Here is a 141765-nt window from a genome sequence, read left to right on the forward strand (position 1 = left end):
GAGCTTGGAGGTGGTCAGGCACTCAGAGTGCCCTTCTGTAATATGGGGAGAATGATGGCATTGTTAGCATATTTTTTAAAAAATGTAAGGATTAGAAATAATATACATAAAGGGTGTTTGGTGTCTGCTGCCTGAATAAATGGCCCAGAGAAAGGTATGGACAAGTTATCTCCATTTTGTTGTAGAGATAATGGGTGCTGAAAGAGTTTAAATAGCTTGTCTAAGTTGCCTCATGAGTCAAAATCGACTAAATGTCAACTAACAACAACAGCAAAGCCACCTCAACAGGTAAGAATTCCAGTCTGTGTGAGCCCAGAGCCCACACTCTTCCCATTGAAAAATTCTGGTCAACATGGAGACGGGGTTAATGTGGGGAGCTGTGTAAGTGCCGAGTGTGGCTGCCTTCAAGGAGTTGCCATCTGGTTTCATTAACAAGAGAAGCCGGGCTGGGTTAACTAAAGCTGCCACTCATCTTGGCTGTTGAGGGGCTCAGCCGAAGGAGCAGTTCCTAAAGAGGCCCGGCAATGCTGGGCTCCCTTTTCAGGAGAGAACTTACTACCCCACCCCCCACCCCCTCCAGCTGCCTGAGGCGCTGATAACAGGACCTCCACCACCAGCCTCAGTCTCAGTGGAAGGAAACGGCCTCACCCAAGGCATCGCCTCCTTCCAGAGAAGTCCACCCCCAAGGGCCAATCAAGGCCGGGTTTACAGGCCTGGGTCCTCTCACCAACTGAGTCGATTCTGAGGGCTGTCTCAGCTCCAGCTCCCCATGATGTTAGCTGAGGTCGTTCTTGGGATTGCATCTCAGCTCAACTTCTCCCTCTGTCCACTACTGCTCCTTCCACCTCCTTTCCACAGGTGCTGACCCAAGAACAATCCCTGATTGACAGCCTGGTCACTACTCTGTCTCAGAGTTGCCATCCTGGGGACCCAACCTGCGGCATCCAGGAGGGGTAGCCTCTGATCTTTCTGACACCGAGAACCTTATACTGGAAAGGCCTGATCCCGTGAATTCGAGGCGGCCTGTTTCTCTGCTTTCTTCTAATTTTTAGGGCAGTGAAGAAGCTGGTGTGCATTTTTGAATGAGGAGATCACAGGCTTAGAGCTAAGTTTTAAAGACTTGGCTTCATATCTATGTCAAGTACTAGCAAGAGTGGCTGAGAGGGCAGGAGCAGAGGTTGACCTGGGGCAAGTCAGCTTGAGACTAGTTTGGATGCTTCCATGACACACCTGGTGAATCAGAATGGTGGCAATGGGAATGGAAAAGAGGAGATCCTTTGAGACACACTGGAGGCAGAATGTGTGGGAGTTAACAATCCGTTGGCCAGAGAGAAGTCCAGTTTCAGCCCTGGGGGAATGGAGGCTGATAATGTCTTTTGTAGGAAACTGGGAAGTCAATTCTCACAAACCCCATGAGACAGGCTTCAAAAATAGATCTGGTTTCAAATTCTAGCCTTGTTACTCCTAGCATATGGGTTGGCAAGTCACTTCACCTCACAGAGCCTGATTTGTGCTTGTCGCTTTTTAATTTGTAAAACCTGGGCGATGCCTACTTTACAGTGATATTTATTATAAGGAACAAATTAAATGAGAAAATATCACAAAGCACTTGTAATAGGCCAGCACATAAACAGTACCCAATAAGTGGCAGTTATTCGGTAGAGTCTGATTAGTGCCATTTGAGGGTGTTGTGAGAAGAAGGCCTGTGGAAGAGAGGAAACAGTTCTACTTGACCTGGTCAGGGAAGGCTCATGGGGGAACTAGCATTTATACTGGCACCACTTCAGGGTCCCCCATGTTTTAAAAGCCTAACCCTCCTAAGGAGTCCTTGGGTGGTGCAAATGGGTAAGCTTAGCTACTAACTGAAAGGTTGGCAGTTCAAGTTCACCCAGAGGTGCCTCAAAAGAAAGGCCTGGCAATCTATTTCCAAAAATCAGTCACTGAAAACCCTATAGAGCACAGTTCTACTCTGACACACATGAAGGCCCCATGAGTTGGAATTGACTTAACGGCAACTTGTTTAACTTCCTAAGTACAGAGATGAGTCAATTTATAAAATAGTCTCTGTTCTTCAGAACAGATGCATATGACAAGCATGAATACTGCGGATAAATATCTTTCATACCTACAGAAGGTTGGAATGATTTTCTTCCTATTATGACTATTTTGATAGCAGCTGAGTCTGCTGCTTTATCCATAGATTTATCATTCAACTATAGATCAATGGACTTTATCACGGCTGAGTAGGTAGTCTTTCTGTCGTCTTGGAGATAAGATAACTGAAACACCATTTGTGAAGAAGAGATGTTTCTGGCTTTTTGCTTTCCCAGGGTGTACAAGAGTTTTAATTGCCTTTTTTTCTTTTTCTTATCCTGTTTTGTCTTTCAGTAAATAAATAGTGGATCTTTCCAGCTAGACAATGACTAAGAATACTGATGTACTTCAGGATTAAACTTCTTGCTGGTTTTTTGTTTGTTTTTCATTTACCTGTGAGTTCAGCCAGAGGCTCAATTGCAAGGAAGCTAAACACCAGGAAGGAAGACAAAGAAACCCCATTCCACTTTGTGGAGGAAGAGGACTGTGTGATAGTGATTAGCAGCTGCCTCTCTTTTGCCCTGGTACCAGATGGCAAGGCCCAGGTTCCTTTTTGTAAAGAAAAACTTTGACTCTTCATGATGCAGCCAAAGATAGGTTAAGCATTTACAGTAGTTTAATCATCGAATTCCTTATTATAACACAAATTAGAAAAATTATGTATTTGATGGGATATTCAATGGCCTCTGAATCAGTGATGAAACCTTTGAATACCTAACCAGTAAACCAGTTGCTAATGAGTCACTTCCACTCATGGCAACCCCATATATGGGTCAGAAAAGGCCTGTACTCCACAAAGTTTTCAAGGGCTGATTTTTTGGAAGTAGATTGTCAGGCCTTTCTTTTGAAGCACTTTTGGGTTTGAACCTCCAACTTTTTGATTAGCAGCTGAGTGTGTTAACCATTTGCAGCACCCAGGGACTCAAGCACCTTACCCGTTAACCCACTGCTGTCAAGTTGAGTCTGACTCATAGTGACCCTATAGGACAGAGTAGAATTGCCCCATATGGTTTCCAAGGAGCACCTGGTGGATTTGAACTGCTGACCTTTTGGTTAGCCACCAAACTCTTAACGACTACCCCACCAGGATTTCCTCAAACACCTTAGTAGGTAGTAAAAAAAAAAAAAAAGTCTGAATTAAAAAATTAATTTCAAAATATTTTCCTTAATAGAAGTAATTATTTAAAAGATTTCAACTAAAAGAAAAAAATCTACTGAATGGAATGTTGTTAATTTAGGGCCCTGCTTTAATGACTGGATATAACAATTTTTGAAGTGAAGAGCAATTGATTTTTTTTCACTCTGCATTCAGTACATATCTTGATATCAGAGTGTTCTCTTGAACTTTGGACCTGTATATCCATGGCATTCCATCCATTTGGTACAAGTCACAGATACCTCAGGTCCACCATGTCTAATACTGAATATGGTGTCTTCAGTTCACCTTTGCACACTTGCTCCTCTTCCCACTTTCTCTATTTTCATTAAGGGCAAAAACATGCACCCAGTCCTTCAAGCCAGACACCCAGAAGCCATTCTTGGATCCTACTTTTCCTCTAGTTTCCACACCTAATCAATTACCTCGTTGGGCTAATTTTATCTCCTAAGTGGAAACCCTGGTGTCATAGTCGTTAAGTGCTATGGCTGCTAACCAAAAGGTCAGCACTTCGAATCCACCAGGTGCTCCTTGGAAACTCTATGGGGCAGCTCTACTCTGTCTTATAGGGTCACTATGAGTGGAAATTGACTTGACAGCAATGGGTTACAGGTTTAAATGTCATTCTAAACTTTTCACCTCCGCAGTTGCCACTCTAAGGTAAGTAACCAATCAGGACCTCTCATCTCCTAAATTAGCTCCCGGTGTGCACTCTGCCATCCACTAATTCTAAATATGGGTCGTTTCAAGATGCTAAGCAATACTTTTCTTAACCGTGGTAGATAATTGCTGGCCTTTTGGATATATTATTAAGTTGCTTATCAAACCAATTTTACAAAGCACTCAGCCATCATTTTTGCCAAATGGAAATGAGTGATATTTCAACAGGATTTCTACATATGTTCAAAATATCGTACTCTTCCACAAAATATTCACCTATCTTCCCCATGTTCAGCAAAGTAATATTAACAATGTAGGGGGAAAAGTTGGCCAGTCATGTCCTCAGGGCATGTTTTGGAAGATGGCTATCTAAACACTAGTGTGGGTGTCCAAAGGCAAGGTTATTTCAGTTTTATTCATCCATTAGTTAACTAACATTTATTGACCATCTATATGTGCCAGAGAGATGGGACAATGTCCCCACCTGCAAGGACTACCGATTCTAATGGTAGAGACAGATTGAAAAACAGATGATTGCTAAGAATAGAGTAAAGTGGTATGGAGGCTCTGAGGAGGGTCATTCTTCGCAGCCTGGAATGACCAGGGAAAGCTTTCTGGAGCTGGAAAGCAACAGAAGATCTGAATTTGAGATCCAGTGCTGATTCCAGGTTTGGCTCCTTGTCCATTTCTGCTAAGAATATAATCAGTGTGGTAGCCACTGGATTTTAACAATTGCATTGCTATTTTAATTTGTATTTCCCTGGCTACCAAAAGGTAGAGCATCTTTTCATTTTCTCTTCTGTGTATTGACTATTTTTACCATTTGTGGAAAATCTCAATATTGAAAATAAATGCTCTGAGGCAGATAGGAAACTTGTCTGAGCGTCTTTGAAAGAATTTATTTCCTAAAACCTACACACATCTCCTGACAAAAATAGGGACCAGGATGTTTTCCTAAAAGCCGCCTTGCTTCCTGCCAGTCTCTGCCTTTTGTCTGATAATGAGGTTTCGTCTTCTTGCCTGGTGGTCGCTAAGAGAGGAGGTCAGCAGGACATGATGGAATTTGTATTGCAGACACTGTTGTCATCTTTAACTGTGTGGGGTTATTTTTCTGTCACAACTAGGGAGAAAGTTACACAGATGGACAGAGGGAGTTGTATGTAGGCTTGGGAATGTGAGAGCTGTCTGATAAAACTGAAGCATTTGAGTGCACAAATCTTAAAGAATGAGGTCCAATTCCATATTCAGTTTGAGAAAGGTCTAAAGGTAAACCACTGAATGGGTGTGAGGATGACTTATTCATATGATAAAAAATGCATTGCCTTCTAGCCCAGAGACCAATGTCTTTTCCCCAATTAGCCCTGAAGACTCAAACTTTATGTTAACTTGCCCGATGACAGACAAAGGACTCTACAACAGTGCCTTGTGTTTTAATCTTTTGGTGGCCAGAGGACAGAGTGGCAGCTGCCAGAGATGTAGGGGAAGGAGCACCCAGGACGGGGAGCCAGAGTCACCTAGGTGTGAGTGAGTCTTGCCTTTGCATTTGTCAGCTGTGCTTTAGTAAACAACCCTCTCCACCTCTGGGCCTTGGTTTTCTCATATACAAAAGGGGGGAAATACTTCCTAGTTCACTGAGTTACTGCCAATATCAAATACCATGATAATAATCTGCATTATGCAGATGATACAACCTTGCTTGCTGAAAGTGAAGAGGGCTTGAAGCCCTTACTAATGAAGATCAAAGACCACAGCCTTCAGTATGGATTACACCTCAACATAAAGGAAACAAAAATCCTCACAACTGGACCAATGAGCAACATCATGATAAATGGAGAAAAGGTTAAAGTTGTCAAGAATTTCATTTTACTTGGATCCACAATCAACAGCCATGGAAGCAGCAGTCAAGAAATCAAAAGATGCATCGCATTGGGTAAATCTGTAGCAAACGACCTCTTTAAAGTGTTGAAGAGCAAAGATGTCACCTTGAAGACTAAGGTGCGCCTGACCGAAGCCATGGTATTTTCAATCGCATCATATTCATGTGAAAGCTGGACCGAAGAAAAATTGATGCCTTTGAATTGTGGTGTTGGCGAAGAATATTGAATATACCATGGACTGCCAAAAGATCGAACAAATCTGTCTTAGAAGAAGTACAACCAGAATGCTCCTTAGAAGCAAGGATGGCGAGACTGCATCTTACATACTTTGGACATGTTGTCGGGAGGGATCAGTCCCTGGAGGAGGACATCATGCTTGGGAGAGTACAGGGTCAGCAGAAAAGAGGGAGACACTCAACAAGGTGGATTGACACAGTGGCTGCAACAATGAGCTCAAGCATAACAACAATTCTAAGGATGGCGCAGGACCAGGCAGTGTTTCGTTCTGCTGTGCGTAGGGTCACTATGAGTCGGAACCGACTAGACAGCACCTAACAACAACAACAAACTGCCACCCAGATGTTAGGTATATATGCATATATATTATTTTTCACTGTTTTTTCTTCTCATTTTCATACCATACATACAGTCAAGCAAAGAGCCTTAAATGTTATTGGTAGTTAACTCTTGTTCATTGCTTCATTAAACTCAGCAGTGGTTCTCAAATTTTGGACCTCAGACCAGCAGCATCCACATCACTGGGAACAGGCTAGAAATGCAAATACTCATGTCCTATCCCAGGTAGGTTCCTGGGTGGTGTAAATAGTTTGCACTTGGCTGCTAACCTAAAGGATGGCAGTTTGAACCTACACAGTGACACCATGAAGAAAGTCCTGGCAACCTTTTTTCTGTAAAGATTATAGCCAAGAAAACCCTATGAAATAGTTCTACTCTGTAACACATGGGGTCACTGTGAGCAAGGCTGGACTACCCAATAAGCAACATATGCAGGAGCCCAGTTGTGCCTTCCCACCAATCTGCAGTGCAAAATTTTATCTGTCCCTCACCACAGCAAAGATGTGGTGAAACCCATGTGAAGGTGCTCACCACAGATTAACAAGTAAATACAATTAAGCCCAAGCATACCTTGCTCACTGCAAGCCGGTGCATACCGTGCTTACTGGTTAGTCTGCGCCTGGCCATGAGTCAGAGCTTACTCTGTGGCAATGGGTTTGGTTTTACCCCACACATACTCAATCAGAAACTCTATCGGTGGGGCACAGAAACCTGTTTTACCTCAAGGTGATTCTGATGCTTATTAAAGTTTGAGAACCACTGAAAAAGTCTCCTTCAGGTTGTGGTCAACATAGAATGAGGTTTGGTGAAAGAGGGAGAAAATAAAAGGTGTGTGTGTATGAATAATACAAAACCTATCTATATCTAGAATAGGCAAATGCATAGAAACCAAAATTCATTAGTGTTTATTTTTTTTTTTACCAGGGGCAGAAGGGAGGGGAAAAAGGGAAGTCATTGTTTAAGGAGCACTAAGTTTCCGTTCAGGAAGATGGAAAAAATTGGAAAGACAAAGTGCTGATCATTGCACAACAAGACGAACATAATTCATGTTACTGAATTGTACGTGTAAAAAATGTTGAAATGACAAATGTTTCATTATATTCTTACCGCAATAGAAAAAATTTAAAAGCTATATAAAGTCATGGGGTAATTTTCATCTAATGTTAGCTTTTTCCGTAAAACAGTGAATGAAACGTGTTTGAAGCAGGAGAATTGTTTCCTGTTACTTATTGACGAAAAGCGCAAGTTTAGCTTCATGCAGGATTTGAGATAAGCTGGACAATGAATAAGGAAAACCAAAGAAGAATTGATGCTTTTGAATTACGGTATTGATGAAGAATATTGAATATACTGCCAGAAGAAGGAACGGAGTCTATCTTGGAAGAAGTAAAACCAGAATGCTCTTTGGGGACTGGAGGATGGCAAAACTTCATCTCATGTACTTTGGACATGTTATCAGTAGGGATTGGTCCCTGGAGAAGGACATCATGCTTAGTAAGGTAGTGGGTCAACGAAAAAGGGGGAGACCCTCAATGAGATGGATTGACACAATGGCTGCAACAATGTGCTCAAGGATAACGATTGTGAGGATGGCGCTGGACCGGGCAGTGTTTCATTCTGTTGTGCATAGGGTCCCTGTGAGTAGAAACCAACTCGATGGCACCAAACAACAACAATCCGATGTCTACACTGAACTGAGGCAGATAAGTTCTTATCCTCTCTTCTTTTACTCTATAAATAGGAATCGCAGAACTTACAGATTAATGGTTGCTACAAAAAAAAAAAAAAAAAAAGTCTACTCAGTTCTTGGAAGATCTGACATTATGGTATCTTGTCCTGCTATTATTTCTGATTAAATATATTTTAATCTTATTTAAAGCCAGAGCCATTTGCCTGTTCAGAACCACAGGATTAAGCACAATAGCTAGGCCAATTAATGCATCTCTACTTATCAGTGAGAATCGTGATGTTCTGCATCCATCAGAAAGTTTGGTGCTACCGCCAATGGTATAATCCTGTGGCAGGCCTTTGTCAGGTCCATTTCTCATACACCTTAATTGCATCTTTTTCTCACGCAGGTTTTGTGAGTAACAGACATTAATGAATAGTTATACCTGGTGAATATAATGAGTGTTCTGCATTACTGAATATTACTAAGCCTCTTATGAGAAATACATCAATAATTACCAGTGTGCCTTCTGATGACCATTAAGAGCTTTGAAGTTTGTCTGCCCTTTGCTTTTGAGAAGGAATCCATTTAAATGTATAAGCTTCAGTTGATTCTATTTGCAGGGTACATTCCTTAGGGCAGGACCTGATACCTAATGGCAGGTAGTTTTATTTCAATGAATTTAAAGAAGCACGGATTAAGTATTAAATGTGTGTTGAAGGAGTAAGTAAAAATTGCTGATAAAGGTGAGACTCTTTGGTGTACTGTGGTGGCTTGTGTGTTGCTATGATGCTGTAAGATATTCCCCCAGGGTGGACAGGTTTCAGCAGAATGTCCAAAGACAGAGTAGGAAGACAGGCCTGGTCATCTACTTCCAAAAATTAGCCAGTGAAGACCCTATAGATCACAACAGAATATTATCTGATACTGTGCTGGAAGTTAATACCCCTAGGTTGGAAAACACTCAAAATACGCAGTGGCCACAACAATGGACTTGAGCAAACCAACAAGCACACCAACAAGATGGTGCAGGACTGGGCAATGTTTCCTTCTGTTGTATACGGGTACCCACGACTTGAAGCTGACTTGACAGTAGCTAACAACAACAACGTTAATTGTAATAGCTCTACTATTTGTGCAGTCTACTATGTGCCAGTGAGTTTATTGTAATCATCCAATTAGATTCTTACAAAAACACTCTGAGGCAGATATTGTTTGCATTTTATAGATGACAAAACTATCTTGAGAGCACATAAAAATGAACACATGATGTTTGGAGCTAGCATGCCCAGAGAATATGGGGAAGAATCAAAAGGGAGTGTATTACTGGTTCCATAAAAATGGCATCTGGGAAATTGAATACTGGCATGCTTGCACTTAGGCCGTCTTATGCTTCTCTATTTGAGTTAATCGTCTTAAGCTGACATGGTTTTCAAACTGCATTGGTGAATTATATGTGGATAAGAATGCTACTTCTGGCTGGGGAGAAGGCACAATGGTTAGGTGAGCTGGAGAGTTCACATTTTGCAGGGCACTAGGAGCCCTGGTAGTGCAACGGCTAAGCACCCAGCTGCCCAACAGGTTGGAAGTTCCAACCACCCAGCTATGGGCCAGTTCTACGCTGTCACATGGGGTCACTATGAGTTGAAAATTGACTGTACAGCACTTAGTGGCAGTAAGCAGTGTACTGAACACACAGGCAGTGTTAAAATTCCCGAAAGCTTGAAACAAGGTAGCATATAGGTTTGGATTGTTTCCATTGTAACTTCCTCAGGTAGTCTTTAGACTCTCAAAACAAAACAAAAAAAAGTACAGGTAAATTATCAATAGTTTCAGTGAACCAATGGAACTCAAAAATACAGCCTAAGCTTTTTTAGATTGATAATAGTATTTTGTGAAGAAAAAATAGACATTAGAAAATAACAAATATTTCTATGCACATAAATTCTAATCAACAGATGAAAGATAAACTATGATGCTTACAACAGACTACTACACAACGATAAAGAACTATGATGAATCTGAGAAGCATCTCACAACATAGGTGAATCTGAAGGGCATTTTGCTGAGTGAAATAAGTCAATCACGATAGGACCAATACTGTATGAGACCACTACTATAAAAACTCATGAAAAGGTTTACACACAGAGAGAAATTCTGATGGTTAAGGTAGGGTGGGGAGCGAAAAACACTAACTAGACAGTAGATACATAGTAACTTCAGTGAAGGGTAAGGCAGTACACAAAACCGGGGAAGCCAGCCCAACTTGACGAAGGCAAAGTCATAGAAGCTTCATAGACCCATCCAAACTCAAATAGGGATCGAATTACTGGGCTGAGGGCTGGGAACCATGGTCTTGGGGGACATCTTGCTCAATTAGAATCACATAGTTTATAAGGAAAATGTTCTACGTGCTACTTTGGTGAGCAGCATCTGGGGTCTTAAAAGCTTGTGAGTGGCCATCTATGATACATCTACTGGTCCCACCCCATCTCAGGCAAGGGAGAATGAAGAAAACCAAAGACACAAGGGCAAGATTACCACAGTCTCCACCAGACTGAGTCCAGCACAACTAGATAGTGCTCGGCTACCACCACTGACTGCCCAGACAGAGCTGGAGAAAAATGTAGAACAAAATTCTAACAACAATAACAAAAAGACCAGACTTACTGGTCTGATGGAGACCAGAGAAACCATGATAGTATGGCCCCCAAACACCCTTTTAACTCAGTAATGAAGTCACTCCTGGGGTTCACCCTTCAGCCAAGGATTAGATAGGCCCATAAAACAAACAATGCATGTAGCTCAACCATGTATACAAGACTAAATGGGCACGCCAGCCCAGAGGCAAGGACAAGAAGGCAGGAGGGGACAGGAAAGCTGGAGGAATGGAAATGGGGAACCCAAGGTTGAGAAGTGGAGAGTGTTGACATGTTGTGGGGTTGGCAACCAATGTCACAAAACAATGTGTATTACTTGTTTAATGAGAAATTAATTTGCTCTGTAAACCTTCATCTAAAGCACACACACACACACACACACAATCTAACAGAAGAAAACCAAATTGTAAAGTAAGCAAATCTGGGGAAATAAAAATTGACACTGTCAAATGAAAAACTGTGTGGAATTCCTGAAGATTTCTTGTTTCATGACAAACTAGTTGTAGAGAACATCAAACCTTATTTTGATCACAGAAATATTTCATTTTTTTGATGTTTTCTTGTGTGAAATTACTTCTCAAATTCTTAGTTTCAGTGGACTACTGAGCAACAATGACTTACGTGACATTTATTCTTTTGAATATTGTATAAGTTTTCTAAACGCTGCTAGATTTTTATTTGGCCCAATTATCTGATATAAAACTGCTTTTAAGATGCTACCTCTGGTTCTTAGGTGCTAGATTCCCCCACCTGTTAGCTCTACAATAGTGCTCTGTTTGAGAATCTTCTTGGCCTTTATCAACTTCAAAAGCAGCTACGTGAACTCTAGATAATTGTTTTGATTGGAAGCTGTTTGTTGAAAGATGCCCAGAATATAAGAAAATTAGGTGACTTCTGGTTTCTTTTCACTTTTGCTTCTGTTTTTACTGCAGAGGGAACATATTTACCAGATTTTCTTCCAAATATGTGCCATAAATATGACATATTATCTTGGAACTGAAGATTTCTATTGCTTTCCTTTAAGCTAATTATTACCATGAATTCCACTGGATGTTCAATATTGTTCTTGATATTTTATGCAGGAGTTAGCTTGGGGCAAGGCTGGAGACAAGGAAGGACTCATCCATCAGCCTTATAATTTTCCTCTACTGAATTAATCTCTGCCTCCAAATATTTTCTCCAAAATTCTTTTAAAAGACTGATATACTCTTTACCCAATAACAAATCACAGGGTCACAGGGTCACTATGAGTTGGAATTGACTCGATGGCAACTGGGTTTTTTATTAGTGGAATTAGCACAAAAGTGAGGATCTGTGATTTGTTCAGGTGGTGATCGATAAAGCTGTTCATTTACTGGGTAGTATCAGTTTTTTAAAAGAACTTTGGAGAAAAGATTTAGAGGCAGAGATTGATTTAGTGGAGGAAAATTACAATGCTGATGGACAAGTCCTTCCTTGTCCTCAACCCCAACCTAATAGTTTCGTTAAATCAGACTTGGGATTCAAGAGACTATCGAGGACTTTTTTGGAATACTGAGATACAGTACCAAAAGAATACCACAAAAAATACGCCTAAATCTCTTAGGCAGTCTAGGCACTATGGGCAATTTCCAGGTTAATCCTTGAGACCAAGTTCAAATACACACAATGAACACACAAAATTAATTTATAACATGCCTCTAACTTCAAAATAGGAAGACATTATTTAAATGGTAAACTTTCGTGAGTATTTAGTATTTTATAAGGTTTAAAAAGAAACATATATAAATACCTTACTCAAAGTCACGAAAACAGTAGGACTGTAAACACATATTATTCAGAACTTTTAATAGACTCTGATAATAGGCACATCAACTAAGCAGCATTAAGGAGCTTATGACAGAGCTATGGAAATGGGCTCTTTCAACCCACACTGTTACCTTGAATTTCATGGTGTTTTCCTGGCTGATGAGTGACAGTGGGAATAATGCTGGCACCACATATTATGAGAGAGCACAAGATTTAGAATTAGACCCTGGGCTCCGATATAGATTTTTATAACTTTTCGGCTACATGACCTTGAGCAAGTCATTTAACTGCAGGAATTCTTCAACGGGGATTTTGTAAGAATCTAATGAGGCACTGATGTGAAAGAAAGTTCTTTGTAACCCAAATGTCTGATGTTTCCTTACACGGAAAATCCCACCTTAGTGTAGGGAAGGAACTCTCTCAGTGTGGCCTTTGATTTTCACAGTCAGACAGACACACTAATTCCCACTGAAGAGACAGTCATCTACCTAATAATTAACCTTCATAGAAAGGGCTTTAGAATAGAGTCTCATTATATTTTTTAATGTGTTTGAGACACTAATAGAAATAATTTTTCCTAGTTCCTATAATTTGTGGAAACCCTGGTGGCATAGTGGTTAAGAGCTACGGCTGCTAACCAAGAGGTTGGCAGTTCAAATTCACCAGGTGCTCCTTGGAAACCCCATGGGGCAGTTCTACTCTGTCCTAAAGAGTCACTGTTAGTCACTATTAGTTAGTTCCTATAACAAATAAAAGCTAACATGTACAAAGCGCTTACTATGAGCTAAGCACCACTCTAATCGCTATGCATAAATAAGCCCAAATAATTCTAACAACAACTCAGGGAAGTTAGTGCTATGGTTATGTCCATTTTACAGATGCAGAAACCAGGGACAGAGAGTAGAGAAGGACCCACAATCATGATCCCAGCCAGCATTTCATCCATATTCACCGCATTCATCCGTATTCACTGCACTGTACGTATTTTTGCTATTTTCTCTGATTCCCATTCATCAGACCCCTGTAGTGGTTATTACAGGATGCGAAAGTCCTTTTCTGTACTTTGGGGGTGAGAAGGAATGCCAGACTCAGATTATTCTCAAACCCGGGATAACGAAACACAGCTCATGAACCATTACACTGTACTGGCAGAATATGCCGTGTCTCTGGCCACATATGAAATTGGAAAGATGAGGCTACCTGATTTCCGAAGCATGGGAGGAGAGCTGCAACCTACATCTGAACATGTGCCTGGGCACGTGCTCACTACAGGTCTTGAGAAGTAGTTATTGCAGGAGCGTGGTGAATGCTTCCCAGATGCCCAAACACACCAGCTGCATGCTAGCTTTGGCTTCCGCCATCACGACATGTGGTTCGGACATGAATTTGGAATCAGTAATCTTTGTAGCACCTTGTGCTTTTTTCCCCTGCCTCAGAATAGCTTGTTCTGTGTTCCATTCCTTTAAGATTTGCTAAGAGATTAAGAGTTTAAGTTGAGAAATCCATTTATACCTAGAGGTGGTAACTCTGTGTATTATTTTGCATTTTACATGAGTGTCTCCGATATTTTAGCCCTCAACAGGGGTGACTAATTTGGGAATTTAAAAAGCACCATGGCAACTCAATGGAAGCTATTTTGCAGATGGTCCTTTTATTATACTACACAGGCAGCTTGCCTACATGTTGAGCCAGCTGAGGCCAGCACCTTGGATGGCTTCAAAAGGAACCCAGTGGCTGGAAGTTTTAGTGGCAACAAGTTAATTCAAGTGCACAATGAGCCTAAGCTTCCAGGAGTTTGCATAAGCAGTAGGGGTCATTGCAACATATTAATTTATTTGGGGCACAACGGTCAAAAACTTTAATTAATTGAAAAGTACCCATGCAGGAGGGAGATTTACTTCAACTCTGAGTTTTCTTTAAAAATAGCAGCAGACTTATATCCCTGGGTAAGGCACTAATCCAATTAATGAAGATATTAAACAGTGCCATGAATCTTATGTTGTTTCACATAAATATTTGAAGGGCTCAGAATGACTTTCTGCCATGTGGCTTCTCTGTGCATTTTTTTGGTCTGTTTTCATTCCTCTTGTTAAATTTTCAGTAGATACGTCTTTCAATACCACCACCACCAAGAATTTCCACATTACTCAAGACAGTAATTTACTTCCAAAGGAAACACACCTACAACTTTATTAATAACCAACTTCTTTTTTTATTAGAGCATATACATTTGTGAAAACTGTACATTATACATTTTGGTTTCAAGGATTATAAATAAAGGAACTCACAGGTAGGGAGTTCTTTTTCACAGCAAGAAACTTTAAATAAACAAAGTCCTGTTTTATTAAGTACATTGGCAGACTTCATGTGCTATCCAAAATGTAGTGTACAGTATAACAACCCATTAGAAAGAGCCTTTCATGTAAAATACAGCTGTGCACATTTTAGAAAAATACCAACAATTTGAGCTTTATTTTAAAAAAGCTTATAAATCATACATATATTTATAAATGGAAACAACATGCTCACCTTATAAACATATCCTTTAGTTATCTGTTACCCATTATTTCCAAAGCAATACGTATTTTAAATAAACACTTAATAAGAGTAAATATTTTATTTTTTTTTAAAAAAATCATCTTTCCCAGCATAAGGGGCTATGGGGTCAGGAAGGAGCAGTGAGAGTATTGAGACCGATAGGAACTTCAATGTTTGTTCTTGGGTAAAAACGTACTTCCTAAATTTAAAAGTCAAACAAAACATAAAAAATAAATAAATATACAAGTTGTAAATTTCGTTTGCTCTCTCTCTGCTTTCTTCTTTATTCCATATTGGTCACACCCAGGATTCTCAACATATTGTACTTCTGCAAAAAACACCACCAGGTTACTACCTAGCAGGTGGTGAAGCATTCAGTCCATGCGTGTGCTAACCTAGGAGCTGTCTCTTCTGCATTGAAAAGGTAGCTAATAAGGTAGAAAGAATCTCTGATTAAGCCATGCAAATCTCAAAAGTAGTTAGGAATAGCTCCCGCTCCGCAATGTAGTGTTTTAAAGAAACTTAATAAGACACCTTTCCTCCTCTGATTTCTTTTTAAATATTTATTTTTATCATGACCATATAGTTTCTCTAAGTAAGCATGCTGAGTAATAAGGAATAAATTATAAAACAGCAAAAATCAGATTATGTCAGAATAACAGAGGACTTCAAAAGACAAATATTTAAAATAAAAATTCTAAGCCTCTAAAATTACAAATGGACTTTGAAAAACACGGAAGGCAAATAATGAGAAGCAGTGACTTAACGAGGCTTTACGTACTACCTGCCCGTATGCAACAAAAACTGAAGCGCGGGGGGTGGGAGGGAGAAAGAGAAGCAGCTATTAATAGCATCTTGCTTAACTTCCACGGGAATTAACACAGCCACTGACAAGGTTTTATTTCGTCGTAAAGTACGTCAGCAATGAAACCGAATCTTTTAAACACCGATTACAGCAATCCACGTACAATTCCGACTGTATTTCTTAGAATTCAGTCACCTTCCCACTTTTGAAATTTAGCACTACCTAAGTGTTGAACTCACTCACCTCGGACGAGTTAAAGATATTTCAAATTAAATGATTCCTTAGGAAGATATAATGCCTTTGAATTGCTAAACTTTAAAGATTAATAGCCTTTTACAGATTTAGGACAAATACGTGACAAGGAAAATGATGTATCTGTATCAAAAGAAACACATTTTCACTAGCAGTTTGTTGTTTCTTTTCCTTGAGAGGCAACAAGTGTGCTTTTTCTGGCCAGGACCACATGTTGTCTGTGACTCTACACCATATTTAAATAAACGGCAAAAATGAACATAGTCGTGCACAAGCAAAGGAAACGTTGTCTCCCAGAACATTCTAGGAGATGTTAAAGCAGCAGGTCATGGCATAAGACTGGTGAGTGATGCTGCTACCTATTTCTTCTACTGAGATAGGAGTGAACGTTGGAACCACTTCCACAGCAACACAATCCCGCGACCGCGTTCCTCAGGCAGTCGTTTCCCAGCTCCCTACTAAAAACGTCAGACGGTAAAATAGTAAGGCAGCTGTTGACTTCCATCAAAAAAAAAAGAAAAGAAAAAAGAAAAAATGCAGCTCCATACATTTCCAGTTTAGTCACACTCTGCTGGGACAGATGGAGTAGCCAATGCCAAGAACTTCGCCGGATGGGGCTGCTTCAGTAGATTTTAAAAAAGAATTATTATTAAGTTTTGCTCTCCAACATGGCTGCTTCCTTCAGCCCTCAGAGGACCCCAAAGCCACAAAGCACTCCAGGGGGAACTGAACAGGTCCTCTGGCTGAATTTTCCAAGTTTCATCTCTCTCGCGATCCCATCCTAATTCCAAGCCTCCTTCCCCGTGTCTGAGTCTGACTGAGGTGTGCCACTTAAAAGGCAGATGACACCACTGTAGAGAATTGTGGGCTAACACCACTAGTCGTCATGACTTCACTGAAGGGTCAAAACAGTTATATCACTAAGTAACTATGCTGGATCACATTCAGGCACAGCCAAAATTAAAGTGAAGGACACTAGGTAGTTGTAAAAAAAAAAATTATAAATTTGAATATAAGAAAATGTTATATATATTAGGATTTTATAGAGGAATTAAGGCTCTTTTCTTACCTTTCCTAATTCCAGTCAGGTTAGAAAGTGAACAAAAAGAATGGCTAACCCGATATTCAACAGCATGACCAGGACAATCATGACTGAATTAGGGCCCTGGAAAGAAAACAGAATAAAAGAAGTGTAACTTTTTCATGTTAATATCAATGTATAAATCTGTTCACAAAACTGACCGCCAATATATACATATATATACAAACCGAAAGTGCTGGAGTAAAGAAGTCATGAATAATGACAGCCATTCCAAAAGGTATAAAGTAAAAATAGCAACACTGTATTTACTTATTTTTTGCAATGCTATATTTAGATGGAGCCATTTCTGAACTTTCAATTAGAAATGAGTCTAGTATTGATCTAGCCTAAAAACAATTCTTTAAACAATTTACCTTATCGATCGCAAAACATAAGATGACAGTCTGGGGGGAGACAAAGTTCACTGAAACTGGAACTAGGTGCTAATGGGAACTGGATTGGTTCCCATTTGTTGCTAAAGTGTAATTCAGATGAGGAGGAAGACCTGATGCCTCACAAAGGCAGCTGGAACGTGAGAGTGAGATCTGTAGGACAATAAAGTCTCCAAGAGAAAATTTAGGAAAAACTCAAAATGAGGTTTTCTGATGCTTGCTTTTTCCTGCTCCTTTTTTGGGGACAATATTCCCTCTTGAAAGTAAAAACTGCAAGTGCGAAGTTGAACACCTTCACAAATTATTTTGCCAGTCTACATTTTAATTTTTCTGCTGGCAAACCACGTTTCAGAAATCAAGTTATATTTAACAAACTGCAGAATCCTATTTTGATAAATATTACTATAATAAATATCAGATAGTTCAAGATAACCAAACTTTTTTTTTTTTTTTTTTTAAATAAAAAAACCTCCTCTGACACATCTTTTCAGATCTGGCCATGAAGATACAATCTTGGTATTTACTATTAAGATAGTGTCTAATTCTTAAACAGCATTGAAAGTGTTTGAACCGGCCGTTAAAATTAGTTTTATTGTCCTTAATTTACAGATGAGGAAATAGTTGCACTGTATTTGAATGTCAGATACGACTACACTAAAACAATGTTAGACTCCTCAAGATGCTGTATTTTTTTTTTTTTTTTTGAGGGGGGGTGTCCAACTGCCATTGGTAAAGTGCCCACCTTCTAGGGTCTATAATTTCCATAGTATCAGAAAAAAACATGAAATGTTGATAAAGACCAACTGCTCTTTTAGAATCGTTATGTCCTAACTTAATAGAAGTCCTTCTCAATTCTGGTTAACTTAGAACATATAAATAATATATGAAACTCTTCTAACAGTAAATAACTGAGATAATCTTCTATCAATGTGACTCAGCCCAGAGATTAATGAAAAGCTCTTACTTCTACATGCTTTGATTAGCTTTTATTCAAGAGTGTGTTAAGAACTTTAGGAATCACTTCAAGTCCTTTGGGTCAGTGGATTTAATTCCTAACCCCCAAAGGTAACTTTGTGAAATGAAAGAAGAAGAGAAGTATATTGGGTCAGAACAATAAAATGTAGACTTTGGTGTTTTATAGGAGTTCCAAGAAAAGAGGAAGAGGAGAGAAAAGCCAACTTCATAAGGTGTGCCTGAACCTTTGACTTCCATTTCATTTATTCATTCTCGTAAGATTCCATGCATTTCCCTAACCCTTTTGAGTTGGATAATTTTGGGTTTGGATATTCTCTTGAGTTTGAATTTAGCTTACTATCTTCCTTCAAGTGTTGGCTGCATCTCCCAGCACTGGTAATACAGATTCAGTGAATAATGAGTGCTTTATCCTGCATATATACACTTTTTTTTTTCCCTATTGAAAGCATTTTGTTGTTGTTAGTCACCACTGAGTCCATTCTGACTCATGGTGACCCCATATACGCAGAGTAGGACTGCCCGATATGATTTTCGAGACTGTGACCTTTCAGAAGCAGATCGCCAGGCCTGTCTCCCAAGGCACCTCTGGGTGGGTTTGAACCGCCAACCTTTCGGTTAGTAGTCGAGTGCTTAACTGTTTGTGCCATCCAGTGACCTTGGCTGAAAACATATACACATATGTACATATTTACCCTACCAGCGTTGCTCCATTTATAAAGCTGCTTTTAAAGAGGACTCAGTGAGGATGGGAGTAAATCAGCAAAGAGAGGTTCAAACAGCACCAGGCGAAACATAAATTCTGGAAAGCTACGGTTAATAGGCAGATATCAAGACATGACCTCTGTGTTCTTCAGATACCTGGGCTGGGCACAGGCTGGAAAGCTTTAAGGTGAAGGCCCATAAATATGACTGTGGTGGCCAGCAGTAGCTTAAAATAGCAAAATGGAAAAAAAAAAAAAATCAGTCTTGCTTTTCAAGACGGACTGAGACAGGTGCAATAAAAAAAGCTGTTGCAGGGCAAAATCTATGTCTTGATTGGAAGAAGATTTTCCGGTGGTTATAAAATAAGATGTGGGAGGTTGGAAATAGAAGTAAAGGTTTAACTCAAGAAATCTTTTTTTTTTTTTCTTTTTTCCAAGAGAACGTCCCTTATTTAAAACTATGAGGAATTTTCTGCTGGAAGCATTAGCATAGTTTATAACTACCTATTTATAACTAAAAACACGTGAAAAGCACATGGCTGGATTTAGTGTTAATAGCAAAGTTTAGTTATATGTATTTACTGTTATTTTTTAATTGCTTTTTTTTTTAATGTGAGGTTCAGATCTGAAATGATAAAGATCTTTAAGTTTTACATCAATTCAAAACAAAGACCAAGTAAATCTCAAAATAAACTTGGAAGCTTATCAGAATGATGGCTGAGAAAAAAGCACAGGCAGTTTTCAGAACTGGTTGAACTTCCTGATTGGAAGGCCCTTCGCTCATCTATTTGAAATGGCTTAAAAGATGTCTCTACTGGTCCCTACCACAGCTTCCATGTTGCAAATCCTACAAAGATTTCGGTATCACATTGAATGTGCTCCTATGGGACATGGGTCCACATGTAACCACTGCCCACAGAGTCATATATTTCCTGAGGAAGGTTGTGGGGTAATCCCTGCCAGAGCCCCCTTTCTCCTACCCTCCTACTACTTTGTTTTTAAGATTTAGCCTGCGATCCAGAAGATTTGCTGTATTTCTTGGAGGTCAGCCCCTCCAGCATAATCCTGAGGATGGATCAAAATCTATAAATTATTTATGCTTTCACTAGTAAAGTGTTGAAACAAACATAATAATAAAGTAGCCAATGTTTCTGAGTACTTACTATGTGCTAGGCACTGTGCTAAGAACTTTATAAATATTTATTCATCTCGTCTTCGCAACAATCCTACAATATAAGTACAGAGAAAACCAAGGCACGGAGCAGTTACGAGACTTGCTCAAGACTACACAGCCTGTAAGCAAAAGAGCTGGGCTTTGAACCAAGGAAGTTTGGCACCAGAGCTCGTTACTCTTAGCCACTAGCCTATACTGCCTCAGTGACATAAGTTGGTTGACTGGAATTCCAGATTCAGTTTGGTCTTCCACCCTAAATATGGTGGTTCTGACTCAAACTGGATCTCTTGGTCACCCACAAAAAGCATTAAATGATTCATTCCAGTTTTCTCTTAAATGTCTGCTTTAGTTTCAGTTCGTTTCTATGAACTTTTCAACAGTTATTTATAAATGGCTAAATTACACAGTGTCTTTCCACCTCAAAATTGTATGTCATACTCCCTGATTTTAAAGGTAGTTCAGTGACTACCTTTATAATGATTTTGTCCTTTTCCAACCCTCTCGGAAGAAAATAATCATCAGGAGTGTGAAAGTCAGCTTTCCGTTACTGTTAGGAAGACAACATTTATAGTTAAAATCTTCACATGAAGGTACCCAGTCGGTCTTGACTTCTTCCTGTCACAGCAGAGGCAGGCTGAAGCTCGGAAGGACAGGGCTGCTCGGCCTTCTCTCTCCCTTGGGGTGTGGAAAGGGACCCTAGTGACTTCCTGAGCTGGAGGACGGTGGGCTAACACTGAGAGTCAGAGTCAGGAGGATTCTGCACGTAAGCCAAACAGATGCTTTTTCAAATAAAAAGGCTATAAATTTATCAAACATATTTGCTAGGATTGTTTTACAGAAAGCCTGCTACAGGTAACAGTTGGGTTACTCAACTTTTCCTTAATGTATAAGACACTAGGGCATTCACTTCCCTTTGTGGAGTTCTGAAAGTTAACTGAACCCACCACTGGGTACCCAAGGTGTGAATTATATGGCCTGCAGTATCTGAATTTGCCTTATGTAAATCAGGCAAACTAATACTAATATAGACATAAGGCCTTATTAACCTCTGAATATAAATGCTGAAGGTCAAATGAGAAGTGAATGATTACATTCAACAAATTCAACAGTGATAAATATTATAATTATAGTATCCGGACACTGACTGGCACTGCACTGGGTGTTTTTGGGTGGACACTGACATATGAATGTTAAAAAAATTAAAAAAATGATTCTTTATTGAATAGTCAGAATCCCATAAAGTTATTTTGTTTTAAAAATCATTTATATCTATGGAGGTTACTTTCAGGAAATTAATCCAGTTAATCTGATTAATTTACATTTAGATAAATAAAAAAATAAGAATTTTAAAAAGGTAAGAACTAGTGTTCTGTAGATATTAGCAAAATAACCAAACCTAAAAAATGCCAAATATACATTCAATTGCTCAACCCTATGAGTAAACTGAACACATAGAAGTAAGAACCTGGTAGTTGTATTATGTTCTCATTGTTCAAAATGTTAATCCACACCATTATGCAAATGTGTCTCTATGAAGTTACTAGTAAACACTGGGTTGGCAGAGCCTTCTTCCCTTATTTAAAACCCAATACTTCTATTCCAAAGGCATGCAGACCTTCTCAATAGGTCAGTCATCCCATTTTTTCTCTCTTTTATCAATAAATACTTAGCTTTAGATTTTAATTCTATAGAAGTCATTCAACAAATAAATCTCATTTGAATGAGACTGTAGACATTTATCAGTAACAAAGAGCTTTCTGGTCCAATAATAAATACCTTGGATACTGAAAAACTGGTCAATGAAAATTACTATCATCTACTAGAAAACTGAAATTGTAAGAACATATACTCTCTGAGTAGTTAGAAGAACAAAGTAATTTTCTTAAATTATTGAAAAATTTCATTCTCATTTGGGAAAGAAAAATGGTCTGGCTACAAAGTGTGGCTACTAATGTAAAATTCAAATTAAATATTTACAAGAATAATTCACAATCGGGCTAGGAACAATACACAACCAGAATGCTTCTGGTCAGTGATTCCAGGTTCTAAACAATTTGTAAGAGTTCAGTTTCTACTCAACTTTATCATCTGCTAAGAACTTAAAAATCACATTTTCTGTTCAGCCGTTAATGCTATGATCCATATTTAGTTTCATAAGCTTTTCCCCTGTTTTCAGTTTTGTTTGTTTTTTTCGGCTTGTGAATGTCATTGCTGTTTGTCGGTAAGAAATGTAAGAGTGGAATGTTAATAAATTTCAATTTAGTTCTGTAATGTCAAGAGTTTAAAAATTAAAAAATAGACTGGTTTATAAAACAAAGCAGCAAGGATGGTGAGACTTCGGCTCACTTACTTTGGACATGTCATCTGGAAATACCAATTGCTAGAAAAGGACATCACGATTGCTAAAGCAGAGACCAGTGAAAACAAGGGAAATCCTCAATAAGATGGACTGACACGATAGCCAGAACAATGAACTCAAACATACCAATGATCATGGAGATGCCTCAGGGCCAGCAGCGTTTGGTTCTGTCATATATAAGGTCACAATGAGTCAGAGCCGACTGGTTCCATCATATATAAGGTCACAATGAGTCAGAGCCGACTGGCTCCATCATATATAAGGTTGCCATGAGTTGGAGCCGACTGGACGGCAACTAACAATATATGTACCTTGTCAACAATCGTGGGTTTTTTTTGTCTAAAGACGCTACTATTGCAGAGGTCAAAAGGAGGGCCAAGAACTTAGAAACTGATGGTGGAGACCCCTTCCTATCTGGAGCTCTAAGAGTGGCAGGCTCTTGGCAGTGGCAGCGATTACTTTTTTAGCCATCACGGCTATCACAACTGAAAGTAACGGAGGTGCTGGTAAAGGGTCTAGCTTGCTAAAATGTGATACACAATAAGCTGGTAAAGGCTTACCTATCTGAATTATGTCTAAGGTGGGTGGCCAAGTGAATACAGAGGAATTTCTGCCTGGAGAGCCTTGATGTCTCAAGCTACAAATGTGTTAACCTTTACGTTAAACCTCTGATCAATTACCTGTTATTAAGATGCACAGTATCCCATGCTGCTACCAGAAAGAACCAAAGGACAGGAAGGAGAAGGAAACACTTCTTAAAGAACTTACTGAATTGGCTTCTTTTTCCAAAGAAGGGCATGAATCATTGCTTGCTGGGTTCTTTGGTATTGCAAGTTCAGACTTCTTAGCTTTTGGCTCAGCTTTGCTTTCTTTGGCAACTGGTTTTGTCACAGATTTAGAGGGACTCCACTTGTTTGGTGGTGGCCTGTGCACCAGTGCTGAGGACTGGCTCAATTCCTCACCTTCCTCCACATCTTCTGGAGGGTGCTGGGGTGCGTTCAGTTTCACGTAGTAGCCGTGATACTGAGAATGCAGCTCCCCATTGCTGGGGATGGGGATGTGGTGGCGGCCAGAGTACTTGGACTGGGACGCAACTGCTCCTGTCTCCTTTGTGGGCGCCTTTGACATCAAGGGCTTATTGACAATGGCCGTCACCTGCTCGTCAGCCACACTCTTTTTGTCTTGACTGAGTCTTGCCCCTGAGCTGGGGTTTTGCTTCTTCATGGGCTTTGGGGAGGGAGGCTGGGGAGAGTAACCTTGTTTGGGACTTGGCTCAGGAGACACTGGGGGTGTCGTGCCTTTGCGATAAAAATGAGGAGATTCCTTTGGTGAAGGTGGCTTTTCTGGTACCTTTTCTTCTGGTTTTTCTTTAGTATCTACACCTTCCTGAGTTCTCTGTTTGATGTAATCAGGGCCTGCAAAAAAAAGAAAAAAAAGGCAACAAAAAAGGAAGTGATAAAATAAAAATAAAGGGAAAGGGTTGCACAAATTATCCCTTTACCTATATCTATCTATGTCAACAGATACATAAATATACACACACATTTCTTTTTTTTCCTAAATCAGATTAATCTTCTCTTTTAGGTTTATTTAAACAACGTTTTGACTAGGCACGAGCACATTTCATTCCCCAGGAGAAAATATTATTTATTACTAAAAAGGCATCTGATCTCTAAAATCCACATGATACTGCAAAAACGCAACAACAAAAAGACAACCCAATTAAAAAATGGGCAAAGGATATGAACAGACACTTCACCAAAGAAGACATTCAAGTAGCTAAAAGATACATGAGGAAATGCTCACGATCATTAGCCATTAGAGAAATGCAAATCAAAACTACAATGAGATTCCATCTCACTCCAACAAGGCTGGCACTAATCCAAAAAACACAAAATAATTAATGTTGGGGAGGTTGTGGAGAGACTGCAACACTTATATACTGCTGGTGGGAATGTAAAATGGTATAACCACTTTGGAAATTGATTTGGTGCTTCCTTAAAAAGCTAGAAATAGAACTACCATACGATCCAGCAATCCCACTCCTTGGAATATATCCTAGAGAAATAAGAGCCTTTATACGAACAGATATATGTGCACCCATGTTCGCTGCGGCACTGTTTGCAATAGCAAAAAGATGGAAGCAACCAAGGTGCCCATTAACAGATGAACGGATAAATAAAATACGGTATATTCACATAATGGAATACTACGCATCGATAAAGAACAGTGATGAATCTGCGAAACATTAAAATAAAAAAATTTTAAAAAGCGCTTTTAAAACAGTATATACCATTATTTCTATTATTTTGATAGACATAAAAGTTAAAAAGTTCTGACTCTTCTAATAATTGCACTGTTCCTCCTACTTGCAGAGCCGGGAGGTGAAATTCACATCAACAGAGCACTGGTGACAAAACCATAATTAATTATTCAAATTTCATGATATAACTAAAACATTGAACATACACACTTCAATAAAGACATAAGCTGATTTTTGTCTGTATTTGAAAATTTTATAAAGTATCTACACAATGAGAGGACCTGCAGCTGCCATACTTTAATGATCCTTCATCAAGTGGGCATTTAAACCTGCTACCTAGGAACACCTGTGTAGCTTAGGGTGCACTACACAAAACAACTTCCACGTAGTCCTTTCATAACCGTGAACACGAGGGATTCGCATTGGCGGTGTTTCTGGGGTCATCAAAGTCTCAAGATTTTTTTTTTCTTTTTCTGTATGTTTCACGGTTGTTTATGACCATCATACCCTGTTACTGTCGAGTTGATTCTGACTCATAGGGACCCTACAGGACAGAACAGAACTGCCCCACAGGGATTTCAAGGAGCATCTGGTGGATTCAAACTGCTGACCTTTATGATTAGCAGCTGTAGCTCTTGACCACTGCATTACCAGGGCTCCATAACGATCACAGGCTATTTTTATAAATAAGAAAATTTTCATTAAAAAAAAAAATGACTGGTCCATTATTATTTTGTGGGGAAACCTGGGGGCCAGTGGTGACTAAAAAAACAAGTGAGCAGTGAGCACCACACGATGAGAGTTTAAGGATTATCAGCGGTCCAGAAATGGGGGCGGTGGGGGGAAGAGCTTGGGGGTGTCAAAGGTAGTGTTCTAGGTCAGTGCCCTCCTACTATGTACTTTATCTCTTATCCCCTTTCCTATAATAAGGGCACCTGAATCGCTGGGCTCGGACTCCATCCATGGCCATGCTGAATTTCACTACTTAAGGGCCAAGGTTACACACAATGCAACTGACTCTCCTCTTTACAAATGGGCAGGAACTGGCAATACGAGTATACAAGGGAGAGACCTTTCCTACCAGTTTACTTAGAGTTGATCAGCTCTTGTCAATTCCACAGCACTGCATCTGTTCAATTTTCTTCCTCCCTAATCCCTCAACTCAGCCAAACTAACTTAAAATATTTACAGACGGGCTCAAGAGTAATTATCCTCAATTGTTAAAAAAATCCATACTGCCTATTTATACTTGTAATTGCTCTTCCAATGGTGGTCTGAGTAATAATTTGTTGCAATCAGACTGCTATTTATTGTACCAGGTATTTGCCAAAATTTAAAGCCTCAACGAAATCTTATAAGTAGGTGTTATTATCCAGATTTTACTGATGTGGAAACAGAGTAGCTGGAAAACCAAAAGTCACATAGCTCCTGTGTATCCTTTAAGGTAAAATATGAAATATCGTGTAATACATTAAACTAGAAATGAGAACTCCCAAGTATTCACCACTGGAGGTTGTACACAGGGCCAAAATCATGATGGTATTTATTTCTTACTCTCCATCCTTCAGAAACCCTAGTGCCTAGTGGTTAAGAGCTTCAGCTGCTAACCAAAAGGCTGGCAGTTCGAATCTACCACGTGCTCCTTGGAAATCCTATGGGGCAGTTCTACCCTGATCTATAGGGTCACTAGTAGTCAGAACTGACTCGATGGCAATGGGTTTGGTTTATTTATTTTTTTTCTCCATCCTTCAAAAGGTAAATTTGCCCCTCAGGAAGTCAAGTTTCCCACATACGTCAAAATTGCATGTTAACAATTGAGATTTCTTCTCTAAACCTGGTAAGTACTCCCTTTCCCCTTTTTTTAAATTTCTAATTTTCTTTTAAATCCTACATAAAAAATGGCAGTAAGAATTCCTGCTCCACTGTGAGTGGCCACCTACGATACTCCACTGGGCTCACCCCTTCAGGAGCAAGGAAGAATGAATAAAACTAAAGATACAAGGGAAAGATTAGTCCAAAGGACTAATGGACCACATCTACCATGGCCTCCACCAGACTGAGTCCAGTACAACTAGATCGTGCCTGGCTACCACTACTGACTGCTCTGACAGGGATCACAACAGACAGTCCTAGACAAAGCTGAAAAAAAATGTAGAATAAAATTCTAACTCAAAAAAGAAAGACCAGACTTGTTGGCCTGACAGAGACTGGAGAAACCCTGAGAGTATGGCCCTCAGACACCCTTTCAGCTCAGTAATGAAGTCACTCCTGAGGTTCATCCTTCAGCCAAAAATTGGCCAGGCCCATAAAACAAAATGAGACTAAAGGGGCTCACCAGCCCTGGGGCAAGGACTAGAAGGCAGGAAAAAAAAAAAAAAAACTAGAAGGCAGGAGGGGACAGGAAAGCTGGTAGTAAGGAACCCAAGGTTGAGAATGTTACCATGTCGTGGGGTTGTTAACCAATGTCATAAAACAATATGTGTACTAACTGTTTGAGAAACTAGTTTGTTCTGTAAACCTTCATCTAAAGTACAATAAAAAAACAAAAACAAAAAACAATGCTGGATGAAATAAGACTGGCTGGAAATACAAAAAAAAAAAAAAAAAAAGAATTCCTGGCCCAGGGAAAGGCATCTCACTGGAACTAGGAAAGGCAAACATTTAGGTAGGACGACTGCAATCATTCAAAAGGGGAAGCCTTTGTTTCAGAATTCCTTCTTTGTGCCCTGGGACATAGTTCTGAGAGAAAGCAGCAGCAGCACAAACAAGTGATATTTCTCTATCCACAGACTTATAGCTACTTTTTAAAACACACTGAGATTATTTATATTGAACTTTCATGGAAAAGCCCACCATTATGCTACTGCAGACTTATTTTTACAAAACCCCTCCACCTCTTCTGTGATAAAGGACATTAGCTGGTAGAGTAGGAAGGCAGTGTGTTGCTTACATACTTTCCCCTCACCCCTCCACCCCAAATTCATCTGAGCTGGCTTTATTTGTGTTTCACTGTTACTCAACTTTACAGCATTACTGAAATACCCATGTAGGTATGGTAGAGATATACTATGCAAAGATAACTAAGAGGCAAGGCCTTGGAGCCAAAGGAGTCTGAATTTAAGCCACACAACAATGATCCAAGTATACAAGTTATAAAGTACTTTTTGTGTCTTCAATCTAAGGCCATAAATGCACAAAATACGGTTCCATAAAAATGCATATATATGTGCCTATGTCAAGCATATTAAAGCACAGTAAAACCTAGTGTTTAACTTAAATATGGATACAGAAGAGTGGAAAAAATAATCCACTCAGCACACATTAATAGTTACACACTCAAAGGTGGAAGGAAAAGAGTCATTGAACCATGAGGAGTAAAGCTGGCACAAAGCCCATGTGCTTGTTTTGAGGTTGTGACATCATGATGATGCAAACTACCTTAGAATTTATCCTGATGGCCTTCCATCCTACCTGCATTCACCGCAGACAGCAGGTCAGAAGCAGAAACGGGAGCTGCTTTGACAGATCCCAACAAAAGTGACAGCTGCCAGTAAGGAACGGGCTGATGAAACAAACATAGCTACAAGAGGCTATTTATTTAGGAGAAACAGGCAATCCAATAAATGTTTGTCCAAGAAAAACTATTAATCATAATAATTTTAAATAATAATAATGACTTTTTAAAGTCAGCACTTAAAGGGATATGTTTACCTATCTGGAAAAAGGACAAACCCGGTAATACGTGCACACAAAACACATTTTCAAATGCTTTTAAAAATAGAAATTTCCCTACCTCTTAATTTATACTATCATTAATAGGCCAAGTTGAGAATTATTTGGTCACTGGAGGAACTTGTATTAATGGACTTATGAAGTCATATTTTGGATTAATTTTGAAAGTATTTCTTATAATGCTTATTAACTGTCTAATACCAGTCTAATCACTTCTTTAGGCTTTCAGAAATCTGATGTTTTGCCTCTTTGGATACAGTCTTCTTGTCCTAAATATATGACTCTAACATGATCACTTATGTCCACCCTTCTAAAATGTGTCTTTCAGGAGTATTCATTCAGATTGATCTGATGGTGATATGCAAAATCTGTTCTGCTCAAAGAGTTTCCTAGAAGAGTGGAAATCCTTCTAGCACCAACTTGTGGATTTTTAAAAGAATTCCTAGCTCTTGTTAATGGAGTCCCTGGGCACAAAAGGTTAAGCGCTCGACTACCAGCTGAAAGATTGGCAGTTCAAACCCACCCAGAGGTGCCTTGGAAGACAGGCCTGGGGATCTGCTTCCACAAGGTCATAGCCTTGAAAACCTTATGGTGTGGTTCTACTCTGCACACGTGGGGTAGCCGTGAGTTGGTAATCCAATCAATGGCAACTAACAAGCACAACTTTTGTTATGTACTCAGGGATGATTGGCTAGGGGAATAAGTGGACTCTGCAGAGTAGTGCCTTCATCTGCTGCCTATCAGATGCTCCTGGGAGTGAGTCCCCAATTTTGATTTAATACATCTGAATTGAACACCTTAATGTGTACAAATGCTCTAAGTGAACCTGATGCACCCAGTTACAAGCGTCTGAAAGAATGCAAAAAAAAAAACCAAAAAATTTGTCGACTAGAGGTGGACCTAAGTCCAGCTTCATCCAACTATACCCAGTTGGAGGAAATGGTTCCAACATGGCACAGTTCAGCGAGGACTGGCAAACTCAACAAGGATATACAGTTAGATTTTCCAGAGTAGGATTAAGAGCTTTTGAAACAAAACATTTAATATAACAGAGAGGACAGGAGTTTTTCCTGGACTACTTAATCTTGGAAGGCACCCATTGAGCCTGCCACTTGTTCTGTGTAGTAATGCGTGTCAACACTGCAATGCCAGAAACATAAAGTTGATGAGATGCAGCAGTTCATTAAAAAGACTAGTCAGAAATCCGGCCAGGGAGGAAAGATACACATGTTGATAGTTGTTGCAGTCAGCATTTTCAGCTGATTTTATAGACAGTACCAAGGAATCCTAAAGGATATTTTTCTCCTGGGGATTCATGCTGGGAAGAAGTCAGACACAGGTCGTCACATAATATTAAACAGCATTCAGCACATGTCATCCACCAACACTGAAAGGTTACTTGTCAGAGTTGGCAAAAATGCTCGGAACAGATATGGTAGATGGATAACAGCAGGTTATCTAGCTGGTTCTTCATATGTGAGCCTCAGTGGGCTGGCTATGGGCACAAGGAGCACCAGGAAGACTCTCCAAAACAAACGTCTACAAGGGCAGTGCCCATATCAAATGCTTTGCAGCAACAGTAGTAGCCATTAGGAAGAAATGAGATATTTCCTATGGAGACGGCCAATCAGTGAAAGAGGACCAGATTGACAGATTCTAAATAGATTCTATAATGGGTACTAGGATCACTTGCATATCCTATGTGGAAAGACTGCTACTTTCCTATAGGACTTTAAAGCCACATCTGTAACAATACCACGACTTCTGAGAACACAGATATGGAACACCCATTGTGGTGCCTTGTACACGGTTAGCACTCAAGACACATTTGTGAAACTGAATAGACCAGAATAAATAAGTGGTAAGAACCAGAATACTCATGAATGATTAATTTCATGCCAACTAATGGATTACTCAGGTTCCCCTTTTCTATGAAAAAATTTATTCAGAATTTTGAGTTTGGAAGGTGAGCTTAGAGTCATCTACTCCAGTACCCTTCCCTTTTCTTAACCAAAAATATTACATATTAATGATAGGCACAGGCAATTATTTAATGAAAATATGCTTTGATTTCTAAAGACCTCTAATTCATACCAGAAATGCAAGTCTAGTTAACACTGTCCCGTAATAAGTGGTAATAAATACTTTAATTTTCTCCTTAACTCATCAATGTACCTGAGGGCGTGCAGGCTCTAACACAGTTAAACAAGGCTTGTTGAGGATGTTCCTTGGGAAGCAGGCTGGCTATCTCCCAAGGGGGCTCAAGGTAACGAATGTACCACATTCCAGGGCAGTTTTTCTCAATCTTTTTTCACCAATGACCAGCTCCCTTGCCAAATGATAAATATAAAAATTTTACACCCCACTTATTATCACCTGAAATTAAAAACAAAATAAGTACCTTGATCAAAAGGAAATTTAAACTGTGTGAGACAGTGCCATACATCTGGCTTTTCTTACCCAAATCCCCTTACTTCTTTGGTGATCACCCCCCTCCCCCGCCAAAGTCTTATTTCTGCCTTCCTGGCTTAAAAACTGGTTTCATCAGCACTTTGAAGTAGAGCCATCCCTTGAGGCAGACTCACATTACCAAAGCTCACAAGGCTGATGTATAATACCAGAAGGCCAATTCATTAGCTTACCATGAGCAATGTAAATGTCACATGAGCCAGGGGACTTGTGCGGATTCCATCAGTGCATGTTCTCCCTGTTGGCAGACCTCCGCCAAAAGCTTAACCAAAATTATGAGGTTCCTCGTGAACATGGAATCTGGACAAAGAGCATGAGATGAATCAAATAGCCAATGGTATCAGGGTGAGCTAGCCTGATACATCATTTCCTTGGTCAGGATGATCTTGCCAAGGAAGCCATATACTATGTGGCAGCTTCCTGCATCCTTCCCCATAATACAAATTCCTTTGCCAATGCGAAGCCAATACTCCAAGGTTTTCGCTAAGGCTTCTCCTTCTCTGGAAAATGTTTGGATAAATTCTCCAATTTTTGCCTCTGTGACTTTCTCTTTCCTCCTTGTTGTTGTTAGGTGCTGTCGAGTTGGTTCCGAGTCATAGCGACTCTATGTACAACAGAATGAAACACAGTCCAATCCCGTGCCATCCCCACAATTGTTGTTATGCTTGAGCCCATTGTTGCAGCCACTATGTCGATTCATCTCGTTGAGGGTCTTCCTCTTTTTCGCTGATGCTCTACTTTACCAAGCATGATATCGTTCTTCAGAGGCTGGTCCCTCCTGATAACATGTCCAAAGTATGTGAGATGCAGTCTCACCATCCTCACTTCTAAGGACCATTCTGTACTTCTTCCAAGACAGATTTGTTCATTCTTTGGCAGTTCATGGTATATTCAATATTCTTCACCAATACCATAATTGAAAAGTATCAATTCTTCTTAGGTCTTCCTTATTCATTGCCCAGCTTTTGCATGTATATGAGGTGATTGAAAACACCATGGCTTGGGTCAGGCATACCTTAGTCCTTAAAGTGACACATCTTTGCTTTTTTTAGCACTTTAAAGAGGTATTTTGCAGCAGATTTGCCCAATGAAATGCGTCATTTGATTTCCTGACTGTTGCTTCCATGGGTATTGACTGTGGATGCAAGTAAAATGAAATCCTTGACAACTTCAATCTTTTCTCCATTTATCATGATGTTGCTTATTGGTCCAGTTGTGAGGATGTTTGTTTTCTTTATGTTGAGGTGTAATCCATACTGAAGGCTGCAGTCTTTGATCTTCATCAGTAAGTGCTTCAAGTCTTCTTCACTTTCAGCAAGGAAGGTTGTGTCATCTGCGTAACACAAGTTGTTAATGAGTCCTCCTCCAATCCTGATGCCCCATTCTTCTTCATATAATCCAGCTTCTTGGATTATTTGCTCAGCATACAGACTGAATAAGTATGGTGAAAGAACACAACCCTGATGCACACCTTTCTGACTTTTAACCAGGCAGTAACCCCTTGTTCTGTTCGAATGACTGCCTTCTGATCTACGTACAGGTTCCTCAGGAGCACAATTAAGTGTTCTGGAATTCCTACTCTTCACAGTGTTATCCATGAGTTGTTATGATCCACACAGTCAAATGCCTCTGCAGTCAATAAAACACAGGTAAACATCTTCCTGGCATTCTCTGCTTTCAGCCTGGATCCATTTGACATCAGCAATGATATCCCTGGGTCCATGTTCTCTCTAAATCCAGCTTGAATTTTATGGCAGTTCCCTGTCCATGTGGTGCTGCAATTGCTTTTGAACGATCTTCGGCAAAATTTTACTTGTGTGTGATATTAACGATATTGTTAGATAATTTCCGCATTCGGTTGGATCATCTTTCTTTGAAATAGATATAAATATGGATCTCTTCCAGTCAGCTGGCTAGGTAATTGCCTTCCAAATTTCATGGCATATATGAGTGAGGACTTTCAGCACTGCATCTGTTTGTTGAAACATCTCAACTAGTATTCTGTCAATTCCTGGAGCCTTAGTTTTTGCTAATGCTTTCAGTGCAGCCTGGACTTCTTCCTTCAGTACCATCAGTTCTTGATCATATGCTACCTCTCAGTTTGTTGTACTGTGGTGGCTTGCATGTTGCTGTGATGCTGGAAGCTATGCCAGGGGTATTCAAATACCAGCAGGGTCACCCATGGTGGACAGGTTTCAGCTGAGCTTTCAGACTAAGACAGACTAGAAGAAGGACCTGGCAGTCTACTTCTGGAAAAACTAGCCAGTGAAAACCTTATGAATTCTTTCCTTAGATGTTTTAATACATTCAATCAGGTTGTAAGCAAATCTTGCCATTCTTGAAGCCACTCTATCACTTAGGACCACTGTACATATCTCTGTACCAATGTATCACGGGCTCAGTTTAAAGTTTAACTCCTAGAGGACAATCTTATTTCTAAGTTCTTTGGGGGTGACTCACTGTGTCACTCATACTGATGGCAGTTTAAGTTTCCGTGTCTGTATGCAATGATCTCTACCACCCATCTGTCAGTTTGTTGTACTGTGGTATCTTGCGTGTTGCTATGATGCTGGGAGCTATGTCACCCGTTTTTCAAATACTAGCAGGGTCACCCATGGTGGACAGATTTCAGCAGCACTTCCAGATCAGGACAGGCTAGGAAAAAAGGCCTACTGATCTATTTCCAAAAGTTAGCCAATAAAAACCTCATGGATCACAATAGAACACTGTCCAACTTGCTTGCTTTGGACATGTCATCAGAAGGGATCCAATCACTGGAGGAGGACATCATGTTAGATGAATTACAGGGTCAGCAAGGGCAAGGGAGACCCTCGGTGAAAGGATTGGCATAATAGCAGCAATGATGGACTTAAACAGGCTGGTGATTGTGAGCATGTTTGGAATTAGGCAACATTTCGTTCGGCTGTACATGGGGTCATCAAGAGCCCGAGCTGACTTAATGGCAACTAACAACAACATGCAATAATCTGTATATACATTCACATGCATACATTTGTATGCTTTTTATTATTTATTAGAACTTAACAATTTGAGTGGTACAGCCAACTCATATGGCTAGGTTTTTCCCTTCATTTATAATGGAACCGTAGAACAGTACAGTTTTGCACTAAGAGCCTAAGATTTAACTGAGATGGTAAAATATCTGGAATATAACTGAAAACAGACAACTTACCATGATAGTGTTCAAAATGTATGCTTTCACAGACATCCCTTTTCCTAGGGTTAACAACTTCTACGCACGACACACGCATTCCAAACAATGGAAACATTTATATCTGAGCTATGTAAATGAAATAAGCAGCCTGACTTAGAAAAGTACTTGAAAGCCCTTTTAGAAAACGTCTATCTGATTTGATCACCCTGTTAATGCAGGGTGGAAAGCATGAGTTATGCTCCCTTGGGAAGATCAATAATACTCAGTACAGAGAAGGCCTTCTACACAGTTGCCTAAAGGAAGTGCTGGCCGTGGGTCAAAGGGGGTTACAGCCTTTACCCATAGCTCTTGTCCTAAATAGGCCCGTTGTCATCTCATGCTGCCGTGATGTATTCATTACTGACAAATAAGTTGCTTATATGAAACTGTTTTAGCTAAGAAAGGGTGGAATTACATTTTCCCACAATATTTTTTTCCCTCAAATGCTTTTAGACCATAAAAGGCTTTTAAAACCTTTTAGTCTGTGAAACCAGGGTGACCTTCCATACTATTTACCTCTTGGTAACACCCCATGGAAAGCTATAGGAACCCCATCCTTCAGCAGAATTCACAACAGAACGAAGAAGTTATCATTTACAGACAACGACAGGAAGTTTGTTTTCTTTCCAACAGTTCAAACCCAGTGTTGTTTTGTGAAAGGGCGTTGTCTCTAACTGCAGTGGTTCTTCACAAGGGCAGAGCTGCTAGGCAGGAGCAGAACAATCACTCTTGGGTAGCTGAATGCTTTCTGCAGTTCTCACACCCTGGAACAGGTAGTTCACTGATGGACCTCAGTACCAGGAAGTGTGATTTCCTTTCACTGAAGAAAATATTTCTACCAGAGGTCAATACAAAAATTGCAAAGTTTCCTTTTCTTAACAAAATACACATAATTATTAAATGAGTTAAATTCCATCTGATGGTATAGAAAAGATGCACAGGAAAGACAAAACCCCATTATCATTGGTTGCCTCCCTTGGATTTGAACTACCACACATGTCACTCTATGATGACTGTATCCATCAATTAGCCATCAGACTGGGCCCCCTCCCACAGCCTTTCTGTTAGAAAAACTGTCTTCTTAACCTGGCCTTTCACTGTCTTCTTTCTTTGCAGAAAAATAAAAACTTCCATGTCATTTCCTTCTTGTTCCTACATCTTTTATCATAGCCAAGTTTCTAGCTTTTAGGTGGATCTTACTATTCTTTGCACTTTGACTCACCTTGTTCATTTGGACACAGTGACGCTATGTGGGTTCCAATAATGTGATCACCTTCATGTGAACAAAACATGTATTGAACACCTATGTTGTGCACGTTGCTGGGCTAGGGACAGGGTGCTAGTTAGACACCTTGATTTAATAAAAACCAATAAGGAAAATCCTTATAAAAAATTTTTTTTTATATTTAGAAGATTTGATGGGGTAGGTCCCTTCACCTAGAAATCAGTTGATATCTCAAAAAATCACTAGGAAGATTGTTTATAAAAAAATGGAGAAACACATACAGAAAGGTGACTACAGCCACTTTGAAATATAACACAAAAACACCAGTGTAGTATGAAAAAGGATGGAAACCGTCTACTAAGAAACTACCAGGAAGTGAGTTTCTAAACCTATTGCAAATAATCATTTATTGCTATTTCATAACATTTGAGAGGCAGATAACCAAAATGCACTTTTTTGAGGTTGTCATCTCCATTTCTTCCATCAGGACATGCATTTTCCTCTCAATCTGTGCAGTGGTCTTTAAGTCGTATATGGCTTTATCTCCTAGCCACACTCTTTGGAGCTTTCATTTAGATATATTAAAAAAACAACAGTCACAATACTTACTGGCTCTTCTCACACTGCTAACATTATTGTTCCAGGAGCCTCTGAATTTGGGGTATTATAGTATCTGCATTGACACTAACATAATTTCTTAGAATCAAATACTTCTTTTAGATTCCGGTTTTGTTTATTGCTACTGGCTCAACGTTTGTTCCTTATGTGTTGCTGGTGAGGAGTGGGGAGAGGGGAAATACAGAAGCGAATAACGCAAATCTCCAGTGCTATATTCTGACTTCAGAAGGTATTTGTTACCACGTCCTCCCACTTGTTTTCCAGATTGCTGTGACTCAAGACTCCCAGACCTCGTAGTTAAATAAAGAATGATGATCTAGGAAAAGGAAACGTCAAAAGAAAACTAAGAGCCAATGGCTTGGCTCCTACGTCTCCTCTGAAAGGAAAACTTTTACCTGGTTGGTAGAAATCAGGCGACAGCTCCCTGGCCACAGCTCTCGCGATATCACTCTCCTGGCGGGCGGCCAGCGCAGCCTGGTCCGCGGCGTCTGCTTTAACCCTTGCATGAGCCGTCCTACACAGGGCACAAGAGGGCAAGTCAGCCAAGGCGGCACTCAATTAAGGAAACATGAACAATCTGAAGAAAAGTAATGTTAATTATGATCGTGGCCCAACACCTGCAACAGCAAATTTTAGAATCATTTTGTTGTGATATTTCAATGAAAACAATATGAATGAAACTATAATTGTCCTTGTTCTTAAAAGAAATGAAAGTATGAACAAAATCTGTGCAGCTTGATGCCAAATCTGGCTTTTGAAACTTTCTGGATCAAATCTCCTGTTAATTTTGGTTGGCGTCCCCTCCCAAATTACTGCTGGTAGAATTAAAGCATATGAATCAATATAGTGTTCATGGGTTTCATTCCTACGGTGTAGAATCAGTGTAACAATTTGATTAAGAAGGATCTGCCCAGTGGTGTCCAGGCAAATTGGCTCTCTGAAACAAAAGCAAAACAAAACTGATTTATAATTTTATTGATTACCAGTTTCTATCAAGTCGATTCAGATTCATTGCAAACCCATGTGTGTCAGAGTAGAGCTGTGCTCCATAGGGTTTTTGAATGGTTGGTTTTTTGGAAGTAAATCATCAGGCCTTTATTCTGGGTGGACTCAAACCTCCAACATTTCAGTTAGTAGCTGAGCACATTAACTGTTTGCACCCAGGGACTCCATTTGTTGACCGTTGTTGTTGAGTGCTGTTGAGTTGATTCCGACTCACAGCCGCCCTACAGGACAGAGTAGAACTGCTCCATAGGGTGTCCTAGGCTGTAATCTTTCCAGGAGCAGAATGTGGAGTCTTTGCTCCATGGAGCACTTTAACCATTGTGCCACCAGGGCTCCTTGTTTGCTGATTACCATGGTGTAAATACTCCCACCATGGCAGATTCCAAGCTATCAACTTTATGTCATTGAATGTGAAGTTGGGAAGAAATGCATGTAATTAATTGGCTTTCAGTACCCTACAGGAGAAGGCTGTAGCACACCACGGGATCTGCCCTAAGAATGTGCTCAGGAGGCCAGTTCTTTGATGTTTAAGTCTGTTTCTCGTATGAAAACAAAAAGGAGCCAAGCAAAGTTGGATGAGGAGGAATTGCATTTCTTTCAGTCTTCCATCTCCTCCCTGGCCCATCTTCACTCAGTGAAACCTATCTTCCTAGAGGACCAGGGCCAGGGAGAGGGCAGTAGGGAAAAGAATAGGTTTTCTTACAAGACAAGGCCCAAGAAGAAGGATTTGTAGGGTAAAACACAGAACTTTAGGCCACCCACTTCCAAAGCAGAAGACCTTGTCCAATTAGTATTTAGATGATGATCACAGTCATCTATTTCTTATAATTTTATAAATTCTTTATACTTTTATTAGCACTAAGAAGGGTTATAGGTTACTCTAAGTAAAAGCTTAATAAAAAGTCTAAAAGAGATGTTTGAACTTATTTTAGAGACACAGAAGAGAGGAAAAGTTGGGAAATGGCATTGTGCTCTAGCTGGTCTAAGGGGAGAACACACAGGTGGCAACTGGAGGAGGCCAGCAAACTGAATGCCTGGGACCACAGGAAGAAAAAAGGGAGGAGCTGACCAGAGCCTGCGGGGCTAACTGGTAGAGGCCCCATTCACAAATTACTTTCTCCGACTCTCTCCTCTCAGTTAGTGCTCACTGGGCCCATTTCACTCCTACTTAGGACCAAGCTGACCTTGGAGGGCTGAGGTACTGGAATGTAATCTTCATGAAGGAGGGCATTTTACATTTGGTCCTCTACTATATTCCCGGAAGCCCTGGTGGCATAGTGGTTAAGAGCTATAACTGCTAACCAAAAAGTCAGCAGTTTGAATCTGCCAGGTTCTCCTGGGAAACCCTATGGGGCAGTTCTACTCTGTCCTATAGGGTCACTATGAGCTGGAATGGACTAGACGGCAATGGGTTTGTTTTTTTGGTACTATATTCCCAATGTGCAGGACAATGCACAGAATACAATTGCCTGGCACATAGTATTTACTGAAGTCCCACTTGGTGAATAAAGGAATTAAAGATGCTTCTTCACAAACAGCTAGGTCGTTTCTAAAAAATAAATAGATCAGCTTTCAATCCTCAAGCTGTTATTTCTGAATCATGGAGCATGTTTTAGATGATCTTTGTCTATAGGGTATCGGCCATAGAAGGGACTGGATATGAAATGTGAAATGGAAACAAAATCTAGAGGGGAAGACCATATTCCTAAACAATAGGCTATAGTAGTCCACACACAGGTGGCCATGACTTTGATAACAGATAATGTTTTAGTCCTGTGTGTTGGGCTTGAGATGAATGGATGCACTCTGTTATGTTCTTTTAGTTTCTCAGAATCTCAACCCTTTTCTTCCCAGAATTATTTTCCATTTTATCTGCTATTCTTAGCTAGAGCCTAATTATATTGATGTATCATAATTGATGAAGCCACAAGAATACAACCATGCTGCCTTATAACATCTTCTAGCCCTTCCATGATAAATTTACAACACTTGAGTACAAACAATTTATTCTGATACAATCATGACACCACCATTTAGTCAAATAAATAGTAGTGTTAACACTACCACTTTTTACAGTATGCTAAGCAGAAAGAGAAGAACAGGCAAATACAGCTTAATTTTTCTTACAAATATATTTTGGAAGCACAGCATCAGTGGAGCTTCAGGTGATTTTTATACTTAACCCTTTACTTTTTTGCTTGTTCTATCCTGTAAGACCTAACAGGAAGGTTCCTTTCCATCAAGTACACCTGCCCTGCTCAGTGCTACTGCACAATTCTTTCTAAGATGAGGCAAAATCACAGTCAAGCCTGAAACCAGAGGTCTGCTCAAGAGCTTTTCGTAGCCCTGGGCTTGACAACGAGCAGCAGAAAAGGAACCCATCCTAAGTTTGCCGTTACACCAGCTTTGTGTGGCCAGGCCGCTGGCATGTCTAGGTTTTGCCTAGGAGAAACCTGGGCTTGACTCTGGCTCAGGTTAATGAATTCATGTGTTCAAATCCTAGGCTCAGTTCCAGCACTACACACGATCCCTTTAATCAGCCAACTGGTAAGACACGCCATTGTTCATTGTTCATGGGGTTGGGATTGGGGGTGGTCCAGGCCAGAAAGTCTAGGTGGATAAGCTAAAACTCAAAGTGGAGGCCCTGCTGCTGCAGCTGGTCCCATGGAAAACGTACGTATACAAGGAAACCTGGGTACCCAAGAAGCCTTTCATTTATTCAAAAGACTGCTGTCGTTCACAAGTTTTCAGATCCTTACAAATTATTACATATAATTTCACCCATAAAATGAAATAAAACAACTTCTTTTAGTTTGATATCAGCTGTAGGCTTTCTATTTTTTTTTTTAACAAATAAAATTTTAACTCATTGAGAGTTACTACGTTTGGGTGAAGCCATCAAAACAATATTGAGACATTGACCTCGGTATCTGAATAAGCTCATCCAGCACCTAAGTGGCTCCCCCTTACACATAAGCCTTGCAAAGGTCAACTGTGAACAGTGGAAACCGTAAAGGGGAAATTTCTGAATGCTAGGCATCGCCTACATCTAAAATAAGTATTTAATTATAAATTATTTTTCCCGTCAGAAATCTGATGAGTATCTGAGTTTTTTTTTTTTTAATTGGCTGAAATCGTGTTTCATAAGCTGTCGTGTCATTCTACTCAGAACAAAATAATCTGGCTTTCCAATTTTTCTTAAACATTGAATAATGTTTTTACAAAAAACATTCAATAAGTAAAACTGTATACAACATTCAGGAGTTTTGCTATTTCTACTTTTTATGTATTCTCTTCCTAACAATAACCTGCTTCAAACAATATCATACTATTTTTGAACATCTTTTTTTTTTTTTCATTCGTTACATATTAAATCAAAGTTACTTTCCTGAGTGCTTCAGCAGAGGGTATGATCTAATTGGTTAAAAATAAAGGCTTAAAAGTATTGGTTAAAAGTAAAGGGTTACAGATGTCATTTGCTTGGGGGTCCCAGTAATTACAGAAAATTGACTATTAGTAAAATTTAAAAATAAGAGCAATTGCTTATAAAAATCCAAATCTCAGGAGATGGGAATACCATTCTTTCAGTTGCTGAAGCCAAACACATTTGAGTCATTCCTGCCACCTCTCTTTTCTCCTACCACCTCCACTCTATCAGCAGCTCCAGTTGGCACTACCTTCAAAATATATCCTAAATCCAACTACTTCTCGCTCCCCCATGGCTTCCGCCCTGGTCAGAGCCACTGTCATCCTTCACCTGTGTGACTGCAATGACAGGTCTGTTCTCCCTGCTTCTATCCTTGAGGCCCTACAGACCATTTCCCTTCAAGATGTCTTAAAAATGCCTGAAGATAATAAAAAATTCTTTCCTAGGGTATGATATCACTCATAAAAAAATGCAAAAAATATGACCTGTTAGTCTTCCTTTTGGACTGTTACATTATTCACTTACAAGAGACCTAGATTTGAGAAACCCAATTAACTTGTGTTTTTTTTTTTTTTTTTACAGTTGTAGCCATTTTAGAAGAAATTAGTCCACTAGGCAAAGAATACTCCTGATATGGATAAAAACCACCGGGCTCCACTGATCTTAGTTACATATGGTCAGAGCATGATTTCTAAGTTACCTGCACCAAGAAAGAAACTGGTCTTCCCATCTTGATTTAGTTCTCTGATAGCACTGACCCAGCAAGGCTCAGCAGCTCTTCTTCCTGCTAAAGTGTACAACTCAGATGTCTGTCCCAACTTCTAGCTTTCAATCTTTCACACACCCATCTATTAATGGATATGGCAGATAAAGATTCTAATCTCGATTGGACAATGATTCTGCTAATGCCCAACCTTCAGAAATCTGATTCGGGTAGACTATTTCTTATGGGTCCCCATCTTTACTATCAGTTCTTGAATGTTAATTTCTAAGTTACTTTTTTTTTTTTTTTTACACACATACAAAAAAAGATAGGATTTGGAATAGTAACTTCAAGACGGAATTCATAATTCCTGGTTTAAAAAATGTCACATTAGCAGCATATTGTTGTCCTTTTTCCAAGGCAAGAGTTCCTCTCTTCTTTTCCTCTAAAAGCAATATCAAGTTGTATAGATATAAAATGTAAACTAAGGGCTATATAAGTTTGGCATGTGATCTTCTAAGAGTCCACTTTTACAGAGGTGTTAGGATACAGGCTTTGAAAGCATCAGTAGTCAGGGACTATGCTGAACCCACAAAGTCTAGGTCACAGACACTTCTTGTCAATGAAATAAAGTCAAACCACATTACTTTGGCTGTCATAGAAATGCCTTCATAGAATCGGAATTAATATCATACTGTTGGCTTTTTAACAACGGCACATGGCAGGAACCAAGATTCATATGAAGAATGTTTATATATACCTTTTGTAAAATGCTGCCCATTGTCATATTGATAAAGACCCTAGGTGATAAATTTCTCTTAAGAATTTAGTGCCAGGAAAAAACTGGTCTCTGATGATAAATGAGACTGTTTCCCTGTATCATACGCTAAGAACTATATAATCGATTGTTCCTGTTTTTGCTAAGCCACCAGGAAACCTGCAGTAAAATTATCGTCAACATATGTGTATAGTTCTCTAATTACATGGCTTTAACTCCGTGGACCCAATGTCAGGAATGCTATTATGTATGTGACTCATAACACCCTGCAAATCCTTTTTGGAAACTGGCAGGATATTAAAAAACAAAAAAATTTACTCCTGGATTAATAAGCTCTTGTTATACTAAATTTTTTCTGAACCCTCGCTGCTCACAGTGTGTTAATGCTCAGGGGATGTATGAAATAACTTTGTGGGACAACAGAACCTACTATTCAACCTCTTTTATGAGACTTTTTTTTGTCTATAATCAGAACATTTTCAAATTTGAAAAATGAGTCCTCCTTCTTAAGTGCTTTACAGACTTTATTCCCTAACACTTGACCGTAAACTTAATAAGCCTAAAGGCAAGATTCTCTGGATACACTGGCCAGCTTAAAAGCACATTTTCTAATTCTCATTTGGAATATGCCAAGTACTTGGCTTTTACTTTATTCTGGGCTTTATACAACTTGTCTAAGATTTGCCTTCCTATGTTATGTAGTACATATGCATTGAGAAAAATCTGATGTAAACACATTTAAGGAACATTTCATTCTTGAAATGATTTCTGGAGGAAAGTTTACTTTTTTAATGTGGATCATTCTAACATTAAAAAACATACCATTAAATGAGAATACAACTTAAAATATAATCACCTGATGTATACGTATTTATTGAGCATCCTATGTGCCCAGAGGCGGGTAAAAAAAAAAAACCCAAACCTGTTGCCATGAAATCGATTCTGACTCACAGTGATCCTACAGGACAGAGTAGAACTGATCCACAGGGTTTCCAAGGAGTGGCTTGGTGGATTCAAACTACCAACCTTTTGGTTAGTAGCTATAGTGCATTGTAGCTCTTAACAACTGTGCCACCAGTGCCCAGAGGAAGTGAAGAGAAAAGACCAAAGGTTGGGCTCTCGGATGAGAAGTTGCTGCACTAATCCCAGTCATGGCACGATAAGGGTTAAAGAGGGTAATGGCAGTAAAGGAACAAAATAACCAATGGACACTTTAAGGGAAGAAGCGTAGGAACTTGGAAACATGAGGACAGGCTCCATGCCTGTTTTGCTAGCTCTTACCACACAGCTTGGCACAGAGGCTGTCCTCAACAAATTTTCAGTGGAATGGATAAATGAATAAAGAGGAGATAAAAATAAATGATAAGTCCAAGATGTCGAACATGGTATACAGACGAACGGTCTTACTACACATGGAAACTGGCAGGTGGGAAGAGGAGACGGCTAGAAGAAGACAAGCTCAGCTTTAGAGAAGGAGAAATTTACATACCACAGGCATACACGTGGCTGTAATGCAAATTAAAGGTCAAAGCATAAATGCGGACATTATGAACACAGAAGATGAGTTCATGAAAGGTAGATGAGTCCACCAAATAAGTGAACCAACAAAGCAATGAACCAAGGACCAAGAAAAAAGTGTTCTAGGGACCCAGTGAAGGAAACGGCGAAGTCAACAGAGTGGTGGGAGCATGTAGGTAAAAGATGAACTTTCAGTAGGACTCTTCAAAGTTCTTGGATCAATCATGTGCCCCTCCTTAGAGTTAAGGGGGCCAGGTCCAAACGCGGCTTCCCCCTAGGGGCATTTGCACTTTTATTTCCCAGCTGATTGGATGATTTATGTGCTGTCATGAAACAATTACCATCTGAAGAAGGAATGGTTTGTTAATCCTGCAGTGTGCTGGAAAGGCTGAGCAAGGTGAGGGCTGAGAAATGGTTGCTAGACTGGATGAGGACCTTTGAGAGGTCAGTTCTACTTGAAGTCATGGCATTGGCCAGGCTGTAGGGAGCTGATGGGGAAATGGCAAGAGGAAGTAGAGGAAGCAGGTGTGTGCTACATGCTGGAGACTTTTGACCCAGAAAGGAAGGACAAAATTTGCACTACAACCAGAGGATTAGCTGGGTCAAGTGAAAAGACGTTTTACTCATGGGAAAAAGAGCTGACTACATGTCTGAAGGTGGGAAGAAAGATGCTCAGGGAACAGGAGAAGATGAAAAAGCTCTGAGAACGTGGCTATTGTTGGAGTCAGGTCCTAGATGAGCAGAAAGAAAGAAGGACTTCCAGATTGGATAGCAGGAAGCAAGGAGAACAGAGAGAGAGAGAAAAACACTGATGAGTCGATGCAATGTCTTGAGGTTATTTGAAGGGCTATCAGCTTCAAGGAGGCCAAGAGTGCTATGGGCTTTGGATCCAGACTGATCTGGTTATCATTTATTGACTGGGCACCTAAGCCTTGATTTTCTTTCTTGTAAAATGTGAACAATATTTAATTGTAGGACTGTTCTGGTATGAGAACTGATTGATACAAGTATTTAGCACTAATAGATAAATGGCCATTATTAGTACTCTGGTTAGGAGAATCTGGGGCTTAAAGCAAGAGGAAGATTTAGAATCAGCACCGTATATAAGTTCCAAGGAACGGAAGAATGGAGTATTGGAACTGCTGAATGAGACCAGGAGGCCCCGACTTCAGGCCCACATAATTCTGCATCTTTTTCTAGCAGGGCTGTCTTTGCTGAGAGAGGCAGAGAAGGTGGTAGGTGGCTGTGATACAGGGTTAGAGACTGGGAGAAGGGAGGAGGGGAGCATAACGTAACTAACCACAGAGTTTTGGATGGGGAGGAAGTATATGTAGCCCACAGTGGCCTTTAGACCAGATAAAGAGAAAGGGTTAAGTTAGAATCAAGAGGAAAATGTGAAGGTAATTTGAAAATTCCGAGAGACTTAGGAATATATTTAAAATCACATAGCTATTCAGTAGGATGAACTGGGTGGAGCACAGGTCTCTGAACCTTTACGATACAGCCTGGTAACTCTGCTTTGAAAAGAGATTTCTTCATTACGCTTCTAGATTTGTGCCTTAGCAAAAATTTGATTATTAATTTTCTAGTTATTTTTTCTTTTTGCTACAAAAATTCATTTATATCCATTTTTCTATCTTCTTATATTCACGCTTTTCCTTCAGTTTGAGCACCCTCTTCACTTCTCTACGCAATTCTTTAATAGATTTACAACTCCTATTAAAAAATGCAAATTTTGAGCTTTCTTCTACTAATATTTTTAAACCAGTTGGCTGACTTTCAAGTAAAATAAACACAGCTTAGACAACATCTTACTAAAGATTATAAGAAAGATTTGGTTTTCATCAAGGTTATTCTCTAGCAGGAACATTTTTAGGTGGTATTAAAAATATATGGATTCATCCAGCTCATAGTTGTCTTCCCCAAATTGGTAATTAACACCTCCAAGTTTAAAATATGAGAAAATCATCAAGTTCTTCCTGAAGTCTTAAAAAGAAAGTTTTCTTCTTTTTCCTCACGAGGGTCTCAAAACATTTTCTCTTGTGATTTTATCTATTTTCAGCATTTGCTGTGTTAAACTGAGGACGGAAATTGTTCATTCCAATAAGCAAGAGAAAAAAATGATATCCAAGGATATCGAGAAAATGGAGGCATCAACAAATACCTTATTTTTACACAAATAACACGTGCCCTCCGTGTTTGTTTGCTGGGCACACCCTCCCTCCTAGAGGCACCCTCACAAGTGCCACCATGCCAATCCTCTTCCACATGTTACTGTAAAAAAAAATTAGCATAGTGCACTTGTGAAATTACTTCAAGGGAGAGGGCACAGCCAGTGAACAAATGCAGAAGGTACACGTTATTTGTGTAAAATACAGTAAATAAACCAGGGTGTTATGGATTGAATTGTGTCCACCCAAAATGTGTGTCAACATCAAACAGATACATGCATACCCAGGTTCACTGCAGCACTGTTTACAATAGCAAAAAGATAGAAGCAACCAAGGTGCCCATCAACAGGTGAATGGATAAATTATGGTATATTTACACAATGGAATACTACGCATCGATAAAGAACAATGATGAATCTGTGAAACATTTCATAACATGGAGGAATCTGGAGGGCATTACGTCGAGTGAAATCAGTGAGTTGCAAAAGGACAAATATTGGATGACACTACTATCATAAGAACTCAAGAAATAGTTTAAACAGAGAAGAAAATATTCTTTGACGGTTACAAGACTGGGGAGGGAGGGAGAGGGGTGTTCGCTAATTAGATAGTAGACAAGAACTATTTTAGGTGAAGGGAAAGACAACACACAATACAGGAGAGGTCAACACAACTAGACTAAACTAAAAGCAGTTTCCTGAATAAACCAAATGTTTCGAAGGCCAGCGTAGCAGGGATTGGGGGTTTGGGGACCGTGGTTTCAGGGGACATCTAGGTCAACTGGCGTAATAAAATCTATTAAGAAAACATTCTGCATCCCACTTTGGGGAGTGGCGTCTGGGGTTTTAAATGCTAGTGAGCAGCCATCTAAGATGCATCCATTAGTCTCAACCCATCTGGATTAAAGTAGAATGAAGAACATCAAGGAAGCAAGGTGATTATGAGCCCAAGAGACAGAAAGGGCCACATAAATCACAGACTACAGCAGCCTGAGACCAGAAGAACTAGATGGTGCCCAGCTATAACCGATGACTGCCCTAACAGGGAACAAAACAGAGAATCCCTGAAGGAACAGGAGAGCAGTGGGACGCAGACCTCAAATTCTCATAAAAAGACCAGACTTAATAGTTGACTGAGACTAGAAGGACCCTGGAGGTCATGGTCCCCAGACCTTCTGTTAGCCCAAGACAGGAACCATTCCCAAAGCCAATTCTTCAGACAGGGATTGGACTGGACTATAAGACAGAAAATGATACTGGTGAGGACTAAGCTTCTTGGATCAAGCAGACACATGAGACTATGTGGGCAGCTCCCGTCTGAAGGGAGATGAGAAGGCAGAGGGGGACAGAAGCTGGCTGAATGGACACAAATACATGGTGGAGAGAAGAAGTGCGCCATCTCATTGGGGGAGAGCAACTAGGAGTATACAGCACGGTGTATGTAAGTTTTTGTATGAGACTGACTTGATTTGTAAACTTTCACTTAAATCAAAATAAAAATGAAAAAAAAAAGTGTGTCAACTTGGCTAGGCTATGATTCCCAGTATTATGACTGTCCACCATTTTGTCATCCGATGTGATTTTCCTATGTGTTGTAAATCCTATCTCTATGATGTTAATAGGTCAGATTAGCAGCAGTTATGTTAATGAGGCAGAACTCAATCTACAAGATTAGATTGTGTTTTAAGCCAATCTCTTCTGAGACATAAAAGACAAAAAAGAGAGAAGTGAGCAGAGAGACATGGGGAACTCATACCACCAGGAAAGCAATGCCGTATTCTCTGGACTGGGGTTCCTGGCACTGAGAAGCTCCTTGACCAGGGGAAGATTAATGACAAGGACCTTCTCACAGAACCGACAGCCAGAAAGCCTTCTGGTTGAGCTGGCACTCTGAATTTGGACTTCTAGCCTACTAGACTGTGAGAGAATAAATTTCTGTTTGTTGAAGCCCTCCACTGTGGTATTTCCATTATAGCAGCACTAGATAACTAAGACACAGGGCTACCTTTTTTTGTTTGTTTGTTTAATATCTTTAAATAAAAGTACTACTTTGTATAGTTTGGGTGGACAAAGGCAGTTTTGAAGATGAATGCATGTACATGGAGAAACTTCATTAGAGATATTTCATTAGAGAAATGCAAGGTAGGATTCAAATAAAGTAAGCAGAAAAATCATGTTAAACTTTTTGGCTCAAATAATAGGAATCTTTTCCTCCTGGTTCTGGTGGATTGTTAATGATCTGCTTCAATATTATGGTGCTTATAATACTCGGAATATTCTTGACCAGGAGCCAGCTGTCAGCCTGGGTATCTACTCTAAACACATTCAATGAACTTTTAACCTTTAAGTATCTCCATGGTAGAATTAATTAATTCTGGGGCCCAGGATGCCATGACTGCTGGTGGGATTGATGGAGTCCTGCTGCAGTCACTGAGGAATGTAGGGCTGCCTTCCTAAGCTCCATTCCTCAGAGACAGATGTAGTACCCTGAATGGAAATATTCCTCACCAATAAGAGCTTCAGACCAAGTCCAAAAACTTTCAAGAAGAATTCCAGGCACCGGAGGAATGCTGTGCATTCCAAGAACAAGGGGGAAATTTAGGATGTGATTTCCACTGGGTTAAGGACTTCCCTTGAAGGCCAGGAATTCAGAATCTAGTGATTGTCATCTTGTAACTAGGGAATGTCAGACTGAACTCTGAAACAGCAGGAAGAACTACCTGCCAAACCCCAAAGCCTGCCCTTCTCAGGGTGGAGAGTTGTTCAATGGTATTATTCAGGTCCAAAGCTTTACCTGCTGCTTGGCTCGTATTTGACAGCTGCTCTAGTTTCTCTGGAAACCCTGATGGCATAACGGTTAAGTGCAACAGCTGCTAGCCCAAGTGTTAGCAGTTCGAATCTACCAGGCGCTCCTTGGAAACACTATGGGGCAGTTCTACTCGGTCCTATAGGGTTGCTATGAGTCGGAATCAACTCAAGGGCAATGGATTTGCTTTTTTTTTTTTTTTTTTTTCCTGGTGTCTCCAGGTTTGCCTCAGAGCATTGGGCTATAATTTCCATGTGAGATTTCCCAAATGTGCTAAGTTTTATCTGGTAGTAGATCACCGGAACTAGTTCTTCCTTCCTTCTCAATACAGTCACATTAATAAAATGACAACAGACTTGGCCACCCAAGGACAGGCCCTCACCTTACTGGCTGACCCTGTCCCCACCTGAACCAAAAATGTGAAAACTCCCCTTGCACATAAGGCAGAGAACACTGCAGCCATGAGAGGCTCTCTAGAATTCTGATGGAAATCTGTAAAACATTAATTATAATTTTGGATCAGAATAATGCTGCAACAGATACAATGGGGACTGAAACGTCACATCCCACTCATCATAGTTTCCATTCTGGCAGGATAAAAATGCAGGGCACAGAAAGCCCTTTTGCTGTTTCATGTGGAGTCCTCCTAGTTACCCTGAAAAGACGAGGGACATCGATGACCCCAGAAGTCTATCAGAGCCAGTCACGGTGGTCAGAAGAAGCCTATCCTAAAGGAACCTCCATCCCCTCAGAAGTAAGTGTGGCCCCTGCTGCGCTGCCCTGTAGACAGAGCTTCTTCCAAAGAGGAACTGGAACGCCCTGGGAGTGGCATTCATTTCTCAGAGTTAGAAGGGCACTTAAGCCTCTTTCCAACCAAGAAAGGAGCAGGAGACAGTACGTAGAAGCTTGGGGTTGGTGAGCTGCTTGCTGTTCACATCTGTGCTCTGTTGGGGCTTTCACTAATGTTATAAACATCCTGCTGTTCCTTATCTTCCCATTGACACTTTCAGGTTTCAGATCACTTTTGAATTTGTGTCTCCTAAAACAATCACTCCTGGCCTATCATTTTTTTTTTTTTTTACTGCTGCCCAAATCCTCATTCTGATGTCCAGTATTACAGTTCTTATCTTTTCATGATTAACTATTGATATTTTTCTCCCTCAAACAAAACCTCAACATACTTAATGATTTACAAATGCCTAAAAGAAAGGCCTGGCGATCTGCTTCCAAAAATTAGCCAATGAAAACCCTATGGATCACAATAGGATATTGTCCGAAACAGTGCTGAAAGATAAGTCCCCTAGGTTGGAAGGCAACAATGGACTCAAGCATGCAGGTGATTATGAAGATGGCACAGGACCAGGCAATGTTTAGTTTTGGTCTGTGTGAGTCTGAGCTGACTCAAGGGCAACTAACAACAACGGCAGAAATGCTTTTAAAATACTGTATTCACTACTCAGGCACACAAGTAGAATGTAAATATCTGCTAATTTTTCTTTTCCTACTTATTATATATATTGCACACAACACCATCCTGCTCTGACTACTCTACAATTCTGGTGGTAGAGTCAAAGCTTCTTATCCCTTAAATTTCTGGTAGATGGTCACTGGCAGCAATAATTATTTATAAACATGAAGTTTCTCTGCAACACTTTTCTGAGATACCACAGTATCAACATCTCAAATGAGTGCTCTTATATGACACAGTGAAATGAAAAAGGTTCTGATGCTGGTGTGAGGTAGACACTGCTGTCATACCCCGAGCCCTAAGACACTATGACGTCACCCCAGGTGACATTTTTTTGTATGATAAATAGCTTCTTCAAAGTTTACTCATTGAAATAACTTTTCCACGGTACCAGCATAATTTCAGAAAACGGCTTGTCTACCTTGGTTCTAAGACTCTGACTGCGGAAAGAATACATAAAAAAAATACATAAGTACAGGTAAATATATACATACATTTTTAATATGTTCTTTCTGGGTATATACAGTGAAACCTGTGACAGCTGAAATTGGCAGGATTGCCTTGTTTTTCTCGGTCTCGAAAGTTTTCCGACTTTGACAGGGTGCAGTTTATTAGTGGAAAATATTTGAGTTAAAAACCTTCTCTGACAGGCTTCTGCCTTACATAGATTCCAGCTTTTGCAGGTTTTACTGTATCATATTTGATTGAAACATCTGCACCAACAAATAACCACTATTTTGAGTGTCTGGAGGTTATTCTGTTTGTTTTAATTTGGGGCAAATACTTAACTGTAGCTATTATCTTCTATCTAATAAAACGTTCATTGTTTTTTTTGAATCTGAGGGAACATGACAGAGTTGACATGAAGAAAAACTAAAAACCAACCAGCCAAACAAAGAAAACACTTCAGGAATGAATAGCTTAACACAAACACTAGATAAAAATTCATGTACTCACCGCTACCACTGCCGTGACAACTAGTTAACTCAGGGATGCTCACAATTTCTAATTATAATTTCATTATGTACAGTACCAGGCTCCTTTGTCAAATAAGGCTTTATTACAGGGTTATAATGTAATTCAATTCACGGGTTAAAAATATTTCCTACGCCTGGAAAACCTAATTGCAATGGTGTTGCCCTTGACTTGATGAGAAAACATTGAGGCTGCATTTCAGTCACCAGACTTAATTTTTAAAATAAGCATACAGTACACTTTATTCAGATTTTTAAGTGTCGTTCTAAACTTCTGAGTGTTTTCCCCAGTCTTCTCTTCTCTGCTCTGGAAGTGTGTGCTGGACGGGATTTAAGTTATGAAGCAGAGGAGCTAGCTGCTGCTGTTACTCTAGCCTTTAACATCTATCTCAAAGCCCGTTTTTCCCATCCCTTAGCCAGCTCTTGGCAAAGAGCCTCACTCCCTGCCATTTGCCACTTGTTCTGGGCTATTTTAATTCTGGACAAGCTGTGGTAGTAGGCTATATTTAAATTGGCCTGCTCTGTGAAGAAACACGGCAAGTGCACGTGGCACCTTTTCCCTTTTTGACATAATCCAATCGGGCTCTGGCTTTGAACCAAGCTTTGTAAGGTTTTAGAGCATACATACTAGCTTGCCTTACTCCCCTCCTCCACTCCCCAGGTTTTTATCACCCCATAGGTGGGGCAGTGGTAGTCTCCTGGGAAGGAGTACCCATGGCAGGGGCCGATGGGGCAGGCACTGAAAATTTAAGAGTAAACTGAGAAAAATGAAGAATAATTAAAGGAAAAAAGATCTCACTGGCTCCTGGCTGAGTGCAATCAGAATATTTTTAGAATAATTTCTCAAAGACAAATTTCCTGACCAGGTTTGAATTTTGTAGTATCTTAATACATTTCCTGAGAGAGCCTTAAGAGAAACTATAAAACAAAAAACCAAACCGACTGCTATCGAGTCAATTCTGACTCATAGCAACCCTACAGAACAGGTGAGAACTGGCCCATAGAGTTTCCAAGGAGCACCTGGCAGATTCGAACTGCTGACCTCTTGGTTAGCAGGCATAGCACTTAACCACTATGCCACCAGGGTTTCCTAAGAGAAACTATATGCACATAAAAACCCAGATTTCTCATTTCTCAAGTTTCTGAGCTTTTGTAAGGGGACATTTTAACAAACACTTGGTTCTAGCTGCACTCCCCCCTCCTCCATCCGCTGCGATCATTTATACACTCCTGTGCTAGATAGGGAGTCCCTGGCTGGCATAATGGTTAATGTGTTTGGCTGCGAACCAAAAAGTTGGCTGTTTGAGTCTACCCAGAGGTGCCTTGGGAGAAAGGCCTGGCAATCTACTCCCCAAAAACCAGCCATTAACAACCCTGTAGAGAACAGTTCTAGTCTGACACTCTGTCAGAACTGACTCAACAGCAGCTGGTATTGGTGCTAGATAGAAAGTATAAGTTCTTGGTTGGAGTTCTGCTGTTGCCTGGGAGAAGAAAAATGGGTCAGAAATGCCCTCTACTCATTAAAAATTAAAAAAAAAAATTTAAAGAACACCAGCTGCTGAGATCTTATAAACTTTCAAAGCTATCCTAAAGCCAGAATTATCAATCTAGCATGAAGTTAACAATATAGACAGTTAAAACTTCTAAGGAAATATTTTACAAGTCAAGTACTTTTACCTAAAGATCTTCCTGTACGTGAAGCTAGTATCGATCTACTCCTTTTGCTGGCAGTAGAATTAAAATCCAGACCAGTTACATACTCATATCCATCTAGTAGGTTTAGAGGAGCTGAAATACAGAAACCCAGATTTCTGCTTATTTACCTAATTTGCCTGCTGTCAGCCAAGTTTCTACTTGATTTTCTGCTGAATAAACTTGATCTTTGAGTATCCCAGAGGTAGTAAATAATAGACTGTGCTTTTGTTTTCTGGGATAAGCCAGAAAACCACCTTAGAAATGTTATGTTAAAAAAAGTATTCATCTATATAGACTAGGCAATTAATATGAAACCACTTTTAAATGCCCCTAACAAAGAAGAGGCCATTAGTAGACTTTTTGGTTACAGGTAATCAGGGCTAAGGACTTCCAAACTTATGTAAATAGTAGCAAAACAAAGATAAGGGAAATGAATCAAAACAGAGATGTTTATTTTTACTAGTGGGTACACAAGTGCTACTAAATATAGCTGTGATTTGAATATTACGAAAACACAACTCAAAATAAATCCCATATCACTTCTAGTGCTCTATATGCTTTCACAGAGCTAATTCCAACTTTCAATAAACGTCATCTTCTTTCCTGAATGCATTATCAGCTCCCTGGTATTGTTTTAGGTAAGAAAGTTACTTAAGTTCTTCCTAGCTTTTCTTTTCTTCACCTCAGATATTGTCCAAACTCATTCTCAAAGGCAGCATGACATGAAAAATGTGAGACTCTTTCGCCATGAACTATACCCAGTAAAAACCATGAACTATGCGTAACTGTATTTAGCAATAAGTCATGTATTTACAAGTCTGGATCAAGAACCTGCCATGGAGATGCTGCCAATGAGAGTATAATTGTGGCTACATCACAACAGATAACGGGAGTATGATGTTCCTAAAGGAGCTTCAAATCCTTTAATGTAACTGCGCTAACAGCCATCAGGATTTTCCTTGCATAACAAGTATGTGAGGAAGACTCTTTCCTACTTGCTGGTCTGAGAATACAGGAGACAAGGCGCTGAGAGAATTCTTTTTCCTAGGTCAAAATGAAGGAGGAAAGAGACAGCGACCAAGTCTGACCTCTTTTTACGATTTCAGTGATTACTATTAGCACTTTTAAAGACATAGTCCTAATAACTTGCTTATGATATCTTCTGCTTCCCTGAAATTACTATCATATAAAATAGGTACATATATAGATCATGTACATTCCTAGATTAACATAAACAAAGGAGTTAATGGGTCATTATTTCTAAGAAGGAGTCCCTGGGTAGTGCAAATGATTAATGCGCTCGACTGCTAACTGAAAGGTTGGAGGTTCACATGTACCCAGAGATGCCTCAGAAGAAAGACCTAAAAAAAAAATCAGTCATCAAAAACTCTACGGAGCATTTCCATTGGGATACTCACAGGAACATCATGAGTCAATCAACTTGATGGCAACTGTTTTTTTTTTTAATTATCTCTAAGAATGACGAGGTAATGGAGGCGTTAAAGAGAAATTACATCACACTTCTTAAGGAGCCTAGAAGGAGAGGAACTGATATCAACACGCTGCTCTGAAGCTGAGAAGGTGCAAGCAGAAGATGACCTGTCACCTCTGCCCTCTGCAACGTGGGGTCAGCTTCTGCCCCTAGCAGTTACATGGCAACAACAGGACCATGTACAATATACACATATATACACAGGCTCTCTTCCTAGTCAATGACTTGAAGTCTGTAGAGAATATCACTGGAAAAATATAAACATCTGGGATATATTTATTGTATTAAGAAAGTATTGACTATAATGATGCTGATGATAATAACTGTTAACATTTACTAAGAGTTTGTTACATGCCAGGCTTTATTTGAATTATCAGTTCTAAGGACTTCATGTGGAATTTCTACTGGAATCTACCGGGGTATTAGCCACTGAGTGACAATAGCTAATTCCAAAGAAGATAAGAACTGTACACACACACGCACATACACACACACACACACACCATCCTAGTAAAGAAGTAGATTTTTCTCTGGTGGTCTTTCGATTCTGTCTGCAAATACTTGGTTTTCCTCCTCATCTGAATTACTAAAAGATACACATACTCTTCCAGATATGAATTTTTAATTTCTCTTAAGATTTCTCCTTTTCATATGGGTTGATATTTGTATGTAATAACCTTTTAGGCACAAGCACAACTTTTGTTTAGATAAAAGTACAATCTACTGTATCAAGTAACAAGTGATTGTTAGGGCACTAGCTTTTCAAATGATTTTACGTCAAGATAAGGAATTTACCAGGCTGCGACATCTCTTTCACACACTTTTAAAATGTTGAGGTGTTGCCAGTGTTGCTGTCTTTCGCTGGGGTTGCAGTGGGTGGCACACACCAAGCCCTCTACACGGGCACGCCACGCCTCTGGTGGTGGCATATGAAGCCTTCGGCCTGCCAGGCCACCCTGGGGCCACATTTGCCTTCTCATCCTGGTTCCTGCCGTGCTCCCGCCATCTGGAGGCGCTGACTGTTCTCTCCACACCTACTGCCCTCTGCATGTCCTTAGGTGTCTCAGCATTCATAACGTTTGGCATTGAAAACCTGGAAACCACTTAATCTACAGCATATTGCTACAGCCACAGGATAAATGCAATCTTTGGATTAAAAAAAAAAAAATTTTTTTTTTTGGATTAGATTAGCATAATGGAAATTTCACGGTCTCCCAGGACTGGCTATCTAGATGCAGACACATTATTATTCAGGATGTACAGACTTCAAAAGTACCAAACTAACAGTATCTCTTACATTTTATTGGAACACACTCAAAGTTGAGTTTCTTGCTGTTTGTTTAATTTATTCCTATTACCTGGCCAACCGGCTGGAAGACATATATATTTATGCTTATTCCCAAAAAAGATGATCCAACCAAATGTGGAAATTATCAACAATATCATTAATATCACATGCAAGCAAAATTCTGCTGAAGATCATTCAAAAGCAGCTGCAGCAGTGTATCGACAGGGAACTGCCAGAAAGTCAAGCTGCACTTAGAAGAGGACATGGAAGTAGGGCTATTACTGCTGATGTCAGATGGATCCTGGCTGAAAGCAGAGAATACCAGAAAGGTGTTTACCTGTGTTTTACTGACTATGCAAAGACATTTGACTGTGTGGATCAAAACAAATTATGGATAACATTGCAGAGAATGGGAATTCCGGAACACTTAATTGTTCTCATGAGGAATCTGTACTTGGATCAAGAGGCAGTCAATCTAACAGAACAAACGGATACTGCATGGTTTAAAAGTCAGGAAAGGTGTGCATCAGGGTTGTAACCTTTTACCATACCTATTCAATCTATATGCTGAGCATATAATCCAAGAAACTGGACTATATGAAAAAGAACGGAGCATCAGTATTGGAGGAAGACTCATTAACAACCTGCGTTATACAGATAACACAACCTTGCTTGCTGAAGTGAAGAAGAGTTGAAGCACTTACTGATGAAGATCAAAGACTTCAGTATGGACTATACCTCAACATAAAGAAAACAAAAATCCTTACAACTGGACCAATAAGCAGCATCATGATAAACGGAAAAAAGATTGATGTTGTCAAGGAATTCATTTTACTTGGATCCACAATCAACATCCCTAGAAGCAGCAGTCGCGAAATCAAAAGACAAATTACATTGGGCAAATAGGCTGCAAAAGACCTCTTTAAAGTGTTGAAAAGCAAAGACATCACCCTGAGGACTAAGGTGCACCTGACCCAAGCCATGGTGTTTTCAATCACCTCATACGCATCCAAAAGCTGGACAATGAATAAGGAAGACTGAAGAATGGACACCGTTGAATTGTGGCATTGGCGAAGAATATTCAATGTACCATGGACTGCCAAAAGAATGAACAAATCTTGAAAGAAGTAAAACCAGAATGCTCCTGAGAAGCAAGGATGGCCAGACTATGTCTTACACACTTTGGACATGTTATCAGGAGGAATCAATCCCTGGAGAAGGACATCATGCTTGGTAAAGTAGAGGGTCAGCGAAAAAGAGGAAGACTCTGAATGAGATGGATTGACACAGTGGCTGCAACAATAGGCTCAAGCATAACAATGATTGTGAGGATGGAGCAGGACCAGAGAGTGTTTCATTCTGTTGTACATAGGGCCGCTGTGACTCAAACTGACCCTACAGCACCTAACAACAAGAGAGCAAGTTCTAGAACCAGAATGCATGGATGTGAAGCTATCACCACTCACTAGCTTGAAACCAGGGCAGATTACTCAGGCTTTCTATGTCTCAGGGAAACCCTGGTGGTGTAGTGGTTAAGAGCTATGGCTGCTAACCAAAAGGTCGGCAGTTCAAATCTGCCAGGTGCTCCTTGGAAACTGTATAGAGCAGTTCTGATCTGTCCTATAGGGTCACTATGAGTCAGAATCAACTCAAAGGCAATGGGTTCGATTTTGGAAACCCTGGTGGTGTAGTGGTTAAGAGCTACGGCTGCTAACCAAAAGGTCAGCAGTTCAAATCCACCAGGTGCTCCTTGGAAACTCTACGGGGCAGTTCTAATCTGTCCTACAGGGTCGCTATAAGTCGGAATCTACCTGATGGCAATAGGTTTGTTTTTTTGGGTTTTTCTATGCCTCAGTTTATTCATCTGTAAAATGAAACAGTGGTAGAGCCTACCTGGCAGGATTATAGTAGATGATACATATACAGCCCTAAGAACTAATAATACAGACAAAGCCTAGCATAATAACCCCAAAACCTAAACAAGCTGCCCTCGAGTTGATTCAGACTCATGGTGGCCCCATGTGTTGCAGAGTAGAACTGCTCCATAGGATAGTCATGGCTGTGACCTTTCTGAAGCAACTGCCAGGCTCTTCTTCTGAGGCATCTCTGGGTGGGTTCGAACCACCAACCTTTTGGTTAGTAGCCAATCACTTAACCGTTTGTATCACCCAGGGACTCCAACATATAATAAGCACTTAGTAAATGTTAGTAGTTACAATCATCATTATTATAGATAATATTTACTCATTTAATAAACTTAAAATATATTGTTTTTCAAATAATATATTCACATGGTACGATAAAATATATATAAAAAAATACTAACAATGCAAAAAGTCTTCCTCTCATCTTTGGCTATCATTTACCCAGGTGCTAACCCAGCTACAGCCAACTAGTGTTACTGTTTTTTTTAAAAAGGATTTTTCCAGAGTTTAAGTAATACAAGAAAATAAGAATATAAAATTCCTATCTTCCCCTTTTTTAAACAAAATGAAGCAATACATACACTTCTGCACCTTCAAGAAATGCAACCAGAGAACGACTGACCAAGTAGAGAATAAGGCAATAATACTGTGCTAAACTCCAGTTTTTTTTTTTTTTTTTAAACTCCTGTGTCCTACCTGTGAGAAGCCACAGTGAGGGCAACCACCAGGGTGTTATAAAACAATCACCTGCAGGGGCAGCAGAGAGGTGATGGGCTTTCAGTCAGAAGACCTGCTTCTGGGCCCTGCTCCCACCATTTGCAAGCTGTACCGATTACTTAAAAGTCTTGGAGACTCAGTACTGGTATCAGTAACATGTTTATTTTGAGGCTATAATGAGAAGTGTGTGCAATCAAAAAAAAAAAAAAAAAAAAAAAACTTGTTGTCATAGAGTTGATTCCTATTTATAGCGACCCTATAGGACAGAGTAGAACTGTCCCACAGGGTTTCCAAGGAGTGCTGGTGGATTCCAACTGCCTACCTTTTGGTTAGCAGCTGAATGCTTAACTGCAGCGTCACCAGGGCTCCATGTATGCAAAAATTTTGTAAATTGTGAAGCAGGACACACACATATATACACACAGTTATTACTAGTTAGAAGGTTATTACTATAACCCCGAAGGCTGCTCTTTCTACCATGGAAACAACAGTATATGGATGTAGAGAATACAAAGTCCCTATTTCTGACTCAGTCTCTGTCCTGCCAGATGACATTCCTTGTCTAGGGTCACAAAGACCTGCGTTTCCTTGAGGAAGAAAGACCTGGTGTGGGGTGAGCTCTGTGCCTTAGATTTACCTTGCTGGACTTTCCCAACGTGAATCCAGTTTCTTTTGGAGCTGATCTAAAATTTTGTACACAAACATTTTTACCTGGCACTAGGCCTAAGGTTTGAAAATAAATGAGAAGTAAACTGAGATGGAGAATAGAGGATGGCCCAAAGATTTTTTTGGCAGTTTTCACTTCCTCAGAAGCAGACAAATATGTCCCATCCTCTGTAAACATGGCTGACAGGCTTTTTCACCTCTATGCTCCTGACACAGGCTTCGGCCAGGCCCATCTCTTCCTCAGGGGTCTGAGCATTGTTGTCTAGAAGCTCTGCATGTAGGTTTAAGGGATTTGGATTCTATCACTGTTCCGTATCATTTATGACCAAAGACTTCTATACCCTGTGCTATATTAGATTCCTCATCTGTAAAATTAAGGGGGAGTCCCTGGGTGGTACAAACGGTTAAGCACCGGGTTACTAACAGAAAGATTGGTGGTTTGAATCCGCCCTGGGGCACCCTGAAAGAAAGACCTAGTGATGTACTTTCAAAAAATCAGTCACTGAAAATCCTATAAAGCATAGTTCTACTCTGACACACATGGGGTCAACATGAGTCAGAACTGGCTCCATGACAACTGGCTTAAAATTAGAACAATTCTGATTTGTTTCTTACAACAAAACTTAATGTATTCTCTCCATTCAAAATAAAAAACAAAAGTGCATATGCTCTGGGCTGGGGGTACCTATCTCCACGTCTCCGACCTTCTGCTGTCTCCTTTTAACAGCCCCTCAACGAAACCCAAAAACTCTGTGGAACACAGTTTGAAAACCACTAGAAAAATAAACCGTTTTAAAGTTTCCTTCATCTTGAATATTCAACGACTGTGGTCTCTACACTTCCAATTCTAGGAAACCTCATTTATTTTAAATGACTAAAAACCATACCTCTCTTTATTGTTTTTAAGTGATAATAGTCTTCCTACTAAGTCTGATGAATTATTTTGCTTTGGTAAATAAAGTTAGAGGCATCAGATTCAAATAGGGACAGGGGAAGGAATAAGAATAATAAAGAATCCTAAACAATGACCTCTATACAACAACGAAAAATTTAATGAAGAGTAAAACATGAAGTTATATATATTTTGTAACACCGCAGATCACAAAGTCTAGCAATAGATTTTTACGTCTATGAGCATAAAGCTCCAGGATTCACAGTTGATTGTTTTAATAAGGGGATCTCTAATGCAGATCGCCATTTTTTTTTTTTAATTGTTATAAAAATATACATAGCACAACATTTGCCAATGCCACTCAGTCTTTAAATAACTCGTAATCTGCTACTTAAACCTGGAATTATTAATCATTACAATGACATACTGCATAAAATCTGGAAACAGAAAAACGTTGAAGATCATTGAGTTCCAACTCATTGATGTAGCTCAGGGAAGCTGGGCCTAGAGTAGTTAAGGTTACACCACACACACACACACACGTTTGTGCACATTGAAAATGTTTTCATTATATGAACCCAGCCTCCTGAATTCCAGCTTCCAGGGCATCTGCGGTGACAGCATGGTAAGAGGCATGATAACAGAGCCATACAGAATGCAAAGTACAAATACTCCTAACAGGTTGGGCAAAAGAGGTATCACTTCACCAGCCATAGGGTGGTGACAACCTGGGGGGACTTATCATCACGGGCTGTAAGAGCTCACCCTGTGCAGGGATGTGTTTTAAATCCGACTGCCACAAACAGGGCTTCCCTTCAGCAAAGTGGACGGATATTTTTCAAACATCTGTTTACAATGCATTCAACTTTCTTAGTGAGAAAACGTCTGGAGGGCGGGAAGGAGAGAATCATACAGAAAAAGGGTGGATGATACGGAAGGTGAGGAGGAAAGGAAAGTTGACAACGTATTGACTGCTGTGGGTTTGATGGGTAAAGGGTAACTTACTCTTTACTTATCAGTAAGTATTCTTGAGTTAAATTTAACACTGAAAAACTATTTTAAGTCCCCAAGAGAAACCTGAAAATTAAGTGCTATATTTATAATACTATAATGTGTGAAGGAGCCCTGGTGACACAGTGGTTGAGAGTTACAGCAAGCTATGGCTGCTAACCAAATGGCAGGCAGTTCGAATCCACCAGCTGCTCCTTGGAAATCCTACTGGGCAGTTCTGTTCTGTCCTAGAGGGTCGCTATGAGTCAGAATTGACTTGATAGCAATGCATTTGGTTGGTTTTTGGACAATAGTGTATGTGTGTATAGACAATACAATAATATAAACACCCATTTCAGTCAATTTCGACTCATAGTGACCCTAAAGCCAGGACAGAGTAGAACTGTCCCATCGGGTTTCCAAGGCCGTAATCTTTATAAAAGCAGACTGCCACATCTTTTTAAAGTTTAAACTGCTGACCTTTCAATATGTATATATAAATATAAATAATACTGCCCTCCGATTACTGAACATCTGTATTTCTGGAACTTTGGTAAGCATGGTACTTACAAAATTATTGTGTTGAACATTCACAATGACCCTGCAAGGTTATTCCTCTATTTTATCTATAAGGAAACACACTCTGATAGGTGGTGATTTGTCCAAAGTACATATCAGTAAATAGCAGAATCAGGATTGAACCCAGGCATGTTTAATTAAAAAGCCCATGCTGTTTTTTTCATATTATGCTGTCTGACAGGTGGACATAATTAAAAAGTTAGGAGGGAAAAATATGCAAACTTATGATACCTGTTTACTTATTTTACTGGTTTTTGTCTTTAAGTCTTAAACATAATCCTGATAAAATGAACTTTTATGAAGTTGATCATTCAGATAAAAGCGATTTTTATCAATTCTATGAGCTATAGATAAAACTAATAATCAACTAGAAGTCATCTAGCATTGCTGAACCAGCTATGTTTAACATTATCCACCCCTGGATAAGAATGTTACCCGTGGTCATTTGGCCCTGTAAGGCTTGCCTTAATATAGTAGGGGCAAAAATCCACACTGATCCTTCAGTGAGCCAACTTGGTTAAGAGAGCTGAAAATACTAAGCGGACAGATGTATTCACCCAATTATTTCGGTTGAACAGACCAGCCTTAGTTTCCAACCAATCAAAAGAACCCACTCTTCTTTAGAAGCAAGTGTCTATAGACAATGTTCTAACTGAAGTTTGATAAGAACATCCTGTTTCATGAGAGTTTGTCAAAGATGCTAAAGGCCCTACTGTTGCTGGAATTCCACGTACCCAGCCCTGGGCTCACCATAGCACATGCCAGATTCCTTCTCATCTGAGCTGTGTGGTTAGTGGGAGCTACACCAACCCTGACCTAACTCATTCCACAATTATCCCCTCATATTCATAGTGCAATGATCTTAGGTCATGGGCTAAATCTTCTTTAACACAGTTGGATTTCCCCCTCCTACATCCTGCCCTTTTCTTACAACTACTGATGCCGCCCACCACCACCCTTTCCCTTCTCATGAGGGCCTAACAACAGCAACCTTTGACATTACAACAGAATGGAAGATGGGGAGGGACTACACAGAAATTACCACATTGGCTCTTAGAAGTGCAGAGTTGGAAAACATCTGAGAAGTTGTCTAATCCAATCTGAGGTTGAAAGACTTTCTTAATGTCCCATCAAAAAAAGAAAACCAAAATCAAAACCCCATTTGCCACTGAGTTAATTCTGACTCATGGTGACTCCATGTGTGCAGAGTAGAACTATAGGGTTTTCAAGGCTGTGGCCTTTCCTAAGCAGATAGCCAGGCCTGTCTTCTGAGGTGCCTCTGGGTGGGTTTGAACTGCCAGGCTTTCTGCTAATAGTCAAATGTTTAACCGTTTGTGCCACCCAAGGACATCTCATATTGTTAACTCATTTAATCCTTTCAATTTCCCTATGAAGAGGGTTCTATAGATATGCTAATTTTATTAATGAAGAAACCAAGTCTAAGAGGTTAAATAACTTGCTCAAGGTGGAGTCAAGACTTTGCCTGACTCCAAAGTGTGTGCTCTTCCATACTCTATGACCTTAAAGCACAGTGTGTGAATAAGCCCAGTGCCCTTTTCGTGCTTACTCGTCTAGACTCTTCTAAGTTTTGTCTATCATAAAGACCCAAACTATTATTAGGGAAGATGTGTGAATATTTTACTCAAAAACAGAACACCCAGGGGCTATCTGCCCAACCACAGAATACATTCCACACTCCATCAGAAAAGTTTTTTTTTTTTTTATTCTGTGCCATTAGGGCAGAAATGCTGAGAATATTCATGCTGTGGTAGGCGCCCACAGTATTCCAAACCATAGAAAACATTTTAAATTAAAAATTTTAGAATGTACACGTTTGAATTTAAATAGGTACCAGAATATTTTACTAAACTGCACCTTGGCTTTTAAAATATAGTTGAGCACAATGTTTACTGTAGCATTGCTTGTGAGAGCAGGGTCTTGGAGGCAATCTAAGTGTCCATCACCAGGGGAATGGTAAGCGAAACGTATCACATGCCGACTCTGGAATACTATGAAGTGGTCAGAATCAGGGAACCAGGTATGCATATGACCAAACCAAACCTATTGCCATCGAGACAATTCTGACTCACAGGGACCCTATGGGCAGGCCAGAATGGCCCCATAGGGTTTCCAAGGCTGTAATCTTTACAGAAGCAAACCACCACATCTTTTTCCCTTGGCGCAGCTGGTAGGTTCGAACTGCCAAACTTTCGGTTAGCAGCCGAGTACTTAACCACTGAGCCACCAGGGCTCCTTACGCATATAACCAAACCCCAAACGAAACTCACTGCTGTCAAGTCAATTCTAACTCATAGCGACCCTACAGGACTGAGTAGAACTGCCCTATAGGGTTCCCAAGGAGCTCCTGAAGGATTTGAACTGCTGACCTTCTGGTTAGCAACTGAACCCTTAGCTACTAAGCCACCAGGGTTGCCATGCATATAACACCATGGATAAATTGTAAAACGTAGAGCTGAGTGGCAAACTTAAATAAATAAAAATATACAAAATGTTATTAATATATTAAAAAATGTGGAAAACAACACATTTCTCTTTATCATCATCAAAGACACATAACAAACGTATATTACTGAGCGCTTAAAATGGAGAAGGGAATGGGCCTGGGAAAACACAAAGAGAGAAAAAGGGAGAAGTCTTACACTGACGGTTGCATACCAAAGGCCAGGATCTGAGGAGTGTAATTACCTCAACCTTCTGCACCAAAGGTTAAGAAAAAGAAAAGGAAGGAAGGGAGACAGAAAAAGGAAGAACAAGAAGAGAAGATACATATATACATAGGCAGTGGATGGGTACAACTTAGGAACCCAGGTCATACCTTTTTCTCCACACATTCATTCATTTTTATCTTTTAGTTCTATTTTATTTTGTAGTAATCTAATATACAATCAGGATGACACAAATGGCTAAGCCCTCATCTACTAACCAAAGCGCTGGTGGTTTGAATCCACTCAGGGGCACCTCAGAAGAAGGGCCAGACGATCTATTCCCGAAAAGTCACAGCCGTTAAAAACCCTACGGAACACAGTTCTACTCTGACATACATGGGTTTACCACAAGTCAGAGTCGACTTATCGGCAACTAGTGGTGAATACGCAATCATGGGTTTTGAAAACTTCTTTAATAGGTGCAAGTAAAGTGCACCCCCACCGCCCTGCAAGCCCCCCTTACAAGCCCTGCATATTAGAACTGAACCCTTGGATTTCTTCTTGTAAAAGATACCTCATTTTCTTTTTATAAATATATAGACTGGCAGAAGATAAGCATCACAGAACCCAGAGACCAAGGAAATGAAAAGAACAGAGGCCAGCTAGTGACTGAGTCTCCCTCCTTCCCTCCCTCCACCTCTGCCTCACTGCACTCAGTGAAGCCAAGGTGCAGCAGTGACTGCAAATTCCCTTCTTTTGGACCCTGGCCTCCCAGAGCTGTCCTGTCTCCTAACCTCAGCCCAGTCATCGAGGCACTGTTGGTGGCTGGGGAAAAAGCCGTCAGGAGCCAGGGGTGGTGAATGAACTCCTAAACAAACTCTCCACTGACACATCACTAAAAATAAGTATGCTTACATGCATAACACATTTTTGGACCAGTAAGCTAACTCTCTCCCTTATCCTCTCTAGAGACTTATGTTGCATTCTTATTCTGCTTTATAAAAACAGAATAATACGTAGGTGCAACAACTCCGAGCATGGCAGGCTGTAACTTTGATGTGAGAAATACACTTCTGCAGAGAAGTTAAGGCAGAGCAGAGAGGATGGACGGCCACTGTGTATCAGCTGCTCGTCCGTATTCCGGTCAAGCGCTGATAAGGCTCACTTGGGCATTGCCTTATTTAGTCAGACTTCTCTGCTGAAACACCGGTGCACAGTGACAACTGCGCATGCTATTACGGGTCCTTCTCCTTTCAGTCATCTGCTGACACACCAATTAAAAAAAATGTCTCCGTTATTTAAACAGCCTCTTACCTTTCCTACCACCAATTTTTCTCCAAAGAATAATGACAAGGACACTACAAATAAACCTGGGTATGTTTACTTGGCAAAAGAATTCTCAAAGGGAATACTAAAAACTAAGTTCTAATCTGTAAGGCTTTTTTTTTTTTTCTTTTCCAACACCAAACAAATTATATTGTTGTATGTTATTACTCTATTGGTCTGGCTAAAACTACCTATTTTTTTTCATAGACCAGTAGTATTACTATTTCTAGTGGTATTATTTTTAAGAAATAGACATTGTGGTATGGAAAAGGAATCTTATATTAGGAACCAGTGTCTTGATTTAGATCTGATTCTGTCATTGGCTGCACCAACATATAAAAATCTCATAACACATTTATGTATACAAACCACTATACATATTGGAATTATTTTCTATAAGAAATCTAGCACATAAGTCAATCTTAACAGCTTAGAGAATGAGCAAGCTCTCTAGGTACTGATATGGAATGAGCTACAATACATAAAATTAATTTTAAAAAATCCACGATGCAGAACAGTGCGTCATCTGAGCTACAATCCTTTATCTGTAATTCCAAGATCTAAAAAGCTTTAAAAACCAAAATTTTCTTTTTCTAAGCTTAGTGCCAAAACTTATTTGATAGCAATGCCTGAATGGAACTGATATGAAAGTTTTTTTTTTTGGCTCTTGTTTATCCTACTTAGTGTGAATATTCATGTTTCACTGGAGAATTAACGTGTTTGATTATTGGGTGCTTGGGGTATTATAATATATGGTACATGTATCATATTGCTTTTCTAAAATCTGGTAAGTTCTGAATTCTAAAATACATCTGGACCCAAAGGTTCTGGATAAGCAACTGTGAGCTTGTAGTACACAACCATCAGTGTAAAAGGGGATAAAACATATATTTGTATGCATAAACATCAGCAAATTTTCATGAAGATACCAATAACATTGGATGTCTTCGGGAGGAGAGCTGGGTGGAAGTAGCAGGGAGATTTATCCTTCACAATCCACACCATTTTAAGACTTGTCCATTCATACATAAGAAACGGTCTAGTAAGAATTATTGTGAGTTAAAAATTGTATTTGTTCCCTGCATTGTTAGAGAAAAATCTATCTACTCGCTGTGATGAGACAAGAAGACGTAAAAGTCAGAAATCGTGTGCTACTAAATTTGAACCATGTTAAAATGCACCAATTCAAAAAGTAAAGGAAAAAAACAAAAACAAAAACCTCCATAACACCACTTACAAACATGACAAGAGACTGGTCTCTCTACTTAAAACACACTCTATTAACAAGTCTATAGTAGGCAATGTTTCATACCCATCGTCAGTGGATTTTTACCAGCCCTTCTCAGTCACCATGAACTCCAATTTCTCTTGACTCATTTAAGCATGTCCAGGTCTTTCCAATGCTGCCTTCCCTTCCTTTAAAACACTGTTTACAGTTCATTTCTTCAACGAAGCTTTCATCTCCTGAACCCATCTGTGGTTCCTTTGATTATACCTGTAACTCTATAAAACTTACGTAACTGGCCAGATGCATGTTTACTTTTTTGTCCTACCTTCTCCACTACGTTGGAAATTCATGAAAGTTGGCATAAAGTAATCTGGCTTTAAAAATGTACCTGGCACAGTTTTTCTTACATTGACAGCTAATTATATGGTGTGTATCTGTGATGTTCCTCATGAGCCTTCCAGGGCCTACCCAAATGAAAAATAAATGTTTTTTTTTTTTAGGTGATAAATATTTGCTAAACTGAATTGAGCCTATAAAAGCAAATCATTTCCCAGAGGCTTTATAAAGAAAAAAAAGAAAAGAACCAAAGCAAGTTTTAGAAGGCTCCAATACTCCCTGTATTCACTACTACATATGTACAAGATAAAGCCCTGTGCTGAGAGGGAGCACAATGAATTACAATTCCCGGGTACTGATGAATGCCCTGATGGTGGAGAAACCCAGTACATTTTAGTGCTTTTGTCCATTCATAACAAGAAATGGGCTAGTAAGAATTACTATGTGAGTTAAAAATTGCATTTGTCCCCTGAATGTTAAAGAAAAAAGATATCTGCCAGTTGTGATTAAACAAGAGGACCTAAGTGTCAAAATCTTCCCCCAAAATTGCATGCTACTAAATTTAAAGCAGTCCAAATCCTTATGCTTTCTTAGAATCCCTGAAATCACTTCAATATGCGTTTTAAAAAAGGTCACTAAATTGTATTAGTATACATATTCCAAGGAGCCCTGGTGGCGCAGTGGTAAAGAGGTCGGCTGCTAACCAAAAGGTGGGCAATTCCAACCCACCAGCCACTCTAGGGGAGAAAGATGTAGCAGTCTGCTTCCTTAAAGATTGACAGCCTTGGAAACCCTACAGGGTCACTATGAGTTGGAATTCACTCGGTGGCAATGGGTTTGGTTTTTGTTTTGTTTTTTTGATTTATGTTCCATTTAACAATTTAGCCCAGTTTCTCTCTCTCTCTCTCTTTTTTTTTTTTTCAGGTAGAAAGCAGAGGCTGAAGAAGTGAAATTCCATCTAATGAAGTAAAATTTCCTTCTATAAACTTTACTCATGTCCACAGTTCTGCTGTGGGTAATAAACCTTTGTATTGAAAACCATAAAAAAAGAAACAAACTATATTTTCTCTTTTTAACCTTGGAAATTAATGCTACTGAAGACTTTCACTTTTAAACTATGTCTATATAGGGTTGCTCTGGTGGTGTAGTGGTTAAGTGCTACGGCTGCTAACCAAGAGGTCAGTAGTTCAAATCCACTAGGTGCTCCTTGGAAACTCTATGAGGCAGTTTTACTCTGTCCTGCAGGGTCGCTATGAGTTGGAATTGACTCAACGGCAGTGGGTTTGTTTGGTTTTCATATACGGTTGCTATCAGTCGGGATCTACTCAACAGCAATGGGTTTGGTTTTGGTTTTATATAATCACAAAGTAAAGCTAAAAAATTTATATAATTTTTAGTAGGTATTATTGTTTTGTTTCAGCTGATAATCACAGATTTTTGTAAGCCAGAAAATCCTTAGGAACAATTTTAAGTCAATGTTTTCACTTTACAGATATCAAAGTTTATTTGGATATGTTCTATTTGCTAAAAACACTGTAAGGTGTATAATTATTGAGACGACCTGGCTGGACTTATATAGGAATCCCTGGGTTGTCAAATGGTTAATGTGCTCAGCTACTAACCAAAAGGTCAGAGGTTTGAGTCCACCCAGAGTCACCCTGGAAGAAAGGCCTGGCAATCTACTTCCAAAAAATCAGCCACTGGAAACCACGTGGAACACAGTTCTACTCTGATACACATGGGGTCACCAAGAGTTGGAACTGACTCCAGGGCAACTGGATTTTTTCTTTTTTTTGATGAATACTCGACAGCAATAGGTTTTTTAAAATAATGACATAAATACAATATAGCCTAATAAGCACCAAAATAAAGGTCTGTGCCTAATGTCCAAGGAACAGAGAGGAAGGAGGTAGCCCCCCAGAGGGAGCTTTGGCAGTGACTGGTTTCATCCTCCTGTCCTCCCTGGATCAGGGAGAGCTAAGCCTCTTGCTGCCCTCTCCAGCAGAATTTCAGCTTCATCAGCACTTACACATTCTTTGTTTCATCTCATCATTCTGTAAGCACCTGAAGGCGAAAGGCTGCCTTTGAAAGCCCATTTCTTGAACAACTTGTATGGTGTCTGCATGGAGTTGGCATTCAACGAACATTCAATAAACTGGGTCAATGAACGAATTAGGGGTAAAAATGGGTGAAGTAAAGCTAGACATTCAGAAGGACAGAGGATGGTAGTCTAGAGGCGGAAAAAAGGGGCACATGTGGGCAGGAGCAAGAAAAAGAAAGAAGATGGAAAGAGATACTCAAGGAGCACATGAGCATTCCAGGAAATGTTTTACCAGGAAGGCAAAACAAAAAGAAAGTTAAACTCTTGAACAACTTCTCAAGAAAGGTGAATGTGCATGTTATCTTTAGTACATACTAAGTAAAACAAACAAACAAACAAAAAATACCAAACCCATTGTCGTCAAGTCGATTTCGACTCACAGTGACCCTATAGGACAGGATAGAACTGCCCCATAGGGTTTCCAAGGAGTGCCTGGTGGATTTGAACTGCCGACCTTTTGGTTAGCAGCTGAACTCTTAACCACTATTCCACCAGAGTTTCCATTAAATAAACAGAGGGTATAAAATGATTGACACACATAACTGTAATGATATTCTGAGGATATTTTAATGATCTTTTGCTCACACATTTCAGAAAAAGCTAGTAAATATTTTAATTATGTACAGCTGACTTGGCTTTAAAGTTGCCTTTCAAGCCATACACTCCTTTTGTGCATGGAGTGAGGATTTCACCTAAGAGTTCGTTGCCTGGCAAACATGGACACACCCACATGTGCAGGGAGTGAATGAACTATCAGAAAGGAGGCTGCTGGGTAAACTCTGAAAGACACCAATAGAGCAAGCCAAAGAGATACAACTTTTACTAAAACTCAGGACCCATTAAACCAAGCAACCTTCAATAACGGGAAAATACATTTTCTACAGAAGCCTTCCTATTTGAGAAAATGGAGCAATAGTTTGGTTAGAACTGATTTTCCTTTCTTTACAGGATGTAAAGGAAATAAATGACTATGGTGGCTTCACATGATTGTAGCCATGGCAATGACTGTCTGTATCTATACCATACAGCACTAGCTACAATCTGGTCCTATTCAGAGAAAGACCATGGCACAAATCTGTTTAGCAAGAACAAACACAAAACAGTCTAACAGACTTTTAAAGAAAATCAAAGCTCGATTAAGGGAACAAACAAAAAAAGCGATTAACAACCCCAGAAGTATTTAATTGGAAGCTGTATAATAATCACAAATCTTGGGCAGCACTTAGGAATCGGTACTCCCCGCCAGAATGTGGGTTACAAGATGCTCCCCACTGTACTACTGTTTTACCATCCACCGCCCCGCTCCTATACCGGCTTTTGTCCCCTTTTCTCAGAAACCCTGATGGCATAGTGGTTAAGTGCTATGGCTGCTAACCAAAAGGTCAGCAGTTTGAATCCACCAGGCCCTCTTTGGAAACCCTACGGGGCAGTTCTACTCTGTCCCATAGGGTTACTGTGAGTCAGAATTGACTCGACAGCAATGGGTTTGTTTTTTTTTTTCTTGGGCACTTTGTTCTGCCTGCCCAAATCCTTCTCATGGTTCGAGATGCAACTCAAACATCTTTCTCACAAGAAGTCCTTTCCTGATGCGCCCACATGGGCAAACCCCCTTCTTTTAAGCTTCTTTTAAACTTCATCCAGCACTTAAATAACATTCTGAAAAACACAACTGAATCATGCTGACTGGTTATATTCCACGAGAATTAGCTGCCTGAGAGCCACGACGCTCTCTTACTCACTTCTGAACCCTCTGTACGCCCAGCAGTGTTTACTCACAGAAACAGCAACAAGTACTTATGGCAATAAAGGAGAATGGTCTAAGTCTTCCATGAACTGTCTGTCATATGACACATGGCATATGGGTCTGTGAGTACTGACTTCTAGTTTCCTATTTTTAACTTAATTCTGATGTCACTTTTGCAGACTGCAAAATTTATCCAACTGTATATTGAGAAAAAGACTGGTTTTAGTTATTTCCCTAAAGTCTAAACAGACTCACTTAGAAAAGGATATAATGCAGATGTTTTAATAATCCTAAGATAGACGTTTCATGCTGTTTGCTTTTTTTAAATTAAATAGCAAAGTAATAAAAGAATTTCTTAAAGAACTTTTTTGTAATAAAATATTGTTACATTCAATTCTGCCAACCCAAAATATGAGTTAGAATCCTAACCGCTATACATGTGGATGTAATCCCATTTGGGAATAGGGTTTTCTTCGTTAATGAGGCTAAACCTATCACTTCTGAGTTATACGCAGCAGCAGAGACACAGAGATGAGCAAGCACAGATAAGGGAAGATAAATGCCATGGCACATGAAGATCACCAAGGAACTGAGGAACTCCAGGGCTAAAGAAGCCAAGACAGGGGTCTTCCCCTAGAGGTGACAGAGAGAGCCGTCCCCTAGAGCTGGTGCCCTAAATTCAGGCTCCTAGCCTCTTAAACTACAAGAAAATAAATTTCTGTTCTTTAAAGCCACCTACTCATGGTATTTGTTACAGCAGCACTAGGAAACTAAGACAAATACATATAACAAAAAGTTTGCCATTTTAACCACTTCTGAATGTACAATTTAGTGACATTAATTACATTTACTATGTTGTGCTACCATCACCACTAACCATTTCCAGAAGTTTTTCACCACCTCAAACAGATATTTAACGTTCTTTAAGCAATAACCCTCCATTGCTCCCTTCCCTGCTTCCCCCATTACCTGGTAACTAATTAACTTTTTGTCTCCATGAATATGCCTATTCTAGGTAACTCATATACATGGGATCATAAAATATTTGTCCTTTTGTGTCTGACTTACAACTCAGCATAATTTTTCAAGGTTCTTCCAAGTCATTGCATGTACCAGGACTTCATTTCTTTTTATGGCTCAGTAGACCTAGCTTTTACATTATTTTCTCATACTTCAGGAGACGATTTCTTCTGAACAGGTGGGCTGAAGTGGTATGAGGTATGGGAAGCAAGAAATGCAGACACATATGTGGGCAATTGTGTTGAAAAGCGAAGTCCAATTGAGTCCTGTTTAGCCAGGCAACACCCAGGACAAAGACACAGGTGTTCACCTCAAAGCTGTTTAAACTTCCATAGGAGAAGACACGCAGTGGTGAAATCAGGGTGGTCTGAGTCTCAAACGGGAAAGCTGCATCATGAATATGTGTCTTTATGTCCACAGTTTGCACACACCCTTCAGGAACCTCAAACAGAGGTGTGGCCAGGTACACTGTGGACTGGGGTTTTCCTTCACATTTGTTTGCAATGTATTATGAGAAAACCACTTACCCCATTCCAGAATTTGGTGGAGAACCTCTACAGTGCTATCTTTCTCAGGCCTATGAATGCCACTGAACTTCCATTAAACCAGTAACTATAATAGGTATATTATCTGAACTTCACAAAAGCTTTAGGTAGATAATGGCAAAAGGGTCTTAAAGGCATTGTCATACCCCTGTTGCTGTAGCTGTTGAGTTGATACTCTGCACCCCATGTGTGCAGAGTAGAACTGCTACATAGGTTCCTAAGGCTGTGACCTTTTGGAAGCATGTTTCTAGGCCTGTCTTCTGAGGTGCCTCTGGGTGCGTTTGAACTCACCAACCTAGTAGTTGAGCACTTAACCATTTGAGGCACCTAGGGACTCATCATATCCTTAGATATTACCAACGAGCATCTTTCTGAGTGCCCCACAATAAAAGCTCAGACTTACACAGTGCTTACTGGTGCTGGGCATGGTTCCAAACATTTTACACACACAACCCTGTAAGGAGATACTATTAATTGTCACCCCATTTTACAGATGAGGTAACTGAGGTTTGGAGAGGTAAAGTCATTTGCTGCAGCTCATCTAGATAAAACGTTTGAAAGAGCCAAGCTCTGAAGCCGTTCTGGCTCTGGAGTCTATGCTCTTAACCACTATACCGTAATGCCGAAAGACTTCAAAATAACTTCCTAAGACCCTCTGGGCAAAACCAGGCTCATTCTAAAGATTTGTGTGAATAGGTAAATTTAAATTTCCCTCCTGAAATTCTCTGTGATGAGCCTGAATTCACTTCTTCCTTGATTTTTGGCAATGATAACTGGATTAGAGTTCATTTCCGAGCTTCTCCTCCCAAGACCAGACTGACCAAAAGTGGGGAAGGCCCTTTATCACAGCTGAAACTATGGAATGGTGCCAGGCACACACCACCACCCACAAGATATTTCTGCCAGAAATAGGATAGTTTGACCCAATTGCTAGAAGATGCTGGGGGCCAAAAGAAAGGCACCTCCCATTTACAAGCTGGTAGTTTCTGGACAGACTCCGTTCTAACGCACAGACCAGGGCGCTCCTCTGCTGCAGGGGAGGGCTGCCCCAATCTGTGCTGATTTCACAGAACCAGCTTCCAAAACACAGTGCAAGCCTCACTCTAGTCTGTGCTGGGGGGATGTGAGGGGACCACCTTGCAAATCTGAGGGAGCTCCTTTGAATGTGGAAGTCAGAGGAGCATCGGAACCTGAATGGCACCAAAACGAGCAGCACAGTGGCTGCAAGGGGAATTATGTGAATGAGCTTTAAAGTCCAGGACCTGGAGACTTATCTGCAGCCTAATGTCTTCCACTGAAGACAGAGCTCCTCAGCTCCCCTGGCTCCTGCTCCTCAGCAGTGCTTTAGGGCTGCTGAGTGACCAAACTGATGATATAAACCTACCTTATCCACCTCTCCACTTAAGTTCTCAGGGAAGTGTTTGAAAGCTGTCCAGGTAAACAGGGACAGGAGCCAAGATGATTCGACCACGGTGGATGAAATAGGGCAAACAGCAGGCCTGAATGCACCTGCCCTGATCTACAGACAACTAAGCTAAAGTGAGCCAGAATGAGCTCCTTGCAAAAATTCTACATCAACCTTGCTTCTCTCAAGAATTCCTCCTCTTCTCTGGAGCAAATTTCTTTCCTGGTGATGCTCCCACACGCTGCCTGAACCACGCAGCTCTGGTTCAGTTTCGAGCTCACTGCTAGTTGTTTACATATCCACCTCCATTCCTCAGTTAGAAGGTTCCCGAGGATAGGGGCCTTATCATTTTCATTTTCATTTCTCCCAGGGCACCTGGTAGACTGCTTCGCACAGAGCAGGCAGTCAGGAAGTGCTGGCTAAACTGATTATAACATTTACTCTAACACGAAATGTTTAATATTCTCTTTCCTCTACCAAGATTTACCAAGTGCGCACTGTTCTCAGCACTTCGAATTTATTAGCTTGTTCAGCCCTCACAATAACCCTGCAAAATAGCTACTACTGTTCTTTCTTCCATTTTGCAGAGGAAAGAGAGTGGGAGATGGAACGGTTAAGCCACTTGAACAAGTCACAAACTCATCAGTGGCAGCATCAGGATTTGAACCCAGACTGTCAGCTGCATAGTATGTGTTCTTAACCACTAACTCCGTGCCTTGCCCCTCTGTCCCCTGTAACTACACCTACATGAATGACAATAACCCTTCAGCAAGGAAGAAACAAGCAAGACCTCTTTATCCTCCACGCTTTTATTCACACCATTCCCTCTCCTTGACAACCCTTTCTTTCTCTTTCTATTCATGGTGACTACTGGCTTGTCTCCTCAAGACCTGTTGGGAAGTCATCCCAGAGAAGTCTCTCTTGGTTCTTCCAGGCAGTGAGGGTTCCTCTGTTGGACTCTCATATACACTGAGTCTTGCTATATTATAGCTCTCATCAGATCATGTAACATCTGCTGCTTTTCTCCTCAATCTCCCGTCCTGGAGCTCTCTAAGGGCAAAGGCTGTCTCTTCACAATACTTAGCATGAAAGTATTCAACAGCTTTCGGTTGTACTGGTTTATTTAGCACGTATTAAGTGCTTCCTCTACCACCCATTTGTCAGTCTGTTGAACTGTGATTGCCCTCATGTCGCTATGGTGCTGGAAGCTACGCCGCCATTATTTCAAATACCAGCAGGGTCACCCATGGTGACCTTTCAGACTAAGACAGACTAGGAAGAAAGACTGGTGATCTACTTCCAAAAAGTAGCCAATGAAAACCCTATGAATCACAATAGAATATTCTCTGATACGGTGCTAGGAGATAAACCCCCTAGGCTGGAAAGCATTTAAAATACATAGTGGCAGCAACAACGGACAACAGTGGCAGCCCAGGACCAGGCAATGTCTCCTTCTGTCATATATAATGTCGCCATGAGTCAGAGCCAACTCAAGGCAAGGAACAAGAAGTTCTACTCACTCTGCTGGGTCATTTGCATATACTAATTTTACCAAACTGTCCCAAACTCCTGTGAGCTGGGTGCCAAATTTCCCATTTTTTGGATGAAAAATCTGAGGGTAAAAGGACATGTAGTTAGGCAACAGTTGAATAAAATTTTCCACCATGGCTCAGCCTGGTGATGTTCCAGGGACCTTCTGGCATCCTTGCCACAAACACAGGGCAGGGCCAGGACCATAAGGGTCTCTTGATGGTCCAGGGAGGGGGTAGGACCCCTAGGTTGGGAGCCAGCTGGAGCTCTAAAAGTGGCACTAATTCATCTCCACATCTCTCAAGCCCTCCAGTTTCACCTGAGCCCTGGGAAATCCATGTGACTCACAATAAAGGACTTTTAGTAATGGATGATCGCTTACATTACACTGAACAACATCTATGCAGCAATCTCAGAATTTATACTGTTGAGCTGATACATGAACTGCTCAGAAAGTTGCTCAGACTTTAGCCTTGTACTTAGAACACCAACTGAAATAAGATAAATCAGTCAAAATCAAATGCTTAGAGTACCCACAATGTTTTGAGACCTGTGGTAGGTTCCATGTAAGGCATAAAGGATATAAATATTTTTATAAGCTATATAAACCAGTTGAGGTCAAGTTAACCCCGACTCATGGTGACCCCATGTGTGTCAGGGTAGAACTGTGTTCCACAGAGTTTTCAATGGCTGATTTTTTCAGAAATAGATTGCCAAGCCTTTCTTCTGAGGCATCTCTGGGTGGACTTGATCTGCCAACCTTTTGGTTAGCAGTGGAGCATGTTAACCATTTGCACCACCCAGAAACTCCATTAGCTAGTATACAGAATATCATTAATAAGCCTAAATGAGGTCTAAAAACTGAAGTCTAAAGACAATCTATTAATGATTATCATTTTCTTTCCTAGTGTACTGTAAGCAGGCATCTTATTTTGGGCACAACCCCCACAAAACACAGTTCTTACTAAAAGGATTCTAGCTATTATAACATTTGTGCTTGATTATTGGGAAAAACTTTTAGTAACTCTGTATGGCTTTACAGCTTATTAATTCAATATTTATTAATTCAGGCTTCTAAAAATTATTTAAAATCAAGTGAGCAGAATCCCGTACTAACGATAAAGATGCCATGGGTGAGGGTGAGAAGGAACAGAAAAATTCAGGGAAAAATTGCTTTCTTGAGGGAGTGGTATAATGGATGCTTCTTTCATATTCCCAGCCGTGAAAATGTCCTGAGGAAACCCCATTATGCCCAGGCCATTTTATGTTCCTAACGGTCTTTACAGAACTACTTGGGGCAAAAAAAAACCCAAAAACATAAAACACCAAACTTGTTGCTGTGGAGTCAATTCCATCTCATAATGACTCTATAGAACAGAGTAGAACTTCCCCGTAGGGTTTCCAAGGAGCGGCTGGTGGATTTGAACTGCTGACCTTTTGGTTAGCAGCTGAACACTTAACCACTGCACCACCAAGGCTCCCTGCTTGGTGCAGAACCTGTAAATATATCAACTTTCCTAAAAATTTCAGTTTTTTCTAACAAAGAAGTTTCTTGTTAACCTCCATGGCTTGAAAACTTAAAATTTCACACCTCTGGCTAATTCAAGGTCCTTATATAGCAAAGGAAACCCTGGTAGCATAGTGGTTAAGAGTTACGGCTGCTAACCAAAAAGCTGGCAGTTCAAATCCAACAGGCGCTCCCTGGAAACTCTATGGGGCAGTTCTGCTCTGTCCTATAGGGTTACTATGAGTCGGAATCAGCTCGATGGCAACAGTATATAGGCAAAAATTATCAAGCATGACTCAAGACAATCCATGATTTTGAACAAGCAGATTATACCTGAAAAGCTTATGATATAAATAATTTTTTTTGATTCATTTAAGAAACGTTCACTATTTACTAAAGAAAAAATTTTTTTTTCATATTTTCCTGCCTTATGAGCAATAAGAAAAACTGCAGACTAGAATAGAAGATACATTTGTAACCAGTATCTTCTGAAGTGGGTTATCTTCTGAACAGAAAAATTAGACTGCTCAACAAGATCCTGTACTTCATCAAGCACCCTGACCTGCCTGCTTTCTGGCAAGGAAAGGTGGTTCCTTGGGATTGCTGATCAGGCCCAGCTAAGCAGGGGAGCCTTCTTAAGCAAGGACTTGCCACAGCTTTGGATCTGCAAAAAGCTGGATCACTCTCCTGGATACACCAGCCAGCTCTTGGAGCCCATGGGATTCTCTGTTGCAAACCAGAGAGGGCGTTCATCAAAGTGACCAGGTGGGAATATGCTAACATAGGAGGTAAACCCTGAGTTAGGGCAGGGACCAGGGAAAGAAAAGAAGTAGGAGGTATAGTCGAACATCATAAACACAAAACAGATCCCAACTCCCTTTGGTTTTGTTCCTAAGCTGAACCCAAGTGCTCTTCATGGGCCTCCCAACTCACTTATCATCCTCCATTCTACCTACTCCATGTGGGTAAAATGCCCAGTAATGTCCTTCCAGAGACACAGCCCTGGATGAGAGATTTGGGGCCCTGAAATCAGCCACTGCAAAGTTTTCACACTCTTAGTCTCACCAGTAAGACAAGGATTCTCACGCGAGGCATGTGCTTATTCTCTTACTCTAATTTGCACACATAGCAACTAATAAAAATGAAAAATGCCTTTCTGTGGTAAAGAAAGTCATAGATATTTAACTCTGTTTTTATATAGACTTAGTCAAAGACAATGGGCAGCATGAGAAGAGCTAATTAAAGCTCTAACTACAATACAGCTATCTAGGCATCTAGGTATTGTGGCTACTCTAAAAAAAAAAATATTACACCTTAAATAAATAAATCCGCTGCCGTTGAGTGGATCCCAACTCGTAGTGACCCTATAAAACAGGGTAGAATGGCCCTGCAGACTTTCCAAGGAGAGGCTGGTGAATTTGAACTGCCGAACTTTTGGTTAGCAGCCAAGCTTTTAACCACCACGCTACCAAAGCCGAAGCAAACCCGTCACCATCAAGTTGATGCCGACTCACAGCAACCCTATAGGACAGAGTAGAACTGCCCCATAGGGTTTGCAAGGAGAGGCCGGTGGAGTCATACCATCCACCATTTGGTTAGCTGCCAAGTTCTTAACCACTGCGATACCAGATCTCCGTAAATAATAAAGGATTTGCTAATTTGATTTGATTTGACGCAATGGAATTAAGCAAACAGAGTGAAAAGTTAATGTTTATAACCAAATCAAACGTTTGGTATCTCGCCTTAGCTAAAAAAAAAAAGCTTAAAAAAAAAAAAAAAAGCCTGGTATAAAACAATTCCCTGCTTCTTTCCATATGTGAGTCACTATCTCTGACTCTCATCTATTTCTCTACCCCAACTTCCTGTACTCGCTTTCCTACCATCTTTTCATTATAAAAGCAGTTTTTCTTTTTTAATTTTCTTTGGAAGTTCTTATAAGCACAAGGCTTCAAATACCATTCTTACATGAATCTCATGTGGCTCTCTTTACTCTTGTTCCATCTGAAGAGTCCACGCATCTAAAGATTCCTTATCCTGCTCCCCAAAGTGTCTCCTGCATTATTCATGGTGCCGTTTGTGCTTTTAACTAACTATACTCATATTCTTAGAGTTTTAACTCCTTTGCATACATTCAGGTAGTTTTTTCCTTGATAAATTTTAACCATCCAGCTCTTTATGCCTGGATTGCTTTATTCATGCCCTTGATGTTTTCTCCCTTGTCCCCGACTTCTGCTTTCAATCCACCTTGTGCACGGCAGCTAAACCCTTCTACTCAGAAGTTGTTTTTCTCATGTTACTAACTTCCCCAAAATTCTGAAATGTCTTCTACTTGTGTGTTGCATAATACCTGATTAGTGCTTTTAAGATCTTTAACAGTCAGGCACCCCTTATCTAATTGTCCTCTTCTCTCGCCATGACTCAGCTGTGCTCTGCATCACTGCAAAGCAAAACATTACAAGTTTTTGAAGACACACACTGACCCCAGAAAGGGCTTGAGTACATTTCTGTACACACATTTGCAAGACTTTTCAAGAAAGGATGAATCTCCAGAGTCTAAATCTGACAATAGGGCTAGAGCCAGTGTCTCCAGCCTCCTACTCTCAGTGTTTTTATTCTTTGCTACGAACCAATGGCATTAATTTTTAGAAATTTCAGGAGTAGTACCACTTCCGCTTTCCACAAATTTATTAACTTTCTGGATCGTATTTTTCCTGGGGGATGAGAAGGAGGATGGTGAGAAGGAAGTGTTGGCTTTGAAAGATCCCTGTTTTCAAGTTCTGTTGGCATAAATATGGGAGTCATGAGGGCACATTCACACAGAATATAAAGAGAAGATTAATGAAGCTAAAATTAAGATCGACTCCAGCAAACCACAAAGACGATATTACCCACAGATAATGAGCACTGATGATCTCTACTGCCTTTGAGCTTGTTATTCTCTACAGGCTCTGAGTCATCAGATATGCTATTCTTCCCCCACCTGGCAAAAACCTTCATTCGCCTCTGTGACAAATCAGGCCTTAGCTTCCCTTCAAAATGTTCAAGGCTCAAATTCTTTATGAAATCATTCCACACCAGCTCCAGCTGGCACCAGACACACCAGTTATACCAGAAGCCCCTTTATTCATGCCACCTCCCTAATTTCTCCCCTTTTTCTAACAGGTATTTCTTTAGGGCCAGCATTTATACAGATACACCCTTACATAGATGCTGGTATGGGGGGGGATGCCTGTTAGAAGCTTGTTTTATTTTCTTCCTTCTGTTGGCTTACGCCTTCTATTTCCCTTGAAATATATTCAAGATCTTATTATTGGGCCCTGAATACAGTTGGAGGCTCTGTAACTGTTACAAATATAGCAACTGTAATTTAAGGAAAACTTTTAAACAATGAACTTTAGTAACTGAATTTCAACACCACAAAATTAACAGAATCATTGGAGATGCTGAAGCAAAAAATGAAACCCCCTAAGTATGCTCTTCTTTCCCTTGTTATCATCTATGGAATTATGTAAGCATTAGTGACTGTCCGCTTGCTCTATAACCAGATTTCAATAATTCCAACAATACACTGAAAGTTATTGATTTAGTGAAAAATAAGAATAAAATATTTTTTAAAAATGCTTTTATGGTCAAGTTCATACAGTAACATTAAAAAAAAAAAAGTATGTGGCCAAATTAAAAGAAGTCTTTAGAAATGATTAATGAGCAAGTTAATCAATTCTTTTTTTTAATTCCTATAAGACCAGCTGTTTTTACATTTACCTAAACTGCTTTGAAACTATTATGGAGCGGGGCAGAGTACAAATAAGCAAGTGACTGGCTGGCTGTGTCGCTTTGCCTCATTACTGAATACTTCCTAAATGTATGACTCTAAGCTTGTGGAGGGGCCCAGGTCATGCTGGTTTTTTCTCCCTTCTGGTCTAGCACGGTACTAAATGTACAAGTACTTCATAATACTTCTTAGATAAACAAGAATGGTTGGGATGTGAGCGGTGCTCTTGGAACACTCATGGATACTTTAAAATGGTTTTAGTTTTGGTTAGATGTTCCTGGAACCCTGGTGGTGCAGTGGTTAAGAGCTCAGCTGCTAACCAAAAAAGGTCAGCAGTTTCAATCCACCAGCCGCTCTTTGGAAAACCTATGGGACAGTTCTACTTTGTCCTGTAGGGTCACTACGAACCGGAATTGACTCGATGGCACCAGGTTTGAATTTTTTTTTTCCTGGTAAATGTTCCTAGCTACAATTTTGTTTGCCCAGTAGGACACTTTCCCTCTCAGTCCATCATCTTTTATTAACTGAATAATTTTAATAAGAATCAGTGCTGGCATTGCTATGTGAACTCAGGTTCAAAAACAGAGGACATATCAGGGTAGGATGATCCAAACCTAATCACTTCTGAGTTACAAGGAGCAGTATAGACATAGACATCAAGCATAAATGGGGGAAGATAGATGCCACGTGAAGATCGCTAAGGAATGCCAAGGCCACAGAAGCTGAGACAAGGATCTTCCGCATGAGCCGGCAGAGACAGCCTTCCCCTACAGCCAGGGCCCTGAATTCAGACTTCTAGCCTCCTTAACTGTCCACGAGAAACAAAATTTCTGTTCTTTGAAGCCACCCACTTGTACCGTGTTATAGCAGGACTAGGAAACTAAGACAATTATAAAAGGAGACCCAGAAACATTACTTGATTAATGTGTTTGAAATAAATCATCCATATCAGATAATAAATGAATCTCTTCTTTAACTTTATTTAGGAACCACAGAGTATCAGACACACAAACATCCTAGACTTCCCTCTGTTCCTCACCCACCATCCGGTCCATCAAATCCTGACAATTTTATCCCTTGCTTCTCTACCACCCCTGCCTTTGACTGAGCCTTTATCATCTCCCTTACAGGCCAGGCCTCCAGTTGGTCCTGCTTAAATCCATCCTCCACAAAGCAGGCAGATTATCCGTGTCAAAGGCAGATCACTCACTGCTCAAATCCCTTCAAAGACTCGCCAGTGCCAACAGTAGACAACCCAAGCTTCCAAGCTTCCAAACTTCCACCACCTCACTTCCTATAATATCCCAACTTACACTTATCAAACTTTAGTGTGCCACAGAATCACCTGGAAAGCTTGTAAAATGCAAACTTCTGGGTCTCACCGAAAACCAAAACCAAACCGGTTGCTGTCAAGTAGATTCTGACTCATAGTGAACCTGTAGGACAGAGAAGAACTGCCCCGGAGGGTTTCCAAGGAGCAACTGGTAGATTCAAACTGTGGACCTTCTGGCTAGCAGCCGAGCTCTTAACCACTGTGCCACCTGGGCTCCAAAACAGAACTTCCCCATAGTTTCCAAGGCTGTAATCTTTATGGAATCAGACTGCCACATCTTTTTCCCACGGGGCGGCTGATGGGTATGAACTGCCAACCTTTCGGTGGCACTTAACCATTTTGCCCCCAGGGCTTGTTGAGCATAATATACATGGGGAAATGCCTACAATGCTTCCCTGGGTGGTGCAATTGGCTATTAACCAAAAGGTGGGCAGTTCAAATCCAAGAGCACCTTGGAAGAAAGGCCTGGTGATCTGCTTCCAAAAAATCAGCCATTGGAAATGCTGTGAAGCACAGTTCTACTCTGACACACATGGGGTTGCCATAAATCGTAATCAATGCGATGTCAACTGATGGTTTACAATGCTTCTGTATCTGGAAACACTGCCAAAAACATTAATTTACTGCAAAATAGCTCACTTCAGTGTCTCTGTACCTAAAGAACACTAATGAGATACACTACCAAAAATCATAACTTACAGATTCCAGATATGGAACAATAAATTCAGCTTTTAAAAAAAACACTAGCCATCTTCCCTTTATCACTATAAAACTTGTTTATCTTTTATATAGGTTGTTGATAGCATTCCTATTGTCGGGGGAAAAACTTACTTGCAGAAACATTTTGTTAGGTTTTCTTAATTTAGTCCATGTCTGCTATGGACCTCAGGCTTAATCACAAAAGACTCACAGAGCTAGACAAAGGGAAGGAGTCGGGGGTTGAGGGCATTGCAGGCAGAGGGCTGCCTAGCCAAGAGCCCCCGTAGAGTGCGGAGCTCACTCAGGCCTGGACTGGGCTACGTGCCTCCCCATGGGCCCCTCCAGCCCACAGCTCCCCACCCTCTCAGCAGCTGCTCCTCTGCACTGTAGGGTGGGGTCCCCGGCAGGGTACTCGCTCTTAACGACAGGTTTTGTTTCTTATTCATCTCTGTATTCCCAGGGTCTAGTACCATGTTTGGATAGAGCTGGCACTAAATAAATGTTTGCCGGATGATGTTTCTTTAGCATAATAATTTGTGAGAGTGATATTTTGTTCCAATATGCTGCCAAGAAAGAAAGAGTCCAACAGATCTTGCACGTTGGGTAGGTCCCTTAAGCACAAATCTTGGAAAGCATGTTCTCAAAAATGCAAGGATAGAAATTCTGATACCTGACTACACTGGCACCGAGCAACCGATTCCTAGTCATTTAATGTGAAAATTGCTTTACCTGTACCTCTTTAGAAGAGCTACATCTAGTATTGTATACACAGAATCCTTTTTCCTCTGTGTGCCCCTTAAATGTCTTTGCTCTTCAGGGTTCAGATCTGAGCTCTATATGTACAGGGAAAATCTCTCTGAGTTCCAGGCCCATTTCTCCTCTTGTCTTTTGGGCCAGCATTCAAGAAGTCAAACATCCAAACTCATCTTCCTCCCTAAACCTGTACCTTCCTTCCCGGTCCCTGTCTGAGTAAGCAGTTCTGCCACCTACCCAGTTGGCCAAGCCAGAAACTTAGGAGTCACTCTGACTCTTTCCATTCTAGGTTCGCCCCACTTATTCAACCTACAAAGTCTGCTTTGGAGACTTTCTCACATACATTTACTTCTTTCCACCCCTACTGCCACTGCTGAACTCAGCCCAAGCCTCTAACCTAGATTCCTAGTAAACAGATTCCTGTTTAATCTGCCTCCAGTTTTATCACCCTGTACTTCCCCCAATCCCTATGCCAACTGAAGTCAGAGAGATCTTTCTCAATTTGATCGTGTAATTCCTCTTTTTTTTTTTTTATGACCTATCAATAGCTCCCCCTTGTCATTGGGATAATGTCCAAACTCTTCCTTGTAAATCGGCAAACCAAAAACCAAACCAGTTCCCTTGGAGTTGACTCACGCTGGCAGCAGGTCCCAAGCCTTTCTTCTCAGGCACCTCCGGGTAAATTCGAACTGCCAACTTTTCAGTTAATAATCCAACATTTAACCATTGCACACCCAGGGGATATGGGTCAGCAAGGCCCTGCTTACTTCTCCACTTCCTCTCTCAACACCTCTCACCTAACACTTTCTTTCCAATCATACCAAATATTTTATTGTACCCCACATACATGTGGGCCTCTGTACTTGACACCCCCCATAGCTTCTGTAAAATATCTACTTCTCCTTTGGTTCTCATGCCAGATGCCACCTGCAGAATCTTGCCTCCAGCCCCAAGGCTATGATGAAGCCCCTCCTGTGTGCTCCTTAAGCTCAGAGCAAGGTGCCAATCATCCAATAGGGTAACTGCTTTTTGTATCATCCCAACCAGATTCCATGATGAAAAGAACTGAGTCTTAGTCATAATTTTGCACTTACATAGTAAACAATAAATTAACGTTAAAAGAGTGGTTAAAATGAATATTTCGCTGACGTAAGACGCAAACCATATAAAATGGGCTGGCAACCTTGTCTGCCTTTCCTGCTGCTAAGCCACACTAAAGTGTTAACTAATGTTGTTAACTGTTGACAGGTAAGGCCTAAAGGTACCACCCTTCCAGGGCATATGGGTTTTTACAAGGTAATCTAGCAGCGAGGAGCTCTGGTGGCACAATAGTTAAGCACTAGGCTGTTTGAACCCACCAGCCACTTGAGGGAGAAAAGACCTGGGATCTGTTCCTGTAGATTTTAGTCTAGGAAACCCTATGGGACAGTTCTACTCTGTCCTATAGGGTCACTATGAGTTGGAATTGAGTCAACAGCACACAACAACAACAATCTACCGGTGTGTGGTGCAACTGACTCTCGAATCACTAGGTTGAACAGGAAGCAAGGGGAGGAAGCACAAGTGACCAGGACTGGTGGGAGGGTGGATAATATCACTAGCTTTCTGTGGGGTGTCCCCTGAATGTGTTTGGACTAACAGGCCCCCCACTGTATCTCAAACCCATTCTCTAGCTGGACAGGAGGGAATGCATAAAATGTGCAATTACTAGCTCAAAAAAACTCCCACACCAATGGAGACAAAAACGTAATCCAATTTGATGGACTTGATACAGTAAAATTCTGCAAAAGTTTTCTTTTTACTTTATTTAAAAGTTTAAAAAAATTAACAAAATTATTTAATCTCTGGCAAAGTCTACTATTTTAAAAATACTAGGAAGTGAATTAATGTATTTCACTTGGCTTGAATAAGTTTCTTTTGGCACAGATGAAAATGCTAAGATTTGACTTCAGAGAGGTGTACTACTTTGGAGGCAAACTTGATTCCTTACATGTTAATTAAATTTCTGATAAAGATACTTATTTTGAACTGAGCATATTACACAAAGAAATACAAAGCACTGGCTAAACTAGGAGGGCAAAATTATTAAAAGCTTATTTGGTTTTATTCTCAAGAAGCTGTTGTACTAAAGCTGAATGACTTACATAAATACCTTTGGCATTTGTTGGCTCCTGCTCCTAAACACAATGTTCATATTTCATCTATAATAAGAAAAGCATCTCAAAGATTTGCAAGGCACCAGTCTTGCAAGCGTCCAGTTTGGTGTCTTGAGTAAAGTGAGATTGGCAGAGTCAGCTTAATCCATAATGGAAAGTTGTGAGCGGGGTGCCTGGGCTGCCTGGCAGCTGCTGCTCTGAGGAGTCTCCAGCTACACTAGCCTGCCACTTGTCCCCAAACATCGTTTATCTGGGTCAACGCTGAAATTCACTCAGAGCATATGTGATGGGCCCTTAACGCATTCACACTCTTACCCTTGGGACTTTCCAGAAAACACGCTATGAAGGTGGTTCTCATTTCCAAGGAAGCTATACTAAAAATGAATGCGCTGCTTTAATTCTTCATGTTTACTGAAAGAGGGAAATGTCATATTTCAGAGCTAAATGAAATGGGATCTGCTGAAATTTATACTCTTTAAACAAAGTTCAGTTAAAACAAGGCCAACATGTGCCCCCAAAACCTAGCTTATCTTCACTCTAGGTTTACTGGGCTGGGAGGTTTCCACCACCCCACCACTGTCTTCAACCAATTTTCACCACATATATCTCTGCAGATTTGAGTACTGTCTTAAAACCTAATCACACCATTTAGAGCATCTCCTCCTTGTCTTCCCCCCGCCCCCACCCCAGTTTAATCTAAGTGGAGAGCAATGCCTGAATCGCCAAAGTTTTAAAAAATTATGCTGTAAATGTCTGGATAACTGTGTGACTTTCCCATTTATTATGCCCCAAGACTAATTTTCGTTAAATTCATATCTGCTGAAACTACTTGTTAATTATTAAAACACAAGCCCACCTCAATGCCTCTGAGTTTCTGAATGCGCTTGGATGCTGAGTTTTTTAATGAAAGCTCTTTAGAAGCAAGATATCCTAAGACCGTTTTATCAAAGTTCTCATAACATAGTATGTTCCTGTATTATGTGTTAAACAGTGAAGAGATATAAAATCAGAGCTGAAGGAGAGGAGCTGGGCACAGCAGTTTCTCTGTGCTCCCAAGTTACACCTCTGGGGGATCTTTATATCCACACTTAACCCCTTGCTTGGGGGCAGGACAGAACTGATGCCTATGGCACCATTCTGGTTTACAGCTGCTCCTTCTGCACGCCCACACAGAGAGAATGCTCAGTGGTTGCTGCGCCCAGAAAGAGGTCCTGGGCTCCTTGACAGGGAGAAGATGTGAGGGTGTTACAGCTCATGGGAAATGGATATTCTAGGGTAAAGAGGGAAAACATGTATTTAAAATTTTATGTACAATACAAAAATTATAATATGCATATAAATACATATGGCATTTCCTCCACTGTTTTCAGTCTTAAAAAATAGAATTGCCTGTTAACTGTATACTGACTTCACATAGATCTGAGGCTGGGAAGGGGGTGAGTCTTCATCCAGACTCATGTCTCCACACAGGTGGCCAGGCTTGGCCAGTTTAACTCCTTTCCTTTTCATCTTCTTTCTTTCTGCTTCCCAAACCTTCCTTCCTAACTCCATTTTTACCTCTATCCCAGTCTAGCTTCTTGGTCTTCTATCCACTTTGACTTTTGAAGATGGTATCCGTAGGATTGAAACATTTTCCAATTGCTTAACTATATATAAAGAGCACTGGTGGGGCAGTGGTTAAGCAGCCCAACTTCTAACCACAAGGTCAGCTATTTGAACCCACCAGCCCCCTCTTTGGGTGGAAGACGTGGCAATCTGCTCCTGGAAGGATTATAGCCTGGAAAACCCTATGAGGCAGTTCTACCCTATCCGATAGGGTTGCTATGAGTCAAAATCCACTCGACGGCATACACGACAACAGTGTGTCAAAGGAGTTCTGGTGGTGCAAGCGTTAAGCGCTCTACTGCTAACTGAAAGGTCGGCAGTTCAAACCCACCAGCAGCTCCACAGGAGAAAGATGTGGCAATCTGCTTCCATAAAGACTACAGCCTTGGAAACCCTATAGTGCAGTTTTAGTCTGTCCTACAGAGGGTCACTATGGGTTGGAATCAACTTGATGGCAATAGGTTTTCTAACTGTATACAGGCAGCCCCCAGGTTACAAATAAAATCCATTCCTAAGTCTGTCTCTAAGTCTAATTTGAAGGTAGGTTGGAATACATACATATGGTTCTTAAAAGCATCAGTCAAATGTTTGTCTCAGTATATAATATATATTTTACCCTTCTGCACACTGGTTAAGAGCTACAGCTGCTAACCAAAAGGTTGGCAGTCTGAATTCACCAGACGCTCCTTGGAAACCCTATAGGGCAGTTCTACACTGTCCTGTAGGGTCATTATGAGTTGGAATTGACTTGACAGGAGCGGGTTTGGTTTTGATTTACGCATATAAAACACTTAAGAAACACTTCTAAACCGTTCAATTTTTTTTTATGAGCATCACAAAGTAGTGTGTCCATTTGATACCGCGAACCATTGTATTTAACTCAAAATTTTAATACAATAGGCTTTATGATGGTCTGTTCTTAAGTAAGAGTTGTCTGTAAGTCAGACGTTTGTAACCCAGGGGTTGCCTGCATAGTGATTTATAGTTTACAAAGCTCTGTGATACCATTCTCTCATTTAACCCTCAAAGCAACCCTACTGGAATAGATGAAGCAAATTCCAGCCCTCGTTATAGTAACTTTTCTAAGACTCAGGGCCTGATGCTTTAACCAAGCCTCTGGAATCTGTAGAAGCATTGGTTATACTAGGTGAGCAGAGCGTCAGGCAGCAAAGACACAGACAAGGAAGAATGAACACAAGAGGACTAACCAGAGAAAGTAATTAATGTTCTCAATAGCTAAAAATTTACACATTTCTGATGACATTTTTCCCCCTAAAATTTCTCTCTCTACTTCAACAGCTTCTTCATGAAAATAACTTGCAAAAATCACTTATGCTAGTAACTGAAAATTAACCAAAGCCCCAGTAGAAGAAACAGAAAATTCATGGAAAAGTATATCCTAAAATGTTTTTCAAAGATATATGACCACTAACGTGACAAAAAGAAACAGAGATAGAACACAAACTATCTCTTTGCAAAAGAGAAAGGGAATCCCTTTGTCTGACAGAATTTAAGAATTTCAAATTACTAGCCCTTCAAGTAATTTGGAAGCGGTTGAACTTTCTTCCTGAAACTGATATTAGTATATTTAATTTGGATCCATAATGGGTAGGACTCAGGGTTGACTTCGGGGTTTTAATTACTGATAAGGGAAATGTGAATCAAGGCAAATAATCTTGTGAGGAACTGCTCTACCACAGCCATCTAATTTTTTTAATTGTATAATATTACTTGAGCTTAAGAAAAATGACCAAAGTGGCAGGACAAGAAAAACTTCCAGAAGGAAGTAAGGACAGCTGAACATTTAGTGAACTTAGATTTTTAAAAAGCAGTAAGCTCTAATGTTCTGACTTTTTCAAATATTTAGTGATGTCAAACATGTAGGATAGCGAAGAAAAAAAAAAAAAAAAAACCGAAACCAAATCCATTGCCACTGTGTCAATTCTGACTCACAGTAACCCTATAGGATAGAGTAGAATGGCCCCACAGGGTTTCCAAGAAGCACCTGGTGGATTTGAACTGCCAACCTTTTGGTTAATAGCCAAGCTCTTAACCACTCCATGAGGGGATGCACCAATGTTATTCCAGTTGTAAGAGTACAAACTGACTTCCTGTAGTTTCCAGGTCTGTAAGGGAATTGCTCACACATTATTGGACCAGCTCATTGTGAAAAATGGGGACAACAGTTTGGTTTCACCTTCTGACATCTTAATTATATTGACTTAATCTAGGCAAATGGTACCTTTAGCACATACTTGCATTTTTTTGCACTTCCATGACAAATTATAGCATGATGAATTTGTACAGATAAATCTCCTTCTTTAAAGCTATGGTTTATAAATGCCCAGCAAAACTGAATTGGAAGTACTGGCAGTTTTCAGACCCTAAGCAGTGAGAATTTAATTCACTCGTTCATCAAATATTTACCACAGCAGTTATATGTGCCCTGATCTAAGCTGGCTGCAGGATACACAAAGGTGAACAAAGATGCCTTTAGGGTTTGTCCTTCCCAATCTAGTTGGAGGGAGATAGTAAATAAATATACTGAGATACAATTCAGACTAATAAACAAAAACCAAGCCTAACCCATTGCTGTCCAGTCGATTCTGACTTATAGCGACCCTACAGGACAGAGCAGAACTGTCCCATAGGGTTTCCAAGGACCAGCTGGTAGATTTGAACTGCCAGTCTTTTGATTAGCAGCCTTAGCTCTTAATCACTACACCACCAGGGTTTCCATTTAGACTAATGGGGGCACTGAATTTAGATTGAAGGGGATGAGAGTGTAGTTGGTGTAGCTAAGGGGTTTTGGAAACCTTCCCTGAAGAAGTAACTTCAATGCTTAAGCCTGAGGACCTAGTAGCCTGAAGGGTGGGCAGGTGGGAGGACATAAGGGCACTGGGCAGAGGAACTGAATATGCAAATACTTTGAGCTGGAAGAAAGCTGTCCTGGGAAAGCATTTTGAAGGTGGGAGGAGGGGAGTGGCATGAGTTGAGGGTGGAGAAGGCCGCCAGGGCCACCAGATACAGGGCCTTAAAGGCACATATTCTAAGTGCCAGGAGAAAATCACTGAAAATACTTTGAGTCGGAAGTGTCCTGATCCAATTCACATTTTAAAAAAGATTACTCTGGCTTTTGCGTGGAGACCTGATTTGGCGGAGTCAGGAATGGGAGCACAGAGTCCAGCTGAGAGGCTGCTGGAATAATCCAGGCAAGAGATGACACGGCTGGGACTTAGGGGGAGGGCAGCAGAGGTGGAGAGAAGCAGAAAGACTGGAAATGTGTATCTGGGATACACTTCATAACTTCTGAATTTAAAATTGCAACATGTTTTATTATATTCCCTTGTCAGCAGTTGCCTAGAGCTTTCTACAAGAACCAAGAGTTTTTGCTGTTGTTTTCCAGTGGTATCTTTGGAATTTCCCCCCAAATAATCTGGGGAGAGTGGTAAGGGGAACAGTTGAAACACAAGGATCTGTGAGCTGATAATTGTTTAAGCTGGTATAGGTACATGAGGACTTTAGCATATACTATTCTCCATATTATTCTCAGTGTTGAAATTTTTTAATAATAAAAGTAATTCGTATCCTATTTGGCCTCAAGTCAAAGGTCAGTTTTGTTTTTTTTTTTTAAAGAAAAGTACAGTTTTAAAAAATCCTACAGGAAAAGTACATGCCACCTTTATATTCAAGTCCAAAATTGGGAGACATTAAGTCCCACCTCTAGTTCTAAACAGACATGCAGCAAGCATATGGGTGTTCACCAGCTCGGTTGCCCATGTGTCCCTCCACATTCTATCTGGCTACTTCCATCTCCCTATAGCTGTGAAGGCCACAGTGGCGAGAGGCTGGGGCAGGGGCAGAAGAGGTGCCCTCCTGACATCACCTGTTTATGTACTGCTGTTACCACCTGAAAGGGCCTAATGGGGGAAGAGAGTCTGTCCCCATCACTGACACTTTGCAGCAGCTCTGGGAGCTGCCCAGCCAAGTACCCTTCTAGGTTTAGGGAGGCTGGCCACAAAGGCAGTGGGAGTCAGTGGAATGGAACAAAACCAGGTGCCATCAAGTCAGTCCCAATTCATGGCGACCCCATGTGTGTCAGAGTAGAACTGTGCTCCACAGGATTTTCAATGAATGGTTTTTTGGAAGCAGATTGCAAGGCCTTTGTTCTGAGCTGCCTCAGGGTGGGCTCAAACCTCCAACACTTCGGTTAGCAGTTGCATATGTTAACCATTAGTTATTACTAACTCTCTATCCTCTCACTTTATTTTCCTTCTTCTAATCTGAGAAAACAAATCTTGTGCGACCAGACACCTGAGATTCTCAACAATGTTAGGACAGCGCTCTCCCATTCCTTTCACCATGGTTTTTCTATCATCTTGGATGATAATTATTACTTCTAAGGCTCAGATCCAAAAACCAAACCCATTGCTGTAGAGTCAATTCAACTCACAGTGACCCTAAAAGACAGAATAAAACTGCCTCATAGGATTTCCAAGGAGCGGCTGGTGGATTTGAACCACTGAGCTCTTAACCACTGCACTCCACGGCTCAGATAATGCATTTGGCTGTTAACCAAAAGGTCAGCAGTTTGAATCCACTGGCCATTCCTTGGAAACCCTACGGGGCAGTTCTACTCTGTCCTATAGGGTTGCAATGAGTCAGAATCAACTCGATGGCAAGGGGTTTGATTTGGTTTTTAAGGCTCAGATCATACAAAGCTCTGTTTTTGTCTATATCCTCTGTAAATGACCTGCTTGTTTCCACTGAAGTGTGGCTTCTAAGGGTCACTTCTCATTTGCTCTCCCAACCAAAGGCCTTACCTTAAAACCCTTTCTTAAAATATTTTTCCCAAGAACTGTAATGTCTTTGAACATCTCTTATAAAATTACTGGATGTTAAGAACAGATAGGATAAAAACTGACCAAATAAGAAATATAAGTGAAATGACAGATATATTTGAAAGAATTATTGGAAGCAAGAGCTAACAGAATAAAAATTGAGAACAAAAGAAGCACAATTGAAAAGACAGGGGGAATGGGGTGATCCTGGGCCCCTGAAAGTGGGGAGCTTGGACCCGACATGCTCTCACATCTTAGACATGGCTTTTAATCTTCTCTATCCAAAGAGATTCTGCCTGATATATTTTTCTGGAAAGTAAATTCACCATATCAGGGGACCATATTCTACCCATAATGCACTAGACGCACTCCAGTGACTCAAAAGAGAGTCTGATTTACCAAGTTCTTACCAAAGGGTAACGAGCCCTGGTGACACAGTAGTTAAAGCACTCAACTGTTATCCAAAAGGTTGGTGGTTCGAACCCACCAGCTGCTCTGCGGGAGAAAGATGTGATAGTCTGCTTCTGTAAAGATTTACAGCCTTGGAAACCCTATGTGGCGGTTCTACTCCGTCCTACAGGGTCGCTATGCGTCGGAGCTGACTTGACAGCAGTGGGTTTGGTTTGTTTTTTTTTACCAAAGGGTAAACCCTGATGGAGGAAAGATTGTGGGCCCTGGGGTTGTGTCCAGGCTCAGCACTCCCTGGTCCCATTGTCTGACAGTAGTTTCTTCATCTACACAACAGGGCTGTGGAGATTACCTCACTAGCATAGAGCAGACTCTGTAAACGTATGCTTATGTTCTTAAAATTGTTCAGAGTTGCTCTTCTATTTCTCAAACATGTCTTAAAAAACGATGTTAGACCTTTTCTCAATTCAAGGTGATGATTTTCACCCTCAGGAGAAAGACAAAAGGGGAATAAAACATTTTGTTAAATCTTATAAACACAGTACCTTTGGGATCAGAACAGAAACCTAAAGAAAAGCTTCAGGGGTCAGCAGATTATTGGCTTCCTTATAGTCTTCACTCTTTAAGTGCTAAGCTGCTAGTAAACTATCTGTATCTACCAATTCTATACCTACTACGGTATGTGTTCTATTAACTGTTGTGTCATCTTCATATTTCTTGTTCTATTAAGAATTAAAGAGGGGCCCATAATATACCTTCAGAAATAAGTCTCCTGTGGTTTACTGGAGGTAGCTACCACTCCTTCATCAGAGAAGCAAAGGAAACGTTCATAGATCTACCATATTTTCTTAACTCTTTAGGTCAGAGTTGATTGGTTCCATATCTCCTGGATTTCCCAGAGGAGACATTAGTACAGGATACAATTATTTTCCTTCGGAACCAACCTAAGAAAAAGTAGGGCGATGGTACAAAGGCAGCTCCATTTCCCTACGGCTTAAGAAACAAAAATCTCTGAAGCATAAAAAAGAACCAAGATAGAATAACGATTAACACTGTCTGGGTGGACTGTCAAACTGAAATGGCTGATAATTGTTAACACACCACCGACTCCCTATCTTGCTAAGATGAACTAGTGCTTTTGACAGCAGCCGCCGCCAGAAGCTGTGGTTTCCAGCTCTTATTCTGCCATGGCTGGGGAGAAGGGAGAGTATCACTTTATGCTCTTAAACTTTTGATATTTAGAAAAAAAAAAAAAACACTAACAACAGTAACTGCTAGAAGGGCCAGAAAGAGCTAAGCATACACAATCAAGAGCTATAAACGGCCCTGGTTTATGCCAATGATATAGTTTAAAGTTCTGCTAGGCAGAAATCTCTGAAACCTTAATAGAAGCTTTTTCTTTATTTTTTAAAAAGTTTTTTTTTTTTTTTTTTTAAAGAATGTAGAATGCTCAACTCAGAGCTACCATGAGGGGATCTTTCAGTTACTCTCTCCAAAAGCTACTTGGTCCTTCAGCTACTTCCTCCAAAAACAAGTCGCAAAACTCTGTATCTAAAGCATTCTTCAAAGCAAGGAATCTGCAAATGGGACTAAGACAATGAAAATAAGTAAAATACAAAAGGTCAATTGAGCATTTTTAAGTAGTATAATTTTTAATAAGTAGTTAACTGGCCAAGAGTGTACAGTCTTAAGGCAAAGATTTCCTGATCATAAAACTATATATTACAGTACTCCATCTACTTCAAAAAGACTTCAACAGAGAGAATGTGGCTAGGACTTGGTAAGAGTTTTATGATGTTTGTAGAATAAGAGATTATCTTTGCATCACAGATGGTCCTTTTCTGTTAGGCAGATTTCCTCTACTTTTAACTACTAATAAAAGTCGATAATTAGAACAAGCTATATAAAAGTCATTTACTAGAGTGTCCTCCACAGGTTTACTTTCTATCTGCCAAGACTGAACTGCCTCTAGTATATCACTAGGTTGTGAGGTGAAAATAAAACGGAAGAATCCATAAGTGCACTTAACACAAGATGCTTGTTGCTAGGTGCCATTGAGTCGATTTCGACTCATAGCAACCCTATAGGACAGAGCAGAACTGCCCCACAGGGTTTCCAAGGAGTCGCTAGTGGACTGAACTGCCAACCTTTTGGTTAGCAGCCTAGCTCTTAACCACTGCACCACCAGGGCTCCTGAGGGCATAACGAAAGGTATATCACGAGCTCTAAAAGTCTGCAGAGGACTAGGGAAGCCAGAAAGATTATACGTGCTGAGTATCATATCTACAAGGAAACTGAAAAGCAAGTAGATCCAAAGCTTGGTGACCAGAGAATGCTACAATATAAAAGATGCTCGGCAGAGAAGCCAGGAGAGACCCTTTGTGAAAGTTTGTGCTGATTAACAAGAAATATTAACTTTACAATGGAAGCACCAGTAGTCATAAATAAAAATGGAAAACTTCATAAGGGCTTTTAACATAGTATATACCTAAACATAAGGAGCCCTGGTGGAGCAGTGGTTAAATGTTCAGCTGTTAATTAAAAGGTCCGCGATTTGAACCCACCAGCTGTTCCGCTAGAGAAAGATGTAGCAGTCTGCTTCCGTAAAGACTGACAGCCTTGGAAACCCTACACAGGCAGTTCTACTGTGTCCTATATAGAGTTGCTATGAGTCGGAATAGACTCGACAGCAATGGGTTTAAATCTAAGCGTCATGCAAAAAAGTGACTCTTCCGTGTCCAACTAGTGTTTCTTATTCTCTGAAGTATTAGGTTAAACCATATGAAATCGCCCTTTTTTTGTACATCAGAAAGGGCACAGATTGAAATTTCTAATATGTGACCTTTCTGATGTACAGAAAAAAGGCGATTTCATATGGTTTAACCTAATACTTCCAGACTTCTGAAGTCTCTTTCTTTCTTTTTTTTGAATGCCCATATTATAATGCTGCTATTTATTTCTGGGAGCCCTGGTGGCAGTGGTTAAGAGCTACGGCTGCTAACCTTAGCAGCTCTTAAGAGCCATAGCTCTTAACCACTGTGCCACCAGGGCTCCCAGAAACAAACAGTAGCTTTATAATACAGCATTCAAAAAGAAAGAAAGAAGCTTCAGAAGTCCGGAAGTATGAGGTTAAACCATATGAAATCGCCCTTTTTCTGTACATCGGAGAAGTCACATATTAGAAATTTCATATGGTTCGACCAAATAAAAAAGTATGTTCATTAATTTAATGTTAAGAGTAAAATCCTAAGGAAATTATCATTTTTTGGTGGGTTCGAAAAGAGGTTTACTTTTACAGAAAAGTATTATTACTGAAGCAGGAAAAAGATGTTTCATGCTCTAGGCTAAATATATGCCTCAAGTCACACAAAACTGTGGCCAGTCAGTACCCACTTAAATAAGCCTAAAAATAAAAATATCCATTTATAAACTTCTCCTTTTTTTTTTTTTGTCAAACAAATGACATCCATCCCTAATAAAATTTTATTCGCAATAGATTCCTCCATCCCTCTCTCTTGATCTCTGAACTCCGCTATTAACGGTAAAACTTCAAGCACATTTTCCTGCTAGGCCCACATACACCCCATTCTCAATCCATTATTCACTCACTTTCTCCTACTCACTTCAGCCCTTCCCTACTGCTCTACTTTCTTCCAACCTTGGCACAGCCACGGTCCCATCTGTCTCTGTCAGCCTCCCCACCCCCCCAGTCCTCCATTCTTTTCCTTTTAACATACGTACAAGTGATCTAATCTTTACTGCATAGAACGTGGTGATTCTTGGGAGGCTCAGCCTCCCCCCCTTTCCCATGTAGATGAGCTCTGCTATTTTAGACAATGCATGCAGATTTTGCCGTGTAACTTTCCAATTTTGCCGCGTTTAGATCTTGGTGGGCTTCTCAATACCCATTCTGCCTAAAAGGCGCCACCAAAAATAATTTGCATTTTATGCTTTAATCTGTGCACAGCTCAACTTCATTATCAGAATAAAGGTACACATTTTAACTAGATATGTTTTCATGTGGATTGTTGGGATTTTTTTTTTTTTCTGGCACACACAGTGTAGTGCTTTCTGGGGCAGCGATGGATTTTTTTTTTTTTTTTTTTTTTAAGTAACTTCCAGACTCATGAAGATGTACAGAGCCTGACTGAAGTCCATCATGCTATTTAACACCAGGAAAGTGACAGAGGAGCTCAAATGTGCCTTCAACATTTTTGATGATGGAAAATCAATTTCAGAACAGTGCGGGTACATTTTAGACTCATTGTATTAGGCTTAATCATTTTCCAGCTTTGACTTTTGGCTGTTGAGAACCTCTTTGGTGGTGTCTGTCGCCAGCGGATTGACAAGCAATATCTGCTATCCCATTGGATTGAACGACCCGGCAAAACTATCCACCCTGTATTTACATACCTTGAATTTGCTATTTCAACTTTGGTTCTTGCCATGGCGGCTGCTCTTTGAGCACCTTCAATTGCTCTGTCCACTTTCTCCCTAGTTTTTGTGTTTCTTATTGGTATGAGCTGCTTCCTTATTCCACGGACCAGAATATTATTTTTGTATTTTCCCTCTTCTTTGGAGCCATCAGGAAACACGGTACAGCCATATCCGTGCCTCTTGTTATTTGCCCATTCGCCTTCATACTTCATGCCGTTGGAGCGCTCGCTGATGCCGAAACCATTGCGCTTGTCGTTCTTCCACTCGCCCATGTAGGTTTCCGTGGTGGTGGCGTCAACGTGGTCTTCCACGGGGCAAAAATCACAATCTACGTCGCCGAAACTAATCGTGGAGTTGGCATCGCTGGAACTGATTCTGCTCATGGCTGCGTCGCTGCGGACCGAGCTGCGCTTACTGGAGATCGAAGACTTGGACTCCGACTTGCGGAGTTTCATGCTCCCGAGAAGTGAGCCTCTTCGGAACAGACCGCCCTTCTTCTTCCCAGCCGAGAGCTCGGAGTCTGCGTGGAAGTTGAGCACAAAGCCACCGCGGGTGCCTGCCGGGCTGTCAGCGGCGGCCGCGGCGTCGTGGAGCACGCTGCCATTGCTCTGCTCGCTGCGCAGCGAGGCCAGTGAGGTGCGCAATGGGGAGCGGATCACCGTGGCCATGCCGTAGGGCACGCTCTGGCGCACACCGTAGCCGTGCCGCATGCCACCGGCCCACTGGCCCTGGTAGGTACCTTCAAGAAATGGCAAGAAAGCACAGTGTGAGTAGGGGCTGAAAGGGGGTGCGAATGTCTGCAAGCAAGGGGTCATTAGCACTGGGAGAGCCTAAAGGCAGCGCGCAAGCCCCCGGTCAAATCCGACACATTTCTAAGTCAATCCTAAGGAATATTTTTCATTCACTTGTGAATCCCCGCCCTGTAATTTTAAGTCTATGGCTTTAATGTGATTGTATAGGATTTCCCAATAGACTAGTAACGTCTACTTTTCATTTTAAAGCGTGTACGAGTGTGTCAGATGAAAACCACCGACTTTCGGATAGACAAAGTGATTAGCAAACCACTCTCCTCTCCCCGCTACAATTAACACGTCAATTTTCTCTTCGGAAGGTAGTGTAACAGTAGCAGATGAAACGAGCTCTATTTGTGAATTTTATTCTAATTTTACTAATTCAGTTGAAAAAGTCTTAAATATGACTTTTAGGTCTATGTCAGGATAGCATTTCAACAAGCACAAAGACAGCATTATTATTAGTGATCTGATACTTGGAACATGTGTGTTACCTTTTCTGAGGGTAAGAAAACTGTTTAAAAACTTTAATATTTAGGATTACCGATTAAGATCGGGTGAAACTTTTTGAGCAAAGAGTGACTTGACAAATACATGTACTGAATATACTGAACTATTATGGAAAAACGAGGAATTAAATTTGTCCCACTTATTACTTGTCAAATCTCTTCCTTCTCCTTGCCCTTCTTTTCATGGGTTCCCCTATTCTCTAGTCTCTGCCACTGAATGGTGAATCATGTTACAGAGTAGAAGCACCTTGAGGGGAGGAATTACCACCTATAAGCACAAAAGTCCCAGACTCCAGGCTTGTATGGCCTGGGTCTGTAGGCGTTGACACTTACAGATTCTGGATGTTCAATGACTATGCTTAAACAGTAAAGAGCTATGGTAGCTAAACAGATTACACTCTTTACCCCTTGAGAAACTGAGATAAGAGCAGTGGAAACCTTCTGCTCGTACCATCATGGCACTAATCTCGGAGCAGAGATGTATTTGAAGTGTGTTAAGGCTAAGACTTTGTTGACACCAAATCACTTTTTCAATGACTGTTGTGCCTTTTCATGAACAGGATGAGCTCTCGTTGACAAGCATTTGTTTTCAATAAGTCTATTAAGTAAGTAAGCAAAGATGTTTAAAAAAACAAAACAACTGGCGCAGCTTTTAAAATAGTTTTAGGAGGATATGAATGTTAAAATTAGGGAACTCAGAATTTTCTTTTAAAAATCAGGCCAACTTTCTTTAATTAAAGGGCAATTAAATGTAATTATACAAGGAAAACACCAAATTTTGAGTTATCGTATCCACCAAAAGCAGCTATGTGGAAAAATTTTAAACGTTACTATTTCTGTATTACCCCTAACGACTCACGGTATCACAGAAAGTAATTCACGATTACAGGCTGTCTTGACCTTCTTTAGTTTCTGATCATATAGATCCATCATACAGTCACTTTGCATTTGATATTGCCATGCTCAGATTTCCACTGAGTGCCAAACATGTATTTTTAAAATACTGAGTAAGAACATCAGTGACTGTGTACCATTGTAAGGAGAGATTATTATTTTGCTGCATTTAACAGTTAATCCACAATGTCTCCAAAGTAAAAAAGTTTTGACCTTCCGCCTTCTCTGTTCAATTTGATATATTTACATCTTGTAGACATAGCCAATAGCAGGTCAACAATGAAATACTAAATGGGTCTGGTACTGTGTCATAGTCTGGATAGACGTGAAAATCTTAACTTGACATCTATGAACTTCTGAGCAGGTGGGTGGGCCATAGCTTTCTCAAAAGGATTGACCTCAAAGTATAAGACAGTTATACAGAACATTTCAGTTTGACAGGTTTCCTACCAAATACTAACCATTCCGAAACACCACCACCTCAACAGGGAACTGAATTATTAGGAAATTCAACTATGATTATTCCTCCGCCTATATAGATAAAATTTAAATTTCAAATAAAAGTTATACAGCTTGAATTAAACATACTAAAACAAATCATCTGATAATATTTAGTTTGGAATTTTTTTTTTAAAAAAGAGAAACACTGTAATCATAGCCTTTTAATTCTAACCTTCTACATAATGACAATTTAATTTTGGTGTAACAATTTCCAAAGTGCTGTCTGATATTAATAAGTATCTGTACTTTTTAAACACAATCATAATACCTTGGTAAATGTTTAATACTGAGGGAAAATGAACAACTAGTTTTCTTAAACAGATATCTCCAAAAGTAAGACTAGTATCTAGAATTTCCAAAGAAGCATTGCTTGAAAATCCAAGCAGTTTAAAGCAACAGCAAATATTTAAAAGGTTTTTAGTCTTTGCTTAACCACCAAACAGGCAACAGGGTACACAGGCACTGGCCATATTCCCATGCTATTCTGTTAAAGCACAGTATATGGTAGAATTCCTCCGTGGAATTGCTAGAAACCTACTTATAGCCAAACTGTTAGCAGTTCATCTGAAATTTAAAATAGGTTTGGTTTAGTCAATGAAGCTAGAAAAAAGGGCCTGTTTCTTTATGAAGCAGGTGGGTTCTAACTTCTTCCTGCTGCTCAAATAAAGTTCTAATTAGTTCCTCTTGATTCTTTAAATATAGATGAGTATTTCACAAGTGTAAAAGTTATTTTTACAGGTTTTGTTTTAAATTATGTTCCATGGTTTTTATCTGGTGCTGGTTTTCTCGATATAGGCATTTTAACAACACAGTCTTGAGGTGGAAAGCATCCAGTTCGGAATGAATTTCAGTCAAATTTAGACTGCACTATGCTAAACTTGAATGGGTATGTATAAGTACGCACATAGTTAAGAAGGCAATGTGTCTCCCTAAATATTTTCGATAGCTTTATGGTAAGTGGAAAAATGAAGCACAACAGATCAGAATCCATGCAAAAATATGCTGGGCACCAAGATTTGGATTTTATTGTATGGTTCTCGTTTATTCTCAATATTCAGGAGGTTTCTATTTCAGCAACACTTCACACAAGATCACTAATAAACGCTAAGTGATACTTCTCACATGGAATTACTACTTCGTTCCTCCTCCAGTTTAACGTCACCACAAAATACATGGAATCAGATTTTCTTAAATCCATTAGAAGCTGTACAGGAAGGCACATGTAGTAATAGGGAGAGTGGAGGCAAAACCAAGCTAGAGCTTAAGTAAGAATACGGAAAGTGATATTTCCCATTTTGACCAAAATCTTTGTATAAAACAAGTTATAACAAGACACTTCCATCAGGACCTCCATTTTGCCATGACAGGCAAAGCTATGATTAAGGAGTTCCTAATGAAATGAAGTGACATCTGAAATAAAGGAGAAAATTGACCTGCACAGAGTAGACTTTCAACAGGGATTTTAAAACTTTATTTCTTCCTAATTGTAGCATATTAGATGATTTTAGAGGAGAAAACCACAGTACTATGGTGATGCCCAGTTTTAAGATTTTTTTTTTTTGGTTTGTTTTTTAAAAGTTAGTCTTAAAACAGAAGGCAGATTATCCATAAAGCCATGCTGCATAATTATTTAGGCTCCTACAACACACAGACGACCTTTAGCATGCTATATATATTTTGATTATTAGGTATAATGAATACTCTAAAGCCAAGAGATTTTGTTTAATGAATACGAACTTTAAAAGACATTTTATTTTTAACCTTCCCAAATTGAAGTGAGAGAACTATTCACAGCCTTCTTAAAAGGTTATAAAACAATGCACACATTAAAAAAATAAAGTTTGCATTCCACTTTGAGCATGGGATTTAGTTAAACAGAGCTGAGGCCTCCAATAACATCCAATCACAAACTAACATATTTGTAGGGCTGTCAACCAAGGCACTCTATGCCCATTCAAAACATTTAAGAGCCTTAATTAACTACTGTGGAACTCAAGACTCCTATAAAAAAAAATATAGCCCACATTAAAGTGTTAGAGAAAGTTTTTTGTGTTTTAAATCCATCAGAAAACCATTTTCTTTATTTATACTGTAGGATGGAAAGATGTCCTTTTCAGCAAATCCTACCATTCCGCTGTTTTGCATTTGAAACACCGCCTAAGTGTTCTGAGTAAGTGAAGTGTACAAATTGTATAAGCTTTTACATAAGCAATAGCATAACTGAGGCTGCAGTGGGCTGAAGAAACTTTTAATTGGATCCCATTAATATCCTCCAACTCTGAGCTGCTTAATTGCAAAAGGTGACATTGCCTCTTACAACCCTTTTCAATTAAAAATGATTATGTTTATTATCAGAAAATTTATTTTGCCAAAGCATGAGTCATTCATCTTTCTCTGCTTAATACACAAGGAAATCCGTCAGGTTTTGACACCTGTTTCAATAATATACACTTTCCCTAATTAAAAAAATAGAAGAACTTCTGTATTCTATACACAATTTCTTTGGCAAGTACTGTTAAATATTAAAATAAGGTGAAGTTTTTTTCACAGCCAGGCAAACTGTTTGGGTCATACACCTTAGTGCCAACCAGTGTTTCAGGGCTGCCGCCATTATCAGGAGTGATGTATCCCTGCAAATTTAGCAGCTACCCAGGCTAGAGGAAAATACGTTTCAAATGTTTGTTTTTGTAGACGTAGACTTCACTAGTTCCCCATTTATAAAACGTTTTCAAGTAATTTGTCCAAGGAACTCCAAGTCAGCAAAGACTACTATTTTCTTGACTGAAAACCAGTAAAGAACCGAATGAAAACGGAGAAAAACCCACGCTCTCTGAACCCCGTCCGCATCAGGTGGCTGCTCCTCTCCCCTAAGTAGGAAGCTTCCAAATGCACCCCAAAAACAGTCCAATTCCCCAACATCCTAGTTATGGGGTTCTGGCTTCTATCTTTAGGCTACTAGATGGCCAGAGTCGAAATACGACTCCACGTGAAACCAATCCGGTGAACGGTCAGCACGCACCGTCAGCCCCACAGCTTTTCGCTCTAACTCTATGGGAGTGGCAATTTCAAACCCGGCCGGGAGAGGGAGGGATCAGGAACGTAATGTGACGGGCTCAAGTGACAGCGCCCTCTCTCCAGCCCAGCCCTCCCGGTGGCAGTGCAGCGCTGGCGCTGGCCAGGTATATGCACGCCTCGCTCCCCCGGGTGTGGATATACGACCCGCTCCAAGAGTGGGGTCAGACCAAACCCTCGCGCACCAAGCCGGTCCCAACGCACCCTCTGGGGGAGGAAGAGCGCGGAAGGTGGGTGGGAGGCTTCTCCAGGTGTTTTGGCGGGTTTCCGGACACGTGCGCCTCGAGTCCGCCCCCCTTCCCCTCAGCCTGGGCAAAGCCCTCCGCACCGCCTCGCAAGGCAGCCGAGCCGCCTGCGACGCCGCTCACCTCCGTCCCCGTAGGTCTCCACGCCGTACCCGTCCTGCAGCCCGTTACTCCAGGTACCCTCGTAGCGAGCGGGGGTGCACAGGCTCTGCCGGACCCCATAGCGCCCCTTGAAACCATGTGACCACTCCCCCCGGTACATCCACTTGCCCTTCGTCTCCACCCCCAGCCCGTGGCGCTTGCCCTGCGCCCAGTAGCCTTGGTAGGTGTTGCCGCTGGGCCAGGTGTAGCCGCCGACCACCTCGAAGCCGTGCGACCAGGAGCCGGAGTACTCGCCCTGGCCCTTGGGCCCCGTGCAGATGCCATGCCCGTGCGCCTTGCCCTCCTCCCAGCCGCCGCAGTAGGTGCCGCCATCGTCGAAGTCGAACCTTCCGCCCGTCATTCGGGGGGCAGCCCCGGCGCGCTCCCCGCGGGGGCACGGACACGGGCAGAGCTGGGCACGGCAGGGTGTAGGTCGGAGGTGGGGGCCCGGCGGGCGAGCTCGCGACAGCGCCCTGGGCAGCTCGCGCCGCCGCTCGGCTCCAGTCCGACGCCGCCCCCGTCCTCCCCTCCTCTTTCGCCGCCGCCACCGCCGCCTTCCTCCTCCTCCTCCTTAGCTGCCGCCGCCGCCCGGGCCAGCGCTGCGCGCGAGAGGACAGCCCAGGCTTCAGAGCGGACCTTCAGCTGCTCCCGCCCGCCCACGTGAGCCGGGCACCGCCCCGCGCCCGCCCCTCGTCCCCTCCCCGGCCGCCGAGGCCCGGCCCCGCGGTGAGCCCGCCCCACCGGGCCCTGCGCCCAGCCCCGGAGCTGCCGTCTCCCGGGCGGGCGCCGAGGGCCGGTTCGCGTGGCGCGCATATGTTCGCGCAGCGGGATGCCGGTGTGAGGCCCAGTGTACCCAGGGACGCTCGAGAATCTCTGCCTGTAGATGAAGGCGCGGCTGCATGCGTGGGGGCAGTTTGCGGGCTGAGGAGCCTCCTGTGTTTGTGCTTGGGGTTTTAAAATGCGGTTAAGCTCGTGTAAATGCGCCCACGTGTGTGTTGAGGCAAAACTCATGTATGTGTGTTTGTCTGCATGGGGCTTGTAGTTGCCCTTTTTTTTTTTTTTGTGACATTCCAACGTGTGTTCTGTTGCGTTTGTCTTGTTCAGCTGTCATCATGAATTAATAGTCCCCAGATATATGTATGCATGTGATATAAATCTGGCAGCCTAGATATAATTGTGCAGAATGTTCTTTTCCACCTACCCATTTCAGTGCACATGTGTTTGCATTTATTTAACGCGTGTACTGTGGGAGAGCAATACAGTTTGAAAAAGCACAGAATAAACTGGTTAATTTTTTATTTGTTATGATTAAGAGGCTATTGTTAATGTCTGCCCCTTCCCCCCAATGCTGAATTTCTTCTTTTAGCAATTTTAGAAATTCTTCAGCCTGGAGCTGTGTACCCAACAGGCAAAGGCTCAGTGTCTGTATTGTAGAAGTGTCTGGAATGTACACCTGGTACCTCTTCACTGGTATCCACAGTTTAAAAGAGTAAATAGAAGCTTTCAAGGATGAATATGGTAAGTAAAACACTGCTCTAAGCTTACAAAGAGTGTGTGACCTACAAAACCCGGGACAGGTGTCAGCTGATCTACTTTCCAGCAGTAATTCTGCTTTCTTGAATTCACATTAGGCAATGCTTTTAAACTTTCAAATCTCTATTTCACCGTCTTCCAAATGGGTATGACAGTATTTGTCTTTTCCTCTCTATGTTAGGTAATACCTGAGTACTGTAGGTACAGTGTAAAGCCAAGAATTATAGCCTTAGTAATAAACAAGTTGAATCAGTCAGTGTTGTCTGATAAGACCAGGCACCGGTTTGATCCTCACCTTCAGAATATCCATGGGAGACATGTCTCTGGGGCTCACAGCCAGGGGTTTTTGGTTGGTCTCAGGGATACTGCTTTGCAGGGTATTCATGGTATTCTTTGGGCTGAAAGGCCCTTGGGTGTGTGGGTGAGCATCAGATGCTGCCAAATGTTCTCTCACCAGATATTTGATAATCAGATAAAAACACAAGGGCAGATGTCAGGGAAGACAGCAGGGAAAGAGTAGGCGAAACTGCACAGAAAAGAAACTGAAATTGATCTTGACTGGCTCTATCCAGGACCAGAGCTGGCCTTTCCTGCTTATGTGGCTGAAATAATGAAAGAAAAAATTTCAGTTTACACAGAACCAAATCACCAAAGAGAATTACAAACCCTCTCCATGGCACTGCCCACAGAGTTTCCAGGAATAGGCTTACCCTAGTGGCCTGAAATAATTAGGCATCTTGCTCAGCATTTTGCCGTGGACTGGGGATTGATTTAGGCCACTGGGAAAACGAGGGCCCAGGACTTGGCAGCTGAGCCAGAATCCCAGTTCTCTGCTGTGGGGTACTCCAGAATCAGTATCTGGTAGAGACAGACACAGTCCCATCTATTTTGGGGTTCTGTATGATATGAGAAGCAATGTGCTTACTCAAGTCAACATTTTTTTTTTCTTTTTAAATTGTCTTCATCCACAGAATAACTTTTGTCCTTTCACTCTTGGTTTTTTTTTGGACCTATATATGTCAGGACTCTTGTTCTTTAAGAGCTAAGTTTTTGTTTGCAAGCATGGTAGAAACATTTCCTTTTTCCTTTTCCTAAATAGCTCTCTAGCTCCCATGCAAACGATGAAGTTTTTGGAGTACACAACACAGGGCAAGTTCCTGGCTTCTGTAATGAATGCCTAGTTTATCTATGTCCCTGGGTGGCGCCAGTGGTTAACAGGCACCTCAGGAGAAAGGCCTGGTGAACTACTTATGAAAAAATCATCCATTGAAAACCCTATGGAGCATAGTTCTACTCTGACACACATGGGGTAGCCACGAGTCAGCTGGTGCTAGTACTGGTCTGCCTGTGATGGATGGGCAAACAACGGTGGTATAAGCACCTCTGGGTAGAGTATGGAGATTTGGGGAGGACTGAAAATATGGCTGTTTATCTCTTAATCTTTTCTTCTCTTTATTCCTTTAATTAAAAGAGAGAAACCACCACCAGAGACTCAAATATCTGCTCTTAAATTTCAATCAATTTTAATCCTAACCCAACTCTGCCATTGCCTCTCTTCGTGGAAAAAAGTCTATTAAGTTTTTGGTACCATCCTAGACAACCTTTGGCAAGGTAACTGTCCAAGCCATGTATCCATTTACTTGTTGCATCACAGTGCAGCATTTCCCCGGTCACGTAGATGTATTTATTAAGGTAAATGTTCAGGTTCAGTTGTAATAGTTGGGGGAGACTGGAAGGAGGCCCAGGATGAGGACGAGGTACTGAAAAGATAACATAGCAGACAGTAAGCAGTGGAAATAATGTTGCAGTTTAGTATTCAGGGTTAGTAATGTCCTTATTTTCCCTCTCACGCTGAACCTTTGCCCTGGGTGAGGAGAGGGTGAATTTAGCTTCAAGAAGGGATTAGTAAGAAGAGAATATGAATGTTGGTTTGACAGGTGGGTTAGGGTAGGCCATGAACCTACAGGGAAGGCCAAGAACCACTCTGGCAGTTTGTTGCCTCCACTTTGAAAGCCCAGCTATTACATCTTACTAAAAAGCCTAGTAAGAAAACATAAGCCACGTCGAGTGTTAATAATCCAGTAACAGCATGTTGGTGAGGATGTTTTGTTTAGAATTTGATCTTGTTTTTTTAGTGATGGTGTGATTTAGAATTTTTTGCTCTTCATTTTATTTAAATATTAGAATTAATTACTGAGAATTTTAAATAAGAAATTTACAAATTACAAAATGCTTATCTGTGGGTATTTTTAGTCCAAACAACACGATTGCATACAATTAACAATTACATGCAATTTAAATTACTTGATAATATTTTACTAGTCAAAATGAATGTTGCTAGTACATTTGTAATGATAGCATTCATGAAATTTTAAGAAATTTGTCCACAATAATTACAAAAAGTAGGAAATATGATCATAAGCTTTGAAGACAGATGAAGTCAGAAGAGGAAGAGAATCCCAAAATAAAAGCCCTTTGAAATTTTTCTGGCAAATACTATGTGTGAGATACTGTGCTAAGTTTTTTACCTGCATTAATTTATTTAAATCTCATAATAACCCTGTTACAGATTCGGTTGCATCCCCCCAGGAGTAATGTTGAAGTTCTAACCCTTGCACCTGTAAATATGACCCTGTTTGAAAAAAAGGGTTCTTATGTTAATGAAGCCATACCAAAGTAGGGTGGGTCCTAAACCTAATCCCTTCGGAGTGGTGTCCTATAAAAAAAGAGCAGAGTAGACACAGAGGCACACACACAGTGGGAAGATAGATGCTGTGTGAGGACTGTCTACCAACAGAGGAACACCAAGGATTGTCGGCTGTCACCAGAAACTAGGAGAGAGGCTGACAGAAGGAAACAATATGGCCAGGACTCTGATTTGGACTTTTAGCCTCCAGAATTGTGAGAAAATAAATTTCTGTTCTTTAAAGCTACTCACTGTGATTTTTTTTGTTATGGCAGCACCAGGTAACTGAGACAAACTCTATGAGATTAGTACTAATATTCCCATTTTAAAGAAGAACATTTATTTGCTCAAGACCATTCAAAGTAGAAAAGGTTGAACTGGGATTCAAACATATATCTGTCTGACTGTACAAGTGGTTCTCTTTATTCCTCATTGGTCTGAGTGTGAGAGCACGTTACCCGAAAATCCAAATCCATTGCTGTCAAGTCAATTCTAACTCATAATGACCCTATAGGACAGAGTAGAACTGCCCCATAGAGTTTCCAAGGAGTGCCTGGTAGATTTGAACTGCCGACCTTTTGGTTAGCAGCAGTAGCACTTAACCACTATGCCACCAGGATTTCCGAGGGCACACTGAGAGCCTTCTCGCTGGGGGAGGAAGCAGTGGTGGAGAGGAAGAAGGGGGTGGTGAAGATGACTTCGTTCTTATTTTTTAGAATTGCTATCTGAATGAGGAGTCCTGATGGTGCAATGGTTAAGAGCTATGGCTGCTAACCAAAAGGTCAGCAGTTGGAATCCACCAGCTGCTCCTTGGAAACCCTGTGGGGCAATTCTACTCTGTCCTATTCTGTCTCTATGAGTCGAAATCTACTCAACAGCAATGGCTTTGGTTTTGGGTTTTGGTCTGTCTGGATGAATGGTGATACTGCTGTCTAAAATTTTCAAAATGGAGGAAGAAGCATAAGTTACAGGAATGGGGGAAAACATGTTTGTTTAGAATAGAATGATCTGGGAATAATATTCTAGAGGAGATATTCAGTAGGCAGTTGAGTAGTAGAAGAACTAAAGCTAAATAAGTAGATAAATAATTCTCATTTTTCTCTTTTTTCCACAGCCTTCGTTCAGTAGCACCGTCTTTTGAGTCTTGCACTCTTCACTAATGCTGTGTTTGGTCCAACCTTCACCATCTTCTCTATTTCACTCTCAGGTGTTCATTGAGGACTGGTTGCTCGTCCCGACTCTTCTTCCACATACTGTGCCCTGCTGTTGTCCCAGGCAGCTTTACCCTGGCTTCCCAGGCCATTGCCTTTCTCAACTTCATGACCTTTATCTTAAAGTCTACTTCCTCTGACACAGCCCGGATCTTATTTTGACCCAGATGTAGGTCAGTTCTAAAAACTAGAACTTTACAATTCCTACTCTTTGACAAACATCCCTTGTCTTTCCCAGCCTCAGTGAGCAAACTGTTGAACCTTATCAAAGTTTCTACTCCCTGTCCTCCTGGCCCACTCTCTTCCCTACCCTGCCTCAAGGCCCTAGTGAGTCATTTCAACCACACTCTCCCTGGCACTCAGTTTCCTTTCCATAGTGACCTTTAGGTGCATCTGCCTACCTGGGTCTCTAGTCCTAAGCCAACTCCTATGTCCGTTTCTCGTCCTTTGCACCAAGGAAGACTTTACTGGAGATGATCAGATCATTTACCAGTTGCCATTTCCTCAGCCGGTCCCTTGACACCGCACAGCAGATCTTTCCCCACGTAGCTTCCTGTTGCTTATCACTGTCCTTGAGCCCTCTCATCCAAAGCTCTCACCTTCTGAGCAGAGGACCCTGTCTTCTCCCTCATGGAGGAAACAGCTAACACATGGGAACACCCTTCCCTTCCCCTCCCTTAAAAACTTAACATTGATTCGGATTTTCTTCCTTTCCACAACCTACCTCATCTTAGAGGAATAGATGTCGTTTTTCCTCTTCCAGTTCTGGGTCTGTTTCTCCTCTCTTGAATACATTGTGATCTCTTCCCTTCCAGCCAACAGTCATGCTCATGTGTCTATCATATTAAGACAGTCATCATTTCCTTGTCCTATCTTCACTTCAAGTTCTCTACACCTGTTCTTCCTGACACTGCAGATCTTTTCGAAAGAGAATGTCACATTCATGCCTTTACCTCCTCACCTGGCATTCTCTCTTTTATTCACTGCAGTTCTCATTCTGCTGTCACTGTTCTAGTGAAGCTTATTGAGCCACGAGGGACCTCCTGTTTCACAGATACCATGGCATCTCCTCATTTCCTCTCCTGCCAGCTGTATGTTTGATACTTGTGAGCACCCGTCTTCCTCTGCTTCTGTGCAATCCATATCCCTTGCTTCTCTTCCTCTCTGCCCCCCACCACTTCAGTTGTCTCATTCCCTGTAGTGGATTGAATTATGTCCCCCCAAAAATGTGTGTATCACCTTGGTAGGCCCTGATTCCCAGTATTGTGTAGTTGTCCTCCATTTTCTGATTCTAATTTTATGTTGAGAGGATTAGGGTGGGATTGTGACACCACCCTTACTCAGGTCACCTCCCTGATCCAGGGTAAAGGGAGTTTCCCTGGAGTGTGGCCTGTACCACCTTTTATCTCTCAAGAGATAAAAGGAAAAAGAAGCAAGCAGAGAGTGGGAGACCTCATAACACCAAGAAAGCAGCACCAGGAGCAGAGCATGTCCTTTGGACATGGGGTCCCTGTGCCTGAGAAGCTCCTTGGCCAGGGGAAGCCTTCCTCCAGAACTGACAGAGAAAGCCTTCCCTTGGAGCCGATGCCCTGAATTTGGACTTGTAACTTACTTGACTGTGAGATAATAAATTTTTCTTTGTTAAAGCCATCGACTTGTATTTCTGTTATGGCAGCACTAGATGACTAAGACATCCCCTTGGGTATTTTTCTTCCTCCTGTCTTTTAAAGGTTGGTTGGTATTTCCCACAGTTCTGCCTTTGGACTTCTTATCCCTTTCTAGTCTCCTTAATTTTAGGCTATCATTTGTATTCTAAACGTTGGCTTCACGGTACCAGAATTTGGTATACTTGCTGAATATTCGTTGGCTTATTTTGTGCAACCATTTAGCAATCCTGCCCTAGGAGCTAACAGTCTAATTTAGAAATAGCCTAATTCCGATATAAAAAACACTAGCTGAGCCTTATTTAAATCTCAAGGACAGCACTGTGATGTCTCCCCATTACTTGTCCCTCGTGGCCTCTGCCTGCTTTTCTGAATGGGGGAAGCTCCACGTAGACTTACACAGTATGTGTGTCCAGTGATAAGGCTCACAGGAGGTTTCAAATTCTGAAAATGAAAAAGTTAATAATAGATTAAGATAGAGAAGGATAGCCGCCATTAAGTCAACATCAACTCTGACTCTAGCAACCTTAACGTACAACAAAACAAAACGTGGCCTGGTCCTGCATCATCCTCATGATCACCAGCATGTTTGGGCCCACCACTGAGGTTACTGTACCAATCCATCTCACTGAGGGTCTCCCTTGTGCTCGCTGGCCTCAGTTTCACCAAACATGATGCCTTCTTAAGCAATTGATCTCTCTTGATGACATGCCCAAAGCAAGCTAGTCAGACATTTTTCTGTTGTGATCTATAGATTTTCATCGTCTAATTTTTGGAAGTAAATCATGAGACCTTTAGTCTTAGTCTGGGAGCGCCTCTGAAACCTGTTCAGCATGGGTGACCCTGCTGGTATTTGAAGTACTGGTGGCATAGATTCCAGCATTATGACAACATGTAAGCCACAAAAGTATGACAAACTGACAGATGGGTCAGTTTAATGATAAAGGGAGACTTAAAAAGAGGTAGTAAGCTTAAAGACAGAGTACATTTCAGGCCTGTATTGAAGACCTAGTACCTGAAGCAAACCATAAAATGCGTATGTATATGTATATGTATACATGTGTGTATAAAATCCAGTTGTCATTGAGTTGATTCTGATTCATAACACCCCCATGTGTATATGCATGTGTTTGTCTATGTGTGTGTGTATGTATGTATATATAATTATAGTGTTAGGTTTGGAGACATGGAGAAGTAAGTTGCAGACCTTGCTCTCAGGGTATAAAATACCTTTAAAGAACCAGAAGTTAAAAAGTACAAGGAGACAACTAAACGTAGCAAGTAAGCACCAAGTGTCTTAAAAGTTCAGAGGGTGGGGTGATTTTGTAGGCTGCAGTGGCTGAAACAAGAGCCAAAACAATAAGTTCAAACGTACTGACCATCATGAATATGGCTCAGGATTGGGCAGTGTTTCCTTCTGCTATACATAGGGTCACTGTGAGTTGGAATCAACTGGACAGCAATTAACAACAACAACAACGGTTGAAATTGTTTTTGGGAATCGTGGGCATATTCTTCAACTTTGTGGGCAAAGTAAAATGAACATCTTTCCAGATATCTATCAAGGAAGGATTTTCTTGAGTTAAGTGACACCTGCAAAGGGAAGGAGGAGGTGGAATCCATGTCTGTGATGGGCAGAAAAGAGGACACCTGCTAGGAAAGAGGTGACTGAAATCTGAAGAGACAGGATAATGAGTTCATTTCCCTCATGTGGCAACATTTTATTCTGAAGATATAGCTGAAAGTCAACTCATTATTTGAAATAGCACAAATTGGGGATGGCAAGTGAATAAACCCAAAAATCAAACCCACTGCCATCAAGTCAATTCCGACTTAAAGCGACCCTATAGGACAGAGTAGAACTGCCCCATAGAGTTTCCAAGGAGTGCCTGGTGGATTTGAACTGCCAACCTTTTGGCTATCAGCTGTAGCACTTAACCACTACGCCACCAAGTGAATATAAAAGCATATTTGGGAGTGTTGGTACTAAGATATTATTAAAAGTTGTGAAAACTGATGAGATAACCTTTTCATAAAGAGGTTGAGCAAAAAGGGAGGCACAAGATACTGTTGAAAAGCTCAGCAAGGAGCTAAATGATAGCTGAAGGAGAGAAAAGAAGAAACAAAATTATTAGGCCGTAAATTATAATTGGGAAATGAATAGTTCCAAGAGCTCTGGAGCAGGATTTGAAACAATAGCTAATAATGGAAAAGCCTTTCATCTGACTGAATGACAAGACGGAATGTTTTTACCCTTGCCAAGTGTTGGAGTCCCAATCCACATACCACCTCAACACACACACCTCAAAGCCCTTGTTGGATTCTTCAGATACTGATTGCATTCCAGATAAAACTTAAATTCCTCTTCCTTAATCATGCTCTAGCATTTTTGTCATCTCTTGCATTTTACTTATTTCTTTCACTTGCCAAGCACTTTTTAAAGCTTACTGAGACTCAGAAGTTCCCATGTGGTGGCTATGGAGGTACACTGCTCAGAACCTGCAGTGAGGAGAGTCCTTGGCAGACAGCCTCCAGCTGCCACAACTTCAGATCTGCTGCACTGTTCACATCAAGGCCTCACTCTCTCCAGGATGTCCCCTCCAAAGTAAAAGACAAATTGCTGTATCTTGAATACCTGAGTACAAAAAAGGAAGCCCAGCACCTGGCTGGCCTCTCGGGTTCTAGAAGCAGTACATACCATTCTTAGAAACTGCTCCAGTCTATATACTGGATGACATGGCAGGAAGGCTGCCAGCTTTGAGGGGTTCAGGTAGGAGAGGGTTTTGCAGTGGACTCAGGTTATGGTGTAAGCAGCCTGCCCCTTGGGAGCTGGATCCAGCATATAACTCAAATGGTGTTGGAGGGGTCAATGGTAAGAAAAGATGCAACATAGAGTTTAAGACAAGCATCAGTGGGACAATCACAATGCCATTCCATGGGGTTCTGGAGCAAGACTGTGCCATCTACAGCAGAGAGTTATGTCTTTTATTATTTTATTTTTTAACTCATATTTACTCCTATCCTGTACCCCCTGGTAAACCACTAATCTTTTGTCTTAATAGATTTGGCTATTCTAGATAGTTCATAAAAGTGAAATCATACAATATCCTTGTCCTTTTGTGTGTGACTTATTTATTTTTATTGTGCTTTAAGTGAAAATTCACAAGTCAAGTCAGTCTTGCATACAAAAATTTATATACATTTTGATATGTATTCCTAGTTACTCTCCCCCTAATGAGACAGCAGACCCCTCCTCTCCACCCTGTATTCCCTGTGTCCGTTCAGCCAGCTCCTTCTCATCTTCCCTCCAGACAGGAGTTGCCCACATAGTCTCAAGTCTACATGAGCCAAGAAGCTCACTGCTCACCAGTATCATTTTCTGTCTTATAGTCCAATGTGCCTGACTTATTTAAATCAGCATAATGTCTTTAAGGTTTATACATGTGGTGGAATGTATCAGAACTTCATTTCTCTTTATAGTTGAATAATAATATTCCACTGTGTATATATACCACATTTTATTTATCCGTTCATCTGTCGATGGGCATTTGATTTGTTGTCTTTTGAGAAACAGCTCCTGGTATGTTCCTGGGCCTTGGTAGAGAAGGAATGCTTCCCCATAGGATATCAAGCGGCCATTCATCTGGAATTGCCCATTATGAAATGGGTCCTCTTGGACCTGCCAAGACAAAGTTGCACATACCCAGAAGCAGTCTATTGTAAGATGGTATGGTACATCCAGGGTCAAGCTGAGCAGGACCAGAGGGGACAAATAAGCTGCAAAAACAGGTTACCCAGAACCCTATGTTAGGCCAGGCCTGTACCAGTGTGCCTTCCCCAGCTCTCAGCTATGGGTAGATTGGGACCCCAACCAGCTGAAGGAGGATGAAAAGCCCACACTTGCTTTATGGATGGATATGCTCAACATATGGATGAAGCTGAAAATGAATGGAGGCTCAGGAGTGGTGTTGAAAGTGTAGAGAGGAAAAACCTTTCCAATGGACAGAGCTGTGAGTGGTGAACCTGGTTATCTATTTTGTACAAAAGAAAAAATGGCCCAAGGTGAGAATATATATAGATTCCTGGCCATCTGGCCAGAGGCCTGAAAGGAAAAGAACCGGAAGATTGAAGACATGGAGGTCTGGGGTAGAGGCATGTGGAGGGACAAATGGGAGTGGGCACAAAGTGTGAAGATTTTTATACAGCATGTTAATGCTCTCTATGGAAGAAAAAAAAAAAAAAAAAAGGCAGTTAAAAACCAAGTGGATAAAATGACTCAGCCAGTTGGCATTAGTCACCTTTTTTCTTCAGCCATCCCAGATATAGGACAGTACACGAACTTAGTGGCCATGGTAGCAAAGATTGTGGTTATGCATGGGTCCAACAGCATGTATTCCCACTTACCAATGCCAATTTAGCTATTGCTGCCTCTGACTGTCCAACCTGCCAGCAGAAGATCGAGAATACCAATCAGCCACTTGCTGGCAAATTGACTATATTGGGCCCCTTCCAGCATGGAAGAGCCAGCAGTTTATCCTTACTAGGGATAGATACTTATCTATGACACCTAAATACAAATGGATGTGGGTTTGCCTTTCCTGCCCAAAGAGCCTCAGCCTGAACCACCATTATCCAGGGACTTGTGGAATGCCTCATTCACAGACATGGGTTCTCACACAACAAAACATCTGAATACAGGACTCATTTCACAGTGAAGGAGTTGAGGGGATGAGCCTTGACCATGGGATTCACTGGTCTTATCACAGACAACATTACGGCGTACCTCTCTTATTTGGGAACTGCCAGTCTCATAGAATACTGGAATGGCTTCCTAAAAGCACAGCTGAAGTTCTCTGGTAGAAATCTGCAAAGAAGAAGTGTAAAAGCCTCTTCCTGCTGATGTACTATACAGCATATGCACTAAATTAGACTTCTACATGGCTCTATATTCCCAATGGGAAGAACAGATTAAGCCCAAAACCTAAGATGTAGAAGCAAGAGTACCCCACATACAATCATATCCAGTGACACACTTGGGGTCTTCTTGCTTCTCATCCCTGCCACTTTGAGCTTTGCTGGGTTTCCAGAGGAGGAGCATTCTGGTAGAGGATAAAGAAAGGATCCCATTGAACTACAAACTGTGGGAGCTGCCTGATAGTCCCATTGATTCCTCGTGCACAAATTAATGGAAGTAATTAACTCTGATCAGCAGGAAGAGACTTTTACGCAGGGGGGGTAGGGAGGAATATGTATGGAATCCAGGTGACCCAATTGGGAGCGCCCTGGTACAACCTGCTCCATTGTAACTATGAATGCACACATACAGCAAACCCAGTCTGAGAAAGGTATGACTTACCAAGAGTTCAGACCCTCCAGGAATGAAGGTTTGGTTCACCACCAGGTGAGCCACTAGGACCTGCCGAGGTGATATCTGGGTGTAAGGGGAATTTAGACAGGACAGTGAAGGAGGCAGAGGATGAGAAACATTGTGTAACCAGGATCAACTGCAGAGATGGGAATGCTACTTGCCCCACTAACTTCTCCTTTCTAAGGTTCCCCTCAGGAAGAGAGACCCATGGGAGCTTCTCCTGAACATGTGTGGAGAAGATCTTAGCAAATGCAAGGGGATATTGTGGTGGCCATGGGTGTGGACTGCTCAGGTATTCCTTCAAGAGAACTCATTTCAAGGAGGGTGGTTGGTGGGCAGCCTCCAGCAACTTTGTGTTTGGACCCCTGCAGCGTTCGCTGAGGGCATGCTCTACCTACGCTGTCTCCAGCCAATAAATGAGCACAGTAGGCCACTGAGCACTAGATCTGGGTCACTCCTTCGCAACACAGCCTTACTCTGATGGGTTGTATAGTTTTTTATGCTGCAGGGTTACATTCTGAGGCTTAGCACTTAACTCTTTCTCACTGTTAGCACTCTGAGGTTCCTCTACCTAAAGCTCTTGCCTTCCCTCTTTCCTTTCACAGGTTACAGACTTGCATTGTGATTCAAAGGCTCTCCAAACCTACTCCTGCTACCTCTGGTCCTTATCCTGTTCCCCCCAGTAAATCTCTTGGATGTCTAATTCTGTACTAGCAACTGCTTCTTGGAGGACCTGAACTGATACACCCAATGATCTTTAAAATACTCACACACATACACACATGTTTACGTTTATATGTGGGTCTTGGTCCAAGAGAAATGAAAAATCTGATTCAGAGCTTAACAAAATTTAATCAAAATTAAAAGTCATGATCCTTTAAAGAGAATGAGGAAGCTCTCCCTGTACTGATATAGAAAAGTCCCCAAGATGGAAAAAAGCAAGGTATAAAACAATATATATAGGATGTTATATTTCAATATCTTTGTATATACATAAAAACCTGTAAAGATGGAAAGAAAAGTAAAAGGGATTGAGGGTGGAAAACCTCACTGAAGAGCTTTTTGATTTTTTATTTTGAACCTTGGAGATTGTATTACCTATTAATAGTTAAATTGAACATACCAATCTTCAGAATATTAGCATTTTATTTAAAATTTTAAAAAGTTTTATATTTGGTTGAGTAATACTTCCAACTGGCATACAATGCAATAACATATGTAAAGCAATGAGTGGACCTAATGAATTTTAGGACCCTCCAAAACTTAGCATTCCAAGTGGAAAAAGACTGCCTGGGGAATCCAGATAGTATGAGTGATTTCTGACTCACCAACTAATTGAAAACTCTATAGATGATCTAACTGAATGTAACAGAAGTGGACATTTAAAAACCTCCAGCTGTAACTGAGTCCAGTACAATGAGATGGTGCCTGGCTACGACCATTGACTGCTCTGATAAGGATCACAATAGAGGGTCCCAGACAGAGCTGGAGAAATACATAGAACAAAATTCTAACTCAAAAAGAAAGACCAGACTTGTTGGCCTGACAGAGACTGGAGAAACCCTGAGAGTATGGCCCCCAGACACCCTTTCAGTTCAGTAATGAGGCCACTCCTGAGGTTCACCCTTCAGCCAAAGATCGAACAGACCCATGGAACAAAACAAGACTAAAGGGGTGCACCAGTCCTGGGGCAGGGACTGGAAGGCAGGAGGGAACAGGAAAGCTGATAATAGGGAAGCCAGGGTTGAGAAGGGTTTGTTAACCAATGTCATACAGCAATGTGTGTACTAATTATTTGATGAGAAACTAGTTTGTTCTGTGAACCTTCATCTAAAGTTCAATAAAAAAATAAAGTATAATAAAATTAAAAAGATTTTTAAAAAGAAAAAATAAAACCCCTCAGCCGTATACTCAAGTATCAGCCTTTCTGTGTTTGCTGGGAAGATCTGGGACCTGATGGTCTGAAAGTTTTGCTGCTTCTAGAAAGAAGTATGCACTACCATTTCCTTCTTTGACTTTACAGCCCAGGCTAATTTATGCCCCATTCCCACATCTCAGATCCACATTAAATATTCCATTAGGACAGTGATACTTCAACAAGGTGCAGGTAAGAATCCTTGGGTGTGTGTTTTCAAAAGGCTTCATACTCCCTTAGCAAAATCTGTGAGAGACACCCTATGACATACATTCTGAGAACTTCCCCAGCGATCCTAATGTGTTTCTCTGATGAAGAATCACTTCTGTAGGACAGTTTCCAGAACTACCCTGGTAACAGTCGTCAGGGGCACTTGTTAAGTATGCAAATGCCAAAGTCTCTCCTTTAGTACATTCTGATAGTTTGGGTTAAGTTGGGGCTCAAGAATCTTATTCTTGAGTTGTTATTAATTCCAGGGGAACATGCTGCAGGGTAATCCCCTCATGAACTATCTTAGATTCAATAAACTGATAAATTCAAAGTGGCCTGATACAGGTGATCTTAATATTACTTGATCTTTCTTGCACGAATTCTCTTAAGGTGCTTTGAAAATTGTAAACAATCTCCTCTCATTTTAAAAGTAATATTCAAAAGTACCATGCATGAGCCTGCTTCCTAAGGTAAGTGTACAATGGACAGTGTATACTTACAAACAAAACTAGCCATTAAAGAGGTGGCCATGAAACCGAGACCAACAAAAATAGTAACTCTAGACCAAGTTAGACTTTGGTTTCAGAAGGTCTCCATTGCCTTGGCCAGTGTCTTTAGAGCCTGAACTGAGGAGGTGTGCTGTCTAGAGACCGCTAGCCTTAAGAAGTCTGTCTCCTTCACTCATCTTAGAGAAGCTGCAGGAGACACTAGGCCAGGACAAAGCAGGTAAGAGCTCTGTCCTTGGGTTACCATACAGCAAAGAATCTCTGGTCCCAGCTCTTGGGATTTCCAGCCAGTTTAGAATTGTGGACTTGATCACACTGGTAAATTTTGCATAGCCTTGGATTAGCTGGGAGTTGTGGCAGCTGGATGCACTGGCTTGCCCCATGTTTCACCTGGATTAGGTGGTTTTCTCGTCCATCGCTCCTAGGTGCTTTGAGCAGTGTAGAGATGGGAGGAGCTTAGGGTTGAACACACAAGAAGAGAGCATGTCAAAACTATCCCAGAATGTCCTCTTACAGATTTTTTTTTTTTTAATTTTTATTGTGGTAAAATATATATAACAAAAGGTTTGCCATTTTAATCATTTTAAGTGTGCAATTCAGTGGCAGTAATTACATTCATTATGTTGTGCAACCATCACCATTATCCGTTCCCAAAAGTTTTACGTCACCCCCAAACAGAAGGTCAGTAGCCATTCAGCAATAACTACCATTCCCCAGATTTTTTTAAAGGTGCTTTTTAAAATTATCTGTTAGATTTTTTTTTAAAGTGAGCAATGGTCAAGTGACTGCTGAATCACATGTATCTTAAGAGCTATTCTGTCCAAGCAGTAAGTGAATTTTGCTAAAAGATCTGTAGCTTTTAAAGTCATTTTTGTAGTGTTTATGGTATATATTTTGTCCCTGATTAATGTCTGTCTTAGTTATCTAGTGCTGCTATAACAAGAATACCACGAGTGGATGGCTTTAACAAAAAAAAATTTATTCTCTCACAGTCTAGGAGGCTAGAAGTCTGAATTCAGGGTGTCAGCTCCAGGGGAAGCCTTTTTCTGTCGGCTATGGGAGAAGGTTTTGTCATCAATCTTTCCTTGGTCTAGGAGCATCTCAGCACAGGGACCCCAGGTCCAAAGGATGCATGTGCTCCTGGCTCTTCTTGCTTGGTGATAGTGAGATCTCTCTCCTCTCTGCTTGCTTCTCTCTTTTATATCTCAAGAGATTGACTCAAGATACAACCTAATCCAATAAATTGTGTCCTACCTCATTAACATAACTGCCTCTAACCCTGCCTCATTAATATCATCCAAAAAACCATTGCCGTTGGGTCAATTCTGACCCATAGTGACCCCATAGGACAGAGTAGAACCACCCCATAGGTTAGCAGCTGAATTCTTAACCTCTGTGCTACCAGGGCTCCACTAATGTCATAGAGGTTAGGATTTACAACACATAGGATAATTACATCAGATCACAAAATGAAAGACAACCATACAATACTGGGAATCATGGGCTACCCAAGTTGATACACATTTTTGGGGGACACAGTTCAATCCATAAGAGTGTCTAAGGAGGATGTATGCAAATGTTTCAGGTTGTGATTCTCTTTCATCTTAAAATAACATCACATGTTACTTTTCCTCAAGATTTATTACTCTTTTGATTGTTCTATGTTAATGTAACACATTAATTAAAAGATTTTAAAATGTTAAAAAATGTCTTTTTCCTTCTTTTGGTAGTCTTAATGCAATCTTCAGCACTGTCTTTTGTTTATTCATTCAATATATGTATGTATAATGGGCGTTTTCTAAATGGCAGACCCTGTAGTGGATATAAAGTCATTAACTCCCTGTCCTCATGGGACTAATAGTACAGTGGGGAAATATATACTAAGTCAATATTTAACTTCAAGTTGCTGTGCTATAGTAGAAAAAATAATGTTATAATAAGCAATATCAAGGCACACTTCATTTAGCCTGCAAGGTCAGGGAAAATGTCCCCATCCACCCAAACATCCATCGTTCATCCACCCTTTCATTCATCCATCCATACATTGACCCGCCCACTCACCCTCCCCCCCCCCACCCCGTCCATCCACCTATCCATCATTCCAACAGATACTTCTTAGGGGCTTCTTTAAGGAAGTGACATTTAAGCTGACTCTGAAGAATGAGTAGGAGATAGCCAGGAAATTAAGCAGAAGGTCAGCTGGAGAAGAGGAAACAGCTTTGAGGTGGAAAACAGCTTGAAAGAACTGAAAACAAGACAGTGGGGCTGGGACTTGAGAGCAAGGAAGAGGATCTTGGTGAGAGGTGATGGTGGAGAGGGAGGCAGGAACCAGGGCCTGTTTATGATCTTATTCTAAGAGCACATAGTTAAAAAAGAATGACTGTCCAGTCACTCCTACAATTGAGAAAGGAAAGGAGGAGCAAGGGTAATATTGGAAAGAAAATATGAAATGGGTGTTAAATGTCAGCCCCTCCCTGCTGATTCTGATAAATACCCTGAAACAAGATGTGATCACCTCTGCTACAGAGAGTGTTTTTTAAACTAAAAAAATCCACAAATGGCTTTTGAAGGAAAACAAGTTTATCCAGACCCCTCTCCCATGGTGTTTTAAATAATTTCATTACTTTAAATGTACAATCATTGCATGTGTGTACTTAAATATGTAAAACCTAAAACAAAGCATACCTATGTGTGCTTTTTGTTTATTTGCAACAAAAAAACCAACATAAATTAAAAACAAATACTATTGAAATTAATGACATGAATTTAACACGACAGATGATGTTTTGATGGAATGAAATTGCTGCTTGCGTTTTGAAATGTTTCGGCACTGCCTACATCGGCACACCTTCTCCGGGTTCAACACATCTATCATTCTCCCAGATGCTGTTGAGGACTCCTTATGTGTTCTATTATGAAGCCTTTCTTTATGTGGTGTGCTAGGATACCATTTGGGTATTGCTTGGTGGAGATGCATCATGTATATGTTAGGTCTGCCTCTCTTCTCATTAGATAGAAATGAAGTAGAAGGACACTGTCAAAGTCATCCTAAATATAAACACACCACCAGCCACCAATACCAAGTAACAGTACAGGGAGATAAAACTCCAGAGAGAACTACCAGACCCCTTAGAATACCCTGGCCCACTCCCAGGGTTGTGTGGACTTCTGTTTGGAAAACAATTTATAGAGAGTGGGTTATTCCCAGAGTCTTCCTAGAAGGAAAAAGGGAAACTATTCCTTCCCACATAGAGCTATGGGGACAAGATAAATTGTTCCTTCTAATATTCTAATGGGATCATTAGAACACAAGCTTTAGTAGGGCCAAGTGGCATCAATAGGATCTGAGTATAAGGAGAGATCAAGTTGGGTGAGGTCACAGTCTTTGTGGTTCCTGCTTACGGTATCCAGGAGAGACATAATTAGAAGGAGGCGACTGTGAGATTTTTGCTTCCCTGGCCATGTGGCTGAAAGAGGCTTAGGGCACAAACCTCCAAAGTCAGGGGCGCAAACTGATCCATTGGGACGCTGGACCTAAATATCAAAAGCCCTTGGAAACCTTAGCCCTGCTTGCCCTCAGGAACATGAAAAACAGCTCTTAAAGGAGTTTAAGTGGGGCTCTGCAAGACTGAAAGCTCTCGACAGGGTATTCAGTATAATTTACCAAGTGCAAAGAGCAACCAATAAAAGGAAAGCACATTTGATGACAAGGCAGAAAATGGCGTAGCTACCCAATTGTCCTGCTCACCAAAGGGTCAGCAGTTTGAATCCAACAGGCCCTCCTCAGAAATTCTATGCGGCAGTTCTACTCTGTCCTATAGGGTCGCTATGAGTTGGAATCAGCTCGACAGCACTGGGTTTGGGTTTTTTTTGGACCCAATTGTGATCATGGCTCAGGACTGGGCAGCATTTCTTTCCCTTGTGCATGGGGTCACCATGAGACAGGGGCAGCTAACAACAGTCAATGGCAGCTAAGGATAACAATTTTAAGGTAAGCAGGTTAATATATTTGAAATGTTAACTAAAGTTAATTTCCACTGTTTCAAATTGCCACTAGTCTTCCCAGTCATTTTTAGAGTTTGGAGAGATTTGGAGAGGAGCTCAAGAGTTGAAACCTGGGTGGGGATAGAAATTCCCAGCTATATTGAGGATCTGCGGGCTGAAGAGTCTTATATTCTACTTCCCCCCTGGACATCTGAGGGGAGGGGTGGCAGCAGCCTCATCAAATAAGCAGAATCAAGAGGCAGCCCCTGCAGGACAGAGGCGATGGTGTTGGGTATTTAGGCAATGTATTAGTTCTCTAGGGCTGCCTTAACAAAATACCACAAACTGAGTGGCTTATAAGAACAGAAATTTATTGTCTTGTAGTGCTGGAGGCTTGTAGCCTAAATTCAGAGTATTGGCAGGGACCTGTTCTCTCCAAAGGCTGTAGGAGAAGATCCTTTCTTGTTCCTCTTAGCTTCTAGTAGTTCAGGCATCTCTCTTGACTTGCAGCTGCAGCATAACTTTGTTGTCACATGGTGGTCTTCCCTCTCTGTCTGTCTCTGTGTTTCTCTTTTATAGGACACCACTCAGATGGGATTAGGACTCACCCTACTCTGGTATGCCTCATGTTAACTTAACTGATCCACCACCTGTCTGTCAGTTTTTTGTACTGTGGTGGCTTGTGTGTTTCTCTGATGCTAGAAGCTATGCCACTGATATTTCAAATACCAGCAGGGTCACCCATGGTGGACAGGTTTAGTAGAGCTTCAAGGTTAAGACAAAGAAGAAAGGCCTAGCAATCTACTTCTGAAAATTAGCCAGTGAAAACCCTATGGATCACAGAATATTGTCTGAGACTTTGACTCGCTTACTTTGGACCCATCATCAGAAGGGATCTATCACTGGACAAGGACATCATATTTGATGAAGTGGAGGTCCAGCAAAGGTGAGGGAAACCCTCACTGAGATGGATACCAATGATCATGAAGATGATGCAGGACTGGGCAATGTTTCATTCTGTTATACATGTGGGTTGCTGTGATTCGGAGCTGACTAGATGGCAACTAGTAACAACAACAACTGATAACATCTTCAAAGACCCTATTTACAAACAAGGTCATGTCATATGTTCCAGGGGTTAAGACTTCAACATAAATTCAATCCATAATAGGCAGAGCCTGAGATGGCCCTGTACTGGAGTGTAGCACTGTCCAGTTCCACCTTCTGGATTAAGGCACTCATTTCCCCAGCATTTGGCAGCTTATGGCTTGCAGTTGAGTCCCTCCCCAAGAATTGCTCTAGGCCAAAGAGGACCACCTAGCCCAAGGTCATGTGAACTGAACTCCCTGGGGGCAGGCCGCATCCAATGACTGGTTGGCTATCGTGGGGGATATAAAGGTCTGGTCCCATTGCCTCATTTGAAACAACTCTGAAAGGCCTTCCCAGCTTCAGAGCTTCCAGTACATTCAGCCTCTTTTCAATTGCATGGCAGTTCTAACTTTGGTGTCTACTCAATCCAGCTCCCTCCTTCCTTACAGGTATTGTTCCAGACAGCATTAGCCCACAGACCTTCTGTAGGAAGATCACAGAGTCTGTCTCTTGGGGGAAGTTACCTACAACAAGCCTTCTAGGTCTCTGTAGCTCTGGGATTGGGGGCTTGAAGTATGGAGGAAACTTAAGAAAAGTTCTCCTGACCCAATTTAGGTGAGAATTATGAGCTGGTGGGCTGGCCTGGGGGTTGCTGTTGTGTGGAGAGAGGTAAGGCTTTGGGTTGACATCAGAAAGCCAGACTGAGGATGGAAGACATGGTTGAATTTCAGAGGATCAGTTAGAGCCAAGACTGAGTGAGATTTGAGGAAGAGAGATGGGTGGCCAGGTGCTGATTGTGACTGGCTGTGCTGGAAGAACAGACCACAAGTGAGCCCAGATATGAGCCCTTCAGCAGATGCAGCAAGGCCAGAAATCAAGTCCTGAAGATCCAGCTGGACAAGACACCGTAGAGGAGGCCAGTGAGGAGCAGAGTATTGTTCTCACACCAGATGACCCTCCCTGGAGGCTAGGTGAATACAAAGCCACCCAGAAAATTAGATCCATTCCCCATCTTCCCTCTCACCACCGGAAGGGAAGGAAAAGGGCGACTGGGCATTTACCCCAAAGACATTTGTGTAATACTGGAGGTGGCTGAGGTACCCTGAAGCGGACAAAATTGGGTTTTTTTTTCACAATGGGAATGGATACTTAGAGCTGTCAATTTGGGTCACAGGGAATAAAACGGTTCCATTTGTACATATCTAAGATTTGATGGTGTAGAGATGGGCAACTGAAATGAGGGAGAAAAACTGAAACAGTGTCAGGGAGGTCCAAAAAGCCATGTATGTGATAGAATGGATATGCCATTGCTCTAATGCTAAGACGCATGCACTGCTCTAAGTGCTTGTATTTAGACAATTCCATTGCTTATGGACTTTCCAGGTGAAAATTAGTCAAGCTGCCAGCTGACAATGCACTTTCAATAATATCCTGATATTGAAAAGTATTTCCCCAGCAGAGAGCCGGAAACACTGGAATCTGGAGCAGAGCTCCTGTGGATTGGCATTTTAAAGATGAACAGATTGAAGATGAACAACTGATGCAAAGACAACACGTTAGAGTGAGGCTAGGAAAGGAGAAAGGCTTGCAGCCAAGGCTCCTGTTCTCAGCCTTTTAATTTTTCCAACTGCTTTTACATACATGCTTCTCATTTAATTCTCACAACCACCTATGAGGTAGTAACTAGTATCATTTTATTTTATGGATGAAATGGAGGTTTAAAGAGACCCCACAGCTGGGATATGGTTGAGCTGGGATTCAAACCCAGGCAGCTGACTCCAGAGCCTGTGCTTTTCTCTACTGTCACAAACTGCCTCCCACTATACTATTCTGTTTCTGCGTACATTACCAGTTGAGTTTGCAGAAAGTCACAAGGTGTCTGAGAGTCATTTTGGCAAACTAGAGACATCTATTGCCAAATACAGATGATCAGCCAGGTGGGGACAAACATGGAATCCAAGGAGTTACAAGCTGTGGCAGAAAATTTTTGCAATTGTTAAGGAATAGGGTTAGTGATGAAGTCAGGATCACTCATTTGTTGCGTCATGTAATGCATGTTGTAATTGGTTATTTCTGTGTCTAAGTTCTTCGTTTAGAAAACCTGTATATGGTTACGTCCTAGGAGCAGCCACCTGTGGTATTTTTTGCCTTGTATCATTGTGTCCTTAATAGGAGTTTCCATGGCTTGTCATTTAGTCCCTTCCACGTCACAAAACAGGAGTGTCTTAGTAAGGAAGCGTGAAGAAACTGAGATCCACGCGCAGGCAACTGACAACTCTTCAAGGTAACATTTGGACACTCCCAACCCTCAGCAACGAAAGATGCGACGTCTGCCAAAGTTCCAAGCTGTGTTTATCAGTCAGGTTGTTTTCTTCCCCCATTCATGTTTTCTTTCCTTAGCAAATTTACCGCCGATAGCAGTTTATGGTAGCCGTAAAGAGCGAACAGCGCCCATATAAAATATAGGACGACAGAATTTCAACCCGTTAATGACACACAGCAAATTGATTTAGAAACACTCAAGAACTTCTCCTTTTAACTCTCCTTCTGCTAGATTCTATTTGTATAACTGGTCTTAGCCTTCCAGGCTTGGAGGGAGTGGTGAAAGACGAACGGGCAGTGCTCAGCCACAAGGGGAGAAAAACGTCATCCAGCCCCCAGAATAGAAACAGAAATAAATATGGCCATGTCGCTCTTTTGCTGAGGCCGAAACGACAGACAGGATCACATTTGCAGCACCCAACAGGCCTACTAGTTACAAAGGGCTGGGCTCAGGGGGGAAACATGTATCAAAGTTGACGTTAATGGAGAGGCTTGTTTTCTGAGCTCTGACTTGTGACAGCAAGGAAGGCACAGGACCCACCGAAGTGCTAGAGGGGCTCAGCATCCTTCTGGCCACAAGGAAAAAGCGCGTTCTAAATCAGCCTCTAAGACAGCTGGCTTGGGGCTCTTGAGAGCTGAGCAGAGAACTTCCCTGCACGTCTGCCTGAGAACTTGCTGTTATCTGCAGCTGCCACGACCATCAAGGCACATGCGTAAGGAGGAAGGTGAAAAAGAGGGCTCAGTTATTTAAAGAGGGCCCGTCGGATCCCAGCCACTGCATTCTACATCATCAGCACCTTTGTTCCAGGAGGTCTTGGAAGAAGGGGCGACTCCCTTTCAAAAGTGCTCCAACAAGCCACTTGCCTCTAGACATTTCTGGGACTCCAGGGCTTCATCTTTATCTGCCCATTTCACCACTTTCTTATAATATATGGCCATCACTGGGTGGTTGTGGTCTTACCCTCTTTATACTCTTTTACCTTTTTGAATTGGCAGAACTGAGCTTCTACATTGTCACAACTTGTACCCAGTAGCAGTCCCTTAGGCTGAAAAAGTTTTAAGCTAACATACGTAGCTGTTTTTCTCATGTGTGCTGAAAACCAAACATCACCTGAATTTGACCAGTTTTCCTTTTTCTGCTGAACTTCTCTACTTGAAAATGATAGAATTTCTTACAAAACCAAGCTCCTTCTCTCTGCGATCTTTGTGGTTTACTGGTATCACCAAACTGTCCCTGGTGTCACGCAGGGAGTCCTGGATGCAGGCTTATTTCGGCCACATGTTATCGCTCAAGTCACCTGTTTGTCTCATGCAGCCTTAACAGGCACGGACTCAACACCCTGCTTTCATTTCTCTCAGCTCCGTGCGTTTCTCTGTGGATCACAATATTGCTTTTATTTGAAAAATATAGACTGTATAAAACTAAAGTAAATGTTGCTTTAGACTTTGGAATCTGAGTGTAAAATTCAGTGCTCTCTTCTATCGTCACTATTATCTTACACTTCTTTAGAATTTTTTTAAAACCAACAAGATAAATGAAGTGCGTTTTTATAGCACTAGCACTCGTTTGTTCCCTGATCCTTGGTGACGTTGGGTAGTTAAGAAAAAAAGTCATGCCAGTGTGTTGAAGTTGATGCCAAAGGAACATAGACGACTATTTGGTGCCCAGGAGCTGCTGCTGCCCAGAACTTTATCTCATCCTATTTATATATTCACAAAGCAAAATGTTTTTTAGAGCAACACTGGCCACATTAGCATTTTCTTTCCTCAAAGCTTATGTCTCAGAGTTTTTATACCATTTTTCTTATGTGGGCCAGAGATAATACAAACAGAAATTAACTTCTCCTCTTATTAGTTACTAGCTAAAAGAACACAAAAAGCAAGGACATTTGAAAAATAAATTCAAATGCATTATTAAATATTCTAATTTGAATTACAAAGATAAGTGCCAGATGATCTTAAATCCCTGGAAAGATTCCTTCAAGCCTAAAAAGAGAATGATAAAATAAGGTGTCCAGGAAGACTACCTGAACCATTTATAGGGAAATATCAAGAACAGGCAGGTTCCACTGGCATTCTATAGTTATGACGAAAGGTTTGTTAAAATGCACACACACAGATTTTAAATTAGTGAGAATGCATTTAACTTTAGAAAATATAACTCACAAAAAGCTGCAACTTCACATCTATGACTTAACCCTCTATGGTATATTCAGGTCTCTGGGTGCTGAAAATGGCTTGTACTCAGCCGCTAACCTAAAGTTTGGCAGTTCGAACCCACCCGGCTGTATCGTAAAACCATTTGCCCCTCAACCCGCATCTGATGAGATTAACCCAACTGTATCTGAAGAGCCTTTGTCTGAGATATTGCCTGGGGTGGCAACTGAGTCATTGCCTGCGGAGGCATCTGGGGCATTGCCTAAGGCAGATGCCTTAAAAGCCATTGCGGAACGTTCTCAGAACACATCTCCATCATGCACTTTTGCTTCTAGACCTATAACTAGACTTAAGTCTCAGTGAGCCCCAAATGGTGAAGTACAAAGTGTGATGCAGGAAGTGTGCTATACTCCAAAAGATGCTGGGCTTTTTAAAAATATGTACAAACAGAAACCTGGGGAATATATATGTGAATGGCTATTAAAGGTGTGGGATAATGGTGCAAGGAACATAAAGTTGTATTAGTCTGAATTTATTGATATGGACCTACTAAGCACAGGCTTTTCATTCATTGTTTCAGCTCAGGAAATTAGGAAGGGATCTAATAGTTTATTGGGTTCGTTCTCTGAAGCACGGTTTACACAGTGACCTACACTAAATCGAGTTGAAGAGCCAAAATGCCTTGGTGTACTATAGAAGAAAGTATGCAAAGACTTAGGGAAATTGGAATGTTAGAGTGGATTTTTGGAGGCTTGGTGGTGCAGTGGTTAAGAGCTCAGCTATTAACCAAAAGATTGGCAGTTCAAATCCACCAGCTGCTCTTTGGAAACCCTATGGGGGCAGTTTTACTCTGTCCTGTAGGGTCGCTATGAGTTGAAATTGACTCAACAGCACTGAGTTTAGAGTGGACTTTTCAGGTTAGATCCACAGACCCACACGTGGAGTGCCCAGAGGACACACCTTTCACCACAATGGTGAGGAACAAATTTGTCAAGGAAGCCCAGCATCCTTTAAGACTGCTGTAATTTTTTTTTTTAATGTAAGTCAGATTTACAGTGGGAACTACACTAGTTGAATTACTACAACGGGGCTAATTGGATCTTGTGCAGGTGGGGATCAAGTGGCGGCACTCAATCAACAAAGACAAGGTGGGCATGGTTGCTCTAATGGACAGCAGAGTTGAAGCAGTAATCAGAATAGCCTGACTTGTATGGACTTATGGCATTGGCTACTTAGTCATGGTGTCCCTAAGAGTGAAATAGGAAATTTGCTAAATATTTACTTGTTCTGTACAAGAGGAAGAATTCTAGGTCAAGTAGACAGCAGTCTAACTCAAATTGCCAGAATAGAGAGTCCCAGCCTCTCCATCAATTCCCAGATGAGCATATGTATAAGCCCACAACTCTGTGATTGAAGGGGAGGCCACTACACTGCCAAAAATTTAAACTGTTAACCTTTCTTCCAGCCTTCCCCGAAGGAGAGTGAATGTTCAGTGGGGAAAAGGAAATAATCAGACTTTTCAGGGATTACTGGATACTGGCTCTAAACGGACACTAACTCCAAACCAAAAACCAAACCAAACCCAGTGCTGTCGAGTTGATTCCAACTCATAGCGACCCTATAGGACAGTGTAGGACTGCCCCATACAGTTTCCAAGGAGCACCTGGTGGACTCGAACTGCTGATCCTTTAGTTAGCGGCCGTAGCACTTAACCACTACACCACCAGGGTTTCCAGGACACTCAAAATGTCACTGTGGCCCACTAGTCAGAGTGGGGGCATATGGAGATCAGGTTATTAATGGAGTCTTAGCTCGTGTCCATCTCACAGTAGGACCAGTGGGGCCCAAACCCGTCCTGTAGTGATTCCCCAGTTCCAGAATACGTAATTGGAATAGATATACCCAGTAACTGGCAGAAACCCCATGTCGAATCTCTGACATGTGAAGTAAGGGCTATTGTGGTAGGAAAAGCCAAGTGGAAGCCGTTCGAACTGCCCCTACTGAGGAAAATAGAAAAACCAAAAACAAGGGGTTGCAGAGATTACTGTTACCATCAAGGACTTGAAGGGGCAGGGGTGGTGATTCCCAGTACATCTCCATTCAACTCACCTATTTGGCCTGTGCAAAAAACAGATGGATCTTGGAGAATGACAGTGGATTATTGTAAACTTAACCAGGTGGTGGTGAATCCAATTGCAGCTGCTGTTCCAGATGTGGTTTTGTTGCTTTAGCAAATTAATACATCTCCTGGTAACTGGTATGCATCTATTGACTGGCCAATGCCTTTTTCTCGGTTCCAGTGTCAAGGGATCACCAGAGGTAGCTGTCTTCAGCTGGCAAGGCCAGCAATATACCTTCACATCAACTCTTCAGGCCTATGTCATAATTTAGTCTACAGGAAACTTGATTGCCTTTCCCTTCCACAAGACGTCATACTGGTCCATTACATTGATGCCATTACGCTGATTGGACCTAGAAGGAAAGAAATGTCAATGACTATGGACTTACCAGTAAAACATTTGCATACCAGAGCATAGGAAATTAATTCCACAAAAATTCGGGTGCCTTCCACTTCAGTGAAATTTCTAGGGGTCTAATGGCACTGGGTTTTAGTGGTGTGGGGATTGTTGAGATATTCCTTCTAAAGTGAAGTATAAGTTATTGCATCTGGCCTCTCCCAGAACTAAAAAGGAGGCATAATGCCTGGTGGGCCTCTTTGGATTTTGGAGGCAACACATCCCTCACTTGAGTATGCTGCTCCAGTCTATTTATCAAGTGGCCCAAAAAGCTGCTAGTTTTGAGTGGGGCCAAGAACAAAAGAAAGTTCTGCAACAGGTTCAGGCTGCTGTGCAAGCCACTCTGCCACCTGAGCCATATGATCTGGCTGATCCAATGGTGCTTGAAGCGTCAGTGGCAGAGAGAGATGCTGTTTAGAGTCTTTGGCAGGCCGCTGTTGGTGAATCACAGTGCAGACTCTTAGGATTTTGGAGCAAAGCCCCGCCAGCCTCTGCAGATAACTACTCTCCTTTTGAAAAATAGCTTTGAGCTTGTTACTGAACGCTTAAACACAGGCTGCCAATTCACTGTGTAGCCTGAGCTGACCATCATGAACTGGGTTGTCTAATCTACAGAGCCATAAAGTCAGATGTGCACGACATCACTCCATTATTATATGGAGGTGGTATGTACAAGATCAGGCCTGAGCAGGACCTGAAGGCATAAGTAAGTTGTATGAGGAAGGGGCCTAAATGCCCATGGTCTCCACTCCTGTCACATTACCTACCCTTTCCCAGTATGTACCTTTGGCCTCATGGGGAGTTCCTTAGGATCAATTGACTGAGGAAGAGAAAACTTGTTCCTGATTTATAGATAGTTCCGTGCAATATGTGGGCACCACCAGAAAGGGAACAGTGGCAGCACTACAGCACCTTTCTGGAACCTCCCTGAAGGACAACGGTGAAGGGAAATCCTCCCAAATGAGCAGAACTTTGAGTGGTGCACTTGGTTGTTCACTTTGCTTGGAAGGAGAAATGGCCAGATGTGTGATTATATACTGATTCATAGGCTGTGGCTAATGTTTTGGCTAGATGGTCAGGAACTTGGAAGGAACATGATTGGAAAATTGGAGACAAGGAAGTATGGGGAAGAGGTATGTGGATAGACCTCTCTGAACGGGCCAAAGAGTGAAGACATTTGTGTTTCCTGTGAATGCTCACCAAAGGGTGCCCTTGGCAGAGGAGGATTTTAACAATCAAGTGTGTAATTTGACGCACTCTCTTTCCCCAGCCACTCCCATCATTGCCCAATGGGCTCATGAACAAGTGGCCATGGTGGTAGGGATGGAGGTTATGCACGGGTTCAACAACATGGACTTCCACTCACCAAGGCTGACTTGGCTACAGCCACTGCAGAGTGCTCAATCTGCCAACAGCAGAGACCAACACTGAGTCCCCCATAAGGCACCATGCCTTGAGGTGATCAGCCAGCAACCTGGTAGTAGGATAATTACATTGGTTCTCTTCCATCACGGAAAGGGCAGCATTTTGTTCTTATTGGAATAGACACTTTATTTTTCTTTTTTAAAATTTTTATTGGGCTTTAAGTGAAAGTTTACAAATCAAGTCAGTCTCTCATACAAAAATTTATATACACCTTGCTATATACTCCTAGTTGCTCTTCTTCTAATGAGATGGCACACTCCTTCTTTCCACCCTGTATTTCTATGTCCATTCAGCCAGCTTCTGTCCCCCTCTGCCTTCTCATCTCCCCTCCAGACAGGAGCTGCCCACATAGTCTCATGTGTCTACTTGATCCAAGAAGCTCACTCCTCACCAGTATGTTTCTATCCTATAGTCCAGTCCAATCCTTGTCTGAAGAGTTGGCTTTGGGAATGGTTTGTGCGTTGGGCTAACAGAAGGTCTGGGGACCATGACCTCTGGGGTCCCTCGAGTCTCAGTCAGACCATTAAGTCTGGTCTTTTTATGAGAATTTGAGGTCTGCATCCTGCTTCCTCAGGGTTTCTCTGTTGTGTTACCGGTCAGGGCAGTCATCTGTTGTGGCCAGGCACCATTTAGTTCTTCTGGTCTCAGGCCGATGTAGTCTCTAGTTTATGTGGTCCTTTCTGTCTCTTAGGCTCATAATTACCTTGTGTCTTTGGTGTTCTTCATTATTCCTTGCTCCAGGTGGGTTGAGACCAATTGATGCACCTTAGATGGCCACTTGCTAGCATTTAAGACCACAGATGCCACTCTCCAAAGTGGGATGCAGAATGTTTTCTTAATAGATTTTTTTAAAAATAATTTTTATTGTGGTTTAAGTGAAAGTTTACAAATCAAGTCAGTCTGTCACATATAAACTTATATACACCTTACTACATACTCCCATTTACTCTCCTCCTAATGAGTCAGCCGGCTCCCTCCTTCCATCCTCTCCTTTTGTGACCATTTTGCCAGTTTCTAACCCTCTCTACCCTCCCATCTCCCTTCCAGACAGGAGATGCCAACATAGTCTCAAGTGTCCACCTGATACAAGTAGCTCACTCTTCATCAACATCTCTCTCCAACTCATTGTCCTGTCCCTTCCATGTCTGATGAGTTGTCTTCAGGAATGGTTCCTGTCCTGGGCCAAGAGAAGGTTTGGAGACCATGACCGCCAGGATTCTTCTAGTCTCAGTCAGACCATTAAGTCTGGTCTTTTTGTGAGAATTTGGGGTCTGCATCCCACTGTTCTCCTGCTCCTTCAGGGGTTCTCTGTTGTGCTCCCTGTCAGGGCAATCATCGGTTGTGGCCGGGCACCATCTAGTTCTTCTGGTCTCAGGATGATGAAGTCTCTGGTTCATGTGGCCCTTTCTGTCTTTTGGGCTCATAATTATCATGTGACCTTGGTGTTCTTCATTCTCCTTTGATCTAGGTGGGTTGAGACCAATTGATGCATCTTAGATGGCCACTTGTTAGCATTTAAGACCCTGGACACCACACTTCAAAGTGGGATGCACAATGTTTTCTTAAGAGAATTTATTTTGCCAATTGACTTAGAAGTCCCCTTAAGCCATAGTTCCCAAACCCCCGCCCTTGCTCCGCTGACCTTTGAAGCATTCAGTTTATCCCGGAAACTTCTTTGCTTTTAATAGATTTTATTATGCCAATTGACTTAGATGTCTCCTGAAACCATGGTCCCCAAACCCCTGCCCCTGCTACGCTGGCCTTTGAAGTGTTCAGTTTATTCAGGAAACTTCTCTGCTTTTGGTTTTGTCCAGTTATGCTGACCTCTCCTGTATTGTGTGCTGTCTTCCCCTTCACCCAAAATAGTTCTTGTCTACTATCTAATAGTCTTCTCCCTCCCTCCCCCGTCTTGTAACCATCAAAGGATATTTTTTTCTCTGTTTAAAGTATTTCTTGAGTAGGAATAGATACTTTAGGCACAGATTTGCCTTCCCTGCACACAATGCTTCTGCCATCTGTGGACTTATAGAATGCCTTATCCATTGTTATGGTATCCCACACAGCATTGCCTCAGATCAAAGGACTCACTTCACAGCAAATGAAATGTGGCAGTGGACCCATGCTCATGGAATTTGCTGGTCTTTCTATGTTTCCTATCATCCTGAAGCAGCTGGCTTGATAGAACAATGGAATGGCCGTCTAAAGACACAATAACAGTGCCAGCAAGGTGGCAATAAATACCTTGCAGGGTTGAGGCAGTGTTCTCCAGGAGACTGTATGTGCTCTAAATCAGCATCCAATATATGGTGCTCTTTCTCTCATAGCCAGGATCATGGGTCCAGGAATTAAGGGATGAAAATGGGAGTGGCACCACTCACTGTTCTCCCAGGAACCACTCACAAATTTTGACTTCCTGTCCCCACTAACTTATGCTCTGTGGTCCTAGAGGTGTTTGTTCCAAAGGGAGAAATGCTGCCACCGGGAGAAGCAACACTGAGTCCACTGAACTGGAAGTTAAGAGTGCCACCTGACTTCTTTGGGCTCCTCATGCCTCTGGATCAACAGACAAAGAAGGAGGAGTTACTGTATTGTCTGTTGTGATTGATCCTGAGTTCCAAGGTGAAATCGGATTGATATTATACAATGAAGGTAAAGAAGACTATGTCTGGAATACAAGAGATGCCCTAATACTACTATGCCCTGTGATTAAAGTCAGTGGAACACTACAGTAACCCAATTCCTACATGACTCTTAATGGCCCAGACCCTTCAAGAATGAAGATTTGGATCACTCCACCAGGAAAAAAGCCATGACCAGCTGAGGTACGTACTGAGGGAAAAGGGAATACAGAATGGGTGGTGGAAGAAGATAGTTCCAAATACCAGCTACAACCATGTGATCAGTGGTAAGAACGAAGACTGTTATCATTTCCAGTGTTCCTTTTTTGTATGTGTACATCAAATATTTTTATTTACTTATAAAATATAAGATGTAAGTGGGGCTGGTGCATTTCCAGTTGTACACATGTTAGTTGTATCATGTTACACACAAGTATGACTTTGTAATTGTCTTTATTGAAAGATTGTGTATGGTTTAAGGAGATGTGTACAGGTGCCAAGTTGACAAGTGGTGCACTGTGATGCTTAAGGTTGTATGTCAAGTTGGCTGGGCCATAATTCTCAGTGGTTTGGCAGTTATGTAATGGTGTAGTTTGGCAGTTATATAATGACGTAGTTATTCTCCATTTTGTGATATACTCTAATGACCTCCATGATACGAGCTGATGGAATCAGCCTATCAGTTGTAAGGGGAGTTTCATTGGGGGTGTGGCCTGCATCCAATATATATGAATGTTCTGGCAAACTTGCTGTCTTTTGCTTGCTCTGGATCCTGCATCTAACTCATCAACACCCAACACCTGACCTCTAGTTTTTTGGGCTCAAGCCAGCAGCCCATTGTATTGTGTCCTGATCTCGAATTCATCAGCCTCTGCAGCCTGTCAGCCAGCAGCCTGCCACCTGACCTGCCAATCTTGGGTTCATCAGCCCCTGCAGCTATGTGAGTCAGGAGAAGCCTCCAGCCTGATGCCTGACCCATTGACTTGGGACTTGCCAGTCTCTACAACCATGTGAACCAGTTCCTTGAGATAAATCTCTCTCTCTCCCTCCCTCCCTCCTTCACTTTCTCTGTCTTTCTCTCTGTATATACACTTCACCGGTTTTACTTCTTTAGAGAACCCAGCCTAAGACACCAAGATTGTATCTAACGTATCCTAGATGGTTTCATAGTTACAAACATTTACAAATACCCTTTTTGCTATTGTTACATTAGTAAAAAAGGAGATGGTGGCACAGTGAGAAACAGTGGTAATATTAATTTTATTCAAATACCACTAGAGTACTCTGAGAAATGACTCCTTTTTTTCTTCTTGATTTCTCATTTTATAAGTGATATTTGCCTGACATTATTATAATTGTCAAAATTTTTCTCTGTACTCTAGTAGGCACAGTAAGAAGTCCAGAAATGAACCTGTGTGGGTCTATGCATATTATCTAAATATAAGTATTTTATCATTTATTATTCCTTTCTTTAGAGAAACTGAATGTCCAACTAATACTGATTGTTTTATATGCATTTTTGAATTATAAATGGTTAAAATCCACATTAAACCATTAAGGAGACTTGCCAATAGTGAAGTTCTAAAGTACAGCCAATCTAGCAGCCTAATTTCTCTGAGAGCAGCATATATTAATAGTTAACATTTAACACTCAGAGTGTTAAAAAATATGTTTTAAAAAAAACTATCATATCATTATTATCTATCATAATTTTTACTTACCACTTGGTAGGCATTGAGTTAAATACTTCACATTTTAAATATTACGTTTACTCATCAAATATTCCCGTGACAAGGAAGCTGTGCCCGCGATCACCTAGTTAGTGAGTGGAAGAACTGGGACCTGAATCCACTTCTGACTCTAGACCTGACGTCTTAACCACTCCATGTACTAGAGTGGAGGGTAGTGCTAAGTGAAAGTGGAGAAGTCGCATTTGTAGAGGGCAAAAGAAAAGGGGCACAGTGGTGTATAACCTCATCATTGTGCTCATATAAGGGGAAGATCCCAGAGCACTGGGTCATCATGTCCAAATCTTTCCTTGTAAAGATAAGACACTGAATCAAAGTCAGGCTGTAACTCTGATACATAAGTAAAGAGACTGCTCTAGGGAAGTGGTGGGCCACACAGAAGTTCTGGGATGTGGTAGAATGCGTATAGAATTTGGAGTTAGTTCCAGTTCTACCAGTTATTAATGGGATAATTAGTTTCACACCTCAGTGCTAATTCCTTCTCTCTAAAAGGGGAGTTGTTGGAAAGATCAAATAAGCACTGTATATAAAGGCACTCTATACACCTACAGAAGAAACTGAGATGTTATTAGGGGAATGTTGATACAAATTTGCAGTAAGTGTTGGCTTATATTTAGGAGGATATTCTCTTTCATCCTGTTCCTCCTAGCCTCCTCTATGGACTCTCAACAATCCAAGGCAAACAATTTCTAAAATAAAATAATCAGTGACATAAAGAATAGGTAGTTTTCATGTGAGACTAGTGAAATCACAGCCTTGGCTCCATGGTTGCGCTGCCTATACTGAGGCAGGATTTTTAACAGTAAGTACCTGATGTCTAGACCAGACTCCTGGGTTTAAGTCCCATTTTTGACACTGATGATGTGAATTTGGAAAACCTATCTAGCCTCTCTGTGCCTCAATTTCCTCACTTATTAAAAAAAAAAAAAAACCCAAACTAAACCTGTTGCTGGCACGTTGATTGTAACCCATAGAGTAGAACTGCTCCATAGTTTCCAAGGCAGTAATCTTTACAATGGCAGACTGCCACATCTTTCTCCTGCAAAGCAGCTGGTGGGTTTGAACCACTGACCTTTCAGATAGCAGTCAGGCACTTAACCACTGTGCCACAGGGCTCCTTCATCTATAAAAAGAGGATGATATTCCTCCCTGCCTAACAGGATCTTCCAAGTGTTAAGTACAATACATATAGATCCGTCAAAGCAGTTCTTGGTACACAGTAAGCACTCCAAAAATATTAGCAATCAAATCATGCAAATGCATCTTTGTTTGAATTGCATATTGGTCCAAGTCTGGGCTATTCTAGAGTCACTGAGGCACTTGCTAAGAAGCTCACAGGGGCGTGATGATCTTCACTTTTTAGGGGAAAGTGGCATAGTCCTGGCATCTTGAGCTTGGAAGCTCTATTTGGTAGCTTGGCACCGTGCAGTTTTACCAGGTCTGTTGTGTGGAGATTGTTCCAAATTATTTAACTGTTTTTTTCAGACATCTTAAGTCACCCTTTTGACTTTCATCCATTATTCTGGTCTACAAAATTTTCAGATGGGGAAATTAGGGTCTGACAACTGGGGTAATTCAACACTAAATCGGTTGTTCTCAAACTTAATTTGCGTCAGAGTCACATGGAAGACTTGTTGAAACAAATTGCTGGGCCCCAGCCCAGAGTTTCTGATTTAGTAGAAACTACATTTCTGACAAGTTCCCAGGTGATGCTGCTTGTCAGGGGGTCACAGTTTGAGAGCTATTGTGAAACGTCAAAGAAGCCCTAGTGGCGCAGTGGTTAAAGGGCTCAGCTGCGAAAGGAAAGGTCATTGGTTCTAACCCACCGGCCGGTCGATGGAAGAAAGATGTGTCAGTCGGCTTCCGTGAAGATTTACAGCCTTGGAAACCCTATGGAGCAGTTCTACTCTGTCCTATAGGGTCACTATGAGTCGGATGACAGTGGGTTTGCTTTTGGGTGATGAGTCAAATCCAGGAGCGAAGGTGATTGGAGCTCTGATGTATTGTAAACTTGCAAGGACATTCCTATTCTTTTACCAAATCAATGTACTCAACTGGTTGACTTTTCTCTCATTCAGTTAGATAATATCTGTAGAGTTTAATAGATACTTGAAAATACCGAGTAATAGGAATTGTTCACATTCAAGATAAAAATTCTGGAGAATAATTTCTAAATGAAGATCTCCTTTTATTTATTTATTTCTTATGTGGATACCAGTTATGACACCTAGGTAATTTACACGGATCAGACTACTAGCATGTGTCAAGACAGAGCAGGCAAAATAGTTTTTAGGTGCTTAGTGTTAATGTTGTTACTGTCAGGAGAAAGAAGAGAAAGTCCTATTTCTTACATACATAAGTTTTTATTTATTTTTTGGAAAACTTGATTTTGAACTAGATAGCTTAAATAGTTAAATATATTCTTTGAAAAATATAACCATACCTGTTTTCTGATTTGTCTTCAAGAAAAATAGCAGGGAATTGATTATTCTTAAGAATAGCGGCCTCTTGTGGTCATTTATAAAAGTACATTATAAAACAGAAGCCTGAAATATTCTAATTTGTCAGAAGGTTTTGGTGGCGCAGTAGTTAAGAGCTCGGCTGCTAAACAAAAGGTCAGCAGTTCGAATCCACCAGCTGCTCCTTGGAAATCCCAGGGGACAGTTCTACTGTGTCCTATAGGGTCGCTATGAGTTGGAATTGACTCCATAGCAATGGGGCTCATAATCTCTGCCCTTTGATTTTTTTTCTTCCAACTGTATAGGAATTACCTAATATTTGTCAAAATAGGTTATATCAGGAATAGGAATTTACATTGTCTTTATAAATGTTTACATCGTTCAGCCATACCAGTACTATCTGGTAAATTAAAGCTTTTTATTGAAGCATAAAATGTACAGAAAAGTGCACAAATTGTAATTGTTCAGCTCAAGGAATTCTCCTAAACTAGAAGAAGCTGTGTCACCAGTGTATCTGCTATACTTTTTATCGTCATTTTGCAGGTAAGGTGAATCAGACTCAGAAAGGTTACATGTGATTTGCCAAAAATGAGGCATACAACTGCTAAGGGCCAAAGAAGGCTCAAAGGAGTCCTGGTGGCACAGTGGTTAAGTGCTCGGCTGCTAACTGAAAGATTGGTGGTTCAAACCCACCCAACGGTTCTGTGGGAGAAAGACTTGGTGATCTGCTTCCGTAAGGATTACAACCAAGAAAACCCTATGGGGCAGGTCTACTCTGTCACATGGGTTGGAATTGATTTGATGGCACTCAACAGCAACAAAGAAGGCTCACGGCTCTTCTCATTCCAAATCTTAAAACCAGGCCAGCCTAGCCTTCTACCACAATGAATCATGCAGCCCGATGTTTTTACTTTGCCGATGATACTAAGGACTCTTGAAATTCAGTATGCTTCTATTAGCTCTGTACTGCAAGCGGGGCTTTGAACTGGTTCGTTGCAGCTCAACCCCCTGCTGAGAATTTGCATTCCACCCCAGAAATACTGAATCAGAATCTACAGTACGACAAGAGCCCCAGTGGATTTCTATGTATGCATCTATAAATAAACAAGACCCCAAGGCAATTCTTAGGTATACACCTACATTTTAACAAGACCCCAGAGATTCTTACATATACATAAGAATTACCTTGGGATCTTATTAAAATGCAGATTCTGATTCAGTATAGCTGGGATGGAAATACAAATTCTTAGCGGGGGTCAAACTGGAATGAGCAGGTTTGAAGCCCTGACTATAAGGAGTACTGTAAGTAAGTATATACCCCAGAGAAGGAAGTACATGACCCTAGAGAAGGAGGTGTATGACCCCACTGCATACAGGTGGTCCCTGGGTTATGAATGAGATCAGTTTCTAAGTGTGTCTTTAAGCTGAATTTGTAGGTAGATTGAAACAGGTGCATACAGTTCTTACTTAGCCTTACATTAGTTCAAGAAAAGGCTCGAAGTCTTTTCAGTAATTTAAAAGCTGCACATGCAGCAAGTGAAGGTGATCATGATTAAGAATTTTTTATGAGAGGGGTTTGGTCCAATCATTTCAAAGTGTTGTAGAGAAACAACCTTCACCAAAGCCTTCTGCAACAAAGGGATTTTTATTGTGACTTTATCAGAAAATAAAGTGGGAAATTGGCTGCAAGCACTGAGGCTATAAACCAGAATCTAAAGAAGTACACTCTATAAGTGCTTTTTATACAGTTTTGACAGGTGTGATTCATTATGAGTAAATTACTTACAAACTACGATTGGTTAAAGTAAAGACAAAGAACTAAGATCATGGTTGGGTGACCTGTTCTTGTTTTTCTTTTCTAACAATTTTGTCTCTTGGCTCAGGGGTCTCAGGTCGGTCATATGATGGTTGTTTTTATTTGTTATGTGGGTTACATATGGTACTGGGTAGATCTTTAACTCACTTCCTTGGGTGAATTGTTATTTACTTTTGGTACGCGTGTCCACTGTCCATTAAACTGGCTAGATCACTCTGTCCCACTTCTTTGATGTAGTTTCCCATTGTTTTAAGTGTTTCAGATTCTGAGAACCAAGTTGGCCTTTTGTGATCATGACCTGCTGTGATCATGACCCTAACCTTACATAACATTAAGGGGCAATATGAGTTGTCCATAAATCAGACATTTGTAACTCAGGGACTTACTGTACTCAGAAACCCTCTTTTTTTTTTTTTGGTTATGGATCTAATCATTAATTTGTCTTAATCCTATTGCACCTAAATTGCCAGACCATGCTTCAAATCTCTAATAAATAATTAGGTAAGAATATTAATTATTGAGACTATACATCTAAGCTGTAAAGAAACAACATTCTGGTGGGAAGAAAACCAAAGGATTTTTGTTTTTCAAAAATGAAGACAAAAGCAATTCTTGCCTTTCACCTGGTTGAGCTGGGTGTGAATGAACACAGCCTCTGCTTTGATCATATTGCATCCAAGAATTTAGCATTTTCAAAGTTGCATGAAAGCAGTGCTGACTCTCCACGTCCGGATTCAGCCTTAGGGAAATTGTGGAGAATTGGGTTCCTCTTTGCCCTTCCCTCCTCTCTTTCATTCCTTTCCCTGATTTTAGTTCCTCTTCTTTTCACATTCCTCAGGAGAAAAGGGACCTGAAAATTGCTGACAGCTTGGCATGACATTGTAGATTCTAGATTGTAGAAAGCCTAATCTTTCAAATGGAGTCCCTGGATGGTGCAAACGGCTAACATGCTCGGCTGCTAACTGGAAGGTTGGAGGTTTGAGGCCATTCAAAGGCTGTCTAAATCTTGAAAGTGCATAGGTTTATCTTTCTAGTAAGGCCAGCATAATTTAGTAGAAAATACTTGATGAGGATTATTTTCTACTAAATATTGAAACATGAAAATATTCATGTTCGAGTTACAGTTTCTTCACCTGCTAGCTCTAGGATTTTAAACAAGTCTCTCAGTTACCAAACCTCATTTCCTCAACTGTAAATTAGGGATGGTGGATACCTCACAGGAGCCCTGGTAGCACAGAGGTTAAGCACTTGGCTGCTAACTGAAAGGTCACCAGTCTGAACCCACCAGTTACTCTGCGGGAGAAAGATATGGCAGCCTGCCTCCGTAAAGTTCTACTCTGTCCTACAGGGTCGCTATGAGTTGGAATTGACTCAGTGGCGATGGGTTAGCTACCTCATAGGACATCATGAAAATCGAATGAGATTATAAGAGCATAGCCTATAATCTTTAGATACAAAAGTTCCTACATTATGGCTTTGTTTCTAAGGTATTATTAATATTCAACACCAATGCAATAATCAAGTCACTCAATGTTTACTACTTGGTTTCACTGCTGGGAATACGTGCTAGAGAACGCGTTTGATAGTGAGCAGATAGATATG

At 41.0% G+C, this 141765-nt stretch overlaps 1 protein-coding gene across 1 annotated transcript; it reads right to left on the bottom strand.

The window, feature by feature from the left end:
• Positions 1-14634: 14634 nt before the first annotated feature.
• Positions 14635-103356, bottom strand: JPH1 (junctophilin 1). Its single transcript, XM_064267858.1, has 5 exons — positions 102919-103356; positions 96760-97522; positions 36674-36792; positions 23526-24172; positions 14635-17240 (listed from the first exon to the last, which is right to left on the bottom strand). The coding sequence occupies exons 1-5, from the start codon at positions 103295-103297 to the stop codon at positions 17160-17162; spliced, it is 1989 nt and encodes a 662-aa protein (XP_064123928.1). The 5' UTR covers positions 103298-103356; the 3' UTR covers positions 14635-17159.
• Between the last annotated feature and the right edge of the window lie 38409 nt (positions 103357-141765).

The sequence above is a fragment of the Loxodonta africana genome, chromosome 14, assembly GCF_030014295.1.
Source record: "Loxodonta africana isolate mLoxAfr1 chromosome 14, mLoxAfr1.hap2, whole genome shotgun sequence".
Taxonomy (NCBI): domain Eukaryota; kingdom Metazoa; phylum Chordata; class Mammalia; order Proboscidea; family Elephantidae; genus Loxodonta; species Loxodonta africana.

Coding starts and splice junctions, on each gene's coding strand:
- JPH1 (XM_064267858.1), bottom strand. CDS start 103,297: ATGACGGGCGGAAGGTTCGACTTCGACGATGGCGGCACCTACTGCGGC. Junction 97,523..102,918: donor GGAGACCTACGGGGACGGAG/GTGAGCGGCGTC, acceptor CATTTCTTGAAG/GTACCTACCAGGGCCAGTGG. Junction 36,793..96,759: donor GTTGAAATAGCAAATTCAAG/GTATGTAAATAC, acceptor TGCCCTGTGTAG/GACGGCTCATGCAAGGGTTA.